The sequence below is a fragment of the Ambystoma mexicanum genome, chromosome 3q, assembly GCF_040938575.1.
Source record: "Ambystoma mexicanum isolate Mex_15411 chromosome 3q, UKY_AmexF1_1, whole genome shotgun sequence".
In the NCBI taxonomy this organism is placed as follows: Eukaryota; Metazoa; Chordata; class Amphibia; order Caudata; family Ambystomatidae; genus Ambystoma; species Ambystoma mexicanum.
This window is the reverse complement of record NC_090926.1, coordinates 1,203,336,081-1,203,480,259: the sequence shown is the minus strand read 5'-3', so window position 1 is coordinate 1,203,480,259 and position 144,179 is coordinate 1,203,336,081.

Sequence of the window (144,179 nt, the reverse complement as noted above, 5' to 3'; positions counted from 1 at the left end):
CTTTAACCGCCGTGGTGACCTATTTGTTCCTCTTCTTTCAGGACTCTGGATACAAGTTTCTTCTAGCCGCTATATTAAAGCGTAGGAATTAGGCAAATCATCTTTCTTCTCGGGTGTCCCCCCGGTATCTTCTCTCTTCTCTGGTGTCCTCCCCGGTATCCTCTTTTACTAATTTTATTCACCCTTTAAGTCACTTTTTTCTTCCCAATATATATATACATTCTACTCTGCTTCTAACTATGTTTTATTTTCCCGCCTCCCTCCGTTACCTTTCCCCTTACTTGTTCTAAGGTATATACTTTTTGCCAAAGCATTTAGTCTTTTTCACTCACCGTTCGCATGTTTCCTCTCTGGATGCTCGGAATCACCGCCTTCGTCACCGCCTTCCCCGGCCGTTCACCCGCTTAGCTGCCCGTAGGAGTGGGAAGGGGTTATGTGGGTAACACGGGTCCCTTCAGACCTCGTTTTGCAGTTTCTATTTTTACTCTACCTCTGTCTACGGCGAGCTTCACTGTCTACTCAGCCGGATGGCAAAGAACTTGTGATATTGCCGAGGACCTAGAGTTACTTTATGTCGACAGTCAATGGGTGTCTTATTCTAATCGATAATCAATAAGCATCAATCTCTGCTACCAAGTGTGCACCGGGACCCCAACCAGCCCATAGAGTAGGGGTTTGCCCAAAAGCACTTTAAGACAAGAAAGCAGCACCCGTGAGATGGATGGGAGTGCAGGTTCAATACTCCAACACCAAATCAATAATGACATATCAACGGTTTGGCAAAGGTAGTCTGTTAAATGACAAGTACAAAAAACAGGGAGTTATGAATATCAGCAGTGGTGCGATCTTCCTTCTTGCTTCAACTCCAACGAACTTCATAAAAATCATAACATGTATACTGAAAACTTGTCATCATTGATGTTTAACGCTTAAAAGTTGCCATACAATTCTATTGGTTTGGAAAAGGTAACTTTACTATAGGTACTATATCTGTATATGGTAACGGAGTAAGGAGATTGGGTAAAAACTGTCAGGTGGGGCATCTAAGCCCTACCTTCAAACTAGCTACTGTAGATGTCACTAAAAGTACAACGTCTCATTGGTTCTACTAACTATAGGACTCTAGATTACTTGGTCCATTTTGATTGGGTTGGCATCAACCCCATCCATACTTTTCCACTTCGCTTAGCAGCATGCAGAATAATGAGGTTAGGTGCAGGGAGTAAGTCTGTACCCCAGCTTTCCTCCAATTTATGTTACAGCCATTCATCACCTTAGTGGCCGTGTGTCAATTACTGCCTTATAGTTTGGCCTTGCGTTTGCCTCTTGGTCTAAGAAAGTTAAGGAGGATGGGTACGATAAGGCTCCATGCGTAGGTGTGAGGGGCTTACTGCTGCTCGCTCGGCTGGTCACGTGGTTCAGACACCGTGAATTTGCCTCTTCTTATTTTCGTTTGAGCCACCACCTGCCTTCGGATTCTTATCTTGACCCTTCAAAGCAGTATATTCTGTTCTTTGCTTCAATTAATTGTAGCCACTGTTCGTCCATCTTGACAGATACTACCTTGGTTCTCCAGGCACGATTTGCCTCTGCCGAGTTTCGTTTCTGCTGCTCTATTCTTGGTTTTGCTACATATGAAACTTTTCTCGTGTGGCCTTTAGTAGTCTTGGTTAATTCTGCTTCTTGTGCAAAGTGGAAGTATACTTATGTAACATACTTTTTTGAGGTGGATTATGTATGGTGGTGCTTGCCGCACTTTTCTTCTACTAAGCATAGCAAGCTGCAAGGTTTTCTTAGCTTTCTTGCGTTTTCAAGCATATGTGCACGTGTAAACTGGCTTTATGTCTTCATTTTGCTCATGGTTTAAGCTTCTTACATTTGACATTGTTCTTTCACTTTAGGTCCGTGATATCCTTGTCTCATGGCGTTTCATCTCTTTACGTCATTCTCTGGTCGTTATATCTTCTATATGCGAGTCAGTCCAGGTTCTTGTGACGTCACCATTCATCTTCGATTAAGACCCTCTTGGTTTCTTCAGGGACTGTATCTAGATGATCTTCATTTTGTTTTATTGGTTGATATGGCTTTCTCAATGGATACCTTAGTTTCTATGGTTTCCTTGGTACTGGTACTTCAATAGGTGCTGTTCTTCTGATAGGTACTGGACAGAGCCCCACTGCGGCTCTCTGCTGGTTTATTTGCTCATCATACGTCACATATTTCGATGTGAACGTTCCTGGTACTTCAAAATGGACGGTTGAAGTGCGGGCTGTACTTGGGGCCCTCCTCTACACCGAACATCAGGATCACCAATTTGAACAATTGTCGAACCTCGACTCGAAACATGGGTGCGCCACATGCCAACCCTACTCAGAAGTTACAACCCTAACTTGAACCAGCTCAACCTCAAACCGTTCCAGGTGAGCACTCCAACCTACAGTGCTCTAAAGCCACCTTCGAACCACTGTGAGTCACAGTATTCGCCCCAGCTCCACACCAACTTAGATCAACATGACTCGCTGGACCCGAATTTGGCTCGAACCGCTTGCACAACAGCTTGAAGCCTGGTTTGACACTGTTGAACCACCAAGAAATGCAAAAAAGTACTATTTACTGCTAACTGCCCCACACTGTGGATTATACTTGCCTTTCACCTTTTAGTCATTAGCCAGAGGGCTGCACCTTTCTCCCTTTGCTTGTTCTGTGTTCTTTCCTCAGGGGTGGGTTTTGTGTAGTGTTTTCTATTCATTATTATTGTATTTTCTGTGTTTACTTAAAGTATATATTTGGGTTTGTCTGATATACTAAAAGGGGTGCTCTTTTTTTTCCTGCCTTAATTCCAAGGGCCAGACATAGCCTGCAGGAGTAGGTGGTTGTGGGGGGGGGGGGCAAATGAAGGAGTAATATGAGGAGGGGGGAGTGCCAGTCATTTATGGTATTTTAGCAGGTGACTAGGCTCATTTTCTTCTCTGTGGGATGTTTTAGGGCACTCAAATGAGTCATCTGAACCCCACTGTTTCTTTTTCTTTAAATTATTGTTTTCTGGTAGGTCAATCTAGTTGAAGCAACACACTACAGCTCCCAGAATGCATTGATCTGTTACATGAAAGCCCAGGACTGGAAATGCATGCTCAGGTGATCCGCCATGGAACTATTTGCCAGAAGTTAACATTATATGCCCAGATACTCACACCATTAAGTAGCTGTTGCCATCACATGCCTACGCACTCATGCCATTTTCTAGCTATTGCCATCCTGTATTCCGGTACCCTCTGTATAATAGGTTTTCTCTTTAAATGCTCACATTGCAATATGACTGCTTCACCGCATAGCCCACCTACTTATCTGGCCTCTCCCTATTGTGCTTTGAAGTAGTTTCAAAGCATTTTTTGTAACAACCCACAGGTTACGCACAGTTCTCAGCAACCAACTCATTAACCCACTGAGCTATCTGAATCCTGTACTCGCAGGCGTCACCCCTTTCCCAGTACCTTGAAATCGGATGCAGATGAATCTAACATCTGGATGGCCTCTGGCTCTGGAGGCTGGAGTGGAGGGGTGGGCGGGGTTTGGGAGGTTCCTAGTTTCGCTGCTGCTCATACGCTCATGATGTGGCTTGAGAAGCAGAATGTTGCAGTTTTGCAAGTAATTGGTTCCAGGCCCACTCACACATCACCAGAGCAAGGGAAAGGCTTTGCACTTCGTAATGCGTGAGAGGCAGGGCTTTAAGGGGGCCAGGGCTAGCAGACTCAGAAATATGGTTCGGAGACAAGGCCCTGCTGCGACTCCCCCCTCTTGTGCCGTGGCAACCCCACCCGCTAGAGCCCAAGGCTTTGTTTCTAAAGCTTGAAGCTCTCGATTACGTGCGAGAGCTTCAGGATTTTGAAAAAAAAGTATTTTTTCCATATTATTGGCGTCACCATTATGAAGAAAGGTGACGCCGCCTGAAACCGATGGCCTTTGTTTCTAAATCCTCAGTTTCCAGCTAAAAGCTAAAGAATTGCCTGTCGAAGGGCAGTGCCATCATTAAGGTTGAAAAAGTGAGGCGCTGTCCCCCACAAGGCATCCCTTTTGTTAATAGATGCAGTGATCTGCTCCCACTCCGTAAGGGTGGGACGGGATAGAGAGGGTGCTGATCTCTGCAGAGGGCTGACTGGTGGGTGGGGGGAGGTCGGGTATGTCTGTAACCCATTGAGCCACGGATCGTTAAGGGGGCGTGGTCTAACGGGGCAGGTAACCCTGCTCGTTTTCTTTTGCCACTTAAGGCACTGATGAGAGGACATGGTCATGTATATGAAAGATCTTCCATTTTTAATAAGTGTGACCTTTTTTTCATGATTGGCTCATCTGCGTAATCGCTTCTCAGCGCCTGATTTTGAGGCTGTCGCTTTTCTGGGGATTATTGCTACGGAAGCCCATGTTCACCAGTGACTGCCTCGTTCTACCTCTAATTACACACGATCTTCTTGCAAATGTTTCTGTGTCACACGCTCTGTACAGAATATGGCCAGTAAGGGTTAATAATCGAATTTCCATGTTTTGCTCTTTCGCACCAAAGAGGTGGTAGCACAGTTGGTGCCCCACGGGTGCATTTGAATTGCATTAGAGTACAGCTAGTGAGAAATGGCATGTGAGGAGGGTCACACAGCTTGTAGGTGTTGTTCCGCTATTTGCCCACCCATTGACTGCCCATGGCCTTGCTAATCCCTGTGACCATTCCCACCCAGTTCCTGTCCCTCCCCGCCCAAAACACCTCCGCATGGGAACTCTTTGAGCTCCCTTTAATCAAGCCTGACCATCAAATGTTGTGCTTGAAGTGCCTGTCAGTGTTTTTTCAATGCAGTATTCTGAGAATTAAAGACATAATTGGAGCTATAAACCTGCTACTGGTGTAATAGAAATGTCTTAACCAGGTCTACCTTCACGCTCTCCATTTATAAGCCCTATGCTTGCCCTTCACTGAAGTCCTATTAGAAACAAGCAATGGCAAAGCCAGCAGTTTCGGCTTGTGTACAAGTATTAGGGAATTGTTAGGCACTGCTAATAGATTGTAATGGAGTCGCACCATTGTGCACCTAGTACCATCAATGCCCAGTTAATACCACTACGGCAGGGCCTGGCAAATGCCTTTTCCATGCTGTTGGCATTGCCAATGCTTGTTTGCTCTTTGCTGTTGTTTTCTGTAATGGGCACAACGTCAAAGGTGCACTTATGCACCAAAGATGAGGCAGCACAGTTTGGACCCGCGGGGCTGCATTTGAAGTATTGCAGCCATTGTTTAATTCCAGAGGCCTAAGGATTAAAATGCATGCCGCTGCCCTGTGTGCACATTTTCCGTTCTCCTTTATGGGAGTGCAAATTTGCAGAAAGGGCAGCATAGCCTCGTTTGTAAGACCAAGAGCCACATTACAACAACTTTGTACCAGTGAAAGTGCAATTTTGTACAGTATTAGAACTAGGGAAACGTTGACCTTTGCAAAAATGCATTGAATTAACATTGTTTGCATAAGCAAAATTTGCCTTGGTGTGAATACCATGCAGTATTGAGCTTGCACCGGTGCACGTTTCTGTAATACTTCCTCAAATGAGCATTCTCTACCACTGCATACGTTTGGACTGCCCTGTGGAGTGATCGGGCTATGCCTGAAGCTTCCTGGTTCCTGCCTTTGAGCAGTGTGGAGGAGCCATACGCCTGGAGTGACAAAGCGGCTGAAGCAGTGTGAAACAGCTAAGAAGGCTTTTAAAAAAAATGTTTTATGTGTATTTTGCAATTTTTAAGGTTCGAGTCAGATGTATGTATGTGGTATGGGTCAGTGACTGGTGAATGAATGAGTAGGAATGTAATAGTGTGTGTTTGTATGCTCTGGGGGGGGTGGGTAGGTGCCTGTGTGGAGAGTGCAGTGTCAGTGGATGTGAGAGAAGGTTTATGGATGAGTGAATGGTGGGTGAATGAGTAAGAATGGGACGGTGTGTGTTAACGTTCTGGGTGGGTCGGAACCTGTGTGGGGAATGCAGTGTGAGTGAATGTGAGAAATGCTGCATGGGTGAGTGAATGGTAGGTGCATGGATATTAATATGATTATGTGGGTGGTTAAATGTTCTGGGTAGGTGGATGCCTGTGTGGAGAATGCTGTGTGAGCGAATGATATTATATGATATAATATGACATGACTTTTATAACGTGCCTATACACAAGTGTTTCAAAGCGCGACGAGGCAAGGGAGGGGGAACAGAGGGAAGAAAGAGACAACGATCTTATTAGGCCAGGTGACATTGAGATCGCGCAAGTGCGGGGAGGCCCAAGCCGAAGAAAAAGATCTACCACCAACTCGTTGCTTGGAGAAGCGACTGACCCTGAGGGAGTTGGAGGCGGATGAGCAAAGAGCTCGAGAAGGAAGATAATGGGCCTCATTACGAGCTTGCCAGTCCGGATACAACGGTACTGGTAAGGTTGCCGGTACTGTTGTATCCAGACCTGCAAACTCTGAGTTGTGCTCGTGGGAGCCTTTCTTTCCGCAAGGTATGACCTGGCAGAAAGAAAGGCACCCGCGAGCACAGCATGTCGGATGCACCGGCACTGTTATAAACTGTGGCGGTGCATCCGACCTCCCCATTCCCATTGAGCCCAAGAGGCTCAAATGGGAATGGGGAAGAATTTTTTCTGGCGCCCGGGAATGGGCAAATACTGGGTCTATCAGGCCGTAAGGACCCAGTAATTGCCCATTTATGGGCACCAGAAAAAAATGAATACCGGCCGCAGCTGCGTCTGCATAACAGGCACAGTTACTGCCAGCCTTGTATTGAGGCCCAATGTGAAAGAAGGTATATTGGTGAGTGACTGGTGAGTGAATGATTATGAATGTGAATGTGTTCATGAATATTCTGGGTGGGTGTGTGCCACTGTGAGTGAATGTGAAAGAGGGTGTATGGGTGAGTCACTGTTGGGTGAATGGGTACACATGTGATTGTGTGTGTTTGTGTGTGTGTGAATGTTATGGGTGGGTGGGTACCTGTGTGGAGAATGCAGTATGAGTGAATGTGAGAGAAGATATATGGGTGAGTTACTGATGGGTGAAAGGGGATGAATGTGATTGTGTGTGTGTCTGTGTGTGTGTGTGGGGGGGGTGTGTGTCTGTGTGTGCAAGGCCCTGGGAGACCAGGGAACACTACAGCATGTTGGTGATAGACTTAAGTGACATGGCATGTTTTACTGGTATTTTCGGGCAACGCTAACTTCATGTATGTTATTACATGGCTAGAATGGTATTTTGGTGCAACCAGTCTAGCCATTGCTTACTGTGATATGACATGTATTATTGGGCATCATAGATAAAGCAAGCATGGTAAGTGGCATTACATTGCTAGACTGCCATTTTGGTGTAGCAGCCTCGCTATTTCTTACAGTAGTATGACTTTTTAATAACTGAGCATATATGATGAAGCAAGCGTGATAAGTGTTCTTACAAGTCCAGCCTGGCCTTCATTGTAACCATTTATGACCATTTCTTTTATTGTGGCATGGCACCCTTAATTGGCTGATGAAAAAGGGTATTTTTTTGCATAGGGGTACTGGCATATATTGGCAGAGTCATGTGACATGTTTTTTATAGTATAATTACTGGCAAACGTGAGCATGAATATGTTCTTATATGGAGATACTGGCACATATTGGCAGAGCCAGCTTTGTGCATAATGCCAGTAATGACACTATAAAAAAACATGCCAAAGCAAACATGATCATGTTCTTATATGGGAATAGTGGAATATGTTGGTGGAGCCAGCATAGAAATGTATGGGCATAACCAGCATGAAAATATGTTTTATATTGGCATATACTTCAGGGAAAAGAGGTGGGAAATGCTCCTGTGCACTTTTGGTGACCTGCATCTATTGTATTTTTCAATACGTTACCCAACAAAACCAATTGCAAACTGTCTGCCCTTTTACCCAATTTTTCCACAGAAAGTGTGCTGTATAATGCGCCATTTTAACCCATTAGTCAAAACATTTTCTGAAGGGAGGAGGGTAATCCCCCTTGTCCCAGACCTGTTCTCGTTGGTTCAGGGTCCCTTGCTACGCTCAGTCACTTTTGTATACTTGTGGCAAATATTTTTACCCTCCGATAAAACAACTTGGGGGCCATACACTGCCCCTTTTTTACGGTAGGAGAAACATTTAAGCTTTGATTAAAAAACACACTTTCACCTGGGGCAGTTCATACCCCTGCAGGTGGTCTGGGCTGACCCGGAGTATAGCATGCCCGGAGTGCGGGGGGGGGCCCTCAGAATGGCTCACAGCAGGGCCCCCAAATTACACTATTGCCTTCAGGTGTGTATTACTGGCAGCATAGGAGGGTGCCATGGTGGCAGCATTAGTGGTATATGTGCTTCTCATTTTTTGTACAGCTTCAATTTTAAGTAGAAAAAGCGTAAAGAAATGAGAATTAAAGCACTGTCAAGGCCGAGATAAAAGCATTTAAAATGTTAGAAAGCTGATACACTGTTCCAAATGGCTGAGTGACTACAGCCTAAGGCCAAGTTTCACGAAAGATAGTTGGGGGTGCTTGTGGATCAAATCATGTGCAATGAAGCCTTCTTGTTTGTGGCAAGGAGACAATGAAGTGGCTTACAGGTTAGAATGCAAGCAAGAATACCTCTGTGTTGCTAATACTAAGACTGCATTGCTGGAGCAAAGCATGGCAACCAGCTGGTAGTGGATGAATTTCTTCTTGGTGGATTCAGGCTCCCTGCCGGGGATGGTCCGATGGGGGATACACAGGGTTTTGAATTCTGTCCTGCGTTTGTCTGTGAGCCAGAGAGGACGTGCTGTGTAGAGGGATGGGGAAATCCACCCCATTATCCCCCTCCTATAAGGTACATAATGCGGAAGAAGGCCAGGAGATACCGTGAACACCCATACTATTTCGGATCAATTCCTAGTGCTCCAATGATCGATAAGTATATCGAGAGATACCCACTCAGCCAGCCCTACAGATCAGGAGCAATACAAATCTTCCCCAGAGTGGACAAGGATCCTCAGGCCGCAACTAAAGAGACCGCAATTGACAGTATTGACTAAGGCGCTGAGAAGCCAAAGCCACTGACGTTGTTAGAGACACCGCAACCTAGCAGCATTAGACATGAAGCACACGTGCCATCTGCAAATCGGGACACGAACACACACTTGAATACACGAAGAACACAAGCGCACAGTTCTATAGTTAGAGGACAGATACATATACATATTATCATTGCTTTTATTATTTTGTCATTAGCTTAGCGCAGCAATGCCGAAACTGCAAGAAGAGATCTTGAACAAAGCTTGCAGATGCGTATATGCAAAAAACCTTATGGAGCAGCAGGAGCACCTATGGGACCTGACAGAACCACATGTGACTAACATGGAGAATATAGAATAGCATGGGCACTGTAAGAACAGCATAATGGGTTAGGAAAATTACAGCAGGCCACAAGCCCTTCAGCAAGAGCTAAGCTGAGTAGAATTCAGGCTGGGCAAGAACAAACGTGTGAGACAGGACCCGCTGCCAAGGCCACCAGATACACACGAGATTCCATTCCCTGAACAACAGTAACACCAGCTGCAATGAAAGCAAATAATTCCTCATAATTCAGAGCTGTAGAAGCTCCAAATCATGGTCTCCAAAGTTGTCACCCATCTGACTCAGACAATGGACAGCAACTAGCGATGGGAAAGAGAGTCGATCTCATGCCGCCAGACAGAAGCTTGCAACAAAAATGTTAGAATGTGAGACAAGTGTCGCATGAGATGAACAAGCCCTCTCATAGTCTATGATGGCGCACGCAAGTTACAATGCAGACACATAGTCATTCTTTTTACCTTGAGAAGGTACACCAAGAGCTGATAACCTTTGCGGGTCCCAGGCCTGGGGATGTGAGCTTTAGCCAATCACAGTTCAGACTCCTGGGGGTGGTTAGCAACGGGCTTGAACCAATGGTAAGACCCCCACACTGCAATATTGTTAGAGATAGCAATTTTGGGGATGGACCAGGCCAACCACCTTACATACAAGAACCAGTAGGCTAACATGTATAATGTCCACTACAGGTGGACTATTACTCAGTACCCAATCCAGTAGTGCAATAGGTTTTCTGGAGAGGGGCCCAGGTTGTGATGTCACTATGACATAACTTTAGGACAACACTGGCCTGCGAGCCAGGAGACATTAAGTGGTCCTTGGATTTCTACTATCCTTGCACTGATCCCCATTGGTTTTGCTGTAATAAACCGCAGTTGTAACATGCCATCTGGCTGGGTCTATATTGCTTTTTGGGAAGGTGTTCAGCCTTCCAAGAGTCTGCAAACTCCTAGTAGCCCTCAAACCTACCTGGAAGTGTGTCCCCAACAGCTGACTGCTGGGTGACCTGTTTGTGTCTTTGCAGGCTTGGGGTGTGCTCACTGCAGCACTTTGGCTTCTGTGTAGGCACTGCAGCAAGTATTCGAGCGGCCAAGGTAGAGGATGTGGGAGCACTGGAGTCTGGAGAGTGCTAGGGCGATTCTGTGTCCCATACCTTAACGTAGAACATCACAGCACCAACATACCATAAGTGAGCATAGCATAACATACAATAACACGCTAGAAGACAAAACAACACATGACGTGACATACCTCGAAATAATCGAGCAGCACATATCATACCATATGTCAAGAATACTAATATACCACGTTATATAACTTAACATACCATATCACAGTAGAAAATGATACAGCACATGACATGCCCTATAGTGACATACTATACATACCTTCCCAGAACGGAGCTTGCCATACATAATAAACAACACAGAACACTATAGCATAACATGGAGAATTACAAAACCTAGCACTGCGTGATCGGTGGGCGGTTTCCTGTAGTGCTCATAAAAATGGTTACCATTTAAGCACAAGGCACAGCTATTGCTAAGTGGTTGCAAACCACAGGGTTTCTGATAACCGTCTTTATTGGAGAGGTTAATGCGGTCGCTGCAGGCTGTACAGAGTGATACCTGCTGGGGTTGGAGATTTAGAGGAGGTGGGGGGGGGGGTGTTTATTAATAATCCCACCAGGAAATCCCCTGAGGGGGGAAAGACGAAGTCATCATGAAGGAAATCCCCCCACATCCCAGAGAGCCTCGGGGAGCAAACGGCCGCAGTGAACGGTTGAGGTGGCGCGTTCTGCTAACTTGGAATGGACCCAACCGTCCTCACATGAAAGAGAAGCAGGAAAAAACAGAGCGAAGGTTGTAAAAAGAAAGAGACAGGAGACAGGGAAGGATAAGGGTGTGGGGGGAGGGAGAGAGATGGAGAGAGAGAGAGATGGTGGGGGGAGGGAGAGAGATAGAGAGAGATGGAGAGAGAGAGAGATGGAGAGAGAGAGAGAGAGAGAGGGAGAGAGAGAGAGAAACAGAGAGGGAGGGAGAGAAAGAGAGAGAGACAGACAGAGACAGAGCGAGGGAGAAAGACAGAAAGAGAGGGAGAGAGAGAGAAACAGAGACAGAAAGAGGGAGAGAGAGAGACAGAGAGGGAGGAAGAGAGAGGGACAGAGAGAGAGAGTCAGGGAGAGACAGAGAGGGGGGAGAGATCGAGAGAGAGAGCGCGAGGGGGGAAGAGAGCGAGAGAGACAGAGACAGAATGAGGAAGAGGGACAGAGGGAGAGGGAGGGAGAGAGAGAGATGGAGAGAGAGACAGAGCGAGAGAGAGAGGGAGGGAGAGAGAGGGACAGAGAGAGAGACTCAGGGAGAGAGACAGAGAGAGACAGGGACAGAGCGAGGGAGACAGAGAAAGAGACAGAGAGAGTGGGAGGGAGAAAGAGAGACAGAGAGACAGAGGGAGAAAGAGGAGAGAGAGAGAGAGAGAGAGAGAGAGAGAGAGAGAGAGAGAGAGAGAGAGAGAGAGAGAATTGATTTATGGCACTCAGACTATGAAGGTACTTTCTTGCTGTCCCCTTGCCTCTTTACCCTAACACACACACACATAGACGCTGTTTTTATGGTAGACTTTGCTATAGAGGTTTAAATGACATAGCATAACAGGGCACAGCAAAGACTATCATTCGGTCTCGTGTGGGGAAGTACTCTGGATGGCCCATGTCACTTTGGTGACTGACTGCAAAATGGGAACAAAGTTCATGCTGGCTCTCCAGAGGCGAGTCCTCTATACCACAAGGGATTACATTATTTGCCCAGAATCACACACTGTGATTAAACAGTGAAGCTGGGATTTTAACACGCTCTACAGTTCAGGCACTTGAACACATGCCTTCTAAACTCCACTTGTTCCAAATATTTACATTTTGGATTTCAAGACCTACAATAATACTGTTTTATAGAGCAGCGCGTTGAGGTTTCGCATGGCTATGCGTGAGAAAGCCACCCAGCACTGTTTATGCCCGGAATTCTCTGGCTTGTATGTTTTTACCTAAATGTCAAATGGGCAAAAAACAACGGCAAGTCCTAGAATCCAAAGGGAACCAACAGTACTGGATGACCTCACCCGTGAGCACAGAAAACCTGAGAAATCTGATAAAAGACAAATCTCAAATGAAGGAACTTTACAGTATGTCCATTCCTACAGAAACATATTCAGCCAAAAGAATATTGTTTTATCTTCATAATCCACATGCTGACCCGAAAACTACTAATCCCAGAATGCAAAATAATTCAAGACTGAAAAATCGTTTCTTAACAACACTACTTTAAGAATTACAGAATACATTTTAGAAACGTCACTTGGATAAATATGACCCCTGTCACAAACTTCCAGAGTGCAGCTGTGTATGTTGTTAAGAACATTTGTTAACTTATATAAAGTGGTGCCTTTTTTTCTATGTCAGTCTGAGGCATCCAGACTAACATTTAAAATGGAGCTTTCTCTCCTTTTGCAAGTCGGAACCCTATTGGCTAGGTAACAATCTGTGAGAGGTCTTTCAGCTGGAAAAGTCCCACCCATTATTGCCAAATGCCTAAACATATTCAAAGGAAAAGAGCACTCCGAACGTGACCAAGAGCAAATGAGTCAAGCGTGATAGTGGTAGGTCTTTAGCAACCTGCAATAATTGCAGGTCGTTAAAGGGCTGCCTGCACCCTTTTCCAGGACGCTCTGTGGATAGAGACAATAGGGCTGTGTCAACAAGGCCAATTACGTTTCTTCTAACTAGCGGATAAATACTGCAACAAACTACCTCTAGACATTATAAGCGACTTTGGGCAAAAACAAGTACAACGTCGGTTATAATAAGTGGACATAGCAACCCTGGCACTGTACAGCATGTGATGTTACCATGTGCTGCACTACGCTGGAGACCTCTACACGGTGTGGTCAAAACTGTTACAATTTTGCTACAGTCGGCCCGTGTCGTTGTGTCACCCCTCTTGCCACAGCCAGGCAACTGCAATCAGAACCTGACTACAGACAGCACAGAGCTAGCGCTACAAGGCTCTCTGTGACGGGAGACACCAGCGCCGGCGATTCTCAGAGCCAGCCTTTGCACAGTGCCGAGGGGCTTTGCACGGAGCAAAAGGCCAAGTGCAGCTGCACATTCTGCACTTGCCTAGCGCTTGCCCTGTGCCCGCGCGAATGTGTGAATGTATTTATTTATTTATTTCGATTCTTGTAGGGCGCTACACACCCGTAGGCCTCAGAGCGCAGCAAGTAAGAAGAAAATAAGAAAACCGAAGGTGGGAAAATCCAATGGGTGTGTGAGTGTGTTAGTCTGTGAGAGACAAATTGACCCATAATATGACCTGCCCTAACAAAGTGAGCAAACATGTTGCTATCCCTCCACTAATATATGGCTATAGGTTGATTGATTGATTGATTGATATTTTATTTCTATCGCGCTCGTACACAAGTGTTTCAGAGTGCGACAATGCAAGGGAGGGGAACAGGGGAGAACAAAACAACGATCTTACTAGGCCCAGTGACAATGAGAACGCGCAAGTGCATGGGAGAGGGGGGTGGGGAAAAGTGCATGGAAGGGGGGAGAGGTGGAAAGTGCGAAGCAGAGGAGAAGCAGATAAATAACAATAAATAAATAATAAAGGCAACAAACAGTGGTAATGCAGCCAGCAATTTGCAAGTGCTAGGTTTAAGGCAGCAGACAGGGTAGGTCCGATAAGTGCAGGATCAAAAAGGGGGGGCTGTATGGGTACAGATACAGACCTCAGTGCAAGGGGTGGCCCGGAGGCAGTGCGGGAGGGTGACAGGATGAGAAGGTACCTGGGCCCAAAAGACAGAGGGTGGCCAGGTGCACGGTGCCAAGAGAGAACAGATCGGCAGGGGAGAGGGGGGGCGAAGGCAGAAGAAAAAAGGTGAAATATATATGTGAACAGCCTTCCCCAGAATCGCACAGCAAAGAGTAGAACATCTGACAGCCAGGCGGTGTGTGCTTCCCTTTTTCAGTTAGGCTTACTTTGGGTACACACGCTAGTGAGTTGTGTGTCAACTAGGGCCTTGTAAGTCTAGTAACTTGAAGTGGGAGAATGGAAAACCAGACTCCCGTCCTTCACCTCTCGCGCTTGGCCTAGAGGGTCGCGGCCCAGACACCCGCCACGAGAAGAGTTTGCCCATTTACCAGATGACCAAATACCCTGGTACAGAAACATACGGATGTGTCCATCTGCCTGCCCAACAGCCCGCACTGGCCATGCCGACACCTGCGGCACGGACCAACTAGACTGAAATCTACACATCGTTAGAGATGCCATGACGACCTAGATAACGGGAAGCACCGCTGAACTATTATACACGCTGAACATTTCCACACCAATCTACACGAAGAACATACTCAGTGCTCTGACGTAGGCGACAGGCTTGCAGAAACGCAAGACGCACCATGAGCTCATTTATAACGCTTGCTCACGCTTCTCTTGAAACCCGTTACCATCATGAGAGATATAATGGAAACACGATACTGGCCATGAAACTGTATGCCACTATAACCTAAAGCATCCATGCACTAAATGGATTACTCGTGCACCAGGCCCAAGTAGGCCCCAAGCAAGAGTTCCCGTGGACATTAACAAAGCAAAAGTCAGGTTGCTGAGCCTGCAGAAAGAACCCAGTGGAGCAACCAGCCAAGGTCGTACTGTTGCAAACCCACAGTCAAGAAACAAATCTTCAAAGGCACGATGTTGCAACCTCGCACTCCACGTACCAATGTTAAAATCATATCTGCAAATTAAACCAGACATACAGTGGAAAAACAATATTAATTGTGCAGAATTATGCCTCAAACACGGTCCCTCCCCACGTGACCAAGCCGAACCTGACGAGATGCCAAAACCCAGGAGAGAAAAGGCGTCTGGGTACCTCGCTACGAGACGCAGGCCGACACACTTGAAAGGCTCAATGGACACCTGCTACAGTGGGAACGGTCAGTCTCCCACCTATGAATAAATCCTCACATTGCCTGCACGTACCCATACTGAAACACTGTTGCAACCACAGGTGCACCGTGTGCTGGGAACAACGGTGGTCCCAGGCTGGGGAGCTCACGGATGCACCAATCAGAACATGAGGTTCTTATCTCAGACGTCAGTAACGTTAGCCAATCCTCAGGGGTCTTCATGTAACAATTCTTATGTATCTAATTGTAGGGACAACCCAGATATACCACCTGACTACACCTTAACCACTAATATCATTCTCTATAGGCGTACTATACTAACCCCACCACTCGAGCAACCAATCAAGAGTGGCGATAGGTTCTTTTGGTAACTTTTTGGAATGACGCAAGTAGCGCGTCATAATGTAGTAAAAAGGGCCTGCGAGCCCCACTATTGTGTGTGTGTCAGGACGAACGCGTGCGCTCCTTGACCCATCCCTGCCGTTTGCATAATAAACGACAGAAGTTGCCTTGCTCCTTGTGTGTGCCTCATACTCTGTCTCGATCCGAGATATACACGGGAGGAGTTGGGGCCTCCCTGCCCGGAGGTCTGCGGACGGCCCGGCCGACCCCGGCAGAATCCCCCCCGACAAGTTGGAGGCACTGCTGAGATCTGTTTAAGATCGACTTTTATTTTTTATTTTTCCAGGCACTCCCGTTGCGGGGAGGCCCGGCGGCGCGGCCCCCTCTGCCGTTGCCCCCTTCTGAGGACTACAGGACCATCGCGGAGCTGCGAGAGGACCGGACAGCGCAATCCGGATATTGGCCCTCGGGAGCCGGTTGAGAAGTATCCCGCCCGCGGTCGGCGAGTGTCCAGACGTGGTCCAGACGAGGGGAGGTGGCGAGCCGCTTGGAGGGGTGCACGCAGTCGAGCGGCCCTGCATCGAGGGAACTTGGTGAGCATGACACGCACAACAAGCAATGCGAAATTGTGAGGGAGGGGGCGGAAGTAAATAAGGGAGGAGGGAGGTATTGTAAAAAGGTGGGGTGAAGGTTTAATTGAGTGATGATAATGGAATGAATGGTAGTGAATTGAGTGCGAGAGAAGGCGGCTAACGTTACGCGAAAGAGGGGGGCAGGGCACGAGAACAACACGTGCAGACGCTCGCAACAAAAAGCTAACGTTACGCGAAAGAGGGGGGCGGGGCACGAAAACATCACGTGCAGCCGCTCGAAAGACACTGATTGGCCTAAATCGCGACTACGTGTGAGGGTGGGTGTGTGTGGTTTCCTACGATTTGACATTTATCATTCAATGAGTAGATGAGGTTCCCTATTGTTCGAGCAAGAAACTCGATAGGTAGATGAGGTTCCCTATTGTTCGAGCAAGAAACTCGATAGGTAGATGAGGTTCCCTATTGTTCGAGCAAGAAACTCGATAGGTAGATGACGTTTCCCTGTGGGCGGTGGCTAGTTACGTAGTTGCCCAAAACGGAAGATAATTGGCTGGTTAAGCCCTCCTGTTGAGGGGCGTATCACACGCGAGGCGACGCAGCGTGCGCAGTCCGGTTATAGTATTGATGAGATTACCTTGTTCCAGGAGAGACAGGAAGACAGCTGTAGGGTTAGCGGGGTAGATTGCAAGTGTATTTTGAATTTAAAGAACATAACACGAATATACCAGTAGTTCGAAGAAATAGGTGACGTCACCAGTAGGGATTTAGTAAGATATCGTGAACACAAGAAGCTTTGGGTTTGACACTGGTGGGGAAGAGAAACATGATAAAGGAGCGGACACGGAGATAAACGATAAACGAGTGGATCAAAGAGGAGAAGGGGAAGGGGGCGTGGCTGCGCACGGAGAACGCCGGCCACGGCAAGTGTAAAGGTGGGAGGAGAACGGGGAAAAAGGACGACTGTGTAAGATCGTCGTAAGGGGTACGCAGCTGCAGGGGGCTGCGTGCGCTTCGGCCGCAGGGGGCCGTAGGGGAAGGAATATAATATAACATCATAAATATATTTGTTTTATAATTTTTTTTTTGTGATTATTATCATTGCATAATTTGTCAAAGGATTGTCGTAAGTCCCCACACTTGCGGGGCAAGGTAAGCAATAAAAGGTTGTATGTTGCAAACTGGTAGCAAGGGGAAGGGTAAGAAAGGGTGCGCTAGTATGTCAGACGGGAGAGGGTTGGGAGGGTGGGGGAATACCCTCACTACCCCACTACAACATATATGCACCACACTGCCACCACATAGGGAGAAGTTAATTAAGTACAGCATAGAGTGGACCCAGGGGACGGACAACAAAATGTTGACACCATGGCCGCCTAATGGTAGCTTTGACCCATATGCCCAACATTCACTATTAAACCATCTGCACAATACATACAAGGGGAAGAAGTTGGCAAACCATGTGGAGGTGTTTAACTTATGGAGGATGTTCCAGGGGTCTAGACCAGGACCAAATGGAATGTTCACTATGGGGGAAACACCGGAAGAAAAGGAGATTAAGAAAGAAGGAACGGATGGGGAAAAGGAGAGTGAAGGAACAAAGAATATGGGGAATGAAAAATTGGGTGGAGGAAAGGTTGATAAATTAGCTGACATAAAACAGGAACCGAGCAATGAGATACCCTTAACACCGGGAGTGAAAACAGAGGGGGGAGGGTTGTACCCTTTAAGAGAATTAGGAGAAATAAAAGGACAGTTAAGGGCGGCTGAAGGATACTCAAACCCGGCATACAGCCCTCCACCATATGTGGCTCATGGAAAGATACCAATGGGGGACGGGAGGAGAGAAGAGCAGACTGTAGAGATAGGAAACGATGAGTGGGTAGCTGCACAGATATTGTTGAAATTACGAGGATCACTAACTGGAGAGGAAAGGGAGGCGGTAAAGAGAACAAACGAGGATAGTGAAAGAGAGAGTGAAATGAGGGGAGAGGAGCTGCTACGGCAGAAGGAAGAGATTTTGGAGGAAAGATTAGCTAAACTAAGGGATGAGCAGAATGAACTGATAAAACAACTTGAGGGGGAGGAAAGAGAGAGAGTGAGGAAAAGGAAAGAAGATAAGGACGAATTGGAAAAATTAAGGGAGCAAAGTGAGGAGAGAAAGAGGGAAGCTGTAAGGGTAAAAGCAGCAGCAGAAAGGGTATCAAGAGTAGTGATGAGGGAGAAGAAGAAGGAAAAAGAAGAAAATGAAAAGGAAATGGAAATATGGAGGAGGAGGATAATATCAGAGACAGCTAAAAAATATGAAGAGGGGAAGGTAATAGAGAGTATAGTAGAAAGAGAAAGGGTGAAATGGGAAAGGAGGAGAGAGGATGAAAGGATATTGGAACAGATGAGCAACGAAGTAATGGAGGAATTAAAAAGGAAAAGAGAGGAAAATAGTAGGGAGATGGAGGAGAGGAGTGAAGGGGAGAGAGAAGAGAGTAAGAGGGAGAGTGAAAGATGGGGAGAAGTATATAAAAATAGAGAGGTAGCAACAACGTCAGCACTAAGGGGAACAGGTGGTAACAACGGAAAGGAAGAGGGAGACCTAATAGACTTAAAAACTGTAACAATAAAAGGAAAAAAGGCAGAGTGGGGGGCGCAATTTATGAATGATTTTTGTAGTGAGGATGGAAGGAAGAGTGAAAGGGAAAGCTTAGATAAGCTATACCTCACTAGAACAAACATAGATTCGCCATGGGTGAGTAGAAGATGGGAGGAGCTGGAGAGAAGTAAGGAGGAAGTGAAAAGAATGGGAGAAACACAAACTAACGAACACACGCCACCGACGCTCACCAACCAACACACGCCACCCACATCACCATCACGCTCTCTAACGCCACACCCCACATGTTCAACAACTGCACGCTCTCTGCACAGAATAAAGCTCGCACCCTTCATGGACGAAGTTACACCTTATGCATGTCGGCTTAGGGACCTCCCTAGTCGCAGGCAAGACAGGCAAACAGACGTGCCAATATTGAACACAGGAAAGGATGAAAAAAGGGGAAAGGAAGAAGAGGGAGGTAGGAGAAGAGGTAGTAAGGAAGGATTTGAAGTAGTAAAAGGAATGGGGGAAGAGGAGGGGTGTGAAGAGTTAACATCATGGAGCATAAAGGATGACACAAGACAGAATGTAATGCCACTGCTGGAGAGAGGAGGGGTTAGACCACAATATGTACCTTGGAAACATACGGATAAGGAAAACATAAAATGTAGGCTCCCATCATTAAGTGGAGGTGCGGGTAAATGGATATATGAAATGGAAAAACACACCGCAGGACAGAAACTAGCAGTGGGAGATGTTAAGGGCCTGTTAATATCAATATTAGGGGATAGAGCGGATGACATTTGGAAAAGAGCGGGATTCCATGGGGTAACAATAACAAACACATCGCATGATGGGGCACCATTTGCAAACTGCAGACATGCGCTATGGCAGGCACTAAGAGTGCAGTACCCAGACACATCAGACATAGGAGCCATTACTTCCCGTAAGATGGGTGAGAACGAGGATCCTGTTGATTATATCCAGGATATTCAAGAGAAGTGGCGCATGGAAACTAGAGAACAATGGGACAAAACACCAGCCATATTTTATCATATACTAGTACAAGGGCTCCCAGAAGGAGTTCAGAGACAATTAAAGAAAGTAGTGGGGATGGAAGCAAAACCATGGCCGGAAATACAACTGACTATAGTACATCACTGTAGAACATGGCAAGGAAAAATGAAACAAAAGGAAGAGGACAGGAAAACAGAAGAGGCCAAATTAGTACAGAAAAAACTTACTAAATATACCATGGAAGGGGCACTAATAACTGCGCCAACACCAATGGCCCAAAGCCCAACGCAAGTAGTGGCTGCACAAAATCCAGCTCAAATAGCGCCTCCACAAGAGGTAATAGAGCAAGTGCTGCCTCTGCAATCACACGCACAGAACATGGGAGGAGGGTACCCAATGCAAGGAGCTGGGTATTATAATTATAATAGAGGGAGAGGAGGGTTTATGAGGGGAAGAGGATACGGATATAATACCCAACAACAGGCTGGGGGACTCAGAAATAATTACCAGACAGGGCAACCAGTATACCAGGACAACACAGGGAACTTCCCATGGCAAAACAGGGAACCACCCGTGTGTTGGAGCTGCGGACTATTAGGACACATGTCACGTACATGCAGGGTCAGGCCAGGAACACCAGCATGGAACGAACAAGCACAACATAGGACATCACAAGAACAGCAGGGCATACAACCACAGCAGATGTCACCACAAGGGAGTGACCAACACTATTCCCTACCACAACAACAAATAAAACAATACCTGCCACAAGTAACTGGTGCAGCGTTAATACAACCACCACCACAACCTGAACGAACGCAATTGGGTGGGGTGACGGTGTTGGGGCACAACCCTTACACAGGGAATGGCCAGTCATTGTACCCCCAATAGGACAGCCCACAGACGGCCTTGGTGTGTCCCATCCTGTCAGTAACACCTAATAGTGCGGAGGAGCCACGCATAGAGGTAACGATAGGTGACAAAAAATTATCATTCCTTGTTGACACCGGGGCGACCCGGTCTTGCATAAGGGAAGGTAAGTTTAAGATGTCAGGCGAAGCCATGAACACACAAGGGTTTTCTGGGGCTAAAGGGTTGGTTCCATTTACTGATAACGTTCCGCTATCTATTGGAGATTACGATCTGTCAGTACCACTTTTGTATTATAGTGCCTCACCAGTAAACATACTGGGGAGGGACATAATGAACAGATTAAATATGACGATCTCCTTTACAGAGAATGGCATAATTTGCTCTACTCCAGGGATTAACATGCTTGCAGCACGACAGATTTTGCAAGCATACTGTGGACAGATAGCGATCAGGGCGGAGCCGGTAGACGGCGAGCTATTCCAGTACGGAACAGACATGGCATTTGCATGGATGCCAGGGATAGGAGGGAAAATATGGAGGAGACCAGCAGCCTATCTATTCCGACCAGAAACACCAGCTAATGAACTGGAAGGGAAGGTCATTGCAGTGGACATTGAGAGCATTATTGCAACAGCTGATTATGTTGCTGTGCACGCCCAAGATAAAGAAGGGAGAGCATGGAGGGCGGTGATAGCACTAGCAGAAGGATGTAGGCTGACCCAGGTGTCAGATGAAGAGTTGTTTTCAGAAGAAAAGGAGGAAAATGAAATGGTGTTCATGATGAGTGTAGAAATGTGGCTAACAGTGGCTCACAAACAAGTGGCACAGAAAATTGCAATGGCACTTGAGGCACCCGCTGGCACACCAGTCCCATTTTTTAAAGAAGATATGTCAAAGGTGCCAAAATCATTATGGACTATTAGCCCTTATGATGTAGGATGCATTAAAAGCATAGGGGGTGTAAAGATAAAATTAAAAAAGGGTGCCATACTACCAAGAGTGAAACAATACCCATTGTCAAGAGAGGCAGATGAGGGCATATACGAAACCATAACAGCCCTTATAAACAATGGCATATTGGTCCCCTCAGAATCCCCATGCAACACAGCTGTGTACCCGGTGCGCAAGGCTAAAGGAGGGTCTTGGCGGTTCATACAGGACCTCAGACCGTTGAACAACATAGTAGAAGCAGAGTATCCAGTAACAGCAAACCCGGCCACAATTTTGTGTGGCATTCCAGCAGAAGCATCACGGTTTACAGTGATTGACCTTAAAAATGCTTTTTTCTCAATACCATTACACCCAGACTCACAAGACTTGACAAGCTTCACTTACCGAAATAGGAAGTGGAAACATACCAGATTACCACAGGGATATTGTGAATCACCTTCAATTTTCAATAGGGTAATACAGATGGATTTGGGTAACGTTGAGTTGGAAAGCACAGTGTTACAGTATGTGGATGACATAATAATTTGCAGTACAAATGAAGATAAATGTAGAGAGGACTCATTAAAAATGTTGACGATATTGGCTGAAAAGGGGTACAAGGTAGACATGGAAAAGATACAATACTGTCAGGAACAGGTACTTTACATTGGCCAACTGATATCACAATATGGAAGAAGGATTGCACCACAAAGAGCACAGGCAATATCAGGCACTCCCGTGCCACAGACTGTAAGAGAACTGCAGCAATTTCTGGGACTGTGCAACTACTGTAGAGCATGGGTATTTGATTACAGCTCTTACATAGGACCCCTGCTTGAGGGTTTGAAGGAAGCAAATAAAGGGGAGAAAAAGTTGGGATGGACTATGGAAATGAAGGAGGCATTTGATGAATTAAAAGAAGCAATATCAACTGCTCCAGTACTAGCATCCCCAGACTATGAGCGACGATTTTTTATATTTTCACATTGCGACTCAGCAGTAATGAAAGCAGTATTGGCCCAAAAGACTAGCATGGGCTATAAACCAGTAGCATTTTACAGCGGTCACTTAGATCCAATAATGTTAGGACAATTCTCTTGCGAACAAGGTCTTGCTGCAGCTGCATTTGCAGTAGAAAAAGCATCATCAATAACTATGGGGTGTCCAACTACACTATTTGTAGAACATGCACTATTTGCGATATTGAATAAACCTAAGTCCACACTGACGACACAGAGGGCAACAGGTTATGAGATTATTTTGTCCAAAGCTGAACTGGCAATTGTTAGATGTAGCACGGTTAACCCTGCAAGGTTCCTAGCAGAAGTAATTGAAGAGGGAGATTACGCCCACGACTGCACCCAAGTAACTGAGATGTACTCATGTACTAGGAAAGTTGAAGAAAACGCACTAGAGGGAGGTGAGCTTTTGTTTATTGATGGGTCATCAACTATTGATCAAGGAGACGGGATAAGGAGGACTGGGGCAGCAGTAGTACAAATGATGGAAGCGCCAGTGTGTGTGGCTATTAAGTGTGTACAATTACCACAGCATTACTCTGCTCAAGCGGCGGAACTGGTTGCACTCATATTGGCACTAAAGGAAAGTTTTAATAAAAAAGTTACTATATATTCCGACAGTGCATATGTTACATCCACTGTCCACTCAGGGCTATCAAAGTGGAGAAGAAGAGGGTTTAGGAGAGCTGACGGCACTCCAGTACAACATGCCCTCTTGTTGGCTGAACTAATTGAAGTAATAAACGATCCCCAAGAACTAGCCCTAGTAAAATGCACAGCACACACCAATGGAGAAGACTATATATCAAAAGGAAATGCAGCAGCAGACGCACATGCAAAATATGCTGCATATTTTGGTGAGATATGGAACCCCACAGACTCACAGAGAGGGAGAGGGAGGGGAATAGCGAGGGAGATGTTAATAAAAGAAGGGTACACCCATCTCCCAGCCACCCAGATTATGGAGTTACAAGCGGCTGCACCAATGGCCGAAAAAGAAGTATGGGTGAAAAGAGGATGCACAATGTCACCAACCGACGCACTATGGCGCCAGGGTGGCACTGGGAAAGTTGTAATACCATTGGCATTGTTAAATACCGCCTTGAACCAATTACATCACCCTGCCCATACAGGCAAAGAAATAATAGCAGCACGAATTAGAGAAGATTGGTTCTGTCCCGAGTTAACATCCCATGTGTCAAATTTTATCAGCAATTGCCTTACATGTCAACAGTTCACGGCCGGTCATACTTTAAAAGTGATAAGAGGTACCATACCCCGACCAGAAGGACCTTTTCGGCACCTCCACATTGACTATGTTGATATGATCAACATTTGTCAAGGCAATAGATACATGATAGTAGTAGTATGCCCATTTTCTAGGTGGATCGAAGCAGGGCCCTGTTCACACCCTGATGCGTTTAGAGCAGCCAAATTTATAGTAAGGGAGGTATTCCCCAGGTGGGGAGTGTGCGAGGTGTTAAGATCAGACAACGGACCCCATTTCGCAAATGAAATGTTCCAGCATATCACATCCCTACTGAACATTAAACACAAATTTGCATGTGCGTACCACCCACAGGCCAATGGTGTATGTGAACGCCTGAATGGCCTATTGAAGGAGGCAATTGCTAAAATACAGCAAACAACAAAGAAAAGTTGGTTGTATTGCCTTCCGTTAGCACTGTTCGAACTTAGAAACAGGCCAGGGTCCGACCACCACCTCACCCCACACGAGGTGGTTACTGGACGCCAAATGCGCCTTCCCCTAACACCAACGTCAAGGGCATTCACCGACCAAGAAAGTTCTGCGAATGTGTTAGGTGATGAAATGTATCAATATGTGTCTTCTTTGATTACTAGCGTTGTGTTTGTGTCTCAACAGCTCGAGCGCACACGGGGCGGGTCCACCAGCAACCAAGAAATAGAAGAAAATACAGAATTGGGAAAGGAGAACTTGTGCCAACTTGCCAAAGGTGACCACGTACTACTTCGAAATTTTAATAGAAGGTGGAACCAGCAGAGGTTCACTGGCCCCCATTTAGTAGAGGACGTATCAACAAGAGCAGTAAAACTAAAGGATAAGCGTGCGTGGAACCACCTGCATGATGTAAAAATCTACAAACTGCAGACCCGCCCCAGCGCCAACGACAGGTCCATTGGAAAAACGCCAACAACATCCCCGGCAGCGGAAGAAAACACAACCACAGACAACGACCCAATTGTTCCCTCGGAGAGAATAACGGACGAAGAAGGGGGCGATCCCCACACTGCCCACCCCATGGTCACACGTTCAAAGAGTAAAACTGCTCCCGCCATCTGAGCAAACCCCCCCCCCATTGACTACTAAATACAATTGTAATAAAAACTAAGGACTTCGCTTGCACCAATACACATGTAAACACGTGAATGTTCTCTTTTTCTCTCGCACATACAGGAGCTGCGTAATATTGTATTGTTAAGAAAAGTTATCTAACAAATTCAGTGTGCAGGCGTAGATGGTGCTGCCAGACGATAGTTACCCAGAAGAATTGTCACACCAATTTGTATACGAAATAAAAAGGCCAACATACTTAAAAAAGAAAAGGGTACGTGTATACTACACGGCCTTCCTCCTGGCCATAGAAAATTACATGCCCCACCTCCGCCCATACTTGCCGGTCTTGAGAGACCGATCACTTAGAGTAGCGTGGGAGCAACTCTTCACCTGGGCACTGAATGACTATTTGATAGGGAGAGCTTAATGAAACAAAACTAACATTTAATAACAAGCACTTTTTGAGAATTTTTAGGCGGGCAACTTTAACGTCGCAAGAATACGCTGCCAGGACTGCAGCAAGGTAAGAGCAAAAATGTCGGTGAGGTTAGCATATGTAATAAAAATAATAGGGATTTTTATGATCACCGGAGTTTTGGCTGCCTCTGTATGGCAGTACAGCTATGCTATGAGTTTTTTTTTGCTGCACCCAAACCTAATGTACCCCACCTCCCTGCTGCAACAGGTGTTACGTCAGGTGGTAACAGTAACAATGAACAAAAGCGAAATAAAGTTAAACGCAGCACATACTCAGACAATAAAGGTATTGATAATTATGTACAAGATTCAGCACACGTCACAAACAACATATGGTACCAGCACATGACCCGCATTGGTAAGCAGACAACTGAGGATAGCTGTTACGTTTGCTCATTAATACCATACGCCATGAGCGCTTCACGAACATTTGTTGCCACAGAAATAGATGAAAAAACAGCACAGTGCATAATATATTTGGCCCTGTTCCAAACGAAAGGAAGATTCCAAGGAACAGTAGTGCACATGACATGGAAAACACGAGACTCATACCCATATGAAAACAACTTCCTCAAGACCTATCTGAGTTATCACAAGACCAGTTTACATGCTGAAGCATTCAGATACATAACAAGTGGCCCTGAAAAAGGAGAAACAAAGAAGGTAACACTGCAGTATCTACCATGTGATTGGTACGCCACGGAAGTTCCGGGTAAACAAGGATGCTGGGAGAGGCCATTACTGACGATAACAGGAAAGGTGTTCCTGGGTACCAGCTGGGAGATAGGAGTGGTTGGCAGCAACATGGTAACAAAAGAAACTATCTCAACCATCGAGACACACAATCATCGATGTTGGACGACATGGATCAAGTACGTACCAATGCTCACGTGGGTAGAAGAAGATGAAGACCCGATAACTATATTACCATTGACTGCGCCCAAAGTATGTTACCAGCATAAAGGAGAGGTGGACGTGGGATATAACACCAATTGTGCAAGTGTGATGGAGTTACCTGAGGGGGGAGCGGGAACAGCAGTAATAATGGACCATTATTGGGCCTGCGGAGAAAAGGCATATCATACACTGCCTCCCCTGTGGAGTGGTGTGTGCACAATGGTACACGTCAATGTACCATCACTAGTGGTACCTAAGAAGCATGTCGATGTGGCGAAATTTCCGAAAATGGATGAAGGAGACAGGAGAAGAAAGAGATCTGCACCACTCCAGAAGGAGCAAGAAAACAGGACCAACAGCAATGATACTGTCCTAAACAGGAGAAAAAGACAAGGAGAGCCATTAACAGGAAATTATCTGTGGGGAAGGTCGGAAACGGAACTAACCTCAATACCGCCAGAACACAGACTATTCAGCAGAGCAGCAATGTTCTTCTCCTCAATAATACATCCGGGACTGCAGGCATACGCAAACGCAAAATGGCTGCAAATAACCAGATGGGAACTAATGATGACCATAAATTCGACAGTAAATGGGTTTAACGCAATTAAAGAGGAGCTGCGAGCTGTAAGGATGGTAGCACTACAGAACAGATATGTATTGGACCTTCTCACAGCAATGGAAGGAGGAGTTTGTGCAAAGATAGGACAATCATGCTGCACGTTCATACCTGCCAACGATGCCGACAATGGTACACTAACAGAAGCAGTTTCACAATTGGCCCAGATGCACTCCAAAATGATGGACGAAAGTAACGGCGTAAACAAGGATAAAAGCTGGTTTTCACTATTATGGTCATGGATGCCATCTTGGCTGTCAGATGGACTGAAAATAATAGTGGGATGTGCTATTTTGGCTGGAGCTGCACTGATAATAATTAGATTTTGGAAAGCCCGGAAGGCGCGCTCAACTGATGAGTTGCTGGAAATGGTGGGAATGCACCCCTTGATGCCAGCGGATGACGGCCAGCACACAGGTGTGATAATACACGAAAGGGAGAAGTTGCGCACCCAAATCATCGCCAATCATCTAGACCCACCATCAGTGAAGATCGAGAACCCAAGGAACCCTAGGAGCTACATAGGAAGATGGGTGTACTGTACTCCTGGAGGAACATGCGAATACATGTATTGGTCATTTGAAGATCACGTAAACCATTATGGACATCTCGGAGGGATAACCAAGATATGGAGAGTAAGAGGAGATAACGAGAAGGATATGTTTGTGGTCGACAAGTCGACCAGAGGGGGGACTGAAGTGGGAGAATGGAAAACCAGACTCCCGTCCTTCACCTCTCGCGCTTGGCCTAGAGGGTCGCGGCCCAGACACCCGCCACGAGAAGAGTTTGCCCATTTACCAGATGACCAAATACCCTGGTACAGAAACATACGGATGTGTCCATCTGCCTGCCCAACAGCCCGCACTGGCCATGCCGACACCTGCGGCACGGACCAACTAGACTGAAATCTACACATCGTTAGAGATGCCATGACGACCTAGATAACGGGAAGCACCGCTGAACTATTATACACGCTGAACATTTCCACACCAATCTACACGAAGAACATACTCAGTGCTCTGACGTAGGCGACAGGCTTGCAGAAACGCAAGACGCACCATGAGCTCATTTATAACGCTTGCTCACGCTTCTCTTGAAACCCGTTACCATCATGAGAGATATAATGGAAACACGATACTGGCCATGAAACTGTATGCCACTATAACCTAAAGCATCCATGCACTAAATGGATTACTCGTGCACCAGGCCCAAGTAGGCCCCAAGCAAGAGTTCCCGTGGACATTAACAAAGCAAAAGTCAGGTTGCTGAGCCTGCAGAAAGAACCCAGTGGAGCAACCAGCCAAGGTCGTACTGTTGCAAACCCACAGTCAAGAAACAAATCTTCAAAGGCACGATGTTGCAACCTCGCACTCCACGTACCAATGTTAAAATCATATCTGCAAATTAAACCAGACATACAGTGGAAAAACAATATTAATTGTGCAGAATTATGCCTCAAACACGGTCCCTCCCCACGTGACCAAGCCGAACCTGACGAGATGCCAAAACCCAGGAGAGAAAAGGCGTCTGGGTACCTCGCTACGAGACGCAGGCCGACACACTTGAAAGGCTCAATGGACACCTGCTACAGTGGGAACGGTCAGTCTCCCACCTATGAATAAATCCTCACATTGCCTGCACGTACCCATACTGAAACACTGTTGCAACCACAGGTGCACCGTGTGCTGGGAACAACGGTGGTCCCAGGCTGGGGAGCTCACGGATGCACCAATCAGAACATGAGGTTCTTATCTCAGACGTCAGTAACGTTAGCCAATCCTCAGGGGTCTTCATGTAACAATTCTTATGTATCTAATTGTAGGGACAACCCAGATATACCACCTGACTACACCTTAACCACTAATATCATTCTCTATAGGCGTACTATACTAACCCCACCACTCGAGCAACCAATCAAGAGTGGCGATAGGTTCTTTTGGTAACTTTTTGGAATGACGCAAGTAGCGCGTCATAATGTAGTAAAAAGGGCCTGCGAGCCCCACTATTGTGTGTGTGTCAGGACGAACGCGTGCGCTCCTTGACCCATCCCTGCCGTTTGCATAATAAACGACAGAAGTTGCCTTGCTCCTTGTGTGTGCCTCATACTCTGTCTCGATCCGAGATATACACGGGAGGAGTTGGGGCCTCCCTGCCCGGAGGTCTGCGGACGGCCCGGCCGACCCCGGCAGAATCCCCCCCGACAAACTCACAAGTCCTTCCTTGCTTTGCGCTTGCAGAGCTGCCTGTGTGCGCGCTTTTGTCTAAGTGTGAACAAAAAGGCAAGACTGTGCAAAGCGAGATACTAGAAGGTGAGGAAAGGAGCGGGGGAGAAGAAAGACAGTGAGAGAGGTAGAACTACATAGCAAAGAATATGATATAATATGATGTGGCATTTATAACGCACCTGTACACAAGTGTTTCTAGCCATTGCAATAATGGAGAGAGATAAAAAAGCAACATTAAATGAGAAACAATATAACAAAGAAAGAATACATGCAGAATACGAAGGAAGGAGAGAGTAAAGATAGAATAAGAATGAAAGAGAGAGAAAAGAAAGACAAAGGAATACTGAAACAAAGAAGAAAAAGGTAAGATGAATGAAAAAGGAAAGAATGAAAGGAAGACAGATGAGTAAGTTAAACAGCAAAAAAAAATAAGCAGCAAGACAGTGAGAGACAGTAAGTAAGAAACAAAGGGAAAATAATAACAGAAATTGACAAAGCCCATAGCTTTGGCTCTTTATACATTGAGTTGGTTTCCAGTATCCATAGGCACACAGGCACCAGTAGGCAGGGAAGTGATAATGGAAGAGAGGGGTCCCGGGGTGGACTGGGAACCAAAAGAGGCCTTGGAAATAATGTTCAAAGTGGCCCTTATTACACATTTTCAGCAAGCCTAACCCTTTTCCTATGAGAACATTTGGAAATAAAATGGGTAACCAAACAAAAGGGTCCAGGGTGTAGAGGCCTATCATGAAATATCCAGAGTTCTCTATAGGCCAGTCCACTCCTGGAGGAGTGCCAACTGTAATGGGGAATAGTACTGTAGATCAGGACTGATTTTTATAATGGGTAGTGGATAGGGTGAGGAATTTGACTGACCATTAGTAAGCAGATATTCTTTTGGATGATATAGAAATGACAGACTTTCATAACAGGCCAATGGTATTGACAGTCTAGGCTGAGTAAAGGTTGCATATCAGATGGAACTGACCCAGCTGGATTCTTGCTAAAGGTTGTAAAATAAGAATAATTGTGGTGGGTAATACTGTATGGGGATATGTAGTACTACAAGTTTTTCTTCCTACTCAACATTTCATCCAACTAAGAGCAGTCACATGTATACCATTCAGATGAATAATAATTTGGGTGGAGATTTCATGAAATGCAGCTATCATTGAAAGGCCAGTAGATTTGGGGAGGAGTCATTCATGCCAAGTCTATCAGACTCATCCTTTCATCTATCCAACCGAATGAAAATAGGGAGATTTGAGGAAACCGCTGAAATTATGAACTGTCATTACCCTTGTGAACATTTTTCCAAGCCTGTTACTAAAAGCTGGGACTTCAAAGGAAAGCCTAGCATTCCCCATTGCTGTCCACGCTCATACATCTCAGGTAAGGCTGGTTCTTTATTTGGGGTGGATAATCCAGGAAGCACAGCTTTCCCTAACTCTGATAGATAAAGATAAGGATGGCTCTTAATTTGCGGTGGATAACACAGGAAGACCAGCTTTGCCTAACTCTGATAGATAAAGATAAGGATGGCTCTTAATTTGCGGTGGATAACACAGGAAGACCAGCTTTCCATAACTCTGATAGATAAAGATAAGGATGGCTCTTTATTTGCGGTGGATAACACAGGAAGACCAGCTTTGCCTAACTCTGATAGATAAAGATAAGGATGGCTCTTTATTTGCGGTGGATAACACAGGAAGACCAGCTTTGCCTAACTCTGATAGATAAAGATAAGGATGGCTCTTTATTTGCGGTGGATAACACAGGAAGACCAGCTTTGCCTAACTCTGATAGATAAAGATAAGGATGGCTCTTTATTTGCGGTGGATAACACAGGAAGACCAGCTTTGCCTAACTCTGATAGATAAAGATAAGGATGGCTCTTTATTTGCGGTGGATAACACAGGAAGACCAGCTTTGCCTAATTCTGATAGATAAAGATAAGGATGGTTCTTAATTTGGGGTGGATAACCCAGGAATCCCAGCTTTTCCTAACTCTGATAGACACAGATAAGGTTAGGGCCCAAGCGTTAAATCCAGCAGTGGTGGCTTGACACGTCGTGATGCAAATTAGTCTTTCTGACAATATACCCCTCAAGAGTACAAAAGGACAGATTGAGGTGAGTATTGCCCGAAAATATTTGTACAGCCTGGTATTCAGACAGCTGGCTGCAAGAGAAATAACCAAGTATTAACATATGACTTAAGACAATGAAATATCTAATCAAGGTGATGAGCAGATACTCACAAACAAGAAAAGTAGACTGGGACTGACTAGTTCCAAGCTAAGCTGGTGATTATCCTGAAACAAGAGAGGTAACTATTACCATGAGCAAAGGATAGCAAAACAAATGAAGAACCAGACAGTAGTGTGCTTACCAAATAGTGTTTTGGATGGATTCTGTAGATGAAATTGTAGGAAAGAAGTGGAAGTCCTGGGAACACAGTCTTGTTGCCTATTCCCGCTGGCACGAGGATGCCTAATGAGTCTCTGATCCTGGCGCAGTTGCGCTAAGTCCTTTGATCTTTACGCCGATGCGCTAGTGTCCTTTAAGTTCCTTAGAGTCTTTGAGCGGTATGCGATGGTTGGAGTTAAAGCAGTCCAAGAGCCGGCCTGTTTTGGCAACCAGCAGGTAAGACGTGAAAAATGAGACAAAATGCAGTCTGTGAAAGTTCCGGGTTGGCAGCAAGCAGGTAAGACGTGAGGAATGAGACGAATGCAGTCCGTGGACGTTCCGGGTTAGCAGCAAGCAGGTAAGACGTGAGGGATGAGACGAATGCAGTCCGTGGACGTTCCGGGTTGGCAGCAAGCAGGTAAGACGTGAGGGATGAGACAAATGCAGTCCGTGGACTTTCCGGGTTGGCAGCAAGCAGGTAAGACGTGCAGGGATGAGGCGAATGCAGTCCGTGGATGTTCCGGGTTCAGCAATGAACAGGTAAGTAACAAGAACAAGGCAAGGAAGATGACAGAGCAGACCAGAGGTTCGAAGGACTTGAAAACAAGATAGCAAGATGCGTAGCTTTGAAAATACAAATTCAGAAGCACCACGTGCGCGGGGGCAGAGCTTAAATACAGATCAGCTGACCACACGCACAACACGCCACCGTAGGCCTGAACACCTATGCGAATGCAAAGGGCGCTAGCGTCGCCAAGGCAACATATAGCATTCTCTGAAGGGACGCGTACCCAATGATGAACCAGGGTTCCGAGGTGAACGTAAACAAGCATATCCACGGGGAATTCAGAAACCTTTCTTCCTGTTTGAGACCGCTGCATGACTAGACAAAGAGGAACCTAATGGAACCCTGACAGATAAGAATGGTTCTTTATTTGGGGTGGATAACCCAGGAAGCCCAGCTTTTCCTAACTCTGAAAGGAAAAGACCAATATTCCCATCTATTCTCTGTCCCGGCATTCAACAGAGCAGAAGCCGGTGGCACTAGCTTTGAAGTGTTAGCCCATAAAGCATGGAAAGCGCTCCACTCAGTCTAAGAAAGGAAGGCTCTCTGACAGCGGTCAGAAAGGCACTCAAGACCAAGTTATTCAATTAGTCTGCTCACTGATGTGAGGGATTTTAGGAATCTCTTCTTGCTTGAGTGAGTTCACTAACGTTGTTCCCCTGTAACCATGGAACAAATGCAACCATACTGTTCTGACAATTCTGTTCTCCAAAGATTCTGTTTAAGATGTAACTAAGTGAATTTTCTGTAACAGCGCCACGATGCCCCAGGGCCGTTTTGTGTGCTTTATAAATTCAAATAAATAAATAGATAAATATAAGGATGGTTCTTAATTTGGGTGGAAAACCCAGGAATTACATCTTTTTCTTGCAATCAAAGACCTCAGGGATGTTAAGAAAGTCTGTAGAGACATCAAGAAAAGGATTCCTTTAGAAGAAACATTGCATGCTGGGATTTGAAGTCAATGTTCCCAGACACATTAAGAAACTGATCATACCGAAAAGCCATTATGTAAACCCAGACACAATGTTTAGACTTTCAAACCAGCTGAAAACGTTTGCATTAAATAAAATGGAATTTCATGTCCCCATTTTTAAGAGCTTGTTATAATCTGTCACTTATCACCATGCTTACAGCCATTGAAATAGAAATAGATAAGTAGAAATGCACTGGAAGTGCACGACTACGCCATAATGGCCATGGGTCTGCTGCCCAAGCCTTGGTCCTCTCCCACCTGGATGGTGGTAATGCCCTTGGGCAAGGCCTTCCGGCGACCACCCCTGCACACCTGTGATGTGTCCTTCATGCTGCAGAATGACTCATCAGCACTCTGATTCCTATGGAACTGAACTGGATACAGCTGCAAGCACGTATCACCTTCAAATCCTGCTGCTTTGTATTCAAGGCCATCAACCTCAAGTCCCAATGCTACCTCGCTGACAAGCTCAGCATCTCCAGAGGTCTACGAACCACCAAAGATACGGATATGTGCAGACTTGAACTCCGTCGGTGCAGGAGCGAAAGAACCAAAAGACATGCCTCCTCTACCTCTGCCCCCAGACTCTGGAACCTCGTCCCCGTCAACACGAGACTCACCCTTTCACGTCTACATTGCAGGAAGGAATTCAAGCCCCCCCTTTTCAAAGAATGGCTCCTCCCCAATAGCTCGGTTCCCACACCCACCTCATGTAATCTGATACTGGGCGATCTGCTCTCCCTGTTGCCTTTTCTGGTTGTTTGTTGGTCTCTTGCTAAATTGCACCCTTGTGGCTCTCCGATTGTTAGCTCCCCGCTCCCTTTTATCTCTGCTTTCCTCGCTGTGTAGTTCCCACTATGTCTTGTAAAGCGCTCTATTGCTTCCAGAAGCTAGGTCTTCTCCCAATAAATACCCGATAATAATAATAATAATAATAGTAATAATAATGAGTCAGAATGGTAGCCCGGGAAGCCCTTGGGCACAGAAATACAAGTAGAGGCAAGAATGACTCTGGCCCATCAGTCCTAGAAACAGCAACACCACTGGCGTCCTCAGCGATATAAATCTAACAAGTACAGTGAAAGCAGCTCCCCAAAAGCCTGAAGACATAAAAATAAAAGAAGAACTTCATGTACAACCATAGAGTTTCTTATTAGAATTCCGTGATTGCACCACTCGAAGCCATAACAATCCACTAAGCCATAAAAAATCCACCAAGGGCCAGAATGACTGCTCGTGCTCATAGAAATAGAAGACGGACTGACTAAATGCTGTTCTTTCAATCATAGAAACAGAAAAGAGCCTAGCATAGGAGCCCACTTGACTATAGGCATGAGAAAGGAACAGGAATGGTAACATCCCGTATGCACACAATTTGTCACTGATGTGAAAACGTAGCACAGGAACACAAAAAGCGGCAGTCCGATGCAGGCCAAGGCGGGTTGGCTTCACGCGCGCGTATTTGCTCCAAAGACTCTTGGCCCACCGCTCATCCAGGAGATTCCAAGAAATGTGAGAACAGCTTATCATCTCTTCTGCTGTTTCACTTTGAGGCCAGAGAGTTGGGAGCCAAAAATGGTGAGGTGTGCTGCGGAAGCCGTGCTACCGGGATGGGCCAGAACCCTAAACCTATGAGGATAGAGGCACCCGAAATGTACAGGGGGCTCCATCCGCAGGCTCGGATTAGTTTATGAACTAGCAGGCCGAAACCCTTTGGGGGGCTCTCCATCACGACGTCTTCAAGTCATTCGAAAGGCGGGAAATTGCAAAGAGCTGAAGTCACCCAAGACAAACGGCTGTTGGCAGCCATGACAAACTTGGAATTGTAAACACATGCGCTGTTCTTCAATCTGCTCTCAGTGGGACTGCCAGCAGAGAGCCCTGGGGTGCAGATGTCACCGGGCGCACAGTGCCTCGCCAGCACTGCCAGAGCTGGAAGCTCACCCCCTGATACCTCTGTGAGCTGTGGCGTGCAGCATTGCCCAGTGGGCGAAACGGCACTGACTATAGATAGCAGTTAAAGTGGAAAAGATCGCATTAACGTGACAGATCTAGCTGACAAACAACGCTACAAACATCTGGCTTGTCGCCTTTAACAGACTAAAACGACTTTAGGAATTTAGCAACCCAAAAATGGCTCCTAAACCTTCTCTGCCCTTCCTCATACCAGCAGTCCTGCCTCGCTACCCTACCAGCACCCGCCAGACCATGTGCACAGTGCCGCAAGCGCTGCCACTCGAGACCCTGTAGCTTTCTGACGATCACCAGGCCGCAGACTCCTCTGGAGACCAGGGGTAAAGTCCTAAAAATTAAAGTGGGGGGACTCCACAAAGAGGATATTTTCTTCTAATAGTGATTTTGAAAACGTTAAAAGGTGTGCATGCTTTAAACTCCAAAAACCAAAACAAATGTTTTCCCTGGGACTTGCAGTCCCGAAATGGGACATTTCACCTTGAGTTGTTTGTTATTCTTTATCAGGTTACATAGTGCAGTGGTGAAGTGTCCGGACTACTCCGGTTTGATCCCCGAGTTTGGCTTAAATTCAAAGAGCACATTCAATGTTTCTCATTTTAGCTGGGGGGACTGGGTCCACCCTCTGAATAAAGTGGGGGGACTCTGTCCCCCCACATGTACCCTCGACTTGAGCCCTGCTGGCGACACTCCCCTGAGCATACCCACCTGACACCCCCCTCAGACTAGAAGTGTAGGCTTGCTCCCAAACTCTCCTAAACTAACGTCCGGACAAATCTCTGGCATGCCACCCCGCACAGCCAACATGGCCAGCCACACGCAAACCTGGCCGGGCCCTAAAAACTCCCGCACAACAAGGGGACCATTTTCCAGAACTTTCTCAACCCGAGACCGTTCTCAGATCCAACCAACCAATCCCTGGAAAGCTGCATCGACCGGCCCATTGTGTGGGAGCCCTGGCGGGAACTCAGCTACCTCTGCTCAACAAACATGTTTTCCCGTGATCCATTAATCCGATCACCATTTCAGGAGGCAAACATGTGTCCATACGGTCATCTTTTGGTGGATGGAAATAGAACGGCCCCATTACGAGGGTGGCGGGTGGTTACCCACATGGTGGGCCCAGCCACCGAGGGGCATATCGCCATTAGCACCCATGTAGCATGCTACACGTGTGCTAAAGTGTTTTAAAAAAAAAAATGAAAGTATTTTCTTTCCGTGAACACGGTGTCCCGGTTCACAGAGAGAAAATACTGTACCATCATGGCCACCATGGAATAGGAAGGCAGAGCTCTGTATGGGGATTTTGGTGGATGGAAATAGAATGATGAAAGGCTGGCATTTGTCACTGTGTGTTTTCCCGCTGATGTCCTCATTATGACACTGGTCGACTTCTGAATAGATATACCGCTTGGTTTAATATCGATACCCCATGTGGTATGCCTGGAAATCCTCATTAAAAATATGCCAGGTTGGCAGTGACATATGCATATTTCCAAAAATACTGCATGCAGTATTTCTGAAAACCTGGAAATGGACCACATACAGTAGCATTTTCTGATCCACTCCCTAGACAAGAAAGACCCCAATGGAGAAATGCTGACGCTTTTGCGCATTTAGTGCGTGGGAAGGCGGGCAGCCACACTTTTTACTCTTTCCCCATAAAACACATTGCTGCAGTACAGGAAAAAAGTTGTTAAAAGTTCTGAAGCATTGTTAAAATTCTACCACCCCCTTTTGGGTGGAGGTAAAAAGTGGAGGGAATAAATATTTGACCTCATAATACAGCTGTAAGTACTGCATGAAGCATTCATGGGGAATACCCCATGTAGCCAGTCCTTGAGGCTCATAATCAGGTGAGAGGTATTTACTGTTGCTGCCATACTCATAATGAGGTCTTGAATGATGAAAACATGGCCTTTTTTCCATGCAAGTTTCTTAGCTGAAAGACTGGCAACTGGTAATTTTAATATCTCAGGATGATTAAGGGCTTTCAACTGGTCCCTTGTTTTATTTTCTTAAATAGATTTCCTTTTGGGACAGGGCCTGCTCATCAGATGCATAGAGGGGACTTACCGGAGTGTGCAATTGGGTGATGAGTTGCTTACCTATGTAACATGCAAAGGGAGCAAACATCATATGGGGACTCAAACACCTTGTGCATTGAGCTGGCATGTTTCTAGAAGTATGGCTGTCTCCCACAGAGAGGCCAAGCATGAGAATGGTATGGTCATTGCACCCGCATCTAAGCAGCGAGTCCTGGGCTCTCATGCTTAATATCAGAGGGGCGCCTTAGTTGGTGGTTAAGGGAGGATTATTTTACAGCATTTATATAAATGTAATACATGTTTTTGTAAAGCAAGTGCTATTAGCTTGTTTGGATGTGCCCCCAAACTCTGGCAGATAAGGCAACTTGGATCTAGGAAGATAAGATGGTTTGCTCAGGATCCCACAGTGTGGGTCATTTACAATCACCTTATACTTCAATATCATACGAGAAAAGCATGTATACAAGTTTGTAAAAGGGGGGTGAGGGGCAACGTGGGTCTAGGATGGAACCACCAACCTCGCTGACCTCTAGAATTAGGGTTCCTTTTTTGCGGGGCTAATGTTGCAGCAAGATCACAGGTTAAGGTTGAGGTGCAGCCCCCACCTCGTTTGTTTGGTAGAGAAAAGGAAGGAAACCTGGATACCTTGTCTTTGTTGAATATACGAAATGATATATGTTCCACACCATTTTTGCATTTTTAGTGCTGTGTTGTAACAGGGTTTGTTTATTTTCTTGGGTAACAAAAGCCCTTTATAGGTACAGACGGGGTTCTTATGACCACATGGGCACATGGGGACGTAAGAACCCCGTCTGTTACAACCCAGCGCTAAAAACGCAAAACTGTGTGGAATATATATCATTTCGTATATTCAACAAAGACAAGGTATCCAGGTTTCCTTCCTTTTCTCTACAAGTTTGTATGCACAGTTTTGCAATGATCAATTACTCCTCTCCCCATCCTCTCCACCGTGCCAAAGTGACAGCCCCTCCCCCAGTATTTGATTTTCACACTCAAAATGGATTCCACCAGCATTTTGCACCTGCTCAAAGCAGGCCGATTCCAAAGGAATCCATGCAAATGCCTCATTCCACATACACGCACATGATGGTATACTATACCGGTTACCAGTCATTTGGTCGAAAACCAAATGGTCAAATGACCATTTGATCGAAGTAAAATGGTGGGAAAAAAAAGGTCGATTTTTTTATTTTTTTTTATTTTAGGGGGGGTTCCCCCAAACCCTCTTTTTCTTTATTAAAAATATTTTTTAAGCAACCAAAACTTAAAAAAGTATATACAAATAAATAAAAAAATTCGACCTTTTTTTTTCGACCATTTTGATTCGATCAAATGATCATTCGACCATTTATTTCCGATCATTTGACCGGACACCGGTGGTATAAATGAACGGGTGTCTACATTTCATGGAGCAAAAATGCAGGGGAACCCAGGACCAAGCATAATTCTATGCATTGTTTGCACCACGCGGTGAAAAAAGTCGAAATTGCTCAGAGGGGGGCTGTGAGCAAAGCGGTGCAGGCGGACGCGGTCCCCTCTGTGCAACTTACACACACTTCGAAATAGGCTCCAGTGTGGTAACATGGAGAATTGCTAGGCCTTTTTCCTGCTTTGGATCTAATGGAGAGAAGCTTGTAGCATGCTTGTGTGTAGGCTTAGGCCAACCAGGAGGTGATTGAGATACAGAAAACCTCACCGGTGCACATACACACACAAACACGCACACGCACACACATATGCATACGTACGCACGCCACTGTCTCCGTTAAGCCTCAGTGGCAGTTGTCACACATGTTAGTTGAAACAGAGTGATGAGTGGCGGAAGAGGTCGACGACACAACATTACGCAATTACACAACTTTGCTCACCATGAGGATGCTTTACCTGCACCCCGACTAAATCCTCTTTGTTGGAGTTTCTACCCACGGGCACAGTGTGTATTTTGGCAGCAGGCTGTTAATGCATTGTGGATACCCTTATCCGCCTTGAGGCTTCTGCAAGCATCGGGCTCAGAGACAACCTGAAGTGACTTATCCAATATGGCGGAAACAAGCTCTCCTTGGTCAAAGCTCCCCGGCTGCCTTAGCGTCCCCCGTGGTCTGCCACCTGGGGAACACAGATTCTCTGTCAGCAGTTGCCTTCCCTTGGCAGGTCCATGCTCTCTCAGAAGACCCAATGAAATGGTTCTGATTCACGTGGGTGAGGCGCTACTTCCTCACGCGAGACTCACACATAGGTTTCCCGGGTGGGTTTGGAACCCAACATGGGCGAAAAGCTTGGAGTCGATGTATCTCTCATCTGATCAGCCCACGAGGGAACGACAAGGTTTGGTAACTAGAAATCTGTAAATATAGGAATTAGTCGTAACTTAATCTCTCTGTACCCCACCATGTTGGTAGAAGATGGTTTTATATTCCCATTAGCCTAACCTCAAATTTATCAGATGAAAGGACGCTGCCACCTGATGTAAGAGAACTGGAAATGCCAGTGGAAGTTAAGTTTGGGACTTTAGAAATTGCAATAAAACCCTAATGCTGCCAGGACAATGTATGCCTTATCAGACTTTGTTAATTAATGCCATGCTTTCTTCAACTCTATCATATCCTAGACCCTGAGTTGGAGGAGGTGCCATTACATAACCACATACTATGAAGCCACTTTTCCCTAGTCCAGTAGGCCTTCAAAGGAAAGCCGAGGAATGTTGCTTTCAGAACACCATGTGCACTCTGCTGTATGCATCTTTCCTGAGAGGAAGCCATCTTTCCTTACAGTTGCTTGTATGTCAAATAGATAGTGCACAGTAAACAGCTTGCAGGTCGGGGGTAAACATCAGTAGGCACAGAGCTCTTTATTAAAGTGAGGCTGATTATCACACCCGACTTTCATGCAGGATATGATATGATATGTTATTTATAAAGCGCTTAATACCCAGAGGTTTCTAAGTGCGGACCCTGGGATCGAACCTGTGTTGGTCCATTCCCTTTTCCAGCATTGCATCTTTCATGGATTCACATGATCAGATTTCAACCGAGGGTTCTCAGTCTGAGGGTTCCCAGTCTGAGGACGGGGACTATTCTAAGCATGTGAATCCATGAAAGATCCAATGCTGGAGAATGTGATTTATAACGCGCTTAATACCCAGAGGTTTCTAAGTGCGACCCGGGATCGAACCTGTGTTGGTCCATGTCTTCAAATTTCCAAGGCGAGCACGTTGCCCCTGCGCTATCCTCCCGTGACTATTCACCTCCACTCTGGAAGTGGTGTACAAAGATGGAAGCCTATGGAAATCATTGAAAGGTTTTTTACTGCAGCCTTTTGATAAAATGAGTATAAACATGCAGCATTTTCAATGGCTTACTCCATAGTGTCCTCCCTTCAGACCATAGAGATATATGTGGACAGGCAAGATGGAGGACCATAAACCATTCTTGTGTCCAGTCTGTAAAGGGATGCATTTAGAAGCCCAGGCGATGCCTTCTCCAAGAGCAAAACTAGTGGACACTGGGCCTCATTACGACCCAGGCGGTAAGTTACCGCCTGGGCTGTGACTTTACCACCATGGCGTAAACTACGTTTACGCCATGGTGGTTGGCGGACTTACCGCCCCATTCCGACCTTGGCGGGGCGGTAAGTCCCCAATCCCCATTTACCCTTCCCCATTCCCATTTTTGCCCCATAGGGCATAATGGGAGTGGGGAAGGCGTTAATTACGCCACCGTAAATTACGGTGGCGTAATTAACAACATGGTCCCTTAGCGCCATGGATTTTAACACCTGCTAAAAGCAGGTGTTAAATCCGCCATGGCGCTAAGGGACCTCGTACTCAGGCGGTAAGGGTCGGCGCTGTTTACGCCGTCGTAAAACCCTTACCGCCTGAGTCGTAATGAGGCCCACTGGGTATAATTAATTAAAAACCTACCATCCATATTTATTTATTTATTTTAATGTATAGAGCACGTAAACAGCCTTAGGCATCAATGCGCTGTTCCATGTGATAATCTTAGTTACAAGAGCCATGACAACTTAAGCCACGATGCCCTAGGGCTAATGTGTGCTTTAAAAATACGAATAAATAAATAAAATACAGATGTTACATATATTACATGCAGGCATAGTGGTAGTGTTGTATACAGATTACAGGGTATACAGATTGCATAAGGTCAGGTTTAGGTGAAGAGCAGTGTCTTGACAGCTTCACTTTCTAGTTTCTCTGGCAAAGAGTGACTTTAAAAATATGGCTCAGCCAGTACCCCGCCCACAGCCTGGTGCCTGTGGAGTCGCTTCATGTGTTGTTACTCCCATGATGCCACTTCCCATGCCATCAACAGGATAAAGGCTGTGTCTTGAACTCCCCCCCGCGCCCCCTGCAGCAAATCTGACTACAAGCCCCTCTATTTCTCATCGTAAGGCTGCAGAGACTAGAAAAGGTGGCAGCCTGGCCTGCTAACTGGATTCCCTGGACCACATCTTCCTTATACGAAGTCAGCTTCACTGGCTCCTAGTGCTCCATTCTATCAGTCATGTAGACCTTATGGGTGCGTTAATGCCATCAGCTTATGCAGGTAAAGGAACATTGTTCTGTTCATTTCACTTCAGGAAGCCATTATACAGTGAGACATGTTTATTCATCAAGATTAAGAAAACATTCCCTGGTGTTCTAAATCTAATTATGCACGATGCCTCCTGTGAGCTTTTACATTCCAAGGTCCATCTTGGTTGGTTGACCCATTTACTCCTCTGTAGCTGGACATTTATGCAAGTGAGGCTAGATTTCTAGATACTTTTTAAACCTCGAGAAAGTCTTAGTAGCAAGAAAGCCAGCATGTGATTCGCCCGGAAGGGGCTTTTTCAAGGCCTAATATGTGTGGTTATTAGTATGTGCTCCTGGTGATGTCTTCAATGTAGCTTTTCTTGTGATCGCTTCCCTGCCACCCCCCTAGCAACCCCCTCCCCGTTCTTGTGTTATGTCACGCTATGTTACTGAGGCGATATGCGACGAAATGGCGGGCCCACCATGTGGGTAATGGCCCTGCCGCCCACGTTTAGGGCCAGAGTGAAGCAAGGGTCCCTTAACGAGGGTGGCGGGCCGATACCCACAGGGTGGGCCCAATGTAGTACTAATGCAGTTGGGCCCTCCGCGGTGACATTAACATCTGTAATGTCACAGCGCTGCTGAGTGGGCCTTTACAGATTTCGGGTTGGCCTTGCCCGCTCAGGCCCTACGCTGTCTACGCCTCTGAGGAGGAAATAGAGGAGCGTAGAAGAGCAAACTTTATAGAACAATTCGGAAGCCGGGTCCGTGGCAGGAAGAGACGTAATTAAGAGCAGGGTCAGAGGATGGAGGGGAAAGAATGCGGGACAGGATCAGAAAAAGTCGTTGAGGATGGGATGAATGTGTGTAAAGCTGCGTCGAATGTGGAATAGGGATAAGACAAAAGACTGAAATCAGAGGGGGAGTAGGACATCCGTCAGCAAGGCTGAGCGCAGCAAAGAGTACATCGCACTGAGCGGAGCAGCAGGGTCATCCAAGGTTGAGAAGACTTACGAGTGGAAGGAGAAGAGGAAGCAGGGTAGAGAAGGTCCGGAGTCCTAGCGATAGATGAAGAAACAAGGGAAGCTGTGGAGGCTCCCTTTGCGAGTTCTCGGCATAGAGATCAAGCGAGAGTTCGCGCGTGAAGCACGAGGGAAGCAGGATTCGCGTGAGAGCCGGAGCGGAGGCACCAGAGCACACACAGGCCTCGGCGCTCCTCCTGCTGGGGGAATTAGCCCTCCCAAAGCCTGGCATACATAGGCCCTTGAGCAGACCGTAATTCCAAGGCTGAGGACAGCCTCTTGGGAGCAGCTGCTTGCAAGGGACATCAGCACCCCTTGACCGACACTATGCAGTGAAGATAACTGCACAGGGCAGAAGCACAGAACTGTGAGTAATGACTCTTTCCCTGCCCTGTACTCAAATACCAGTGTTACTCCACTTGTTTCAGGTGTCATAATAAGCACCTCTTTCAACTGCATAAGTGTCCTGTGATCACTCAAGGCCACCACAGAGGCGAACTCTGACAAAGACAGGTGATAAGAGGTTCAGGTTGAAATGAAAGAGGAAGTATGAAAGGTGCGACGATCACGGCGAAGAAAGGTGGGAGAGGAAGGAGGAGAAGATAGAAGGGCACGATCAGAGGAGGACATAGGACAAGCAGTAACCGAGGACAAAGATAACGGAGAAGAAAAAAGAAGTGCCAGAAATGTGTCGGGTGTTGTTAGTTTCTCCTGTGTATTTTACTTTCACATTTTGGTACTTTCAGTTTTGATGAAAATCAAAAACTGCAAGTGGGTGGGGAGGATAGCTCAGGGGCAAAGACAACGCTGTGCAGCACGGCACAGGTTCGATACCCGGTCCTGGGCCGCAGCAAAAAGAGCAACATAAGAACCCAATTTTCTTATTACCAAAATATTTATTTATTTATTTGTTCATTTGAACCAGAGTATGATGTCTAAATCAGGACTCCAGGAGCTACTTTACTTGTCATGGGACAACACAAAATCTCTGGCGTTACAAAGAACATTCGAAGTAATTAGAAGAAAATAATTATGAATTATTATAATGCCCAGAGATCAGTCTTGTGTCAGCGCGGAAGGAATTTGAGATGTAACTGCGGGGTCGAGGTGGCAGGCAGAAGAACTGAGAAGTGCTTTGCCTCATCCATGGAGGAAGATTTGATGAACTTAAGAGGACTGGTAATTGAAGGCATACGCTCTCCGATCTGCCTTGAAATGGCTCTTCCATGATCTAAGCGCTTACACCGCATAAGAGGATGCTAAAAGCAGACTCAGAGAAACAGCTGCTTTCTATATTCCATTGGCAGCCCTGAACCCCCAGGAGGAGCAGCCAATGCAGTGAGCTAAGTGCTTTCCCAGCGCAAGAAGGAACAGGGTCTGTGCACTTGCGCAAGAGTCAGCCATTTCCTCATCATCCTTGAAGGCTGCCAAAGGATGGCCTGCCAGCACAAGGCCAAACATTTAAAGAATTAGAATAGCATGAGGTTGTGTGAATGGTGTCACCTTACACCGATCTACAGCATGGTGCGGCAACAATTCATCCGTGTCGGCAAGAGAGGTTGAAGGCAGACAACCATAAACTGCATTGGTGTTCCATTAGAGCCGCCACACACACCTGCTATGCCGCTGCCCAAGCTCTGGTTCCTTACCAGTGCAACCATCTTTTTCTCTGGCCTGTCCCTCTCCCATGTTCGTTTTGACTGATATGCTACAGATGCATTACGATTTTGGCAGTCATTGCTTCTGCCCCACCTGCGGGATGCTCTTGCTCTGCCTGTGCTGGTTGTTGCCCCGGTCTGCCTGCTCTATCTGAGTGAGCCTTAATACTATGCTCACTTGTTGATTGGATATAATCTGGTCACACGGACAATGCCCGGTACGTTAAAGGGTACGTTCGCTCAAAAACTGTATTGGCCCAATCCATCAGGCATGCTTTTTTTAGCAGATATCGATTTATCGTCAAAAAAAAATTCAATGGATCTTACCTTCATTTTCCTTGCATTACCACAAATGCGAAACTAAGGGGTTGGGTACCGCCATCTTGTGCTGACCCATCGCCCTAAATTCAACGGCCCTCGCATCAGTAATTCAGATCACCCACTCCTAAAGCTGACATCACTAGACGCTTACGCCCCTTTTCACAACGCAAAAGTACGCCTCATGTTAAAGTCCTCTGTGCACAATCTATTGACGTGTCTCCATGGAAATGTCAAGACTCCTCTTTTCTCGAAAAGTATAAAGAAACCCTTTTTAATCAGGCAAGATTGGAGTTTATTTTTCCTTCATGTCAGTGTATAACCTCTTCCTCTACACGCCCGTACTAGCTATGTGGACTGTTTTCAACCAAAGCTACTATGTGTGTGACAGACTCTTGAATATGTGACCAGGTTAAACAAAACAGTCTTATTTTCTAGCTTTGGTGGAATGCCTGGGTCAAGCCTCTGTTTATTCCGGGTCAAGTTGTCATGGGCCTTCACTTTCTCAGCAGACTCTACAAGTGTAGACCCCTGAGCTCACCTTGCACTGTGCTCATTTAACGACTGCCTCTCAAGATACCTCAAGAGATCCGCCTTCTAATTCCAGCACACCTTGTTTTTGTTCAATGGCTGCTTCTCTTTATGTTTCAATGTCTCGTCCTTGAGATGCTCCAAGAGTCCTGACGCCCGATCCAACGTGTATTTGTGTTTCTTCAAGGATTCGTATTCCAGATGCTTCAATGCTTCATTTTCAGGATGCTTGAGGCTTTATGACTTCAAATCCAACATGTATTTGTGTGTTTTTAACATCTTGTTCTCAAGATGCTACCCAATCCAGCACGTACGGGAGTTTCTTCAATTTCTCATTCTCATGATGCTTTCTGGCAAACATGTATTTGTGTGTTTGCATCGTCTCATTCTCATGATGCTTGAGGCGCATCGTCTCATTTTCATGATGTTTGAGGTGCATCGTCTCATTCTCATGATGTTTGAGGCGCATCGTCTCATCCTCAAGATGCTTTAGGCGTATTGTCTCATTCTCATGGTGCTTGAGGCTTTCTGGCCTTGGAGCAAACATGTATTTGTGTGTTTGCATCGTCTCATTCTCATGATGCTTGAGGCTTCCTGGCCTTGGACCCACCATGTATTTGTTTGTTTGCATGGTCTAATTCTCATGATGCTTGAGGCACATAGTCTCATTCTCATGATGCTTGAGGCGCATTGTCTCATTCTCATGATGCTTGAGGCTTTCTGGCCTTGGATCAAACATGTATTTGTATGTTTGCATCGTCTCATTCTCATGATGCTTGAGGCTTTCTGGCCTCGGATCAAACATGTATTTGTGTGTTTGCATCATCTCATGCTCATGATGTTCAAGGCTTTCTGGCCTCGGATCCAACATGTATCTGTGTGTTTGCATCGTCTCATGCTCGTGATGCTTGAGGCGCACCCGGAAGTGACTCTGAAGTGACTGTTTACTGTTGGGATCGGCTGAGCAAGGTCTGTGACGGTGAAGACTTCGCTCTCCGCTCGCCAGTCTTCTTACTGACATTGAAACTCGGCGGCAGGAGGAAGTCTCAAAAGGCAACACCATTTGTGCCTGACGCTCAAGTAATTTGGACTTGAATTGTTAAAGGGGTGTCTAATTGTAGTGCTGCCAACTGTAGCCATCACCTGCAGCTGTTGCTTTCAGCCCTTGTGTGATCTGCTAAATTTGACCCTCCCCCTATTTTTTTGTTATGTGTCCCCCCACTGCAGCTACTCTGTGATTGAAGACCAAGTTATTGTGACGCCTTCAGCCCCGCCCACCCTTTCCTTCAAAAGCCGAGTGCGTAGCGCACTACGCACGCGCACCCGGAAGTGACTCTGAAGTGACTGTTTACTGTTCACTGTGAACAGTGAGTGGTGAGAGCCTGACTCGCCTGAGCTATCTTAATTCCTGGTCTCCCAAAAAAATTTGTCTAATTTGCTGTTTGTGTCTACTGTTTACTTGTTACTTGCCTAGTTCACTATGTTTGCTCATCTACATTCACTGAAACAAGGTATGCCGGATGATACTGTTATTGTTAACAACCTGGACAACGCCGTTGTAAACAATTTCAGTGCGATGCGCAGGGCTGACTCCTTGCGTTACTTACCTTTAAAATCGCGACGCAGAACTATGGCTATCCTGCCTTCGTTAAATCTTGACTGCACCAGTTTTAGCAGTTTTGAGCAAACTTCGCTTCCAGAACCCAACATGTCTGCCCCTCGCTCTTGCATGTCACATGCTCCAGGTTATGTTGCTAGACATTGTCAATGGTCGGTAGGCCCTCTGGTAGCCCCGACGCAGCAATCAATTTCTGACTCTACCTTACTTGCAGCGGATGGCTATCGTTTTAAAAAACATGCTTCTTCGTCAGTCTCTCTACCAGAGACAATGTATGAATGTCACACTCCACTAAATAACGATGCTATTTCCCTGCATACCGATTTGGCCAACTCTCTAATATCGGTATCTAGCACTCATGATGATGTTGTACCACATGAACTCTCTTCTATCAGCAACGCTCCGAGTGACTCTTCCTTGTATGCCCATCCCACCCCGCGTGCTCTTCCTCAACAACCTTCTCCGATCTCGGAGACCATTAATTTACCTACCATGCTGGAAATCACTCTTGCGGCTTTAAACACTACAGTTCTAAGCCTGTATAAATTATTTGAATGCTTGGATGAAAAAATTTCAAATCAGACGCACCAGATTGACACGATGTATGATTGGATTTTGTCTTCAAACAAGGCATCTACCGTTCAAGTTCCAACTTTCCAATCACTCTCTCATCCAGCCTTCTCCCAGGTAACTGTTTTTCCTACAGTTCCTTCTATTTCTGAAATCATTCGCCCCATTGAGGCAGAGCCCGCAATTGTTGCTCCACCGGTAGCTGATTCTTCATGGGAGAATATCTCTAGTGCTCAAGAAGTGCCCCAAGTGAGCCGTGTACTGGTGACAACTCTCCCCTTTGCCTCTAGTTCTGAAACGGTGACAACTCATGCTCCAGTTCCTATGCCTTCCTCTCATGACCTGATTCCACCTTGTCCTGTCCCTGCACTATTGCCTGCACAAGGTAAATGTAAAAAAAAAGAAGAAACTACCAGCTCGACAAACAGTTAAGAAATCCCAAAATATGCTTGCACCAAAGCTTCCAAAAAACTCTATTGCTTCCTTTTTTAAAATTGTTTCTACAGTCCCTTTACAGTCATCAAATAATGCTTTACCTAAGTTACCAATTCCTGATGTTAATACTGACCTGTTTGGTTGCTCAACGGCACCCAATAGTTCTCATTATTCTCCTTTACACAACTTGGTCAAGGCTTTGGAAACATCTGTGACTCCTCTAAGTTCGAAGGTTGTTGGCTCTTCAACACATAGTGCTCCTCCTGCGACTATCCCTGTTCCTATAAGCTCTCATGAGTCTTCTTCTCTCTCAACTGCAAACATAACCCTTATCAAATCTGCTATTGACCAATTTCTTAGTTTGCAAAGTCAGCCCACTCCATCCCCAGCTGACTCTATCATTTCCAATGTTCCCACTCCTTCGACCTCACCAAACAATCCGTTTAGAAAAGATCTAATATGCACCACGATGCATCCTGCTCAAGTTTATGTTCAAAATAATACTGTACCTTCCAATTCTGCAAATCATTCTGATCTGATGACCTCACAGCTTAAATCCCTAGTGGACGCTTTTTTTGAAACTCAACTAACATCGTACTTGCCTATCCCTGACAATAGTGGTATAGCCAGTACAAGCATTCAAAGTGCTGTCAATTCATCAGCTCGTTCTCATTCACTTCAAGCTCCTCAGCGGATTATTCCTACATGTCTGAGTTGGTCCATTGCCACCTCTGCATTGCCTAGGCCGAATAACCATTCCTCCTCGCGGCCCTTGATACCCACGTCTGCTCAAAACATGAAATCGAGTAAAACTTCTATGAAAACATCCCCTCAGCCTGCTAATATCCGTCCTCCAATGGGACACTCGCTTATCATGAAATGCAGAGGCGGTAATCATCCACTCTATGACCTCAATAGACAGTGTATGTTAAATATACTGAACGATGTTGTTACCCTCGAACATGTTTCGTCAGCTGATATCGACCTGGTAGAGTTCATTTCTGATGCTGATTTCACCATCGTGCGTCTGTGGATACCATCAGCCACAGTTGCAAAGATGCTATGGAATGCCACACTCATATTGTTTGACATGGGTTTTCTTATTACTCAGGACCCCGACCGAACAAAATCTCTATTTACTCCGACAAATGTAACCTCTGGTACCTCTGGCCAATCCTTCCCCACCACATGAGTTTACCAATCTAACAAAACTACATGCCACAACCTATAACCATCAGACTGTCAAGATTGTCAATTGTTTTTGCTAGGCTGCTGGAACACTTGAGGACATGCCCACTTACAACACTCCATTGATGTATTTACCCATTCATATGATATCTTGGCTTTTTCAGGAAACATGGCTCCTAGCCCCACCTGTTTGGGACAATTATTCAACTGCCTTGATTCCTGCTGTAAGAGGCGAAAAAGGTCACCCAATGTCCAGACTCTTCGTAGCAGCCCGGCAGTCCGCGCATCTACAAATTCACCCGTGGTGCGCTTTTGACATCTTTATACAACTAGTTAAGGTAATCGGTTGTGGCGGCAATATGGCCATCTTCAATATATATCAGAATCCGGTAAAACTCACTATGAACATGTTTCTTAGAGAATTGTCTGACATGTTTGAACTAGTATTACAATCTCCCGATATCACTGCCATGCTTCTAGTTGGTGACATTAACCTTGACTGTCTCAATCCTAGATCTGAGGCTGCTGCACAGGAAGCTACCATGTGGTCCATCTTTATGTCTAATAACAACTTCAACATGGTTTAACGGGGCTGTGCCTGGTGATCTGCCCGCCATTACCACCTGGCGACATGACTCAAGTGTCAGCACATTGATTACATTTATGCGGATCTACTTTTATTTCAAAATATCACCGCCTTGGTAATCACCCCCCAGACACACAGTGATCATAAGTTTCTATCTCTACATTTTTCAAGACCATGTGTCAATGCACCTTCTTATACTAAAAGGTTGCATTCTCAACTGATTATCAATCAATCAATCAATCCTGTAATCGTATTTCGTGGTCTCTTAGCAAGCTGTGGTCACTAGAACAGTCACGTATTCCATCTTCGTTGAACAACTCCAACATTGAATATACAGATATACTACAACAGTTCTCTAATAACATCATAATCTCTAAACAGAAGCCTCGGACTCACCTACATTCCTTTGCCAAAGAATTACACCATAGAAGGATGTGTTACAGGAAAGAGTGAAAAACCTTGCTTGTTTCATCTTCCCCTTCACGGTTTGATGCTGCCAAGCTGGCAAAAACTCGTTATACTTACTGGATACGTGCCCACCGAGCACACCTATTTCAGAAAGGTAGCGAGCTCATGCTTAATACCTTGGCTACCAAAAATTCAGCAAGCATCTGGAAATTGATAAAACATAAAAACTGCAATCATCAACTGGATGCACAAGCTAACGGTGCACAAGAAGCGCAATGGGTACTTCACTTCTCTAATCTATATAATGATTCAGCATTTGTCCAGTTTGAATATCAAATGCAATCAGTTTCTAAGTGGTCCCTCAATTATGACCTAGATTCTAGCATTAACTATGTCAAATTGGCTAAAAACTCCAGAGCTGCGGGTTCCGATGGTATTAGCAACATAATGCTAAAGAATAATCTACACCATTGGCCCACATTTTATTTCTTTTGTTTCAAAATATTTTACATACGAAAAAGTTACCATTGTCTTGGCACTCTTCCATCTTGGACCCCATTTATAAAAAAGGGGATCGTGCTTTACCTGAGAACTACCGTCCCATAGCGCTTCTTGATTCACCGAGTAAAATATTTGCGAAATTTCTACTGCTTGAATTTTCTGCATGGACGCTCACTCACTTCCATCGCAATCCTTTTCAAACAGGGTTTGTAGCCGGTATGGGCACTGTAGTCAATTTGTTTCTGCTAAATGCCATCAAATCACAGTGTCATGTGCAAAAACAGCAGGTTTACTTTGCATTTGTGGACCTGCATTCTGCCTTTGACTCAATTTCAAGAGTCAAACTCATGACTAAACTCACAAATGACCATTGCCCACCCACAATCAGTGACCTTTATTTATCATTTTCACTCTTCAACTTCTGTTCAAGTCAGATTAACTCTGAATGGTTTACTTTCGCAGCCTATTCCAACTACACGTGGCCTCAAACAAGGCTGTTTACTGGCTTCAGCCATCTTTAACTATTACATACACAACATCAAATATGCTTTTGAATCTACTCAATCTGACTCACCGAAAATCAATGGTTCCCCCATTAAAGTGCTGATTTACGCTGATGACATTGTTCTAATTTCAAAAACTCCTAGTGGCCTACAGAAATTACTGGCTGCCCTTGATTGTTATGTGGCAGAGAATGAACTAAGAATCAACACTACAAAGACTCAAGTGTTGATGTTTAATCCCCATCAAAGTGTTCATACTCTAAAACATTGGTCTATTGTACATAATGTTAAATTGTCTATGGTATCCTCGTATACTTATCTGGAAGTTATCTTTGAAGCTTCCTTAAAGTCAATGAAACAAATGGCTCTGATTGACGTTAAACTTCTCACTGCCATTTCTCATGCGCGCATCCTTCCTACCAGTTTTAACGAAGATAGTAAATGCATCTCTCAGTGAAGGGGTGGTGCCTAAGGACATCAAGGAGGTAACTATTACCCCACTAGTTAAAAAAGCAGGGTTGGACCCCAAAGATCCTGGGAATTTACGGCCCATCACTAACTCGAACTTTATTTTGAAGGTGCTAGATAAAGTTGCCACAAACCAACTGCAAAAACATGTGGAAGACCTGAAGCTGTTGCACAATCAACAATCGGGTTTTAGGGCCTCCCATAGCACTGAATCTGCTATGCTGGACCTCCAGTCGCATATGTTGGGCCTGAGAGATAAAGGCAAAACAGGGATTCACATGCTTCTCGATCTAAGCGCGGCCTTTGATTTGGTGGATCACCAGCTCCTTCAGGAGGCACTGGCCAACATTGTAGGTTGTTCCCCTAAGGCTTTGGCTTGGTTATCATCCTTTCTCAAAGATCGGAGTGCTAGAATACATTGGGGTGACAATTTCTCCAAGGCCGCTCCCATCCATTACGGAGTTCCGCAGGGAGCTGGTCTGTCACTTCTCTTGTTTAATCTATATCTGAGAAGCCTCTGCGAACTCCTGGAACACATCAGCGTTTTCTTTACAAATTACGCTGATGATACGCAGCTCATCTTTGAACTCACTGGTGATTTCACCACTGATAGTGCTAAAATCTCAGAGGTTTATAACATCATAGACCACTGGATGCAACATCATTGGATGTGTTTAAATGATACCAAAACAGAGCTGCTGATTTTCGGCACGCGACAGGCCAGATGCAAACTAGGGAATGAATATAAGTCCTTTACCATCAAGGACGCTAACATCCCGGTGATGCCGCATGTTCAAACTCTCGGGATGATAGTAGAGGCCTCAGTGGGCGCAGAGGTACAGGTAAGATACCTGCAGAAAAACAACACCTACTATCTACGTCTTCTGAGAGCAATAAGACCCTTCATTAATGAAGTCAATGCTGCGACAATCGCTAGGGCCATCATCCTGTCTCGACTTGACTATGGCAACGCTCTCTTGCTAGTAGCCACAAAAAGCGAAATTCAAAAGTGCCAAGTCATACAAAACGACGCAGTTTGCATAGTCAAGAACATAAATAATAGAGAACATGTGTCAACAGGGAGAAGAGCACTACACTGGCTAAGAGTGGAGGAGAGAGTCAGGTTCAAGGCCATGACTATAATTCACAGATGCCTATATGGAGAGGCCCCTAGCTGTTTCAAAAAACATTTCTCTTTCTATGCTCCTGGAAGATGTCTAAAATAAGCCGACAGGGGCACTCTGAACAGACCTGGGGCTAAGTCCGCACTTAGGCAAGGCAAATCTTCCCCGGTGAAAGCAGTAGACCTCTGGAACAAGTTGCCGATGGCATTACAGCTTGAAGCTAATTACCAGAGTTTTAGGAAATCGCTAAAAACCTAATTGTTTCAATGAGCATTAGAGTCTCGATCTCTAGGTTTTCTACCTGTCTTAATGAGGTGATTCGTGTTCAGATCTTCTTAGTTTCCTGCGCCCTGATGCCTGCGGGCTACCGGCGCGTAATAAGCATGCACATAACATAACATAACATAACATCCTCCTCACTAAATTTGGAAAATTTTCCATAGTCCCGGCCATAACGTTTTGGCAGATGAAAGTCATTCCTACCATCCTATATGGGTTGGAAGCAGGCCCTCCTCTGTCATCAATCATTCTTGATAAATGGGAAGCCAAATTCTGGAGGATTGAGCTGCATTTACCTCAGTGTATCCCCATTTCGTGGCTATGCTATGAATTGGGTCTTACATCATTGTCATCGTTCCTTGATTGGAAGCAATGCTCATTTCTTAGAAAATGCCTGATCTCTTCGCGGTCAATCTACTCAAGGTACTCTCGACTTACATATTCACTACAGAGCATTTATTCGTCCAAAGATGGCTATTGTCAGTTTACAAGATCTTGGCACAGGCTGAAATTACAATTGAAGTTTTAATGCACAATCCTGACAAGGCCACATTAAAGCTTCTTCAGTCTTCATGGATTTTGAACCATCAGAAATGTTTCACATATAAACATGCTACTAGTCATCGCTTTCCTCCTCATAAAAGAGGTTCCCCACAAAGGTATCTTTCGAAAGCGCCTTCATCTAAGTACAGAAACTCGATTTTGCGTTTTAGCTTGCATATTTGGGAAACCAGAGATCTCCTATGCACGCATAAACTAATTCTTCCCACTCAAAACATTTGTCGGTTTTGTCAATCAATTGAGTTTCCTGAAACTTTGGCTCACTTAGTCACTCAATGTACTAAACTAAATTGGCTAAGACAATTACATTTCCATAAGTATTGTTCGGGTTTTGCTATGATTGAACCGAATGTCTGCTGGAATCACATTTTTGGCTCGACCACCCTGGGAGTCCAAGTAGCTACCATACATTTTTTAACCTCACTAAAATTGGATCAAGCAGAAACTATTTGAATCACAGTTCATAAGCACATAGGTTTTTGAAGCATGTTAGTGCACCAAGAACGTACTGGCTGCATAATTAATGTTCGTTGTGAAACTGCTTGTTTTAATTTGACAGCTTTTTGGATATGTTTTCAAGAATGTTAACTTTTGGCTGTATTTATGTTTTAACTCTTTTTTCTTATGTCATGTTTTAGATGAGTTGGTTGATATGTATATTGAAAAGTTGTAAAAATCAACTAAATCAATAAAAAAAAAAGATGCTTTAGGCTTTCTGGCGTTGTCTCATTCTCATGAAGCTTGAGGCTTTCTGTCCTCGGATCCAACATGTATTTGTGTGTTTGCATCATCTCATCCTCCTGATACTCAAGGCTTTCTGGCCTTGTCCCATTCTCACGAAGCTTGAGGCTTTCTGGCCTCGGATCCAACATGTATTTGTTTATTTGCATCGTCTCATGCTCGTGATGCTTGAGGCTTTCTGGCCTTGTCTCATTCTCATGAAGCTCGAGGCTTTCTGGCCTCGGATCAAACATGTATTTGTGTGTTTGCATCGTCTCATTCTCATGATGCTTGAGGCTTCCTGGCCTAGGACCCAACATGTATTTGTTTGTTTGCATCGTCTAATTCTCATGATGCTTGAGGCGCATCGTCTCATTCTCATGATGCTTGAGGCTTTCTGGCCTTAGATCAAACATGTATTTGTGTGTTTGCATCGTCTCATGCTCATGATGCTTGAGGCTTTCTGGCCTCGGATCCAACATGCATTTGTGTGTTTGCATCATCTCATGCTCATGATGTTCAAGGCTTTCTGGCCTTGTCTCATTCTCATGATGCTTGATGCTTTCTGGCCTCAGATCCAACATGTGTCTGTGTGTTTGCATCGTCTCATGCTCGTGATGCTTGAGGCTTTCTGGCCTTGTCTCATTCTCATGAAGCTTGAGTCTTTCTGGCCTTGGATCCAACATGTATTTGTGTGTTTGCATCGTCTCATACTCATGATGCTTGAGGCTTTCTGGCCTCGGATCAAACATGTATTTGTGTGTTTGCATCATCTCATGCTCATGATGCTTGAGGCTTTCTGGCCTCGGATCCAACATGCATTTGTGTGTTTGCATCATCTCATGCTCATGATGTTCAAGGCTTTCTGGCCTTGTCTCATTCTCATGAAGCTTGAGGCTTTCTAGCCTCGGATCCAACATGCATCTGTGTGTTTGCATCGTCTCATGCTTGTGATGCTTGAGGCTTTCTGGCCTTGTCTCATTCTCATGAAGCTTGAGTCTTTCTGGCCCTGGATCCAACATGTATTTGTGTGTTTGCATCGTCTCATACTCATGATGCTTGAGGCTTTCTGGCCTCGGATCAAACATGTATTTGTGTGTTTGCATCATCTCATGCTCATGATGCTTGAGGCTTTCTGGCCTCGGATCCAACATGCATTTGTGTGTTTGCATCATCTCATGCTCATGATGTTCAAGGCTTTCTGGCCTTGTCTCATTCTCTTGAAGCTCGAGGCTTTCTGGCCTCGGATCAAACATGTATTGGTGTGTTTGCATCGTCTCATTCTCATGATGCTTGAGGCTTCCTGGCCTTGGACCCAACATGTATTTGTTTTTTGCATCATCTAATTCTCATGATGCTTGAGGCGCATTGTCTCATTCTCATGATGCTTGAGGCTTTCTGGCCTCGGATCAAACATGTATTTGTATGTTTGCATCGTCTCATTCTCATGATGCTTGAGGCTTTCTGGCCTCGGATCAAACATGTATTTGTGTGTTTGCATCGTCTCATGCTCATGATGCTTGAGGCTTTCTGGCCTCGGATCCAACATGTATTTGTGTGTTTGCATCATCTCATGCTCATGATGTTCAAGGCTTTCTAGCCTTGTCTCATTCTCATGAAGCTTGAGGCTTTCTGGCCTCGGATCCACATGTATCTGTGTGGTTGCATCGTCTCATGCTTGTGATGCTTGAGGCTTTCTGGCCTTGTCTCATTCTCATGAAGCTCGAGGCTTTCTGGCCTCGGATCAAACATGTATTTGTGTGTTTGCATCGTCTCATTCTCATGATGCTTGAGGCTTCCTGGCCTTGGACCCAACATGTATTTGTTTGTTTTCATCGTCTAATTCTCATGATGCTTGAGGCACATCGTCTCATTCTCATGATGCTTGAGGCGCATTGTCTCATTCTCATGATGCTTGAGGCTTTCTGGCCTTGGATCAAACATGTATTTGTATGTTTGCATTGTCTCATTCTCATGATGCTTGAGGCTTTCTGGCCTCGGATCAAACATGTATTTGTGTGTTTGCATCGTCTCATGCTCATGATGCTTGAGGCTTTCTGGCCTCGGATCCAACATGTATTTGTGTGATTGCATCGTCTCATGCTCATGATGCTTGAGGCTTTCTGGCCTCGGATCCAACATGTATCTGTGTGTTTGCATCATCTCATGCTCGTGATGCTTGAGGCTTTCTGGCCTTGTCTCATTCTCATGAAGCTCGAGGCTTTCTGGCCTCGGATCAAACATGTATTTGTGTGTTTGCATCGTCTCATTCTCATGATGCTTGAGGCTTCCTGGCCTCGGACCCAACATGTATTTGTTTGTTTGCATCGTCTAATTCTCATGATGGTTGAGGTGCATCGTCTCATTCTCATGATGCTTGAGGCTTTCTGACCTTTGATCAAACATGTATTTGTGTGTTTGCATCGTCTCATGCTCATGATGCTTGACGCTTTCTGGCCTCGGATCCAACATGTATTTGTGTGTTTGCATCATCTCATGCTCATGATGCTTGAGGCGCATCGTCTCATTCTCATGATGCTTGAGGCACATTGTCTCATTCTCATGAGGCTTGAGGCTTTCTGGCCTCGGATCAAACATGAATTTGTATGTTTGCATCGTCTCATTCTCATGATGCTTGAGGCTTTCTGGCCTCGGATCATACATGCATTTGGTTGTTTGCATCGTATCATGCTCATGATGCTTGAGGCTTTCTGGCCTTGGATTCAACATGTATTTGTGTGTTTGCATCATCTCATGCTCATGATGTTCAAGGCTTTCTGGCCTTGTCTCATTCTCATGATGCTTGAGGCTTTCTGGCCTCGGATCAAACATGCATTTGGTTGTTTGCATCGTCTCATGCTCATGATGCTTGAGGCTTTCTGGCCTTGTATTCAACATGTATTTGTGTGTTTGCATCATCTCATGCTCATGATGTTCAAGGCTTTCTGGCCTTGTCTCATTCTCATGAAGCATGAGGCTTTCTGGCCTCGGATCCAACATGTATCTGTGTGTTTGCATCGTCTCATGCTCGTGATGCTTGAGGCTTTCTGGCCTTGTCTCATTCTCATGATGCTTGAGGCTTCCTGGCCTCGGACCCAACATGTATTTGTTTGTTTGCATCGTCTAATTCTCATGATGCTTGAGGCGCATTGTCTCATTCTCATGATGCTTGAGGCTTTCTGGCCTCGGATCAAACATGCATTTGTATGTTTGCATCGTCTCATTCTCATGATGCTTGAGGCTTTCTGGCCTCGGATCAAACATGTTTTTATGTGTTTGCATCGTCCCATTCTCATGATGCTTTCTGGCCTCGAATCAAACATGTATTTTTTGTGTTTGCATCGTCTCATTCTCATGATGCTTGAGGCTGTCTAGCCTCAGATCAAACATGTATTTGTGTGTTTGCAACGTCTCATTCTCATGATGCTTGAGGCTTTCTGGCCTTGGATCCAACATGTATTTGTGTCTCTCCAACATCTCGTTCTCATGATGCCTGAGGTTGATGAAATGGCTGTTTCCAAGACCTTGAGTATTTCACCTTCCTTTGAAGGTGACCCTGTGCCTTGAAGGGAAGGCGCCAGGCTGGGCCGGTGCAGGGGGCATTGTCCCATTGCCCTGTGTGCCAGACCTATGCTGCAACTGGCCCTTCCATTTTTTAAAGTTTCAGAGGGCCAATGTGCAGTTTCATTTCACAACCAGCTTTCCCTTGGCGTTCCTTCTCAAACACTCATCATAGCCCTCACTGTTATGCCTAAATGACCATTTACTGCCTCCCTCCTGCAACTAACGTCAGCAACCTCTGGATCCCCAGTCTGGGAACATCTGGCAACTGTGGCTACCCCCAACAGAGCCGCAAACACCCACGAGCTCCTTGGAGCCTAACCGGATCCACGTGGGCAAACAAACACATTCTTTCCTCATGCCTTTCCACTCAGCAGTGACTTAATTTCCCCTGTTCTCTAGTTAGAGTTAAATGTGAAACAGGCTTCCTCGCACAGGGCTCCCCAGTGGAAGAAGTCAAAATCCCCTTCACCCTCATCCAATCGAGCCCTACCACATTTCCAATTTACTGAAGGCTCAACGAGATTGTAACGACTTCGAAAAGAGGAAGACTCTTAGAAACCCAAGCAGCGACACTGGTAATCCTATCAGCTTTTGCAGCTGGAGAGCATGGGATCTCCCCTCCAGTCCTTGCACCCACCTCAGCATGGTGGTGCCGGAAACTGGAGCGGGGAATATCCGCGTTCCACTCCAGTTTTTGTCGCAGCTCAGAATCGGACCCTTGGACACTGGCCTGACCCAACCCCTCCCCCGCTCATGAGTGATTTTGTCGTTTGCAATGTAGCGCATTACAAAACGCCCCCAACAAATATCTAATTGTATACATTTCACGCTTTGACCATATGGGAGACTTAGCACTGCTCTTTGTACATAGATGGACCTCCGGGTGAAGACATTGTTGTACAGCGAACCCATTTTTTCCTCTCGCACACTGCAACTTTGCCAACTTAGCGGAGGGCAAAGGTTTATTCCCACACCCCCTACACGGACATATAACACAAACATTATTGCACAATACCCCTGCCGTAAGAATGAAGCTACCTTTCACGACACAAATCCAAACTGTGGCTTCTGATATAATGTCCTATTCACTTAAACACATTTCATCCCTGTTTAGTTCATAGTATACCAAGGGCCATCTTAAGCACTTTTGGGCCCCTGGGCATGGATATCTTTGGGGCCTCCCTCCACCAAACCAAAGGAATCAAGAATACTAGTTGTGAACCCCACCCGCCACCCATCGCGCTCACAACCTATAGGCTGATGTGCTGTCTCACAGCATAATAAGCACGTTTACTCCCTTTAAGTCCCCTTACCCTCTTCATTTTGTCTCTAATCGGAATGATAAACAAGTAGCATTTGAGGACCAACATTAGCAGTCTACGAAGAGGTTACTGTTCTAGTACATACAGGGTACTTTTTATCAATAAAATCAACGAAGGTATGCAGCCTGTAGTATTAATGCAGAACCGTATGTAAAAGGCACATGTAACCCACAATAGACAGAGAGCCAGAGGCGTAGCTAGCGGGCTATAGCCCCGGGTCTTTTGGTTGTAGCTCCGGATAGAAGCTCATGGGTTACAACCAAAAGGCTAGCTAGCCTCCAATCCCGATAGTCCCAAAATTAGCTTATCCCCAGATCTTTTCCAGACCTAGCAACACCCCTGCAGAGAACTCAAATTAGCTGCCTAACAAAATGCAAAAGTGCTCATGCATGGATAGAAGAGACCAATTGGAAGGAAGGCGAAAGCTACACATAACGTAGCATGGATAGTGGATGCAGAATAGAAGCTACCAGAAAGGTGTCTTTATCCAGACACACTGAGATTAGAAGTAGGGTATGGTCTTCAAATGGTGTTGCACAATATTAATATGCTCACTGTTAAAGTGGAAGCAACCCTTTAGCCAGTGAAACCATGTCATATTGAGAGGTTAGGCAATACAAGATTAAATGAGACGCCCAGGATCACACATTTGTTAAGGGGTAAAGGGGTGAAGCTGGGATTTGTGCCAACTCTGCAATTTCTGAATTTGAACAATTTTCTTTTCCAGTACTTACCATGTGCTAAAACAATCTCATTTTTATAAAAACAGACTTGGAAAGTACACAAATCACATTACCAAACATGACAATTTTTAAACAAAATATTATAGTATGGTGTTATGCAAAATGGGAATGATTCCAGCTTCATTCTCTCCATCATCAAGGGTATTATATAAGTACCAGCATACCAACTGATGCGATTTAACAACTTTAATCTGGGTTTGTCTTTTGTATTTTAAAACTTTAAATAATTCCAAAAAATGGCTTGTGACATTTTCATTTATAAACGTGCATGAAAACCTTTGACTTTTACCAAAAAGCAAACCATTTATTGTGTCAAACAAGCAGACCTTAAAATATGCTTGTCTGAGGCCTGCAACATCTGGTCCGCTCAATTCTGTCTACCAACCCTTCCATCCAAATGGCCTGCATAAGAAGAAAGATCAAGTAATGGGCTAAACGATGCCAGCAGCATGCAAGAAGGCAAACCTCACAGAAGACAACACAGTAATGTAAGATATATTAGTTAGATGATTTGACCAGGCTCACTGTATCGTCTGCTGGCAAATCCAGGATACAACCATGAACACTTTTGTTCCATAGTCTTGAATTTGGATACTTATTCACTTCTAGGACTAACAGTTTATGCCATCGTCAGAGGCAATTGCCTAGGTTTTACAACACCCCATCTGAACAAACCAATTTCTAGACCTTCACCATACGGATGATATAGCAACCGCTATCTGGTACAGGCAAATTGCTGATACCAGCAGATGTTGTTCTGCAAAACGAAGTACATATGCAAGCAGTTTTATAAACCTCAGACTTAGGAAAGGCTTAGCCAGCCTTACTTGAAGGTGATATTCTCATCCTGCATATGAACACATATCTCTGCAATGGGTGCTTCCATACTGAGCTAACTTCTGAGCCATTGTGGCACTCAATTTATCAATATGCATTTAATTTTTGCATATTGCACATGATCAACATAATTCCCACAGGAAGGAAAGAATGCTACAGAGTTGTGCCATAAGGAATACACCAACTATGTATACCACAGTGAACACAGAAAGCAATACATGATGAATTGATCAAGACTGATGTGTGCTCTTTCAGACAGGTGAACAATCAAATCTTACTTTTTCAGATCAAGCAGCCCTTATGGGCTCCCATCCAAGGTGGGGGCCCTGGGCAAATGTCCCTTTTGCCCTCCCATAAGAACGTCTCTGAGTTTAACTCTGCTGCGCCCATCCACATGCCATTCAGACATGGTTGATTAGCAGGGTCTTAGCCACCCTCTCATAACTATAATGGCCGAAATGTACACAGGCATAATAGCACCTCCCATTTCTCCCATATTCGGGACCCGGTCCCTCCAAGGGCTTTCAACCAACAGCGCTTTGGAACCATCATTATGGTGAAAGGCGCTATACAAATGACAAAATGAAATGATGAGTGCCGAGGCAGCACTGAGGCTCATTATTCCGGATTTTAGAAAAGGCGCGACCCTGGGTCCCTCTGTAGAGCCACTATGTCTCTACTCTCTGCCGCCCACCTGCATTCCAGGCCCCTCAGATCCGGCTGACGGGGGACTGCTCACTTACCTGCAAGGCTGCCCTTCCTGCTCAAGCCTGGCTCCACGAATCCTGGACACTTAACGGTGTCCTTCACCGTCTCCACGCTGACCGGCAACCCTTCCCCACTTTACAGGATTCATTCTGCAGGACGGCTGACCCTGAGCAGAAACATGCCCCATTCAGTATCCTGTGAGGCTGACCTGAACACCAGAAAAAGAGCTGGTGTTGGCAAAGCCAATAGATTGACACCTAGATACAGCAAATACTCGCACGCACAGCTATTGTCAATGTAAGCCAGACAGCTCCATGTCATTTTGCAGCCCTCCTTTTTACAGACCAGTGTTTTGGGGAAAAACTTACATTTTTTTAAAATTGTTTTTGGGGGAAATCTCCCTAAGCCCCCAATAATTAATTTTATTTTAATTTCCACTCCCCCCCAACCGTACTTTATTTAGTCTTTTCCACCACCCCCCCCCAAAAATGTCAATGGAAATTTTCAGTAAAATTCCTGCGGCAAAACACCTGTCGGAAAAGCGGGTGTCGGCAAAAGGCTGCAAAACCAGCCAAACACAGCCATAGACGGCCTTTAACAGCCAGGATATGCCCAGGCATAGCCATCCTATGGCCATGTACAGTTCATTTAATAGATGTCTCTGCATTTAATACAGGCACCCAAGTACTCCCACCATTTGCACTCACGCGCTCACCTTTTCCTCATTAAGGAAACAAGTGTCAGAAAACAGTGCCCCACAGAGCTCACAAAGGGACACGTGCCACACAGTGATGTTCCTCTACTGCAAACCAGAGTCGTGGAGTCATATGGACCACATTGGCGTTACAGGGGCCCATATGAGTCGTGGAGTCATATGGACATGTGCTGAGGGGCCCCCCTGCGGTGCGGGGGGCCCCTCAGCACATGTCCTGGGAGGGGCCCCCACTTGTAGAAAAATAACTTCTTTATGAAGGCAGAGTGACTACAAAAAGAAACTTTCTTTTTGACTTCCGAGGGCTGTGCCCTTCCCATGGCATGGAAGACCCTAGGCTGGAGGTCTCCATGTCATGGAGTCGGGGGAGCCCTATGACTTCAAAAATAAATAGTTTATTTTTGAAATCACTCTGCCTTCCCAAAGAAATTATTTCCGTTATGGTTCGGTCCTTAATGGAAAAAATGTCTTTATGAAGTTAGAGTAACTTCAAAAAGAAACGATGGGCCTCATTACGGGTTTGGCGGTAACCGTGCCGGTGCTACCAGCAGGTTGCTGCCGGATCCGTAATGATTTACCGGCGCCTGACTTCCCGGTAACACCGGAGGATTACAACCCCAGTGGTCTGGGAAGTCAGGCTCCAGCAAATGCTAAGTCCCCATTTCCATAAAGTACTATCGGACTCAATGGGAATGGGGACCACAGAAGCACTGGAACTGTTAATAACGGTGCCAGTGCTTCCTTGAAAACTATGCGGGTGGGTGCCGTTTTGCCCGGCAGGTCTGACCTGTCGGGCAGGACGGCAACCGCCCGCTGAGCTGTAATATGCCAGCCCGGAAACAATGGTGCTGGTAAGCTTACCGGCACCGCTGTTTCCACACAGGCATAGTTGTAATAAGGCCCAATTTGTTTTTGAAGTGTTAGGGCTCACCTCAACCCCATGACGTGTGCGTGTGTGAGTGTATGGTGAAAGGGTACACACTTTAATGTACGGGTGGCTGCCTGGGTGTGCCTGTATGGTGAAAGGGTGCACACTTAAATGTATGGATGGATGGGTATGCATGTATGTATATGGTGAATGGTGTATGTGCTTACATTCAGGGGTGCAACAAAACCTACATTTCGGGGGGGCTAACCCTTCAAATGTTGGGAGAGGCCCTAACTTCACGGGAGGTGGGGAGGGGCAAACTTATTTGTGTGGGGGCATCTCATTTCTTTACGCATTTTAATGAGACTATTCTAGTGCAGCTTCAATGTTACAAGCAGTTAATTCTCTCATTTAATGTTGAAAGCTCCCACGTATAGACTGCTGTGAGAATGAGTGGTCCCCTGTTCCCTCTCTACCCTTCCAATCACTCCCCTGGCATGCAAGTATTAAACCCACATCACGATTTAAATTGCCTAAATAAATTGGCATTTGAATGCAGGTACTAACAGTGAAATGCTTTTTGTTAGTAATTGCTGGGTTCTTGTTAACACCAAAACCCAGGTGCTGTTTAACATCTGTGTCCTGTTCTTTCTGGCAACTGCCCGGAAGGTCAGCCAGGTCGAGTCAACATAGCCCAACATTTCAGGCAGGGTGGGGTGGGGGAGTGCTGAATCCCAGTCAACTCAATGGTGTTGCACCAATACTTGCGTTTAATGCCTGGAATACTTATTGGTAATCTTCATTACTCCTAGCCCTATTCTTCCTCGTCCCAGTGTGTATGAGACAGTACTTGTGTATAAGGCACTCTGCCTCATACACAAGTACTGGGATGAGGTACAGGTACATGGAGGTAATGCCTGATTTAGCTACCTGTAATCTTCATTACACCTAGTCCCACTCTTCCTCATCAAAGTACTTACCTATGAGGCAAGGAGCCTCAACCGTAAGCTCTGGGGAAAGGGAGGGGGACGTGGAGGTAATTCTGGGCCTTGGAGCTGATTTTGAAGGTTGGGGTGGGAGGGAGAGGGGATGTGTGGGGGAGCAGGATTTTACAAAAAATCATAATGGCTGTCGATGTCCAGGCTAAGCCGGCAGGATATGTGGTATTAGTGGCTAGAGAGGCATTTTGGTGCAGCCAGTCTAGTCATTCCTCAGTTTGGTATGACTTTTTTAACTGGGCATTTCTGATAAAGCAGTCCTGCTAAGTGAATTACCTGGCTAGACTGCCATTTAGGTGCTGCCAGTCTAGCCGTTTCTTACTGCGGCATTGTATATTTTTCTGGGCATCTGTGATCAAATGATATGATATAAGTTATTTATAACGTGCCTGCACACAAGTGTTTCTAGGCGCGACAAGACAAGGGAGGGAAGATAGAGGGAGGACAAGACAAACAATCTTTCTAGGCCTTGTGTCATTCAGATCGTACAAGTGGGAGAACGAGAAGTGCAAGGGTAAAGTGGGGAGTGCAAGGGAGAGGGGAGGGAAAACAGGACAGCAATGCTCTGAGTAGGTGCAGCCAGGGCAGCGCGGCTCTGTAGGGACTGTAGGGTTACAGTAACAGACCCTAAGTGCATTGTATGTGCAGAGGCAGTGCAAGGGTGACTGATCAAGAAAGAGTCTGGACTCAGTGAGACTCTTAAGGTAGCCAAGCAACCAGTTGGCACAGCAGACTGGTAGGTCATGTAGGCTAGCAGGGGAGGGAGGAAAGTTTTGAGCTGCTTCCGGAACTTTATGTGGCCCGGCTCAAGTTTGAGAGGGACAGGGAGGCTATTCCAGAGGGACGCACCTGCACCTGCAGAGGAGAGATATCTGGAGAAGCGTCTAACCCTTAGAGAGTTGTAGGTAGCTGAGCGAAGAGCTCGAGAAGGAAGATATTTTGGAAGAGAGCGTTGGATGTAGTGTGGGCCCCGAGCCCAGACAGCCCTGTGGACAATGCAAAGGGTCTTGAACTTGATACCTGCAGCAACTGGTAGCCACTGGAGAGATTTCAGGGCTAGAGAGATACAATCCCTGGGCTTGAGGCCAAGGATAAGTCTTGCAGTCCTGTTCTGGATTAGTTGCAGAGGCTGGAGAGTAGAGGAAGGCAGATTGAGAAAGAGGCTGTTGCAGTAGTCCAGCCTAGAGAGAACCAGGGCTCTGGAGACAGTGGGCTTCTGGGGGAAAGTGAGAAAGGGAAGAGTCCCTTTGAGGAGGAGCAGCTGGTAGTGAGACTTCTTGCCGACGTCCGAGATGTGAGGAGAGAAAGAGAGAGTGGAGTCAAAGATGACACCAGGTTTGTTTGCCTCACAGGAAGGCAAAGGAAGAGGGCCCCAGGCGGGGAGCCAGAGTGAGGGAGGGAAAGCAGGGGCAGGAGTACAAATGAGAAGGATCTCCATCTTACTGATATTAAGGTAAAGAACGTTGGAGGCACACCAATCATGAATCGTGGATAGACAGTCGGGAATGGGTGAGAGAGGAGAGGAGTCTAAGGAGTACGTGAAGGAAAGCAGAGTGTCATCCGCATAACACTGAAAGTTAGAGGAGAATGTAGAGATCAGGTGGGCCAAAGGGGCCACATAGAGGTTGAAAAACCAGAGTGAGAGGATGGTGCGGAGAGAAAGTGACCAAGTTGGACCTGAGAGAGACAGTCCAAGAGGAAGGAGGTCAGCCACTCAAGGGCCTGATCCATGATGCCCAGGTTCTCATGGAGTGGATTTTTCAGGATTGATCAGGATGGCATGGTTGACCGTGTCGAAAGCAGAGGAAAGATCAAGGAGGATGAGGACAGAAGGAATGCTGGAATCAAGGTTAGAGAGCAGATCTTCACAGGTGTTCAGGACAGCAGTTTCCGTGCCTCTGGCAGCTCTGAGGCCAGACGGATGGTCATGGAGATAACCAACAGAGTAAGCTGGGAGATGGCCAGTTTTTCCAACAGTTTGCCCAGGAAAGGGGTTATGGAGATTGGGCGATAGTTTGCCGGGCAGGCAGGATCGGCAGACGGCTTCTTTAGGAGTGGGTGCATAAGGAAGTGCTTAATGGGGAGGAGAACGTTCCAGTGGCGAAAGAGTGATTACAGAAATCGGTCAAGGCTAAAGCAAGGGTGTCAATATGGTTCTTGATGGTTCTGTTGGAGCAGGAGAGCACCTGTTTGGATGACACTTTCATAGATCAGACTTGTCTAGAAACCTCATCAGGTGTTGTCAGAGAGAAAGAGGAGAAAGGAGGAAGAGAGGTCGAGATGGCCAAAAGGGGGGCAGCGAGAGGAAGAGGGGGAGGAAGAGGAGATTGAGGACGGGGATGTCCTGAGTTTTAGTGGAGAAGTGAGATAACAAAGCCATACAGAGGCCCTGGGAGGGACCAGGAGGGGTAAGGAGCGCAACAGGATTTACCAGTTATTTTCAGATTTTAAAGAGTTTGGCCGTGTTCTTAGAGGCCACAGAGACACAGGCTTGAATGTGTGTTCCCTTCTTGATCAGTGTTATTGCTTCGACTGGCATTTTGGTGCAACCAGTCTAGGTATGTCTAAATGTGGCCTGGCAAGCTTTACTTTATTGTTATTGCGTGTCTACACTGGTCTACATTGTGTGGCCAGTTGGACATGTTTTCATTGTGGCATGGCATTTTTAATAGCAAAGCATTAATGTTCGCGTGCACTGCTGGTGACTTGCATCTATTGGATTGGTGTTACCCTACAAAACAATTGCAAACACTCTGGCTTTTTAACCAATTTTTCACAGAAAGTGTGCTGTATATTATATTAAAACACATATGTATATCTTTCTCCTAGTGCAGTGTGCGGCATATCCCTTCGGCAGCACGTTTGTGCGTATTGTGCAAGTGTGATGATCTAGGCTGGCCAGAGTGTAGCGCAACCCTTAATTTGTTGCTGAATTGGGGGGGCCCCCTCAGCATGGCTCGCAGGGGGGCCCCCACATTTTGTGTTCTGCCACTGATGGAGCATCCTGTCAACTTCTTGCTGTTCTGCCGGGGTCAACACCATAGTAGTGTAGCACATTCCTAAGGGCCATTATGACCAATTGCTACTGCACTGCAGTGATCAGCACTGTACTACTGTAGAGCAGCCGTGCAGACCGGCATGACCTACTCTTGCAGCAGTGATAGGTTCACCACTGCACTAGCCTCTCCTGCACTAGCCCTGCACTGCTCTATCTTTCCACCTCACACTGCACCCACCAGCAGCCAGAAAACGCGTGCCGCAGTGCACCAGTCTCTGCCACCCTGACAGCCCTCCCGTCTCTGAAGCAACATCCAGCAAAGTTAGAACTGCGCGAGGTCCTCAGAGTACCAGCAAAGCTAGGACAGCGCAGGGTCCTCAGAGTACCAGCAAAGCTAGGAGAGCACGAGGCCCTCAGAGGACCAGCAAAGCTAGGACAGCGCAAGGTCCTCAGAGTACCAGCAAAGCTAGGACAGCGCGTGGTCATCAGAGTACCAGCAAAGCTAGGACAGCGCGAGGTCCTCAGAGTACCAGCAAAGCTAGGAGAGCGCGAGGTCCTCAGAGTACCAGCAAAGCTAGGCGAGTGCGAGGTCCTCAGAGTACCAGCACAGCTAGAACAGCGCAAGGTCCTCAGAGTACCACCAAAGCTAGGACAGCGCGAGGTCCTCAGAGTACCAGCAAAGCTAGGAGAGCGCGAGGTCCTCAGAGTACCAGCAAAGCTAGGGGAGCTTGAGGTCCTCAGTGTACCACTAAAGCTAGGACAGCACGAGGTCCTCAGAGCACCAGCAAAGCTAGGAGAGCGCGAGGTCCTCAGAGTACCACCAAAGCTAGGAGAGCGCAAGGTCCTCAGAGTACCAGCAAAGCTAGGAGAGCACGAGGTCCTCAGAGTACCAGCAAAGTCTTCACCTCGCTACAAGCCATGCTGCAGCCCTCTCCTCCCACCCTCGGCCCCTCTATGCAGGCTTACAGGGAGGTACTCGCTAGCAAGCACCCATGCTGAATGATAGCTCCCTTTGCCCGAAAAATTTCGGTAATAAACGCTGCCAAAAAAAGCCTGGCGATGTAATAACGTTTTACCGCTCCCTGTGACTCCCTTCAGGCAACACGAAAACACCGAGACCTCTCCACTCACCTGGCATGAAATCCGTTCACTCACCCGCCAAGCCCCTAACCCGCGAGTACAATATAAGTAGCTCTCGCCCGCCAAACAGGCAATCTTTTGCTGCCACCTGCCCCTTTGGGACAGAGACGGTCGAGAGCATGCGGACCTTGCCTTTCCCTCCCCTCCTCACTAACTCAACCCCTTCCCTCTCTCTTACAAGATCTAGCGACAAGAGAACTCCCAAATGGCAGAAGCATAGTGGCCAACATGACCCATTCAAATCTGTAGTTGCTTAACCAGTCCTGTTTTTTTTCTTTGCATTCTGGGCCTTGTAGTACCACTTTCCTCATTATAAAACTCGGACTGGAAGTCCCAGAATGCAAAGAAAAAACAGGACTGTATAAGCACCTACAGATTGGAAAGGGTCATGTTGGCAATTTTGAAGTTTGGCTTGAACCCCCAACCTTTCAGGTATGAGTCACAACACTTACTGACTGTGCCACAGAGACTGACGTGGAAATTGTTGTACAGCAAGCCATGTAATATCAATTAGAGCTAACGCTTCTTTTGAATTAACATGCCAAGATTCACAGACAAAACTGCACAAATGAGATCATATACAGTTTATAGAAAGGAGAAGTGCTGGAAATATGGTTGGGTGGTGGTTGTGCGGGCGTGTTGGGGTAGGGGCGGTAATTGGTGGCCTGCAATGGCGTAGTGCCTCTTTTATGTTGTTGGTCATCCCGGTTTTTCGTTTTGGAAATCTGGTCACCCTATGTCAATGTCATGCTCCTCCAAGATCCTCGCCCTTTACCCTGTCTGTCCATGAGCCTCAAACCCCTCACCCTCACAGTGCATCAAGCTTCTCACGGTGCCTGACAATATGCTCCAAGATTCTGACATTTTACACGTGCCCCAAGCACTCATCACTCTGTCTGACCAACATGTGCTCCTCACACTGTCTTTACATCTTCCCAGATCCTGGCACTGTCTGTCTTGCCACATATGCCCAGCTCCTCCAATAGCTGTTTCATGTTCTCTGTGTTGCTTGCACCGTACACGCGTACTACACTATCTTTTCATGTACTCAAAGTTCCTCACACTGCCTTTAAATGTTTTTCATGTTCCCCCACACTATCTTTCTATGTACTCCAAGCTACTCACAGTTTCTTGCCATTGACTCCAAGATTCTCAAACTGTCTTTTCATGTACTCCAACTCCTCATGTTGCCTTTCCTTGTGTTCCATGCTCCTCACACTGTCTTCCATGTTCTCCAAGCTTCTGATACTGTCTTTCCATGTACTCCAACTCCTCACATTGCCTTTCCATGTGGTCCATGCCCCTCACACTGTCTTCCATGTACTCCAACTCCTCACATTGCCTTTCCATGTGTTCCATGCTCCTCACACTGTCTTCCATGTGCTCCAAGCTTCCCACACTGCCTTCTATGTACTCCAACTCTTCACACTACATTTCCATGTATTCCATGCTCCTCACACTGTCTTCCATGTTCTCCAAGCTTCTGATACTGTCTTTCCATGTACTCCACCTCCTCACATTGCCTTTCCATGTGGTCCATGCCCCTCACACTGTCTTCCATGTACTCCAACTCCTCACATTGCCTTTCAATGTGTTCCATGCTCCTCACACTGTTTTCCATGTACTCCAACTCCTCACATTGCCTGTCCGTGTATTATAAGCTCCTCACATTTTCTTCTATGTGCTCCAAACCTCTGACACTGTAGTCCATCTCTTCACATTACATGTCCATGTGTTCCATGCTCCTCACAACGTGTTCCATGTACTCCAACTCCTCACCTTGCCTTTCCATGTGTTCCATGCTCCTCACACTGTCTTCCATGTGCTCCAAGCTTCCCACACTGCCTTCTATGTACTCCAACTCTTCACACTACATTTCCATGTATTCCATGCTCCTCACATTGTGTTCCATGTACTCCAACTCCTCACATTGCCTTTCAATGTGTTCCATGCTCCTCACACTGTTTTCCATGTACTCCAACTCCTCACATTGCCTGTCCGTGTATTATAAGCTCCTCACATTTTCTTCTATGTGCTCCAAACCTCTGACACTGTAGTCCATCTCTTCACATTACATGTCCATGTGTTCCATGCTCCTCACAACGTGTTCCATGTACTCCAACTCCTCACCTTGCCTTTCCATGTGTTTCATGCTCCTCAAACTGTCTTCCATGTGCCCCAAGCTTCCCACACTGCCTTCTATGTACTCCAACTCTTCACACTACATTTCCATGTATTCCATGCTCCTCACATTGTGTTCCATGTACTCCAACTCCTCACATTGCCTTTCCATGTGTTCCATGCTCCTCACACTGTCTTCCATGTGCTCCAAGCTTCCCACACTGCCTTCTATGTACTCCAACTCTTCACACTACATTTCCATGTATTCCATGCTCCTCACATTGTGTTCCATGTACTCCAACTCCTCGCATTGCCTTTCCATGTGTTCCATGCTCCTCACACTGTCTTCCATGTGCTCCAAGCTTCCCACACTGCCTTCTATGTACTCCAACTCTTCACACTACATTTCCATGTATTCCATGCTCCTCACATTGTGTTCCATGTACTCCAACTCCTCACATTGCCTTTCCATGTGGTCCATGCCCCTCACACTGTCTTCCATGTACTCCAACTCCTCAAATTGCCTTTCCATGTGTTCCATGCCCCTGACACTGTCCTCCATGTGCTTCAAGCTTCCCACACTGCCTTCTATGTACTCCAACTCTTCACATTACATGTCCATGTATTCCATGCTCCTCACATTGTGTTCCATGTACTCCAACTCCTCACATTGCCTTTCAATGTGTTCCATGCTCCTCACACTGTTTTCCATGTACTCCAACTCCTCACATTGCCTGTCCGTGTATTATAAGCTCCTCACATTTTCTTCTATGTGCTCCAAACCTCTGACACTGTAGTCCATCTCTTCACATTACATGTCCATGTGTTCCATGCTCCTCACAACGTGTTCCATGTACTCCAACTCCTCACCTTGCCTTTCCATGTGTTCCATGCTCCTCACACTGTCTTCCATGTGCTCCAAGCTTCCCACGCTGCCTTCTATGTACTCCAACTCTTCACACTACATTTCCATGTATTCCATGCTCCTCACATTGTGTTCCATGTACTCCAACTCCTCACATTGCCTTTCCATGTGTTCCATGCTCCTCACACTGTCTTCCATGTGCTCCAAGCTTCCCACACTGCCTTCTGTGTACTCCAACTCTTCAAACTACATTTCCATGTATTCCATGCTCCTCACATTGTGTTCCATGTACTCCAACTCCTCACATTGCATTTCCATGTGTTCCATGCTCCTCACACTGTTTTCCATGTACTCCAACTCCCCACATTGCCTTTCCGTGTATTATAAGCTCCTCACATTTTCTTCTATGTGCTCCAAACCTCCGACACTGTCTTCTATGTAGTCCATCTCTTCACATTACATGTCCATGTGTTCCATGCTCCTCACAACGTGTTCCATGTACTGCAAACCTCTGACACTGTCTTCCATGTACTCCAACTCCTCGCATTGTTTTTCCATGTCTTCCATGCTCCTCACATTGCCTTTCCACGTGTTCCATGCTCCTCACATTGCCTTTTCAAGTTCTCCAACTCCTCACATTGCCTTTCCATGTGTTACATGCTCCGCACACTGTCTTCTGTGTACTCCAACTCCTCACATTGCCTTTCCATGTCTTCCATGCTCCTCACACTGTCTTCTGTGTACTCCAACTCATCACATTGCCTTTCCATGTCTTCCATGCTCCACACACTGTCTTCCATGTACTCCAACTCATCACATTGCCTATCCTTGTATGATATTTTTGCGGGGATATTAACACATGGAAACGAATTGGCTAGGTCCAGTCTATTTTATACTCAATTTAAATAGAGAAAGCAAGACCCTCTCTTCAAAGCTCTTCAGAATCTTACAGAGCCTCTTTGCCAGGGCCACTCCTGCTTGCCGCTCTTTTCCACCACTTAGCAAGCCCCGCCCACCTAGTGCCTTCCTGCTTGCCGCCCTGTTTCCCTACTTAAGGAGCCCTCCAGCTTCTTTTCCTTTGCAGATGGGGAGCAGGTGCAAGTGGATCTAGGTCACCTGGCCTAAGCCCCGCCCACCTGGTGCCTTCCTGCCTGCCGCTCTTTTTCACCACTTAGCAAGCCCTGCCCAACTGGTGCCTTCCTGCTTGCTGCTCTTTTTCACCACTTAGCAAGCCCTGACCACCTGGTGCCTTCCTGCTTTCCACTCTTTTTCACCACTTAGCAAGCCACGCCCACCTGGTGCCTTCCTGCTTGCCGCTCTGTTTCCCTATTTAGGGATCCTTCCAGCTTCTTTTCCATTGCAGATGGGGAGCAGGTGCAGGTGGATCTAGGTCACTTGGCCTAAGCCCCGCCGACCTGGTGCCTTCCTGCCTGCCACTCTTTTTCACCACTTAGCAAGCCCCGCCCAACTGGTGTCTTCCTGCTTGCCGCTCTTTTTCACCACTTAGCAAGCCACGCCCACCTGGTGCCTTCCTGCTTGCCGCTCTTTTTCACCACTTAGCAAGCCACACCCACCTGGTGCCTTCCTGCTTGCCGCTGTTCCCCTGCATAACTCGGCCGAACTCTTTAAAATCTGCAAGGAGCTGGCCAACCCTGCTGCAGTCTCTACCTCTCCTGTCCCCTCCCAGGCCCTCTGCACCGCACTGGCCTCGCACTTCATCTCAAAAACTCAGGACATCCTGTCCTCGCTCTCCTCCTCTCTCCTCCCTCCCTCTCTTCCCGGCTCTTCCTCTTGCTCTCTTGCAGCCTCCCCTCCGCCCTCCTTCTCTGCTTTTCCACCTTTCTCTGCTGATGAGGTTTCCAGACAAGTCCGATCTATGAAAGCCTCGTCTAAACAGGTTCACCCCTGTTCCTCCAAAACCATCAAGGACCACATCGACTCCCTGGCTCCTGCCTTGGCTGCCTTTTGCAACCACTCATTCGCCTCTGGAGTCTTCCCATCCCCCCTCAAGCACTCCCTTGTGCACCCCCTCCTCAAGAAACCCTCCTCCGACCCCTCCTGCCCGGCCAACTATCGCCCAATCTCCATCACTCCCTTCCTGGGCAAGCTCCTGGAGAAACTGGCCATCTCCCAGCTTAACCTCCATGCTGAATCTGTTGGTAATCTTCATGACCATCAATCCGGCTTCAGAGCGGCCCGAAGCACGGAAACTGCTCTCCTGAACATCCGTGAGGACCTGCTCCTGAACCTCGATTCCAACACTCCCTGTGTTCTCATTCTGCTCGATCTCTCCTCTGCCTTTGACACTGTCAACCATGCCATCCTGCTCAACCGTCTCCGTGATAACCTGGGTATCACTGGTCAGGCTCTGGCATGGCTGACCTCTTTCCTTTCCGGTCGACCCTCCCAGGTCCAAATGGGCTCCTTCCTCTCTGACATCTTTTTCTCCACCTGTGGTGTCCCCCAGGGATCCAATCTCTCTCCCTGGCTTTTCAACCAGTATCTGGCACTCCTTGCCCACCGCATCGCCGCTCTCTGCCCCTACTTCCAGTGCTATGCGGACGATACCCAGCTCATTTTCAGGCTACCCTCGGCCTCCTCCTCTCCTTCCCTCATCTCCGACTGTCTGTCTGCTATCCAGGAATGGTGTGCCGCCAATGACCTCTGCCTTAACGCCAGTAAGACTGAGATTCTACTCATCGGCACACCCACTCCCTCCTTCCCTGCAGCTCTCTGGCCGGCCTCCCTTGGCCCCCTTCCTGCCCCTACCTGCAAGGCTAAAAACCTTGGGGTCATCTTCGACTCCACACTCTCCTTCTCTCCTCATATATCTGACGTCTCTAAGAAGTCACACTACCAGCTGCACCTCCTCAGAGGTATTCTTCCCTTCCTCTCCTTCCCCCAGAAGCTCACTGTCTCCCGAGCCCTGGTTCTCTCAAGGCTGGACTACTGTAACAGCCTCTATCTTAATCTGCCTGCCTCCACTCTCCGCCCTCTGCAACTTATCCAGAACAGAACTGCGAGACTTGTCCTTGGCCTCAAGCCCAGGGACTGTATCTCTCCAGGACTGAAATCTCTTCACTGGCTCCCAGTGGCTGCGAGGATTAAGTTCAAAACCCTCTGCATTGTCCACAAGGCCTTCTGGGGCCTGGGGCCTAAATACCTTCAACTCTCTCTTCCTAAATATCTTCCTTCACGAGCCCTTCGCTCATCCTTCTCCAACTCCCTCATGGTCAGCCGCTTCTCGAAGCAACGAGCTGGGGGTAGATCTCTCTCCGCAGCAGGGGCCTCCCTCTGGAACAGCCTTCCTGCCTCCCTGAAACTTGAGGAGAACCATCTCCGGTTCCGGAAGCACCTCAAAACCTTCCTCTTCGCTTCTGCCTTCTCTCTCCCTCTCCCCTGCTAAACCTGCTTAACTCCCCACTGAATTCTGCACTAAACCTGCATCTGAGCCACTCTCAGCGACCTCGGTCCAGGTCCCAGCCACTCTCCACTTGCACTGCCTCCCTGGCTCCCCCTGCACTGTGGGACTGTCACTGCATCCCTACAGCCCCCTTCCCAGCACTTGCTCTGCACTTACCTCGCACTTGCCACCAGCTGGCCCTTTTATTTATTACTTATTATTTATTTATTTTTTACGCTACTTACCTTGTACCGCACTTCCCCCCCACCTCCTCCCCCTGCACTTTCTCCTTTTCCCCTTACCTCTGCACTTGCGCGATCTGAATGACACCTGGCCTAGTAGGATCGTTTGTCTGTCTTCCCCTTGTTTCCCTCCCTCCCTGCCTCGTCGCGCCTTGAAACACTTGTGTATAGGCGCGTTACAAATATCATATCATATCATATCATATCATATCATATCATATCATATCATAAGGAGCCCTCCAGCTTCTTTTCCTTTGCAGATGGGGAGCAGGTGCAGGTGGATCTAGGTCACCTGGCCGAAGCCCCGCCTACCTGGTGCCTTCCTGCTGCTGCTCTTTTTCACCACTTAGCAAGCCCCGCCCACCTGGTGCCTTCCTTGACCATTACCATCTTGTGGCCAATGCTGGATTTGACTTTTATGGACTTCATTCATTCATGGTGTGTCACTCTTTCTCAACTCTCATGCTGGACTTCCTTTTCATCTTGTACTCATGGTGGCCCTGAATCATGCTGTTCCAATCTTCATCTTGTATCCTAGCTTGCAACATTATGTGTTACTACTGACTTCTGCAATTGCATTTGCTCTCCACTCTTGCTTCTCCACTCTTTTTGACTGCTTACTCTCTGTTCTCTCCTCCTTTCCATTCTCCCTTTTCCCATCTCCTCCCCTTACTTTCTTCTATGCACTTACTCTATCAGAATTGTCCCTGGACCTAATATGATAGCAACCTCGTCTGTTTTCTCCACCCTCCCTTTACTGTTTTTTCCCTCCTCACCACCCCTCCAGCACTATCTGAAATGTCGTCAGGCCTAATATGATAGTCGCTTGTTTTGTTCCTCCCCTCCCTTTCTGCACCCCTCTCCCTCACCTTTTGTTTTTCTCCGGCTCTACCAGAAATGTCGTCAGGCCTAGTACGGTAGTCGCCTGTCTGTTTCCATTTCCTTCCCACTCTCCCCCTCCCTTCCTTGCACTATCTGAAATGTCGTCAGGCCGAGTACGATAGTTAATTTCACATCCTTACTGTTCATGGCCTGTAAGAATGTGGTTGTATTTTCCCTTGTTTCCTCCCTTGCCTTGAAGCGCTTTGAAACACATTGTGTATAGGCGCTATATAAATAAACAATCATATCATATCATATCATATCTCTGGGGATGTATCATTGTATTCAAAATATTATCAACAGCGTTTTTAAATTTTTATCAGCAGGGTGAGTTTCCTAATTTCTGTCAAGGTTGCCAGTGATGGAAGTGCTAGTTCAGGTTTCCATATTCTCCCTTCTAACATAGAAAGCCAATCCTCTTGCAGGCTAAAATTACATTTCGGAAACCAGGTTTCTGTGGTCACACCTTATTACTGCGCCAGAAAAAAAATTATGCTGGAGACTAAGTCCAATTGCTGTTGTGTGATAAGGAAGTTTAATTGATCTGCCCTATAGATCACACGTGTTTCAGCAAGGTGCCTTTCTCAAATCAGGGCTTATCCAACTTTATTTCTCTTGATCATTACTGGAAGTGTAATAATGGGGATCAATCCCAACTGCAAATATCATTTCCGCGTCCCGCGTTCAAGCGAAGTGTTGCTGTGGTCCCTGCTTGTTGCCATGTAAGCGTATATCAACCCTAAAATTACATTTCACAACACACAGCAGCATGGGTGTCCCACATTCAATAAGGGGACAAGGACACAAATACTTGCTCAATATCAAAGTGTATCTCCACCAAGGTAGACAATATTCTAATCTTTATTTTGGGCACAAATTGTCTTATGAGTATTAGACATGTTTAACCCAAATTGCAAAACTCTCTTGCTGTACTAAATTGTTGGCTTTCTTGTTATGCTACACTATAACCTCTTACCCCATTATTTGAATAATCTAGAGCAACGATAATCTTTTGTGTATACAATTGAATTGCAACCAGGCTCCTCTGTAAAGGAATTTGTTCGACACCGAACAAAAAAGTAATCCGCATTTGAAAGCCCCATAATGTGGGTCGTTCCGAGTTTCAGAAAAACATGTTCCGCACTTTGAAAAGCCGTAGTCAGATCTGCCATATAAGCATTGAGGACAAAGGGTGCTAACACACTTTCTTGCTTAAGATCTGTGCTCTTTGCCATCTTCTGCGTGAAGCTTCCTTCAGGGCTGACTCTTATTTTCTTCGTGGTGCTGGTATGTATGTAGACCAAGTCACAATTTTAAAAAATGGGGTCTAGGCCCCAATGAACTTAACCTATAACACAGTCAGTCCCGCTTTACCCAATTGAAAGCCGCTGAAAAGTTTAACAAAGCAGGAAAGAGTTTAGCGTGGTTAATTTCTAGGGCTGCTTTATCAATACCTTGACCACCAACCCATTGTCCAAGGTACTCATCTCACTTTTAAAACCAGTCCGGAACTGTGAAAATCATTTTTTTTTCTACTGCCCATCATTCAAAAGGGGCTACTAGTAAATAATTTCATGTGTCTTCCCGTTGGGATTTTTTGAAAACAGCAATGGTCAAAGACGTCTCCCAATGTAGGGGCTTGATTATTTTGTTATAATTGTGTGCCTTTTTCACATAGTGAAATGAACAAGCATTGTGCAAATGAAGTCTTGTGAACTCTTAATTAACCATTTCTCTTTTTAAGCTAAAACAATATTGATTGGAATCTATTGATTGGTTTATAAACACTATGGTATTCATTCTGTATGTTCAATGTAAGATTATTTGCTTTGCGTAACTGGAACTCGAAACTGCATTATTTTCTGAAGGATGACATTCCAGTCATGTGATGTGAGGGACTGAGGACCTTGGGAAAAGATGCTGTGGAAGAATACGGTTAATAGTCATTTTTTCGAAATGAAAAATGTCGAAAGTCATTTTTTCAACAAAAGTCGGATTTTTTTTATGACGTTTTTTATTCGAAATGGGGGGGTTCCCCCCACCCCCCTTTTTTTATTTATTTTTTTATTTTACCCCTTTATTTTTTATTCCCAGACCCCAAAATAAATATATAATTTAAAAAAGGAGTTCAACTTTTTTTTTTCGGCATTTTATTTTTCGACATTAATGTCTTTCGACTGTTTTTTCTTCGAAAAAATGACTGCACACCGAAGAATACAGGAATGTGAAGTGGAAGGCTGTGTCACTGCAGTCTGTTCCGTGGGAGCTTCCAGAAGGATCCTGTCATGTGACTGATTCGTGGGCTTCTGTGTCGATGATGGATTGTATAAAAGGGGACTATGCAAGAGAAGGCGGTCATTCCTACTGTATGTTTCTAGGAGCTTCTTCTTCTAGCAAATTCCTCTTAATGTCGATTTGGGTCACATGGTGGTGACCTACAAGGTTGGAGGCCTGGTGGGCAGGTGAGGTTGTTGCACATTGTTTTGGCACAGAGTTTTCTCTTCCGACTTGTCTTCCAAGAAAATAGGCTGGTGATGTATTTTATATTAATCTAAAAGGATTGTGTGAGCCTGGTTTCTCTGACACCATGTTCCCAGTAATTTTGCTGATTTTATGATTTCTTTCAACAACCATTAATAAATGGTTCTCGTGAATTATCGTCCCATTGCCAGTATGGGAAGTGTCCACTGAGCAAGGATGTTGGAGGCGGCCAGTACTGTGTGCGTAGAAACACGTAGATCCCAGAGTGACTGGTGCAGCTTGACCTTTACCCTAGGTCCTTTCCTCTAGGCCATTTCCGCGAGCGCCCGGAAGCGAAGCACCAGAAGCAATGTCATCAGGTGTGGGGATTCCTGAGCTCAGAACTCGGCTAAACACTCCGTCCTGTGTAAGAGTCTTGCCTTCCTCTCTTGCTATACCCACCTTACAATTCCCCCATTTGATTCAGTCCCCGAATGGCCGCACTTATCTGTGCTGTTTATATAGTGCATGGGACAGCAACTCTACGATGTTGATAGCACTGCTTACAGTCTCTCGTGGATCTGTGACTGAAAGCGGGAGCAGCCAAGCCTAGAGTAATAACAGCGGGTATAGCCCGGCGGCATTAAGGGTTTGACACCAGCATTGGCTTAATTATTTTTTATCCTGCATTAAAAAGGTGAAATTCATCCAAACCTAATAGCAGCCGCTGTACCAGTAAACTAAGAGCTGTGTGACAAATAAGGCTAACAGGAGACTAGCAAGAAACTGAGCAAGAAAGTGAGTGTGCAATTGTCTTTTGACCCTGCATTAAAATCGATAATTGGTCTAATACAAAAGCAGTCACTGCCCTAGGCAGTACAAGAACTGGTGAAACGCTGACAATTTGGGCAGAAAATAGTACCAGCTTGATACTCCATCTATAGTGGGGACTGAAATACCACCGGGGAAAGGGTCCACGCAGACTAAATATAATCTACGGAAAACAAAGAAGCAACCCAGTATGGAGAAACCTGAGACTGGGCCTGTGGGAATGGAACCGAAATCGAAAAAGAGAGTAAAGAACACTATCCCTGCTGATCAAGGTGTGATCACTGGGTTTTTTCCTTTGAACACTCTCCCGGAAATTAACTCTAGAATGATTGAGGAAATCGTGGGCCCAGGCCCTAGTGGCAGTGGCTTAATGAGTTCTACCAATTTCGATGACATTGACAATAATTCACTGTTGGAGCTGTGCTTGAACATTCAAAGAGGGATGACACCACAAATACCGCTGACGGTGGGAAGCAGTGCTCTGTCCCAGAGCATAGGCCCCATGAGTATCCCCTGTGGACTGCCCAATCCCACTGGGAGCTATGGTCGATTGTCAGCCTCCCCAAACCTTGCTATGGCTTCAATGGAGGATGTTCCTGACAGAGAGGCAGAGGAGCTAGAGTGCCCGTATCCTAGGGCAAATGAAATCGCTGAGTTACAGTCTTCTATGGCATCCCTACAATTTGCACTTAAGATTCTATTGCAAATGTCTGGGTGTATCTTGGTGAATACTAGCACACTGGCCACGGCGCAGGAGCAGACGGGAAAAGAGTGCGAGGGGGTAGAAGCCAACCTCTCCGGAGCTATTCATATTGCTGAAGAAATTGAGGACCTCCAAGACAAAAAGAGAACAAAGTCTCGAAGCATTCTTTTCAAGGAAGCAGCGCAGAATAGCAAGGAAGGCACTAAAGAGTAAGAAACCAAGTACTCTGCCCTCCCCAGTGGGAGATTCAGTAAGATCGGGCTTACGCTCCAAGAAAGCGAAGAGAAGAGCAGCTAGAACGAAGAAAAAGAATTCCACTGGCAAGTGTCGCTTAACGAGCTGGTTAAAACCGGAGCATGAGAAAAGTAAAGAGCTGGTTGAGGATGCGGAATTACTGGAGATAGAGGACCAGGGTGAAGAAGAAAAGTCAATTTTGAGCCCAGAGAAACCATCAAGACTGCTGAGTGAAGGGAATAAGCCAGTTACTACACCAGCTAGGCTGGGTGAAGATCAGAAAGATCTGCCAGGCAACCATGTGTGCCTGATCAAGAGGTTATATCAAAGCGGTGAAAGTAAATGGCTAGCACGCTCTGAATTACTAATCAGATTCGACTCAGTGCCACAACTCCGAGTTTTCAAATCAGATGATTTTCAATTCGTGGAGCCGTTGAAAGGACCTAACCCTTATGTCTCCGCTCTGCATTGCAAATTCCTATCAACAGCACAGATGATCAGAAAATACAAAGATGAACTGATGGCAGTAGACGTCCACATGGATGTCGATCTGAACGAAATAGATCCTAGCTCTGTACAAGAAGAAATGGCACCACCGTCAAAAGAAACGGCATGCCCTAGTATAACCAAAGGAAAGAAAGTGGAAGTCGCTGATGTTCAGCAAGTCTTAAAATGGTTGGCAGAGTCATTGCCGGGGTGTTGGCAAACCACTGAGATTTTACTATCCTCTCTTGGAACTGCAGAGGCTTTGCCCATCTATTGAGATCTGAGGGCCCAGCCGATTTGCTAGTAAAACATAGTTGCATCTGTCTTCAAGAGACTTGGGCAATGGACCCTTTGATACTAGATGGTTTTGTTCTGTACCAGTCATATGCAAAAAGAGGAGAAAGAGGTGGTCCCTTTGGGGGCTTCCTATTGGGGGTGGCAAACACCTTGGTCTCTAGATGGGTTAAATGCAACCAAGAGAATAATCTGATGGCAGTTAAGGTAGAATACGGTCGGGAGAGCAGTCACAGAAGATTTCTCCTTGTAAATCTCTAGGAGCAGTGTCAAGGGAACAAATACAAGATGCTTTGCATGATCTAATGGCATCTTGGCTGATAAAGCTTGGAAACACATCCGTAATAGTTGCTGGGGACTTTAATTGCCACATGACAGGGAGGGGGGGAACTTCACAGAACCCTAAATTAAATGAGAAATGTGTAATAATCCATACCAAGAAGGATGTGGAGGGGCTGGGATGGGTACAACTGTTTGATTCCTGGTATCTAGAGATGATCAATGGCCGCACTACTAGTGACTGTCCTGGCAAGTACACCTGGTGTAATGGTGCAGTCTGTAGCACACTAGACTACATATCTGTGTGTCCAAAAATGCGGCTTCATGTTGAAGACATGGAAGTGATTCCCAACAAATGGAGTGACCACGCCATCCTCTGGTGTGTCCTCAATGTTCCCAGTGGTGGTCCTGTAGAAAGGAGCATAGGTGAAATAAATGTTAATAAAGCAGGGACAAAAATTAGCTGGTCTGATAAGAACATAAAACAGGCAATAGAAGCGCTAGTCGCCAAGGGATTTTCTGAGCTTCCAGACTTTAATGCCATGTCAATTCATTCAATCGAAGATCCATTTTCTGGTGAACATGCTACAGCCCCCATGGCGCTAATGGTAAGAATAGAAGGAAACATGCTGCCCTTCAACAAGGAGATAAGAGATGCAAAAAGGGGTCTTAGAGTTGATCTCCGTAGTATGAAGGTAAAGAAACTACCAGTGGCATTGTATAGTGAAAATGTGAGGAAAATCAAGAATAGATATAGAGCTACCATCAAGAGCATAAAAAAGGATGGGAGAAATCAAGCATATCAAAGAGTAGTGCAGACCATTTTCTCAGAAAATTCACGTAGTATCTGGTCACTTCTAGGTGAGGCAAGGGGGCAGTGAAAGGTCAAGTAGTGAACGCAATCAGTGGAGTAGAATGGGTAAAGTTTCTTGAAGAGCGTAACTCAGTGTCTGAGGTAGATACCACAATATCAGCGAGTAAAGCCCTGCTGCGTCCGCCCATCGATGTATCCTATGATGCAATATTGAGTAAAAGAGCTCCTGGTCCTAATGGGCTGGCTAACATAGTCATCAAGAGCCACCCAGAGTTCTGGGCCAATCTGCTAACTATTTTGTTCGAGAAGATTTTGGCCCAGGGAAAGATATCCTGTTCTTGGAAAACAGCAGTCTTAATCCCTATTTTTAAAAAGGGAAATCAGTTAGATCCTAATAACTATAGGCTATTATCTATTCTGGACAAAACTGGAAAACTGTTTGCATCATTATTGCTCAAGGAGTTGCAGAAATGCGGTTGGACAACACAAACATACTATGTAAATTCCAAAGCAGGTTTCGACGGGGCCATTCTACTACCAATGACCTTATGGTGATGGACATCCTACGTACTAGGACGCGCAGTAGGGGGCAGCCTCCACTTTATGCTTTGTACATAGATTTCAAGGCTGCATTTTATTCCATCCCGGAGGCCGACAGTGGTTAAAACTGGAAACCACAGGCTGCCCAGAGGGACTCCTGTATTACCTCAGACTTCTGCATCAGAATACCTGAGTCAGACTTAAATTAGATCAGGAAGGACATATGACTGAAATGGTGCGGCAGAATAGGGGGGTAAAGCAGGGATGCGTTACAGCGCCACTTGTATACAACCTTTATGTCTACTACATACCAGCAGCAATATCAGCAACTAAAAATTGTCCCCCTAAAATTGGCGAGGTCCCCGGTGCTGTGTTAGCATACGCAGATGGTCTGGTTATATTGGACAACACCATAAGTGGGCTTCGACGATCTGTGATAGCACTATGGGAATACGCTAGCTGCAACGGCCTAACTATCAATTTAGAGAAGACCAAAGTGCTGAGATACACTAGCAAAAGAGTAACACATGTCAGCCTTATGGTGGGTAAAATAAATATACTATATGCTCCCTCCCATCGATACCTGGGAGTTGAGTTTGAGCCCAATGGTGATTATGTTGCATGCAGACAAACATGCATCATCAGAGCAGCGCAAGTTACTGCGCTAATTTCTAGTTTTACGAGTAAACAGGGTGGTTTTACACTATGGGGCACACACCATTTATACATACAAGTGGTCATCCCAATGATAACATATGGCCTAGAGGCCCTTTTGACTTTTGATTTGTCATGGCTTCAGATCATTGAAGGGAAATGTTGGCATTGGATCCTTGGTCTACCTCCTGCTGTTCCCATGGCCCTGATAAGGCTAGAATTAGGATTGCCATCCCTAAAAGCGATAGTCCTAAAGAAGAGGGCAGGGTTCTTTCTGAAGATTATTTGTGGAACAACAAATCCACTCCTGATGGCAGTCCACCAAGAATTAGTCAAAAACCATACCACCTGCTCATTATATGAGTCCATGACAAAATTCCTGCGAAAATAGGTTGGACTTGCAGAGGAGCTAGATACTCGGATGAAGTGCAGAATGCACTTGGGAAGCGTTTTGAGTTAGTTATGGGATTGGTTAGAGAACTTTTCCCACCTCAGTACGTTAAAGAGCTATCAATTTGTTCAGCACAGACTATACACCTTTAAGAAACCACAGGCGTATCTGAACCTATGTCCATCCAAAAGGCTCTGGCGCTTCATCGTCTTATTTAGAATGAAACAACTACCAACAAGGAGGGTTATGCGGATCAGAGAAAAGTTTCCTACCAAAGAGCGAGTCTGCCGTCTATGCAAAGCATCAGAAGCACTGGAGACAGCCAAACACCTCCTGACCGAATGTCAAATTATGGCCATTACAATCCAGCTGTGCATTGGTAGATATGTACATAATCAGAAAACCATACAGGAATTGCCCTTTTGGTATCACTGCACTAATTCCGATAATATGTACCTACTAATTGCCCTTTACAGTATATGGCTAAATATTGAAGTCAGACTGGGCCCAATGATATGAGAAGTAGGAAAGGTGGTGTCTATATTCCCCAAGTTAAATGGATGGTGGGTCGGGTCGGGGAGAATAATCACTAGTACAATCTACACTCCAAACCATTCCATGAGTCCTTCTGAGAAAAGATAGACAACAAATTGTATCTCCACCTTTACTATCTGAATCACACTGAGATTAGTGGTCTCCATTCAAAAGACTTAATGGTGAGAGCAGGACCGAGAATGTTTCATTTAAATTTGAATATATTTCAATTATATTTTATGGGAAATGATGGTTAAATGTTTTTTATGTTTATTAATGTTTATTAATGTTATTTTAATGACATTATATTAATGCTAGGTTGCGAATGATATTATGATATTGTTTTTGTTTTACTTTTGTATAATATGTGTAAAGTTTATTCTGTAAACTAAATCACATTAAAATATTAAATTAAATTAATAAATCCCTAACTACTCGTTATGTCGATTCAAAAGTGATTGCGTGATCCTGGTTTCTATGACAATTTGTTTCTGCGTTCCGCATCTACTGTGCTCCAAAGAAGCACTGTTGACTTGTGGATCGCTTTGCCCAAACCCTTCTGGCTCTGTAGTGCACCCGCTCACTTCCTGAAGTTGCTATGTGAATGCTTCGTTCTCTGCCGTCGTTGGTGCGCGCGTCACGTCACCAAGGTGCCACGGAAGTCACCAATAGCGCTGCAGGAGAGCTCGCTGTTAAGAAGGATTTCTGAACTCTGATCTGGAGGGGCAGAGGTTCAGAAGGCCAACCTAGTTTCTTGGAACAGGGTAACCTTTGGATAAGCCAGACCAATCAGGGTAGACTGACTGTCAGTGGGCAAATTTCAGGTACATGGAGCGAACCGGCTCACGGTAGAAACCGAAAGACGCAGACTGCAGAGTTCAGTATGCCGCGAGAAGAAAGAACAGGTTCCTGGCATGCAGCTGTACTGAAGAGTAGTCTCCGTGCTGGAATTGCAAACTTTATATCCTCCTAGGAACATTTGAGTTGAAGTTACAGGATTTTCCTTTTGAACATCTGTGCACCTTCCAAGGCCAAAAGACATTGCCCTTTTCACTTGATAGTTAATTTTCAGAATATGAGGGTCAGAATAGTATTTTGGACACAGGGCAGTTTATTTCAGACATCTTGACAAAGGACCGACCCTTAGCTTTATTTCAGGTAGGGAAATGACTGCTTAGAGCAGGGGCAGAGGGGCGTTATGCACACCCATTTGTGTTTAATAAATGTCTTTGGCCAAAAGCACGAATCCCCTGCAGGGGTGTTGCTAGGTCTGGAAAGGATCCTGGGCTACATGTCCAGACCGTCGGGACTCAGGGCTAGTTAGCCTTTTGGCTGTAGCACCTGAGCTTCTATCCGGGGCTATAACCAAAAGACCCAGGGCTATAGCCCCATAAGCCCCCCTAGTAACGCTTCTGATCACCCGTGTCCGAGTTTCATTCCTGACCCTTCACTTCTCTGACCTACAGTTCTCACGCTCCTTCTTCACATCCCATACCTCTTCCACCAACCCCGCCTTATCCAGCTTCCAATCCCTACTGTATGCCTCATTCTCCTCACACTTCCCAAAGCTTAATTTGACCCCTAAGTCTCAGCATCCTCAACTATGGGTCACCCCATGTATACGTTCTCTCCGCACAGACATGCCTCGGCTGCTGTGCAAATGGAGGCGTACCGACCCGCATGAGTACCTGCAAATCTATCTCTCTGCTCTGAACTCTCTCAAGTCCACTCTTGATAGAGCAAAAAGGGAATTCTACCTAACGCTCATTGACTCTCACTCCAACCATTGTTACGGTGTGAAGGCACTCTAAACTCACTCATCACTCAACTAATGACCTAGCGGAATACTCCACTGCAAAAATATCCAGAATTAGAGACTCTCTCCTGGCCTTCCTCACACTCCCTCCTCCTACATTCTACACTCTGCCTACTCTATCATCTTCCTCTGCCTCTATCGCCCACTTTAGTCACACCAATACCGTTGAGATGCATTCTCTACTGATGAAGGCTAAGCCCGATTGTGCCCCATCAGACCCTCTTGCTCCACAGCTCATCAAGCCTATTACCCCTCTAGTGGCCTCTCAACTGGCTGAACTCTTCAAGCTGTCCTTCGACCCCACTTAATTTCCCTCTGTTTTCACAACTTGCACAGTCATCCCTTTCCTAAAAAAGCACGGGGCTGACCCGGACTAACCGGATAACTTTCTCCCTGTGTCTCTCCCTTCGCACTACTCTAAAGTGCTTCAAAGGGCTGTGTTCAACCATCTTATCAGTTTCTTAGACATCCATAACTTCGAGACCCCCTACAAGCAGGTTTCTACTTCTGTCACTCCACAGAAACTTGCCTCATGAATGTGTCCAGCGACATCACCTCTGCTAAGCACTCCAACCTAGCCTCTATCCTAATTCTCCTTGGCCTGTCGGCTGCCTTTGACACTATCAGTCACTCAGATATCCATAATACTCTTTTTCTTCTTAGGATTCGCCATCAAGCCCTTGCCTGGATTGAATCCTAACTTGCACCTCGCCAATTCTCTGTCTCCTGGAGCAACATCACCTCTCAACTCACTCCTCTAACTGTTGGTGTTCCACAAAGGTCTGTCTTGGGTCCGCTCCTCTTTACCCTCTACACCTCTGCTCTTGGGGCACTAATCTCCTCCTTTGGGTTTTCACACCAACAGTATGCGGAAGACACCCAAATCTTATTCTCTTTTCATGAACTCTCCTCTGATCTCTCTATTATTTAAAATTAAACACTGGAGCTGATTGTGTTTGGAAGCAGCTGAGGGTCAGTTCAGTGCGTTCAGGGCTTGCAAAGCATTCAGTGCGGCTTGACACACGCTAGTGATTGTCTCTAGGTCTATTCCTCTAGTCCTCTATTCTTGGTAAAGAAAGCGGGTGGTGAGCGGTCCATCCCACTGTTGGAAGTGCAAAGGTGTCTTGCAGCCCGGATTTCTAGCTGTTTTGGTGCTGCATGTTGGCCCTTTTGAAGAAGCTATGACTATTTTCCCGGATGAAGGTAAAAATAACTGTTACTCGCTCAGGAGTGAGGACAGAACTCTGTTAAGCGAAAAGGAAAACTCTGCGGACATTGTCGCATGGGGAACGGGGGAAAATTACAAGGTTTTTTCCCCAGTGCCAAAGCAAAACATACAGTGAAGCCTTAGAACAGGAGTATGCGGTTATAGTCCTATTAACAGCAACTGGAACAATAACAGAGGAGGTTATATGGGAGATTTCTTGACCTGTGTTAAGCGAAATTGAGCGAAGGTTGAGTTCAGTGCATCCAACTGATTGTGTGAGTTTGGTGAAGGAAATGATCGTGCATACTGGTGTCAACGAAAGACTGAGCAGGTCGCCTGTTCTTTTTAATACTCAGGTCACAAGCATTTCCCCCCACTCCACTGTGAACGATTTCGACCCTGGTTTGGACGCCTCAATGAGGACTGACCACTCTTCTCTTCCTTTTAATGGAGATGACCTAGCAAGTAAAGAAACCTCAGAAATCAGCTTCAGCCCTTTGACCGCCCTAAATATTGTTTTACAATCATTTATACGACTTTACAATACTTTGGCCTATGAAGTCAGGGCAAACTCAGAAACTCTTAGCAAACTATGGGCTCTGTTACTGGGCTTCCTTAGATAGTGTTCCTGTTAAGAAGAAGGTGCTAGCAATTGAGGATGAAGCAGTGTTAGTTGAACCGATAAGTTGAACCTATAACTGCACCTTTGCCTATGTTGCCCTGTATAGTTCAAGTTGCTTGGTATAACGCGCAGTCGGAAACGGTTCTGGTTCCATTGATAAAAGGGAAATGCATCCAAGAAAAAAATCAAAAAATCTTAAAGTCCTTACAAAACAAAACAAAACAAAACAACAAAGGCTCTAGAAAATTCTTGCGTAAGATATTACATGCCACCAAACAGAAACAACTAGAAGGTTCTGAGAGGAACAAACTGCTTGTGGCTAAACACACAAGAATGACCATTGCTCAGGCTGACACATCTGAGGCTAAAAGGTGCCTTTTTGAGGATGTAAGGTCTCAACCTCCTAAAGCAAAGGTGACAAAAGTAATCCAGACTGTTTCTAAAAACAAAGTTGAGCAGCGAAGAAATAAGACGAAACTGAAGAGTGGTGTCACCGGTGAGCCTGTGCAGAGTATTACAGGGAAGAGACGCCGCGTCAGGGTTTTTATTTTTTTGCTTCGTAACGAAACTCCGATATGCCTGGAATTCAGGTTCATCTAGAAATATTTCTCACACAACATTAGTGCTATGGAAGACACTCATCCTTCATCGGCTCGCGTGGAGGCATACGTCTCGAGCCCAGAGAGGATTGAGAGATCTTCCCACAGAATTGGGGTGTCCCACTTGCCGACTGTAATCTTTGAATCCGTTTTTGACGAGGAGCAGAGTCTTCCCTTAAACAGGTCCAGGATACTGAGTTTACTTTTTTCTATACCTGAACTTCGCTCTAGTTCATCTGCAGACTTGACATTTCTTCATCTATTGGACAGGTCGTCCATGGGCAAATGTGCTGTTCCCTTTTCTTCAAAATTGGTGGAAAACCTGGTGTTTTTTCACCAGGAAGATATCCAGTTAAAAGGTTTTGAAAGATATTATATGGAGCAAATGGCCAAGAACTGGGTGGGTGAGCCACAAAGGAATCTGAAAATGACCAATGCAGGCATTTCTACAAGGAACAATCCTCTTCTGGCTGGGAATGGTTGGCCAAAACCCTGCCAGGAATCCCAGGTTTTACAATCTGAAGGTTACCATTCCTTTTCAAATAATGGTCAGGTTGAATTACTAAGAAAATGCGATTTTGTGTTGTTGCAGGAGGCATGGCTGACCACCTGCCTGGTGTTGGGTGGGTTCTTGTTAAATGTTAAATCAGCTCAAAAAGGTGGCTGATGGCATCCTATGGGCGGCTTGGTGACTGCTATAGTGATCACAAAGGATCGCTACCTTAGAAATTGGAAATGTGGGTCGGAATCTGTCTTAGAAACTGAGATTATTGACAAAAGTGGGAATATTTTTGTACACACTTTAGTATTAAACATTTACTTCAGCCCAGCTTGCACAGAAATAGATATACTGGTTGAAGAAATTGAAAACACCCTTTTAAGATGGCAGCTTCTTTGCCCACAGAGTCCGATTATTGTAGGGGGTGACATTAACTGTGAAATAAATTGTATGGAGGCCGATATATCTTTATTTGATGAAGGAAAATCCTCTGTTTTGGTCCTATCTAGTGATGGTACAAAGGGGAGTTTGCATGGTAGAATTTGGTCCTCACTATTTGCCATATGGGGTTTTCTCCAGACTAATCTGCTATTTAATGGCAAATGGAGGGATGTGCCAATTTGGCAAAATTTGGTGGCGGCTTCTACGATTGATTATCTGCTTCTGAGAAATGTGGACCCAGTGAACGTGTGTACCTTCCAGATAGTTCCAACCAAACAGAGTGATCATTCAATGCTCCATTTGGTTATAGATCTAGGGTGCCCCAAGATAGCTTATAATGTGGGGAGGACGCAAAACCTTGTTGTGATAGGGAAGAATACCAGGTATGGGCAACTCGGGGAATATCAACGAAGCAAATAATAGATTGCGGAACTGGTGGGACACATTATCAAATGAGAGCAAGGATGTATGTCTGCATCCAAACACATTTTCTTGGTTCTATCTAAACTGGGTCAAGTTCTGACAGAACAGATTCACTTTTCTCTGGGTTTCGTCCCCGGTTATTGAAATAGGTATGATGGGCTCATAAATGAGAAAAAGAAAGAATTGCGGCAGTGCATCAAGGCTCTGACAAGATGTTATCCAACACTAGACAGGTCTGAAATATCACAGGGTAAAAAACTGCCAAAATAGGCCTATCATAGGTGGCTAAAATTATATAGACTTGATTTATATATCAAGAAGAATCAGGTACTTCTTAGAAACCTAGTTACCAAAGACACTTGTGCAATACGGTGGATGTTGAACGGGACAAATGGAACTCAGACGAATTTGCAAAGTTGCTGTGTGTTATAGAGGGCCTGGGTGGAGTATCCAACCATTACATTTGAAGCAAGTTCAGGATATTTGAGGGGCTCAGAAGGAAATTGTATTAAGACTGTTGGTTGGAATGTTCTATTTGACAAAACTGATATCGAAATTATCATTGGCAAACTAAGCAATTCAAGAGCATCCCGACGGATGGGGTCTCAAATCAAATATATAAGTAAAACCCTGGTCTCTGGTTGGATATTCTATTCAGACTTTTCTCCAATATTGCGGAAGGTGTATCATGTCCTAGTTCTTGGCAGGAGCCCTTGATTGTTCCAATCTTCAAAAGAGGTGCTAGAGCTTTGCCAACTAGCTATCACCCTGTGGCATTGATAGATTCCTCAGTCAAGATTTTTGGGAAATTAGTACCAAGGGACTTAACCAAGTGAGCGGAGTCTAGAAGAATCCTCTCCCCACTGCAGAGGGGGTTCTGTAAGAAAGTGGCGACCATCCTGAGTGCGCTAACTCTCTGTTCATGTATTTCTGATGTAAGTGGGAATTTTGTCAAGTCTCTTTATATTGCGGTAATCGATCTTGAGGCTGCCTTTGATAACATTGATGTTGAAAACCTGTGGCGGAAACTAATGAAGTGGAACATTGTCAGGGCCTTCTGCGAATGAATCCACTGATTTCCTCTTGCAGCTCGATCAGGGTGATATCCTTGTTTGTAAAGGGGGTTCGCCAGTGGTGTGTGTTGGCCCATATACTGTTCAATCTCAACCTGTCTGATTCGTGGGAGGAGTTTCAGGTATGGCAGTGTTTTCCACCGAAATGGGGAGATTTGAGGGTTAACATCATTGCATTTGCTGATGACCTTGTTTTGTACGACTATAAACAAGCAGGCCTACAAAGATCCTTCGAGGGGGTGGAAGGTTATCTGGCACAAAACAAGCTCACGATTAATCCTTTTGAAATAAATCTAACATCAATTCCTTCACCTGGAAACTAAATAAGTTACTGGTTACTAGAGTCACAACTATAAGTTATCTGGGTTTCACGATTTCATCAAAACGTTCAGCCATCAACCAAAAAGAGAAAATGGCCGAGAAGGTTACATCGTGCATTTCACTCATGAAGGTTCTGAGGAGAAAGCTGTGTGCATTTTCCTTAGCACCAGTAATAGAGCTGTATAAATTGAAAGCATCAGCCATATTACTATATGGGTGCGAGTTGATTGCTTTTAAAAACAGAAAATTCCTAGACTCTCTGGAAGGGAACAATTGGAGGGTGGTCCTCGGACTTCCTAGGTCAACTTCAAATAGAATCATGTGTTTGGAATTAGGCATAACATCATTGTGGGCCCAGTATATGAAGCAAAGTCTTGCTCTACTCTTTAAAATAACATTGGCAGTCTCTGGGCTTTTATTTGCATGACTGCTTGATAAATAGGCCTAAATCAGTACCCTGTTTGAGCACGTTTTGGATTTAGACAATGTAAGAGTAATAAAATCCTGCAGTGGGATCAAGTGTTTAAAGGCAAACAGATTCACTATGTGTCTGGGTCTAGATTGCAAAAGTACAGTCACTAGTACTTCAAATTCCATTAAAATGTTTTACCAACATTAGAAGTTATTGGCCCAGAATTAACACAGCTGAAAGACTTGTGTGGGTGTCGCTTATGGGGTACTCCGCAGTTGGAAACATTATTTCATTTAGTTTTAGACTGCCCTGCTCTCACGAAAGAGAGTATTAGCTTTCTAGGACCTTATTTGCATTCTAGTGCACAATTCTTATCATATCCGCTTTGGGACAGTTTATGATGACCTCAAATCAGGCACTGATACTAGCCTTGGCTACATTTCTAGAAAAGATCTTTGTTGAGGTGAAATTGATCTTACAACATGGGAATCATGATTGGCGAGTTATTTCGGACTAAGATTGACATGAATGGGGGCAACATTTGATTGGTTGTGACTTCTGAGTTTTTGTTTCTGTTTTTTCTTTTTTTTGTTAGTTCTTTTATGAGAAATAATGTGATCTTTGTTATAAATATGGCTAGATTTCATATGTACTAATATAGTGTGTAAAGTTTCATGGTAAACTGATACACACTTGTAAAAATATAAATAAATCTAAAAAAACAATTTTGGATGGCTTTGCACTCTCTGATGTTAAAATCTACCAAAACAGAGGTGCTTTTCTTCCCTGCCAAAAGCTCTCTCTCACCTCTTCCTCTGCCTACCCAGTTCCCACCTGACACTGTAACATACTCTTCTTCAGCTAGATACCTCAGCATCATCTATGCCCTTTCGAATAGAACTGTAACAGCAGCTCGTCTCAACCTCCTAAATATTAGGAAAATCAGGTACCTCCTTCCTTTCAAAACACTGCCAAGTATCTCTTAACAACTTTGTCTTCTCTAAACTGGGCTACTGTGCTAGCATCCTCTTTGGTCTCCCCAGCTATGCGTTTTGACCTTTCGACAAGATCATTAACTTCACTAACAGGACTCTCTTTGAACTCCCTCACTTCACGCCTACTTTCTCGTACCATCACCAGGTTGGTTGACTGACAATGTAAAACAGGGCCAGATTTAAATGTCTTCTCCTGGTTCACAAATCTATACATGGTAAGGCACCACTGTATCCATCCTCCTCTATCTAACTCCACAAGCCTTCTAGTAATCTTTGCTCTACCTCCTGGACAACCCTTGTTGCTCTTTGATCTGCACGTGCGTCCGCTCGCTTCCGCTCTTCTTGTTCCACTTGCATGTAATTCTCTTTCCCCGCAAATCCGAGAAACAGTCCCCACAGATTTGTTCAAAAACAAACTAAAAGTCTCCCTCCTCGCCTCTGAGTTACCATCTTAGCCTACCTCTCATCTGCATGCTAGCTAAAATGTTTCCCTCGCCTCGAACCTTCTTCTTTCCCTCACTTCCTCTGCCACCACTTGAATACTTCACCCATCATGGTCACATCCTAAGAGTCTACCTGCACTTAAAAATGTCAAATGTTGTTTGTCCTTAATCTGTGCATGTCCACTTATGTATTGTCCCTGGTGAATGTTCCATTTACTACCCTCCACAACCTGGTCGGAATGTCCCTAAAAACTCACCCCATTGTAAGAAGCTCATTGCTTCCCATCAAATATGATTTCTTTTCTATTGTATGTTATAATTTGTGATGAAAAGAGCATTGTCCCTCCTGTATAGAAATAAATAAGTGTAAAATACTAAAGCTGGCCTGTTTTAGGGGTCCAATCTCTGTTCTGGAAAGACGAAGATTCTGGCCTTATGATGTTACACCCAAAGTGCATTGTGCTACAGGAAGTGGAAAGGACAGGAAAGAGAGAGAAAGAGACAGAGAGAACCAAGATGGTAGAATCCCCCCAACTGTACAGAGCTCTCCCTGGCTACAATAAACCCACCATCTTCCCTTCTTAATATGATCAAAAGCGTCTTTGGTATGCAACACCCTGGTGTGAGGCTACTCCCTTTGAATGGGTGTGTTCCTTTGATGTCTGGGCCTAGGACATCTTCCTGTTGAGTAACTGTCTCTGGGAAGGGTGTTACCTACCCTCACAAAGAGATCAAAGAAGAGGCATGGCCATTCTGGTTCCCGTCATGTCACTTAGCAGTGTCACTGAACTCGGTTCGGTGGGAGCTTCCACAATGATCTTGTCATGTGACTGATTTGAGGCATCTGGCTCAATGACACACTGTGTCAAAAGATTTGAGGGGACTGGACAGGGTAGGGTGGTTTGATTTCTGGAATGTCCATCTTAGTTTCATTTTGGATCATAGGTGGTGACCTGTAAAGGTGGAGGTCAGGTCGGAAAATTAGATTGTTGGAGGATTTTCTGGCACAGTGAATATGCATGTCTGTTAATGTGTCTTCCAAGACAATAAAGCGGTCTCTATCTTTGCTACAAATCTAAAGTGATTACATGAGGCTGGTTTCTCCAACACCATGTTTCCAGTGGATCATGTAGTGATTTCATTAGAAAACCTAAAATACATCGCTGACGCCTCACTAGTTCGATTTTCTACTACCCCATTTGCTATGTCATCCAGTCATGGGGCTCTAGAAACATTAAATCGTTTCATGACACCTCTTATGTCTACTTGTGAAAAGGAACATATTCAGGGCAGCAGTGAGGTCTGGTGCCCAGCAAGAAAAAATACTATCTTAATAAATGTTGACCGGACATTTACTGAAATACGCGTTATCTGAGCTGCTATCATTTTTTAATTCTCATAGCTACTATATTTTTTTCATTGTTCTTATAAATCGAAGCTCACATTTTTGCATAATTGCTATTTATTATGTATAATATATGTTGCTGGTTACAGATTGTCCACAATCTTCTGTTTTGTTTAAACCAATTTTAACAGTTCTGTTTTATATACCTCCTTGCACTTGCAAATTTTATCTGAGTCTTAAACTTGTCATATTTAACATTTCTCAGCTGTTACTGCATATTAAACGAAACCCAACCAAAACAGAAATAATGCCCCCCCAGAGGAAAACGCAGCACACACACCTAAGCTGGCCACCAAGCATAGAAACGCAACCGGAGGCACCCGCCATGATTAAAAAAACCTAGGAATACTCCTGGACAACTAGAACCACAACTCAATGGAACAGCAAAGAAATGTTTCTACCTCCTGTGACTAATCAAAGGGATACACGCCTACCTCACCTTCTCGCAATCATCTCCCTGGTATTATCAAGAATAGACTACACAAACAGTCTCTACCGTGGAATGCCAGGACACCTCACAAAAAAACTCCAAAGCATCCAAAATACTGCAGCAGGGATACTCCTGAGACTAAACAGAAGAGACAACATCACACCAGCCTTGAGAACACTTGTGTATAGGCACGTTATAAATGCCATATCATATCATATCATAAACCTACACTGGCTTCCAGTAAAAAAATGCATTCATTTCTAAATGGCATCGCTCACAAATCAATACATGGACTAGGAACAAAGTCAAGGGGCTAAATTCCTCCAGGCCAAAATCAACCGCTTCCAACCTGGAAGAAACATAAGATCGAGTAACAAATCAAAACGAAACAGTACGAAAAAAGGAAATTCGGAGGAACCGCATTCTCCAGTCTGATGACCAAATTATGGAACTCGATACCGGAGGAAATAAGAATGGGAGAAGATCACCTAACCTTAAGAAAATGACTGAAAACATGGTTATTCAATTCACAGAGACAAGCAAACAAACAAGAACCTCCCACAACTCATAGCCCGGACCCAAGGCAATCATGGGACTGTTATGGATCCTGCAACCAACAATAAAACAGCCACATACTGCTAACCACTTCCTGCTCCTAGCTCCTTTCCTGCATACCTCGCACACCCAAATGGGCTAGCCTTACTATTCACAACACACAAGCCACACACCCATCACAAGAACAAACTGCTGCAAACCAGACACTGGACGTTGCCCTACCGGACACAATATCCCCAGTGAACACGATCATATCATACTCAGAAGCTGACACGCACAGACTCCAGTTTCTTGTGGTTCTGCAAGCATCAAGAGAAGGGCACAACCTCTATCCCATCCCCCTCTCCTCACTAAACTATGCGATTTACCATTCCAGCATACATGGTCCCAACCCACATCTTAACAACTCTATTGAAAATCCATGATCTTTCGGTGCTCCCTTCCCCACAAGAAACCTGCATCAGGTTTAATTTTCTGGCCATATAATCCAGCCCTACCAGGTGGCCGGAATCTTCCTGTGGTTCCATAACAGACTCCTTTATATGATATCATATGATAGGTTATTTATAATGTGCTTAATACCCAGAGGTTTCTAAGCGCAGACCCAGGGATCGAACCTGTGTTGCTCTGTGTCGTCTTGCTTCCAAGATGAGCACCTTGCCCTTAAACTATCCCCCCAGGACATATACTTAGAGAGATTGCATCTCCACTTCACAATGCACCTAAGCCATAAAAAAGGCTTGCCCGAAACTGACCATCTGATGTTCATCGTAGATGCTTTTGTCTTTCCCCAACCTTGAAAAACCAGTTTCTCAGTCATAGAGTTCAATTGCCCAACCCAGGTTTTCAGCCAGCACAATTCCTAACTTATCAGAGAACTCTGCGGCACAACAGATCTGTATATCCATGCTGCCCAAAACCTATTTCCCTAGAGACCCTCAGGTATGTGTATCTATACATGTATGTTCAGGACTACCGCATTTCTTCACACTCATTTTCCCATTGCAAATCTCCTACCTCGCATGCACATGTATAGCTCCTCGCTGCCTAGTTGTTAAGCGCTATGTGGCCTGATAGACCTATATTGTGTTCATATTGTATCAGCACTTTTGACATTTATCTTGCTGCGCACATGCAATTTGAAAATGTATCAACTAAAACACAAGTTGAAACACTTGTGTATAGGTGCGTTATAAATGCCATATCATATCACAAACGCTGTCCGGTCAAATGTTCGAATGCATTTGATCAAATGACAAAATGCTCGAGTCAATTTGACCGAAAACAAGGAGGTCCATTTTTTTTTTTACAAGTATTTTTTTTTTGCTCTAGTTTAGGTAAAAAAAAGGTGTTTTAACACCAAAAACGGGGGTTTGGTTTGGGGAAACCACCATAAAAAAAAAAATAATAAAGAATTTGACCCTTTTTTTCAGTCAATTTGACTCGAGCATATTGCCATTCGATCAAATGCATTCGAGCATTTGACATATAACCATCACAAACAACACTAAAAATAACACATATCTCATTCCCATTAGCTACGCTCGATTCATGCTAAATTGCCACATAATGCCAACATCAGTGTCACCTCAGCCACCAATATGATGCGTGCAATTCAAACTTCTCTTTACCAGTGGGACCCTTATCAACTACCCCAACATTGGCAACTATATTCTTATAGGACCCGACAAATAGATTTCCTGCCTTGCCTACCTCTGTAGCCCCCAAAAGATGCTGCAGTTCTCTTATATTTAGCATCATTGTTAAAGAAAGAGTGGCACGATCAATCAAATTATTTCAACTGATGAGAAGATTGTGTACCAAAGGGAAATGATCTATAGTTACATAAAAGTAGTCCAATGTGGAACAAGTACTGCCATTGAGTCTAAACAAAGTCTAACTGCCTGGTATGTTGCCCTGCACACAGCCGATGAACATAATCGTCCCCATGGCTCATAAAAAGTCATGCCACCAGAAACCATTCTGCTCATGCCTACGGGTTGCACCAACACCTTAACATTCTTCGTCATCGGTGACTCTTTCCTGAGGACTATGAATTTTCCATTCTTCAAGATAGCCTATTATATAACCCATCGCCACACTTGTTTCATTTGTGCCAGGAAGATCACATGCATTAATAAAGGGACTTAGGTTTAGTCACTCTAAGTTTCCTAGAGTCATCCAGATGTAGACCCCTTGCTCACTGTGCTCAGAGAGGCACAGCTCCATATCACTGATGAGGCCCAACAAGGCTGAAACACGTGTATGGGGTTGCTTTTGGTACTCTTGTTCAGATGGGAATTGCCTAGTATTTTGGTACTGGACTGCCCCTGGGCAAGACAAAGACTAATATGCAGGGAAATGTCTTCTCTCTGAAAGGGACAGTGAGCTAAAGACTTGGTAGAGTCTCTTCCAGGAGTTACTAACCCAAGAACAGGTCATTGGGCTGTGTTCGTGCTGGTAGAGAGATTCCCAGACCCCCCCTTGTTTTGCATAAATTAACTTTGGGTCTCACCCTAAGTTAAAAGGGCAATCCAGACGTGGACCCCTTGCTCACTGTGCTTAGAGCGGTGCAGCCTCACCTCAAGGCTGAAACACGTGTATGGGGTTGCTGTTGGTACTCTTGTTCACAAGGGAATTGCCATAGCATTTCGGTGCTGGACTGCCCATGTGGGCGGGACAAAGACTGATATGCAAATGGAATTTTTTCACATCTGTGAAATGTACAGTGAGCTAAAGTGTGACTGTGGACTCTCGAGTGGGTACCTTCCAAAAGAACAGGTCATTTAGCCGTGTTCGTTCTCGCGAGGGGCGCCTATGACTTTATTTTAATTTTTTTACATTAATAATCAGGAATTTTTCGATAGCGTTCCACAATGGCCCTACGCAGATGTTCCCAAAACATTTTGTCATTTTCTCTCTCGCTCCCAAATCTGAGTGCGCAAATTCGCCGAAATCATTAAAGTCGCTCTATGGCCGTCCTATTTGACCCTTCATACCCTGTTGTAACAGAGTTGTATATCCGTCAATCAGCGGAGGAGTCCATTAACCAAACCTTCTCTAGTAATATGACATTATATACATTTGGGTACTGAAAGTCTGGGCCCTTTGATAAGAAGCTCTTATACCCCCTGGCATTCCAAGACAGCAGTTGTAAACCTGTTTGATTTCCGTTAGGAATGTTCCAACCATCCAGGTTGGAGAAGGCTGCGGAGCCAGAACCAGTTATCCTGGGGTTCTTGAAAGGCTTCCACAAAGCAGTTTGTTATTGATTGGGAGCCTTGTTATTTTATTCTTTAAGCGTATGGGCCTCATTACAAGTTTGGCGGCATTCTGGCGGTAAATCTGCCACAATACCGCTAAATGGAATTACCATTACCACTACTTGTTCCCGCAGATTTACTGTGGGATTACAAGTGCTGGTATGTAGTGTAAGTCCCCAGTTCTTGGAGTACATAGGACGACGGCTTTCGGATTCCACTAGATTTACCGCCAGCAGTAATTCTGCCGGATTTGCTGATTTGGGGCAGGAAGGTGGCAGATTTTCCTCCAGTTTTTTGCTGGAGGAAAAATCCTCCAACTCACAGCCAATCTGTAGTACGGCGGTGCGGTAATGCGCTGATAATAGAAATTACCACCACATTACTGCTGTTTTTACCGCACTGCCCTACTCGCAATAAGGCCAAATTTGCACTTCCGCACAAAAGTGGAAAACACATCAATATATGAAGCAACTTGGAAACAAAAGAAACTCTTAAAAGTCATATTCAGCAATTGTCACTCGAATTTACAGAGCTGCACTAGCTTCTACAAAATGACTGACACTTTAACAGAGATCTTTCCATGAAGCACTCCTCGTGCAGCATGGAGCAGATGTCTGACACTGCATCCCTTCTACAGACTTCTGGCAAAGCTTTCTGGGCAGACCTAAAAAAAGGATTTGCAGCCAATTGGCCTGCTATAGGAGAAGGGGAAGTGTGTACTGTCTGCATGGAGCTCAAGAAGGCTGTTACTGAGGCAGTAACAGGAAAAGAAGTCGCAGACTGCTACACAAATGTTGGACCTGGGGGAGGCGAAAGCTGATCCCCCCCCCCCAAGTAAGTGCAGCACAGATTGTACATAAGTAGGAACGATGACTTTCTCATGGCTATCTTTGGGCTGGAAATCAGCACAGCAAGGCCCCCCATCTCAGAATGGCCACTCGTATGTTTACCGCATACACAAACACGCTCAGGAAAATGTGCAGCCATCACGCAAGGCCTGGCGACAGCCTAAGTGGTCTCGACTTGCTGGACATGCCCATGTATGTGCAAAGAAAAGTTCAGCGCCATCGCTGTTTCCTTGGACAGGCTATAAAATGTGGCCCGATATTCACAACTGACAAACTCGCCTTCGAACAGAGGCTGGACCGTGGTCATGGTCAAATACAGCCTGTAATCGGAGCGGGCAGTTACACTGTGGCAGTAGCGCACCAAAGAAAGTAGTGGAACAGTGGTCTCGGCAGTGAGGAGGGTAGGCGGAAGCAAAGTGCAACCCGTGACAAGGTGTTGCAGCCGGGGCATTGCAATAGTCTAAGTGACAAATAACTAAGGCTCCTGTTACAACTTTACACTTGCACAGGGGCATGAATGGACAACTCCTATGTATGGAATGGTGAATATGGTCGTAGAGGAATGGTAAAAAGAATCAAAGTAGTGGAACACTGTTCCCAACCGTTCCCGCTCACTTCGATCAGTGGGGCAGCAGGGCATTAGAGACATCTCAGAAATGCTTCCAAAAGTCCATCAGGTGTGGACAACAGCATACCTTCTAACCCTCCCAATTTAGGCAGGAGGCTCCCGATTTTTTAATTAAGAATTGTGCTATTTTTTACTGTCTCCTACCTAAAATAAATATAACCCCAATGCAATCCTATGGGAAAATCCCATTCTCCAGATTCCTGTGGTGAAATCGCCCTCTCAGGGGCTCCACAATTTTGGCATGTCTGCAATAGGCAGGGTCAGACCACAATGAAAAAGTAGACCTAGGCACCACATTCGTGAATCACGAGTTGTTGCTTTTTCACAATAGTCTTTTTTGTTTAGGAGCACGTGTTGGGGAAAATGTATAGCAGATGATGCCTTTTAAACACATTGGGGCAGCAGCATTGGTCAAAGTTGCGCAATGCACTAAGTCACCAAACTAGCCCACCGTAGGCCTCTGAGGCAGCAACCCAGCCCACCGCAATCGGCCTATTGACCTGTAGGCGAGTCCAAGCCTGACTAAAGCAACGAAGATCTTATGAATCCTGAATTATGTCCCAAACGGCTCCGCGTAATGTTGGTTCCAACTTTAAAGGCTCAGTAGAGATGCAACAGCCTGGTTAAACCTTGTGATGGTTGGTGCCTTTCAAGCCCAGTAGAGCTGGGGAAGAGGAAGATTTTAGGATAGTGACAAAGCAGAGGCGGGCACTGTTGCATGGCATCCCTGTAGGGGCATGTGACCAAGTTAATAAAAGGAACAAGTTGCTTCCGGCTCGTCAGTCAGACCACCACAAGGCTCCAGTGTCGTTCTTGAAGCACCATGCTGGTGCCACACTGCATGCGCTGGGTCCAAGGACGGGGCCCAGCTCGAGGACGGTGCCGCTGCTGGGCAACGCCGTCCCATAGTGATACCATGGCCATGTGATCATGGCTGCTCTCGCGACCCCGGCCTGGGTGCCTCCAGAGCCGGGGGCGTTGTGTGCTGGGTGTCCCCAGTCATTGGATGAGGTTTGCGTGACCGGGAGCGAGTGGGGTGGCCCCCACTCCTTAATCTGCGGCGTGATCGCCGCCCATACTAACGGTGTCAGGTGTTCGCGACATAAGCATGGGGGCTGCCAAGCGATCCAGAGTAGCCCCTCCAACAATGGCAATGAGGAAAACGGGCCTGTGTGCCCCTGTAGAAGAAATGGTGAGGGCGGCCCATCTCCACCTGGGCCCGCAAAGAAGAGAGGTTGGCGAGCTGCCCGCCCTGCCCCCGCGGGAGATGTCAGGCGGCCCCAGCCGCGCAGGAGGAAGCGGCATGTGTGCGCCCATGCTCTGCGAGGCACAAGCCTGCCGTGTTACTGACTCACTTCCGGTCCGTCTTTCATACCAGCCTGTTGACAGAGTGCACTGTGGGAAATGAGCGTGGAACAAGATTTCTCATCAGTGAGAGAAGAGGCTGTCGCCCGCCCACAGTACACAGAAAATCTAACTTCTAAACATGTCCGGCGTCAGCTATAAAACAAAGGCAGCCGGTATAGTAATGGGATTAAACGCCAGTAAATCACACCATTTATATTTACGCAGCATCGTCTGGTGACTGAGCCCCCGTAACTTCCCTTGGAAGATACCCGCCATGCTGTCTCCTCAATGCCTTGGAGGAGCCAGCTGTTGGAGGGATTATTGCCTCTCTGGCCCTATTCCAATCATTGCTTAATGCATCCCTGGCCTGGAGCCAGTCATCAACAAGGCTTCAAGAGAGTGTGGGACAAACATATGGTACTCTGGGGTTTATATCAATGGGCAGTGCACATGTTACTGCCCGGTCTAGCAGCTCAGCTGGTTAATTTTATTTATGCACGTCTGCCGCATGTGCGGTTCAGCAGTCATTATGCAGACTGAAATACCTGACGTACCTCAACACCTCTGCCACTAGCATACAGCGACCACTGCACGAAAGGAACCCAGTATAGCTGGCCTCACATAGTCTCTCTCCACAATAGCAATCTAGCACTAACCCTCAACAGCACTCACCCATGTGTCTGACCTTTCTTGGGCTGCTTAATCGAGCCTTGCCAGCCACCCAAGTCTTAGAACGGCAACATGCACACATGCATCTCCTGAGCTAAACTCCCTAGAATTTCCAACCACATTGTCTACAGTCAGCAAGGGCGTTCAACCGAGGGAAAAGCTCATTGAGGCCACACACGTGGGGAAAGAGCGCTATATAAATAACCAAATACAATACATGTCCCCCGGGCAGTGGACATTGGGCAGGAGCCATGGCCCAACTGGTCTGAAATGATCACACTGCTCTAATTTGACAACAAAACTAAAATGAATTCTCACTGAATGAAAACAATATATGTATACATCTTGGTTAAGGTATGCAACAGGCAATATCCTACACACTAGGTACTTACCTGGCAAGCAGAATAAAAGAAAGTGGCATTCAATTGTAACATGTCCGTCGTCAAGAGCCTTCCAACGCCATTTGATCTACTGCCACCCCTGCAGCGCATACATGCAGGGCAGTTTCAAGCCAACTTGGTGCCCAGGGCAAAACATTAGAATGCCCCCCCTCCCTGCCGACCGGCACACGTCAATCCCAAAAAAAAACTCCTCAATATGAATAAATAATTGCTGTATAAATGAAGCTGGTTTCATTACATTGTAATTCAAGTACTCTACAGAATTCTAATGTGAAAACACAGCTGTTCCTGTCCAAATAAATGGTTTTTCTGTCACCTGCTCTTAGGGAAGGCCTTGCCTGAATCCAGTTTCAAACGGCCCGTACTGGCACACTGCAGTGTGAACAGCCTATCGGGGTCTGAGGCCCCACTGACCTGGCCCTGTGCTGCAGGTGTTCTGTTCGTACCACCTCACTTGTATTTCGCAAGGGGCAATACTAGACTAACCATAAGAATTATTTTCAGATAGAAGGTTATTATTCCAAGATGGACACTCTAGTAGCACTCTTATTGTACTCTTTCAAAATACCTCTGAGAGTAGGAAAGGGAACAAATAGCACCAATGAGGATTCCTGTATCCTTTGAATTAAATCAGAGAGCATTTCAGGACTAGAACAGTGATTGGACATCTCTACATTTCATAAACAAGTCTGTGATAAAAAGGATTGTATGTGTGAATCTCTAGATTCATAACAGATGCATGGCCTGGTGCTCACATCACGGTTCACAATACTCGCCCTAACATTAAAATGTTTGTAACCATGAACCATAGATACTCCTTTGGACAGCTTACGTTTTTTGATGCAAGTATAAAATGGCTGCAACATCAGCCACTCAAATAAGGTAAAAGGGCTCTTTTGCTTCTTGTTTCTGAAGACTTTTAGAGGAGGAAGGACTGGGTCTCAGTGTGAGCATGCCCAACTGCAATACAGAAACATCTTTAAGAAATGATATCTACAGACAGGACAGGATACTGCACAAGAGAGACCCAATAAACAATGCACAGAAAGGCAACACAGAAAGGATTGTACCTCTTACAAACTCTAGCCTGACCAGTAATAAGCTGATCAAGCTTTTTAAACAAAAACGGCTTCTAATGCATGGTAAAGGGTCCAGTTACTCAGCCACTACCTCCTCACTATTACGCAGGTCTTAGGGGTTATTTCGGAAAAAATGAGCAGCACCATGCTTTATCTAACAGAGCTGGCATTAGCATCTCTTATTAGTGCTGGCCTGCAGCTAGTGAAAATCAAGATGTGGCAGTGTAGATAGGGCGTTAGGCCCAGTGGATGTACATTTTGAGGCAACCTCTTTGCTTTATGTGTTTAAGTGTGGGCACAGTGTGGCATGCTCGTCAGAGCCACACACACAAAACATTCCAGTGTGCTATTGTATGGACATTGGGCACATCAGACAACAACAGCTATATGTGCTGTCACATAGAGGAGCAGCACATAGATGCCTTAACAAACAGGGTGTTGGCGTGTGTAGCGTGCAAATCAATGATGGACACATATCACTGCGTGGATTTGCCGTGGACTACTGTTTGCATGGTGACACACAATGAACTCTGCTTTCCTAATCAAGGTGCAAAGTCACATTGAGGTGCCATCTAGTGTGCGTGGTAAGCAGTGGTTGGCTTCTTTACAACATTAAAAGACAGTTGATGCTAAACTGATACATTTAGTCCATGTCCCAAAGCAGCCACTAGAAAACTTACGCAAGAAAATGACAGTTAACTTTCCCAGGGATGCGCCATATGGAACTAAAAAGTAATGTACAAAAAAAACGTTTTGGTGTGTCCAATAAAGAGACATGAAAATAAAGAAAATAGTTTAAAACTTTTTCTGTGTGGCATTTTAATTCTCTTTGAAGAATGCATAGGTTTGGTCACCTAAATGATACTTGTGCTGGCCTGGTGAATACAAAATGCTCCATGTTCAGTTCAAAGCACATACTTTGTAAAAACAATGGCTTATTAAGTGAGCCATCACTTATACATTGCCCCACTTGAAAGACTGTCAGCACATAGAATGAGGGGCACAGGGTGTGTGACTTCACACTCTGTGTTTGGAATATGCATTCCTTTGTGTGCATATTCCGAACGCATCTCAGTCATCCACAAGTCGACAGAGAGCAGCCAGTCGCACATGGCAGAGGAGCACCCACCGACACAGCAGGCGGCTTAATATGTTGTCCTGCATGCTCGGAAGCAGCTTTCTGGGTGGGCCCTTAGTGCGCCCCCCTCTTGAGCTATTTAGCTCTGCACTCCGGGACGTTGCTCGCTCCGCCCAGGCCATGAAACGGGGCTGCATACATGGACACCACACACCGCAGCCTTATGCCTGCTAACACCACCACAGAGCCACTAATTCCCTGCATGTACCACAGTGTCTTTAGCCCTATGACACACTGCCCGCCTTCCACCAGATCAGCAGTTTTCCATTGGCCCAGCTCTGGCAGCTAATAGATCATTGTCACAAACCACATAGAACTTTACCAGCATAGAGGTTGGGTAAATCCGGCCAGCAACCATCAATTTTTCTGATTTGTCACCGACCCCCCTGCCCCCACAAAACCTTCCTACCCTCCCCCTTTATTCTGGCACCATGCTCCAAAAAGATGCCAAAATGTGTGCCATAAAACACCAGTCACCAGAGTAACGCCTGGATTCTCTGTGCTTCTGCCCCTGTGTTTGGCCCTTAGCTGGTGCCCTACCTTGGCGTTAGAGCAAAAGAGCTTAGAAACCTAAGAGTGGTAGCGCCGCTTATTTCTCATCTTCCTTCTCGACATAGCGATGTGTGTGCAAGTAAGCCACCATACCTACTGGATTGCCCAAGCACACTCTTGAGCCACTCATGCATCCAACATTACTATGTGACCTCAGTTACAGTTCTCAAAATCTACCTTGAAAACACAACCTTATTATCTCAGCACTTTAAGACATATCTGTCTCCTCCCTTTTGCAGAGCTATGATCCACCTAACCGTAGGGTTGTCCATCTCCAGGCCTTGAGCGCCGGAATCGTGACAGGTTTTCAGGATATCCCTCATTTATATGTATGTGGAAAATGTGCATACATTTATAATTGTATGCACATTTATCTCATGAATATTAATGAGGGGTATCCTGAAAACCCAAATTTTGCTCCCGCTCTCAGGATTCTCAGCCCCTCTCTCCGTATGAATGTGGACCATGAGAAACGTTTTGTCTCAATTGCGGTTCAAACGGAGGCACATCCAGCTGTGTTAACCAATCTGATTACCCTTCCTTCATTCAACTGAACTAAAAGAGAAGCAAGTGCAGGGGAAATAAATAGCGAAAGGCACTCTGTGGTTAGAAATGCGTAACGTGAATTTGCAGCTCCTGTGATTACCTGTTCCGCTCCTACACTGGACACCGATACCAGAAAGGGTACTGAGGAAGGTCACCTTAGGTCCTATTCAGCAGCATTGAGATGGGGGATACCGATGCACAAACCAGCTTTTGTGTGCTCACATGAGGTGGAGCAAATTAGGTCGGCCACACTTCCTATAGGTGTCGAAAGAGGAAAAGGAGCCAGTATGGTGATCAGTATCTTAAGAAGTACCATAGGAGCGGAGGAGAGTCCCATGTATCCTGTGTAACATGAGTCAACGGGCTCCCATCTGACCTTTGTTGGATTTCAACCCCACATAAGCACCCCTACCCTCCAAAGCATTCCACTTTGTCATCACATCAGATTTTGCTAGAGTGTCTTCTGTTAAAAGACTTTTTGATTCAGTCCTAAACTCACGTGTGTTATCGTCTAAGGATATTGATAGGGTTGATTTTAGTGATTTACATCAAACGATCAAGCACTTATATACATCGAGTCAAGACTGGTGTATGAACTTACTATGCAGGAATTGCAGTCTCTCTGTCAGGTGGGATTTGATCTTACCCCCTATCTTGCATATAGTTAGTAAGGGGAATGGAAAAGCAGGACTGTCCCACAAGATTTACACCCAAGGAGACTGTCATTTCTACAAATGTGCATATGGATACAGGACGTAAGGTTGTTCTATCAAACAATCTCCCACAAGGAGGTTTAGTGGATCAGGATTGGTACTGGATAGCTGGTCCTCTAAATGGTAGTAGGTTCGATCAAGTAGGCAATCAGAATCTTTAATGGGAAAAGAGTTGTATCATTACTGTCATGGAATACCATGGGACATAAAAGGTTGTTTAATGACCCCACTTTAGGGGCTACGCTAAAAGAATTTAGCATCCTAAGTCTACAAGAATCATGGCTTGTTGTTTGATGCATATGTGGACGTGTTTTGTCGCGGTTTATTATGTGGTCACACTCACTTCAGGGAGTTCATTTCCCCCCAATCAAGGTGGCACACAACAAAGCACTATCATTTTGTTAAGGTTCAATTTGGTAAGGCCTCCAACCCGTCCCGCACCCAATCCCAGTAAATGCCCAGTGCCACAATGGACTAGGAACCTGGCTGTTGTGTAGTAAGAATGTAGATTTATTACTTTATTTAAACCAAATTTGACAGACGAACATCAACCACCAATGCTTTGGCAACACAAGAACAAAAATGGCTTCCATAATGGCACCAACACAGAGATAATACTAAGACATTCAGTCACAATTTTCTGCAGCTTCTCTTTTCAAATCACTCACCAATACAGAAAAAGAACAATTAAAGGCACACAGTGATTGCTGATTTGGTTAGAATACATTTCCTCCCAGCAACCCCTACCCTCCAAACCTCAATTAGACTTGACACCTCTGAATTGAAGACCAGTGGCAGGGAGTGAGGACACAATGGGAAAATCGTTTTGGTTTCTGACAGAAAAATGCAGCCTTTGGAACAGAGATTCAAGGGGAAAAAAACATTTTTCACTTATCACTACAAATGCAACATGAGGGAAAGAAAAACTGTTGGAATAATAACCATTTTTGCAATACCTAAAAGGAACAGACAGGGCTTTGTGGTTTTGGTCAGAGCACCATGGGAACAAAGGGGCAATTTCGTTTTTCCCATCACACATGCAAAGTCAATACAAGGCTTCACACTTCTGATTTAAAATGAAAGGGATCCATGGGGAATTTCTTTTTGCACCCTGCTCACTCACTTCGAAAAAAGGGTTTGGGGATTCATTCTTTTGGATTCAGGACCCCTCTTGCTGTACCGAGGTCAGGAGTTTTCTAAGAAATAGTCAATCAAATCTTTTTGTCTATACCGGCTCAAAACACACTGGGAGGAGTTTGTTAGTTTTGAATGCTAACAAAACACGTCATGTGATTTTTATAGGGGAATTCATTGATTAACTTTAATTAAATATGCTAAGGATCTACACAAACAAACAGGATATTTTGCTATGGGGAAATAACTAGAACAATACTTGAAAAATGCAGGGCTTACACAATATATTGCTTTGTGATAGTTTTACTCACAGGAGAGGCCTTGCAATGAGCATCAGGGAACAGCAGGGCACCGCTGGCACTGTAAGGACCAGTCAAGGATAGTGTCCTCTGAATCCTGAGTCAGCTTCTCTGTCTCCTGGTCCCTATCTCCAATGCAAGATTTGGGTCCTCTCTGCTTGGATGTTTCTCTCAAGAGTTCAGCAGCAGGTTACCTGCCGGAACACAGTTAAAAAGAAAACGGTTCTAATGCAAACTGGTCTACTTATAGGGCAAATGACATCACAGACTTGTCATGATTCCCAAGGAAGGGATTGGTTGGTTCTCTCCACCCTCCTCCCACCTGTGTGCTAATAGGACAAGGAGTTGAGGGGTGTGAGTGAGGAAAGCTGAAGTAGGAGAAAGCATTGTCATCCCAAACTGACATGTTGGTTTTGCATGTTTAATCTCTGAAAATCTATCAACATGGCAAGTACCCCAATTTTTCAAATCTTTACATGTATGGATATATTTTTAAGAACTACATTTTAAGGCAAATCAGATGAAGATGGCACGTCCTTCCTGTGTAGAGATATGGTTTTTCACAATTCACTCAGGAGCTGCATCAGTGAAAAATCCGACGCTTCATAGTTCGCATGTTAATTTTGTCCTTCACCCTGACACCATCGATCTCTGCCTTAATGCCAGTAAGACAGAGATTCTCCTCATCGGCACACCTGCACCCTCCTTTCCTATCACTCTTTGGCTGGCCTTGCTTGGCCCTCTTCCTGCTCCTACCTCTGAGGCTAAGAACATCAGGGTAATCTTTGATTTCACACTCTCCTTTTCTCCTCACATGTCTGACGTCTCTAAGAAGTGAAACTACCAACGGAACCTTCTCCTTCCCCCAGAAGCTCACTGTCTCTAGAGTTCTGGTTCTCGCTATAGGCTGGACTACTGCAACACCCTATTTCTACATCTGCCTGCTTCTACTCTCCACCCTCTGCCACTTATCCAGAACAGTAGTGCAAGACTTGTCCTTGGCCTCAAGCCCTGGGATCGTATCTCTCCAGCTCTAAAATACCTCCACTGGCTCCCAGTGGCTGCAAGGATTAAATTCAAGAACCTTTGCATTGTCCTAAAGGCTTTCTGGGAACTGGGTCCAAAATACCTTCAGCCGTCTCTCTTTAAATACCTTCACCCTCAAGCTCTTCGCTCCTCCACCTCTAACTCTCTCAGGGTCAGTCGTTTTTCAAAGAAACGAGCTAGGGGTAGATCTCTGTCTCATCTGGGGCCTACCTCAGGAACAGCCTTCCTGCCATTCTGAAACTTGAGGAGAACGAACTCCGGTTCCGGAAGCACCTCAAGACCTTCTTCTTTGCTTCTGCCTTCACTCCTCCTCTCCCCTGCTGATCTGTTCTGTCTCGGTATCGTGCATCTAGTTACCCTCTGACTTTCGGGCCCAGGTACCTGCTCACCCTGCCACCCACCCGCAATGCCTCCTGGCAATCCCTTGCACTGGGGTCTGTATCTGTAACCCTACAGTGCCCCCTTTTTTTCTGCACTTATGAGACGCACCCGGTCAGTTGCCTTACACCTAGCACTTGCCAGTTACTGGCTGCACTACCTCTGTTTGGTGCTTTGTATTATGTATTTATTTATTATATATTTGTATTCCTTTCCTCCCATGCACTTTCTCCTTTCCCTCTCCCATGCACTTGCACATTCTCAATGTCACTGGGCTTAATAATATTGTTGTTTTGTTCTCCATTGTTCCCCTCCCTTGCCTTGTCGCACTCTGAAACACTTTTGTACGAGCGCGATACAAATAAAATATCAATATCAATATTGGGTTTCGCTCTTTAAAAGTGTCCTCCAAAACAAAATAACAAACTGGTCTCTCAAAGACTTTGAGAAAACTAAGAAATACGTATTTGCAAAATAAAATCTAGTTAAAAAAATAGTCCCTTAATCAGGGGAGCAGGAGAAGAGGAATTGCTCATTCTAACGTGTTCATATACCGCAAGATCCCTTACCTTAAGCAACATGTGTCATTGAGGGTCACACTAGACCTAAAAAGAACATCTGAAAAGAACTTCATACAAATGCAAAGTGTATATAAATCAGTTACCAATTACCTTTGAGATACATGAAAATACATGACATGATGAATAAACAAAGGTTCTGCATGGCCAAGGCATGCTATTTATACTTGAAAACAAATAAGCCACACTTGCACAAAACAATCAGAGTCTGGGTTGTTTTTGGTGTGTTCTTTTATTGACCTCGATGTAAATATTGAAATGCAATATCCATATTCTAGTTGTTATTTCTTCAGAAATCTAACATGACATAATTGGAGTTACTGTATACCTCGAGCTAAGGTTTGAAAGCGATGGGACAGAGGGAAGCAAAGACACTTAGGTAGTCACACAAATGTTGTAGTGTATCTATGCTGTCCATGTTACGTGTCCACCTAAACAATGGCTACACGTGGGCCTCATATTAGTTGTAGCAAATTATTGGAAACATTCACGTGCTGATGTAATGGTTGGTTTTGGCTGGTGCTGCTATGACTCGCAATGAAGTACTATGATTGCCCAACAGGCCAAAAGAACTGGGAATTTCCATTAAATTGGTGACAAGAATTGCACCCACAAAAAGTCATTTTGAGAAGCTGTGTCCTGTTGTCCAAAAGCAACCTGTACCATAACAGATCTGACCAGATCACCTTTGCTGCATTCTTGTTTACTGACTACTGTAGAAGGCTATTGCAGGGTTATATGTCTTTGTACCGAGATATTGTATACCGAATGCCCATATATCAAAACATATATCTTGAAAACCTTAATATTGAATGCATTCTTCTGGGGGGCGGTCCTCCTAAACCCCTGTTTCCGACCCCTAAAAACCCATCCTGACTGTTTCCCCCAAAATATTAACCTTATACCCCACCCTAAATATATTCGATATAAAGGTTTTCAAGATATAAGTTTAGATATATGTGGGATTCGATATACAATTTTCGATATAAACTCTGTATACCCTGTTGCACGACATTTGAAGTCCCAATCCCATAAATAGCCCTAAGAAGGATTTATAGACCCACGTCAGAAGCAAATAAAAGAAGTGCACAGAGTGTTCAAGTTAAATAGAGCGAGATAACCGCAAATATCAAGAAGAAAAAGCAGAATATGCATTTACTGTACATTTGGCACAGAAAAAAAACAATCCCATAATGTGGAACAAGGAGACTGGGGGTTGCGTGGGTGTCCCCCGCTCCCTTTGTTCAGCATTATAAGTTTGGGGGCTGCAGGGGTTTTCCCCGCTTCCATACATGGAAGAGGGGGGAAAAGAAAGTGTTAAAAAAAGGTAAAAAATTGACCCTGCAGGGAGCTTGCATAATAGGGAAACAGTCATGGTGAAGGAAAGCAGCTAAGTGCGCCACTGCTACCACAGCGTGCATAATTTAGGGGTAAAGGAGTGGCAGAAAAGGAGGAAAGCGGGCAAGGGTGATCACGTGATCACTGTGTGCCACGGTGTCATGCACAACAAATCAGTAACACAACCACACACAATATTGCTTGACACCCCGACACACACTGCAGACTCCCCGGGTCACAGTCTGCCTCCCAAGTCATCACTTCACCTATGGTGTGAGGGAGTCGTTATCACTGGCGAATTCGGGCCGTACGCAGAGGCCGGCCCGGTTTGTTGCATCATTTTCATTGGCAACTCCCGTGGAGACTGCGTTCGGGCTTGAGCACCCGATCATGGTTACTTCCTGGTTTTGTGACGGTTTCCCGATCACGTGTTCAAGTTTCCACTCACGTGACTGGGAGCCGACGCACGTAAAAGCCGGGAAGTTCGAGTTGCTCACCGCTTCACAGCTGTTTCACAACTCTGTTTGGCGCTTTCAGGATTTACATTGTTTGCTTCATCGGATTTTGGAACCAGGCTCATGAACCACGGATTGGCTTTCTTGCTCCACGCATACTGTCACTCAGAACTCTGTACGGATTTTGATACTCTGGACTCTTTTGCTACGCTCAACGGATTGCTATTGGATTTTCCCCTTCTGGCTTTTGATCTTCCGACCATAGACTTCGTGATCATCTTCAAGTTCCCTTCGGCTACGGAAGGGCTACAGGTATCAGCCGGTACCTACCATCTGGGAGACGGCTGTCCGCATCTTTGACGCTCCCTCGCATCTGACCCTAGGCACCCTAGCTCCATCCCGCTAGATTTAGGTAAGAAAGTTTTGCACACTCTTTTATATCAAAGTACTGTGTTTGCCTGTGCTAACCCTAACTTCCTTTTAACAGCCTCTGGGATCCTCGGCGTCATCAGATCCAGCGAATCATCAAACCACCTGTGGCCTCAAAGCTCGCACAGGGAGTTCCTTTACTCTCTCCCTGTGGGTGATTTGTGGACAGAGGCCCCTTTACTCTTCACTACGCGGCAAGTCCCGACACACGGTTTCCGAATTCGAAATTTTCAGATGCATTTTGGGGCCTCAGTAATCACGTAGATCCAAATAAAGAACTCTGGTCTATTAGGGGCCCATTGCCAAGTTGTGGAAGACCTAACAGAGAAGCAAACTAGTAACCGTGGAAGAGGACCCACGTAACCAATACTACCAGAAGTAACCACGAAAGTTGCTCTCAGAATCGCAGGAAGAAGAGGAAAGAGGTAAAGAGGCCCGCATGATGGAAGCATAAAGCAGAAGGCCCCCAGGATTCAGAGCAGAACTCCAGAAGGCACTTCGCTTCGAATTAAAGGTTGTGTGGCAAAGCAAATCCAGATCTGGAGACCAAGATCCTCAAGATGAAAACACAATAATAGACCCGCTAAAGCAGCCTTCTAGAAGGCAATCCATACGCTGTAGCTCTCAGAAGTAAGAACAAGACTAAATCCCAATCTATTCGTCCTCAACCAGAGGGTGGCTTGCATTAAATGTTAACCTTTAACACAGAGGTCTTTATCAAAACCTCAGCTACGCATAGTATGGACATTTCCATGATCACTGTTCTCTTTATTGAGATTGACATTTGTTCCCATGATCTCTCTCCATGAAGGTCCTGTGGTGTTGTCTGAAGATGCCAAGCTGCCTATCGAAAGATAACTAACTGTACACCATCCCAGCTGGACGGGTGCCACCAACTGGACTAGTTCATGAGACTCGGAAACTACCAGACTGTCACCCGCTAGTGACTGAATGAGTGTCAGGGAGTGGGCATCAAAGCATAGAGGATTCAAAACGCATAGAGAGGTGCACAGGGAGGCTGCAAAGGAATGGTGAGAGCGCAGGGATTGAACCGCTTGCTCTGGAAACGTTATAGCTGCGACCAACCAGCCAAAGTCTGAGGAGCAGTGAGGCCCAGAGCCTGATTCAGAGCCAAGGTCCATGGTCTGTTAGAAAAGAGAGTTTTCCAGCTGATTTGTAGCACCTCTGCCAGTGAGAGAGGAGAGGCGAGGCCAAGAGAACCGCATGCCAGAGCACAGAGATGGTAACAGAGTGATGACCAGGTGATTTCCCTGGTTGTTCCGAGCCGCACCATTGGTCCAAGTAATGTATGAGCCCAACACCCTAACACCTAGGTCCACACACCCTCCACTCCCCAACCTACCTGAGACTGCGTGATCTGCTCCTCACAGTTTCCTCCCTGGTTGCTTCTAGATCTTTTGTTGACAAATTGACTGTCCACCTCCTTTGTGTTAACCCTCACCCTGCTCTCGTTTCTCTGCTTCCCTTAACTTTATGCTCTTCTCCCATGATTGTAAAGCGCTCAGTTCTTTCAGGTAGCTAAGTATGAGCTCAATAAATACATTAATAATAATGATAATAATAATGTAATGTTGCTGCAGACGTCCGCTGTGACGCGCCCTGAGTACTGACATGTTCATTGGTTTGGTTACACACACTTCACAAGTCCCTGTGCCGAACATCTCCAGTGTTCTGAATCAGGCTATCACTCCACAGATGCAATGTTATTATATTTATTAAGCGCAAACTAAGGCCAAAAGGCATCAGATAACTGAGCCCTGCTATAAGGTCAGTGTGAGTCAGTACATCAGCAAGGTGTTGGGGGGTGAACACAGGAAGCGGGAGATGCATCGGTGAAGTTCATCCTTGCATTTACTTCCCACTGGTTCATATGTACTATTTTCTTGATTGGATTGAGCGTTGACCTTTGCCACTGTTTGCATTTCCTCAAGGAACTCTGCCCGTTCTGTGCTTAGGGCTTTTCCTAAGGCTGTAATATTGGAGTAGGTGGAGGCACGCCACATATCGCCACATGCCAAGTTTCCAATGAGTTCAGGTTGTGCACCTCTGGCCCTGCGGCTGCATCCACACAGACGAGAAAGACAGAAAATGGCAAGACAGTATCCAATCAACATGAAGAGGCTTAATGCCTCTTTCCAAATCCAAGGAGCAGAAAAACCTCATTATGAGTTTGGTGGAATTCCAAAGGTTGATTCTGTGTGCGTTCGTTTGACTATTCTATTTCCATGCACAATTTGCGGTACCGTAGTTAGCGCCTTCCCCATTCCCATTATGCCCTATGGGGACAAAAATGAGAATGGGGAAGTGCCTTGGTGAATGGGGGATTACAGCCCCCGCTCACCTTGGAGTAGGGCGGTAATTCCGCCATCCACCAAGGCGGACACGGTAAAATACCTGCGGCAACCATGGCGCTAATAGCGCCATGGTTACCGCCTACCGTGTAACGAGGCCCATAGTCTTTATGCCAGAAAAAAACATTTTTATAAGCCAGATCCTTCTCCCTCTTCATTTTCCCAGACTCATCTGCGTGATTCCCTTGTTTATGTAACACAAAGCTTCTTTTCGCAGTATTGTTCATATACATTTTCTTTCAAGATAGAGCATGGCATTAGCATTGAGTAATTTACTTGTCAGGCAATTTGACTCTTAATTGTTGATATGGTTTTCCCCTTCGAAGGCTCCCTGCCAGGTGCAATTTCTCTATGCAATCATTACTATATGATATATTAATGTTTAGCATTGACCTGGATATTCATGTCAGCGTTTTCACAGCCCATAGAATATATCATGGTTTACCTATTTTCAATTTTGTCTTGCTCCCATCATTAATGAACGCACAGTCTAAATTGTAGGATATGGGATAAGCCAACCACCAGTACAGCATTCGATAGGTGGCAGAATTAACATTGAATTTTCCACAATATGGCCGACAGCCGAGTGTGTGCAGTCTCCTTTACTAATTTATTTTTATTTTGAGCAGCTCATGTTCTATAATTATTACTTGGATCAGGGTGTATTTAATTTTTTCAAGTTTGATATATGGCAACCATTATTTCAATATGGCAGAACGGCTAGTGGACCGGTAGACGCCGGCTCGTTTCCGGCCGTCATTATTCTTTAAATTAGGGATTGGTAACATCTGATATTCAAGTCAATTTTCTTATGAATAATCTATTCAAATTAGTTTGAGGGTTGCTATCTGGCTTAGGTTTTTATCATAAACCTTCTGTGAGTGATTTGTATTACAGTAACCACTTCAGTATGGCGGGCCGTATACCGGACCGGTACATTTCCGTTTTTTACTGGCGTCCTCGTTCTCAAGCAGAGGCCAGATCAGGTACATTTGAGTTTGTTCATATGATATGATATGATATGGCGTTTGTAACGCGCATATACACAAGTGTTTCAAGGCGTGAAAGACTGTCCGCCCCTGTTGGATACAACACCGGGTAAGGCAATTCAAAGTAGGGACTTGTTTATACATATCAGTTCCTCTGCTCTCATGCATGTTAATATATTGCATTTTTATTTAGGCTGCTCCCCGCACAATCAGCTTTATTCACATTTTCACACTAGCTGGTAATTGTGTCACAAGACTTTTATATACTTTTTCTCAAACATAGTTATTTCCGCTGCTCACACCTTTACACTACTTTTTCCTTGGCCCTCAGGCCCCCAGCACACAGTTTGTCACATTTGACATTTTGGTTTCATTCGCTCATTTCCTCACTTGGCAATTGTCATATAATGAGGGATGTTTAATTATTTGCCTGCTATTTAGCCATAAACCCGGGCATTACTTCTATCAGAGTGATCCTAATATTGTGGTTGTCAACCCTTTACAATATCGGTCCGTTTGAGTTAAAGGGGTAGTTTGCTCAGAATTATTATTGGCCCAATCGATTGGGCATGTATTTTTAAGCATACATCGATCGACCTTGAAAAAAATTCCAATGCATCTGACCTTCATTGTTCTCACTTTTACAAATGCGAAAACAACGGGCCGGGTACCACCATCTTGTGCTAATCTTATCCGTTGATCCATCGCCCAAAGTTCAAGTGCCCGCGCAGTAGTATTTCAGATCACCCGCCTCTAAAGCTGACATCACTAGACTCTTGCGCCCCCTTTCACAACACAAATGCATATCTCATGTCAACGTCCTCTGTGCGCAATCTATTGATGTGTCTTCACAGAAATGCCAAGACACCTCTTTCCTCGACAAGTGTAAATAAACCCTTTCTGATCACACAACGTTGGAGTTTCTTTTTCCTTCGTGTCAGTGTTTTAATTTTAAGCCTCCCTGACTTCTTTCTGCTCTGTTCAGCTATCTTCCAAGTGCGATGCACTGAGAACCGGTACTTCCAGTGCCTAATATGAATCAGTAGTTGCTTTTTAGTTAATCATTTCTTATATTATGTACAAATGTCTTTACCAAAACATATTTAAATTCTACTTTAACATAGCATGTTCTTTACATGTTTGAGCCTATTAATCATGTCTTTGCACGATAGGTTTTTGTAACATGGCTGTTTCTTCGCTTGTCTTGCTTTAACATTGAATTTTAATATAAAACCTCATTTTGTTACTGTATACAAACAAACATTTTTATTTATCTCACTGCTGATTTTGTACATTTTAATATTGAGGAACTATGGCAACAAATCAGCTCTACCTGTACAAACCCGAATATTCAGAATAAGAAATCCTTGAAAGAGAAAGAAGCCGAGACGATGGGGAATCAAATGAAAGTCGCGACGATCAATCACCGGAGCCTGAACCCAGTCGAGTGGACATTGTTTCCACCTGTGTACCTGCCATTGTTATGGCGTAATGCCAGCTGTGTTGGATAACTGCTGTTGCAGAGAAAATTCTGGCTGCTTGGCCTACATTGCCGAAGAGGACACACCACTGCTATGCGGTGCTGAGCTGTATGACTTTAGAGCAGCCTGCCTCAAAAGATCTGGGTTACGAATGATGACGGTCCTTATGCATGAACTTTGAGCTACAGTTTGCCCTGATAATCCAAGTAATGAGTACGTTTACTCTATATATGTTGGGTGTTTGACAACCGAGAGGGCAGTTTGCACCTGTGCCTCTGAGCTCGCAAAGGGGATGGGTACATGGGAATGCTCAAGGTGGCGAATACCATGTACACCACAAAGGGTTTTTGGCATGGGTACCATTGGCCACCTCATACCCAGTCTCTTCAGACTCCCCTTTGAAGACCCCGTCCCTGCAAACTACATATCTCTGTGTCCTTTCACTATGTTTCTGGGCCTATTGCGCTCCCCTCATAGACTTCGATCCCCCCCTCCGCTATCAATGCAGTTCGCACCTGTGGCCGTAAACTCACAAGGGGGCTTCACTGGCGGGATTGAGGAGGTCCAACATTGTCATAACGGCCTGATGGGTGTGAACATACACGTCAGACATTCACATATACATCCAGTTCTGTAAGCCTTTATAAACACTGTGGAGGTCACCAAGAAAACATCTCTGAAATCGACAACGGATATCGCCATCTATCCCCTTTTTATCTTGCTTGCTGAATTGGCTCATCTGTTCTTCTAAGTAACAGATATTCAACTATCACTATTGGTTTCTGTAGTGTCACCTGTCTCTGCTCGGCTACTTTGTATTTCTTTATACTCAATGTACACCCTTGTCTCATTTTAATTTATTCAAAAAGTCTTCACCATTGTCATCCGTCCTATGTATTTCTATCTCTGGAATTAGCACATAACATTACAGAGTATTGTTTCCAAATTCAATCTTTCATAGTGAATGTTTTCAATTCATGTTTGTTTTAGGTGGCATTTTTTATAATGTAAAAATAATGTATAATCAAAGCAATGTGATGCTTGATTTACTCACTGTAATACTTTTTTAATAGTCATTTTTATTTATATTTTTAAGAGATCATAAGGAAAATCAAACAATGCCTTTATGTATCATTTTGGGTTGCCCTAATGTCAGCCATGCCAAAAGACACAGTCATCCACGTGTTTCGAATGGATTTAATTTTAATAAGAACATGGCTGTTGAACGGCTGTTCAACTGCGAATTTCCATTGTCCGAGATGTAAAGCAGAGCCAAGCATGTCTTGGATGACGTGAGGGGCAATCGATTCTGCGTCTGCAGCATGCCCTTCTCAGAAGAGATGAATGACCCATCAAAGTACACTTAAAAATGACCATTTCCAATACCTGTACATCCAGATCTCGAGAGATCTCAATGACTATACATCCAATAATCTACAACCCATCACAGAACGATTCACAAGGGATGTGCAGCACTGGATGTCTCTGCCCATGACCCTATTGGGACGGGCTGCACTGTTTAAAATGTTGGCACTCCCCCGCTACTTGGACATATTACAGAATGCCCCACTACACATACCTACAAAGATGTTACAAAAAATAGACTGTATACTTAGGAAACTCCTATGGGGCGGTGGACATCCGAGAATAGCTCTTCAAATATTACAGAGGTCAATATGGGAAGGAGGCATTGGTCTGCCAAGGCTACAGACATACTATTGGGCCAGCCAGAGGTCGGTGATAAATGATGCACTACATACTGAAACTACACTACCACACGTGAGACCATCACCTCCCATAGAGCTATATGCTGCGACACCCAGACCAATCCCTCGAGATATGATATCACAGTCACACGCTTTCATAGGCTGGGAGGACAAAGTCACGCCACTACAACTGCTATGGAACAATATGAACCTCCCTGTGGTGACCAAATTGCCTAGGTGGCCAATATGGGTGAGACATGGCATAGAAAAAGTAAAAGACATGATAGTAGAAGGAACTATTAGAACCTTCGATGATCTAACTTCGACCTTTGACCTCCCGGAAGCAGAACGGTACCATTACACACAGCTCCGGCATGCACTACAACAGCACCTCCACACCCTCTCTGACATGTCAGACTGTACGCCATTGGAACGAAACATAGTTACAGAGCACATTCAGGCTAAAGTCACCACAGTCATGTACAGTGTTATCACCTCCTTTGCCACCCCAGAACTGGTACGTTTGAAGACAAAATGGGAGAGTGAAGTGGGGGAGATCATGTCGGAAGATTGGGTCCAGATCCTAATGTACCCCTGTGAAGTCGCCATATCGGCTAGGCTACGCCTGGTACAGCTGAAGATACTGCATAGTGTCTACTACCCAAGGGTAGCCCTGTACCGCTGGGGTAAAATAGCAGAATCTAACTGTCTACGTTGTCAAGGAGAGGAGGGAACCTTTTTTCACATACTATGGGAATGCCCGGATATAAGTTACTATTGGCAACAATGCTGTGATGTCTTGTCAAGGGTCCTGAACCAGACGATTCCCAGAGACCCCAAATTGCTGCTATTGGGAGTAGATAGCGAGATAGACTTGGCAAGGTACGAAAAGCTCTACTTCACGACTGCAACAGCAGTAATTAAAAGGAACATAGCGCAGCTGTGGGGAGCAGTGGAGCCACCGCAAGTAGGCCAGTGGATCACAGATGTACAAATTCGTATTGCCATAGAAAAGAGGGTATACAGGGCCAGAGGATGCCCCGAAAAAGCAGGCAAGATTTGGCAATGATGGGAAGACATGGTGTGAACTACTGAAACCATAACACCATAGGATGTAGGATGTGGACAATGCAGTAGAAAACCTGTTATAAGATATATCATATGTGATCTATTTGAGTTCGACTTCCATCTAACGTTAATGTTGTTGTTATTAAGATCTGGCCCTGATAAGACCAGCAGTTGTATGTAATAAAACCAATAAATTGTGAAATATAAAAAAAAAGTACACTTCAAAAGCATTGCCCGAGACTCCTCTTGCAAATTCCTTCCCAATGCAGTTCCCACTGAATTTCAGCACACGCTGAGCCAGGTTAGTAGTGGACGCTGAATCTTTTAATATATTTTACCATTTTCTAAATGTGTCTGTATAATATGTCCTCTAAATGATCGCTCAATATATTGAAATAGTCTGTGAACAGGTAACGTAATGAACAGTTATAATTTTTTGAGGAATATTTCCATTAATGTTTTACTACACAAGTTTCCTTCGTGACATAATGTACTGTGGTTTATAACTATTTCTTTTAGATTATTTTGTGTATCCCTACTTTAGGTATACACTAATAGTTCAGTGCAATGGGTGCCTTTCCAAACACTTACATTTGTCATTTTAAAAATAAGGTCATTTTGTTAAATGTGTTAATTACCATGACTGTCTTTATGTAGACCACACAGATGGAAGTACCGACTATTACCATGGAAGAAACCACAGACACGTCCAAATCCAAATGGTGAGGCTGAGCAACTTGCACATAAACCTATTTTATAGCTTTTGATGTGGTCTAAATTATCATACTAATGTACCTTTTCTATAGAACACTGGTATAATATATCTATTGATTAAAGGACCGAGATTCTACATCGACCACTATTCCATGGTCAGCAACAACCGCACTTACCTTTCAAGTAATTTTTTATACTAACACTTTAGATGCAACTACACAAAATATTTATATGGTCAAGTTTAATTGAAAACATATTTGTTATGTATAATGTTAGATTTGATACAAAGTGGTATGTAGGCTTGCATGACAATATCGACCATCTTTGTAATTTATTTTTGTTTTTGTTTTTCCATCCTTATTATTACAATTACTTTGATATACGGAGAGGCTGGAACTTCAACAACATACTATTCTTCTACTGCAACCGGTCTGGCGGATGTGGTATGAGAAACGAGAATTGATTGAATTATATTAATAGTTGTTGATTAACAATATCATGTTAAATTAAAAATAAGTTATTTGATAATTTTTCAATACTGTCAGCCAATTGCAAAGCATTAGATCAACAACCTTGATGATGTATTTATTGTAGAAACACGTGTAGCGCTGAAAGTAATTCCTCACAAAAACGTACTTTGTTACTGAATAACACAGACCCTTTCACTCTATGAATGGTGTATGTTTTTGTTCATAAAACTTAGCTCCCTACCGAAAAATAGTATCGGTTAAAAAAACATTATAACGCATCATACATTAAGGGGCCACAATGTACTTACTATTTTTCGTCTCGGAAGGTTATCAGGTACATTTTCTTTTTTTCTAAATTCTTTTTATTTAGGTTTCACAATGAAAGTTAACAATAATCATTTACCAACACCCCTAAGGCACTGCTCCATACCACCCCAACCCCATAACCACTGGTGCTAATACATGTGCATATATTATTCAATTGTAGAGTGCTAAACATGATACACATGAGCAGAGTAATTCAAGCTGACAAGGTTACAGTTGACGTGACAGATCGAGCCACAAGGATAGATGTACCACCAGCATAAATAGGTCCCCCACTGTGGCTCACTCCTGTCTGTTCACATCAATTCAACCGTACCACATCATTACACTATAAGGTCCCGATTCCTGAGAATGTATGACCGGTAAGGGCCCCAATAGTCAATTGGCCTCGTTCCGGAAGGACGAGGAAGATGTTTCGCGGTTTTCACATATTTTCAACATGTGGATCCATTCTTTCACAACAGGTGGTTTTGTTCTCAGCCACGTTTTAGCCATTAATGCTCTGGCCACCACAGAGGCCATCGCTAGGAGTTTCCTTTCGGTCTTGATGGGGACATCAAAGAATGCTAGTAACCAGGCCACAGGAGCAGCCCAGGACCATTTTATCCATGGCAGCGAACACACCCACCCAGAAAGATTTAATATGACAGCAATTCCAAACCATATGAAAACAATCAGCCAAATCAAAGTTACACTGTGGGCAAGTGGCCGTTCTCCCAGGATAGTATTTGTGTAGTTGTGCAGGAGAGTAGTAGGACTGATGAAGGAACTTAAACTGTGTAAGGCGGAACCTGGAGTTCAAGGAGATCTTCTGGGTCATTCTACAGATCCTCTGCAATTGAGTCTCCGGCAGAGGCATGCCCAATGCTTTATCCCACCTGGCCTTAAACAACATATAGGTGGAAGGGTGCATTGATTTCAGACATTTGTATAGTGTGGTGACTGCACCTGTGAGGCCAGAAGGACTGGTCACAAACTGGGCCAATGGGGACGGGCCGGTACTGCAGGAATTTGACCCAGCGCCCCTGAAGGATTTCCTGTAGTCTGTAATAAAGCATTCCTGGAGTCCCTACCATTCAGGACGTCCCATTGAATGAACTTGCCATCCTGAACTACATCACCCAGGGAGTCGACACCTAATTCTTCAAACTGTGGGCCTCATTCCGAGTATGGAGGTAGTCATGGTGCTATTTGCGCCATGACTACCTCCCACACCGGTACCGTGTCCGGTTTGGCGAGATGGGGACTTACCAGTCCAGTCCCACCTTGGCGGGACCGGTAAGTCCCCATTCACCAAACCATTCCCCATTCCCATTTAGCCCCCATAGGGCTCAATGGGAAGGGGGAAGTAGCTAATAACGGTACCGCAATTTGTGGTACCGTTATTTGCTCAAATTTCCCTTAGCGGGTCCCATCCTTAATGCCTGGTAAAACCAGGTGTTAAGGATGGGACCTGCTAAGGGAACTCGTAGTAGGGCGCAAAGGGATTACCAGCACTGATGTCCTTAACGGTGCCCGGTATCCCTTTGCGCCCTTCTCGGAATGAGGCCCTGTGTTTTGAAAATGCCCTCAGATGTGAGAGGAGTCTCATAAACAGAGCCTCCCGTGCAGGCACCAGAGACTGCTTGATCCCACGCCCACCTGGTCACATCAATAGGCTGTATCTCTCTTCTATGTATACGTCTGGGTGTTCCCCATAGCATGCCTTCCAGATCGTATGGGTGAGCTATTGCCCTTTCAAGTTTACTGTGTGGCAGTTCTGCTGAGGGATGCCACCACCAGATGACATACTGGATTGGAGCAGCCAGAAAATATACATATAGGTCTGGGTAGCCCAGGCCTCCAGCGGCATACGGAATATCCGCCCCTGTTTTCCTGCACACAGCAATTGGACATTATTGAAGATGTAGAGCATTTTAGGGTCCATAACCATCTTGGCCAGGGCAAAGCGTGCAGCCTAGGACTGAAGGAGATGAACCCAGACACCCACCTTGCGTTCCAGTTGCTCAAGAGCAGCTAAGTAGTTTTCCTCAAAAAGCTTGGATGAGGAGGTAGAGACAATTATACTCAGATATCGCATTCCCCAGGGGCACCAACGGAACTCAGAACCAACATCTGTTGGGAGTACAGTCGCGGTTAATGGCAATATGCTTCGGATTTAGTCCAATTAAGGCGTAATCCAGAGAATCCACCAAATATTTAAATTTCCCATACCAGTGGTTGTAGATTTTGCTGGGGGTTCTTAATATACAATAGCATATTGTCTGTATGAAGTGAAATGATAGAGATAGGTGAATGCATCTTAACCCCTCCTGTGTGAATGGAATTCTCTTATAGCACAATTAAGGGGTTCAACCATTAGGGCAAAGAGGATAGGAGATAGGGGGCACCCCTGTCTCGTCTCCCTGGTAGGAAAAATATTATCTGAGGTCAACTGGTTCATAAGTAGTGTGCCTGTGAGGCGGTATACAACAAGCAGATCCACTGAATGTAATGGAGACCCAACCCAGATCTAATTAGGATTTCAAACAGGAAGGACCATTCGGATGAATCAAAGGCCTTCTCAGCATCGAGGGCTGCTTCCACAATGGGAGTATCGTCCTTAAAATTAAGCATCATAGAAAAAAGACATCTCAGAATATTCTGCATGGACCTGCCCGGTATAAAACCTCCTTGGTCTGGGAGAACAAAGGCGCCATATGGGGAAGGAGTCTGTCCACCAATATCTTGGGCAGGACTTTATTGTCAGTATTTATAAGCAATAAGGGCTTGTATGACACGCAGTTGCTAGGGTCTTTATCTGGTTTAAGCAAAAGTGTGACTACTGCCATCCTGGTAGCGTCAGGGAGGAGGCCAGTGGACATGGAGAACTCATACATGCTGCATAGGTGTGGAGCAAGTACGTCAGCGAATGCTTTATAGAATTCTATGGAGATACCGTCCAGTCCGGGGGCCTTGCCAATAGGGAGATTACGAATAACCCTACAGATCTCCTCTATGGAAGGTGGAAAATTGATCAGGTCTGCGTAAACGGGATCCAGCCACCCCAGGTCCACCCTGTCAAGATGGGCTCTAATTTCCTCAAGAGATACGGTCAGTTGAGATGCGTAGACTATAAAAGTCTCGAAATATCTTATTGATGTTGTTGGAGTCGTGTACCAGGATACTGTATGGGCCGGCGACCTCCAATACCCGTCCGTCCCCCTGTCCTTGCACATCACCCAGGCGATGGTGTTACTAGGTCTTCCCCCCTCTGCATATTTTGCAGCAATAACGGGGTTCCCCATATATTTGTCCTCCCTAAGCGCGGTCTTAGCATGCGCAAGACGTTTAACGGCCAACAATTTCTGTGTATGTTCAAATTCTTTAATCTAATTTTCTAGACGGCGCTGGGTCGGTCTGAATGATTTTAGGATGCCTCCCTCCCGAGAGATCCAGCATCCCTTATGAAAACCATAAAAGCCTTCCAGATTGTTCTGTAGTTGGGGGCCGAGTCAACGTTAAAGAGGAGGTATTAAAGAATGTCCCCCCAAATTCCTGCCTGGAAGACTGCATCCTCCAGGGCTTTGGGGAGGAAGCGCCAGCATGGGGGGTGCTGTACTGCTTTAGGGATGGAGATAAGAGCCAGAACTGAAGAGCGATTGGATACTGTTCTTGGTAACATGCTTGCAAGCTGTATCATGTCCTCTTTTGTGTTGGGATGCATATGCCTCCACATATCTCTCAGGTCAATAGATTCGACTATGTCGCCCCAAACGATGGTTGCCGTAGGCTGTGTTGTTTGAGTTGTTGTTGACCTATCCAAATCCAGTGGCAGATTAAAGTCACCCGCCCATACTACTTCATATGTAGGTAATGTATGAATCAAGGCAGTGCAGTTCTGAAAGAATTCAGGAGAGACAACATTAGGAGCATATATGTTAAAGAACAAAATCTTCATCCCCAAGCATTCACCTGCAAGGAAAATAAAATGCCCTTCCACATCACAAATTGTGTCATGCAAACAGAACTTTATTGCCTGATGTTTATATATTGCGACTCCTCTAGACTGTGATGAAAAGGAATACCCATACTGAAGCACCCTCCAGCCCCTGGCCATTGGCAGCATCCCATCCCCAAGGAGATGTGTCTCCTGTAAACACAGAACATTTACCCTGTGCATTTTGGCATGGTTGATCACTAATCAACGTTTTTCATTATTGATCACCCCCCTGATGTTCCAGGACATTATGTTTAAAGATTCACCTGCCATGGCCATATGTGTATCGGACAAACAATGAGGTACACCAGTTTGAGCAGTGCATCCCGCAGTTACTGCCTGTCAGAAGGTTTACACACCCATTTGCCATATAGTTTTGCAGCATAAAAATATGATCATGTAAGCACCATAAACAAGAAACAACCCATACCCTCCCCCACCCACCCCAGAAACAACAGCATAACGGCATATACCCCGCGCCAGAATGAACCAAACTTAAGAGACAAGACGCAGTGACTGCACCCATGGGGTACTGCGGCTGCACAGCTCGGGTGGCCAGCAACAAAACACAATACTGCTCTATTGTCGACCTGATGAGACCTTAAAAGGGTGTTGGATTGCGGCTAGGGAAAGGGACACAGTGGAAGGAATGTTGAAGTGGGAGCGCATCCATCCTCATCAGGAATATCAACAGTCACGTCCATGTTTCCTAGAAAAGAAGTGACAGTGTAACAGAAAAAGGAAGAGATGTGACAGTCAGCGGTTCGGGGCCGCCTGGTCATCAGCAGCTTAACGCAGCTCAGAGACAAAACGGTCACCAGCTGAAGGGTTAGTGAAAATCCAGGTTTTGCCACTACATGGAGCTTAGCAGGGAACAACATGGCATATCGAAGGTTCTTCTTCCTGAGTTTATTTTTAATAGCCTGAAACGACTTCCTCTGCTCCTGCGGGCTGAAATCAGGAAACAGCCTGATGACAGAGGAGCCATACCACAATTTTCCTTTGTCTCTTGCAGACCTGGGAAGGGTGTGTGTGTCTCTATAATTGAGTATCCTTGCAATGATGGGTCTGCCTGGGGTGCTGGGAGGTGGCTTAGGCATGATGGAGCGATGCGCCCTCTCGTCTAGGAACATGTTGGATATCAGACTGTGCTCAAGTATGTCCATCAGGAGGTTTTCCACAAACACTTCCATGTTGTCGATGTGAGTAGATTCAGGGATCCCCATTATGCGGATATTGTTCCTGCGTGACCTCCATTCTAAATTGTCATTTTCTGCCTCCTCCCACCTCAATGAGTGTTGGAGAGCTACCAACCCACTCAGCAGAGATGCCACGCTGTCGTCATTATCTCCAATGTGCTGCTCAGCCTCAGTCATGCATCCGCACAGTTTATCTATTTGAACGGCTGAAGTTTCCACCTTACATGTGAGAGTGTCAATTTTGGAGCCGAGATTGTCTGTACTGTTTTTAAGAGTAAGCAGAGTTGGGTTCAATGTGTTCACATCGATCATGGCAGAGGGCAAGGCAGTAGCAGGCGGAGGGGAGGGCTGGTTCTGATGTGCAAACTGGTCCACTTTGGCTTGCTTCTTTTATTCCCAATTTTGTTTATGCAGCAACCACATGATAGAAGGTGTGAGCTAACCGGGGCCAATGGGCCGGTGAGAGCAAGTCTAGCCGGGCGGGGGCAACACAGTGCCAGTCCCAGTGCCACCAAAAACAGTGTGAGTGCGGGCCACAGCAGAGGCAGTCCACAGGAGTTAGATGTTATGCAACCAAGATTTCTCAACAGGGGGTGAGGGAATGCCACGTGGACCCATCTGTCTGGGGCCAGCAAAGGAGGGTGCCGTTGATTGCAGCTAAGTGGGGTGCTCACCAGAGAGCATTCCCTTGTTCTCCACGTTAGCCAGGATTATATCCAGGGATTGCAGCGCTGCGTGGGCAGGTGTCTGGTTGTGTGCCTCTCCACGAGGAGCGGCACCCCGCACCGCAGACGAGTTGATTGCAGATAGGCGTGGAGCAGGCGCATGGCCCTGGGCCGCTACCAAATCCAAGGGGAGGGGGAGCCCTTTGCAGCTGAGGATGTCAGATTCCACGGCCCCCAGAGGCCCAGCCAAGTCGGCAGAGGGACCGGCAGCAGAGTAAGACACAGGACTAGGGCACGACTAAAAATAGGGCTGTCCAATGAAACCGCGCCGGGCTAGCATGGGTCACGTGATGCACAACCAAAGGTGGAGGGAACACACCCCCTATGCACACCAGGGCACTGCCAGTATGCTGCTGACACGTACTTATGTGTCCTTAAGGAGGGTCGCTGTGTTCGATTTAGCCGGAGCACACCACAGGCCCGATCCCTCTGGCTGATCACGTGGTGCCGCACTTGTTGCCTTCTCTCAGGTGGCTGCAGCCAATGCAGTCGGGTCAAGGGAGGCCACAGTGCCCAAAGTCCGTCAGTAGCCACCCCGGGAGGTTGTGAGGGGGCCCAGTCGAAGCCACTCTTCACTGCCAATCCAATATTAATGTTTGTGCCGCACACAGATCACGATAGACAAGGATGTTAGAGTATGTTTTACGTTGATGGATGCAAGCCTTTTCAGGCAGTGGCCATCTTGCAGCCGTGCAACAGCGCCCCCCGTTATCAGGCACATTTTCAAATATGTATTTTTGAAATGTTAAATGTACACAGTGTTTGACTTTATGTTAATAATAATAATGTAAAAATTGTAATCCGATGATTAACCCTATCTTTTTCGAAGTTTAATTGACTTTGTAAGGTCAACAATTATTAAATCGACTTTCTCAAGATGTACTTTGTGAGATCAAAGATTTTAACATTAAATTGTTTAGGAATTTTACCATTGTTGTTGAATTTGTTATGTACAAGGAATGTACTACTGAAGAGGTCGATAAGTGAAGAGGCACAGGGACTGATGCAGATGCCCAGTGGCTAGAATTTGAACGGAATGTCACCAGTGGCCCACGTAAAGTAACCATGGATCATTGTTACGGCACACATCACCCAGAAGAGACAGACAACAAAGAAGATATTTCAAATTGCTTGCAGACCCGCTCACACAATCCACACCCTGTAACAAATGTTAATCTAAGAAAGAGACATCCCTGTTTCCCCAAAACATGCACACAATCCAGAATGATCACACACAGAAATAACTGATGCATCTTCGTAACTGATAGACAATTTGGCCCGTGATCTTGAATTCACTCTTCCTAGTGTGAAGGACTTATCCACCACCATGGAATCGCAAACCACTGTACTGTGGGACGATTGGCTTTTAAGTGAGCCAAAATACATTGTATTCGACTGCTGGCTGATCGAGATTATGAAAATGATAACATGCGATCATAACGTACGTAGGAGGATTTGTGTGACACCATTGGTGAAGTTTACTCGTGTAGTCAAAGTCACCAACCTGAAGATCAAGGGTAGCTGTGTACACCACCATAACACATTTTCATGGTCTGCTAAACCTATATTTGGAAAAGTGCCTACTGGAAATGTATTTTGTTAATCTGCTTTGTTGTTTAGTGGAACAACGTTCAGTACAATTTCAAGTTTCTGTACATTTGTGGGACTTGAGTTCCTTGCTAAAACCCAATACGTAGTCTGAACATTCAAACAGATATCAATGGACAATTCTCTTGCTTGCAAAAAGGCTCAGGCTTGCTGGTGATGGACAGTGTGACGGTCCTGGTGTTTATGCTAAATACTACTTACCACTTCCAAAACATGGAGAGGAAAAACATAGTGAGTTCAGTCGTTGTTCAAGTGTCTAAAAGTACATCTTTGGTTGCCATGGAAACTATGATGTCATTAAATCCATTTGGTTATCTGCAATCGAGAGGAATACAAATAGACCTGATAGCCACTGACAGGCACGTAGGAATAGCAAAGGCCATGCGAGACCAGTTCCCACTCATAAAGCATCAATATAATATATGACGCATCACAAAATCAATTTCTAAAATATTTACAGCTTCTGGTAAAAAAAAAAAGGCTACAGAAAACATTTTAAATTCCTCCAGTCTATCATGACTATCTTTGGTGGAGCTCAAAAACTTGTGATGGATCTGTAGATCTGTAGATATTCTGCTTGTAAAATGGCATTCAATGCTGCACCATTGTTCAAACACACACTCTTAGGAAGAAAACGAACATTTCCATGAATTCACACATGGACCATTGAGCAAGGAGAAGGAGCGTAAGAGGGTTGGTGCCAGGCACCCCTCCTCACACAGTGCTTGAGAAGATTGTGTATGACAAAAGGCTTTCAAGAGACATGAGGGGACTCACCGAATTCTGCCACACTGGAGATTTGGAGGTGTTCCATAATATGCTTAAAGTGCAGGCCTAAAAGTTTGCATTTTGGCATCAATACTATGGTAGCCAGAACAAGATTGGCTGTACTTGCATATAACAAGAACGTTGGTAAGGAACAAGCAAAAATGTCATGAACTTTCAGGAAAACATTGGGTGGCAAAGCAAATATTCCAACAGATGGATTTTGAATTTGTTAAAGATCTGACATTGAATGTGCTGGACATGCAAATGTAGGTCCAGAAATGGTTGCCAGGACCCAGCCTATGCCACAGAACATTACAAAAGAGGTTTGCCTTCCCAGGTTTGAACTTGATGTGTGGCTGTATTCACAATTTTTAACAAAGCCACATTCGAGCTTATGCACAATGTTTGGAAACTATTTGATTGTACAGAAAATGGAATAGTATATGACCTGCAATGTAATTGTTCAATACTTTATTTTTAATTAAATATTTTTTGTTACATAATCTTATTAGATAGGCATTAATAGTTGTATTTTCCTTGACTATTTTTATTTATTTCCCTCAATATCATTGATTTATGTTACAACAATAAATGTCAATCTGATTATTTAAAGTATGTGACTTTCTTTCAAAATCATTAATAAGTCTTTTTTTGATACATTTCTAGATACATATTCTGTTTTATTCTCAAATGATTTTTAAAACTGTTTTCTATCACATGCTTGAATATTTTAAATAGAACAGATGGAAGATGTACTATTAAAATTGTTAGAATGTATCTTGCACACAGGATATGGATTGACGGAACAATAACTATTAATTTTGTTCCACAAGGTCTTTCATTGGCTTGCTAGTCAAGGATAAATATTTGTTCAACGGCCACTCAATCTAATGACCCAGCATTCATGATTTATACCTCTATATCATTTACCCTATTTTACATGCACCACACCATATGGTGTTGTTCAATTGCAACTAAATAAATACAATATCATACCTATTGCAAAGACTGGAGAGGGTATCTGTACTTCTGCCCTCTATATGGTTGGGGCAGAGGCACAGAGCACCCCAAGACAAGCATCTCAATTGGCAATTGGTAGCTATGGACGAGCAGCCCAGTCTGAGACTTCAGGATATGATGCAGGCTGGTTTTTAAGTACATTGTTCCCGAAGCCACCACAACGGAATGTCCACACACTATGTTAGGTGATAACACAGTTTCTTTATAATAAATAAGGTTGCTACCAATCATATACAGAGATAAATAACACACTTTGTACTTTGGCAACACTATTCAAAAATGGCAAAAATATATACACTCTATGTGGCACCACAGTAAACTTGAATTCAGTAATAATGAACCAACTGGGCACAGTTTTAAAAAGGCATGTGTATTCTTAAGTAAGGTGTACTTTCATAGATTAAGGAAGAAGGGCAGGTTAGTTTCAGAACATGGGCAGTAAACTTTAGTCAGACTCAAATAGTAATACTGTGTGAGGATCCTCCCACCTGGGCTACCTGTATGGGAAAAGGTAGGGTACCTTGGGGGTCCGGGTTCTCAGAATGGGGACTTACCGGGTCATTCCAACCTTGGAGGACCCGGAAAGTCCCCATTCAGAAAACCATTCCCCATTCCCATTCGAGCCCCTATAGGGTTCAATGGGAATGGGGAGGGAGCTAATAATGGGCCCGTTATTAGCTCCCTGGTCCCTTAGCGGCTCCTGCTAAGGACGGCTGGTTTTACCAGCCGGCCTTAGTGGGACCCGCCAAGGGACCTCGGAATGCGGCGGTAGGGGGTGAACGGCACCGGCATCCTTACCAGTGCCGTTAACACCCTACCGCCGTACTCGTAATGACCCCCCCTTATCTTATCTTTTACAGCCCAGTCCAAAAATGATCAATAGTGCTCTACTTTCTTTTACAGGTTCTGCCCCCCAATGTACCTAAAATGCCACAGGAGTATTGGATCCAAGATGAGTCTAGGACCCCTGGACGACTCCCAAGGCTGCAAGGCACTCTTCCTTGTCACAGCACCTCTGGTGCCTGTGCAGGCGGTGTGGCAGAGTTTCTTGACTTTACTTGACAGGATTCTTTGGAGGATGGACCCTCTCTGCAGGGAGGAACCACAGGGATGTTGAGGTCCAATGAAAAGAAGGACCCAAGCAGCCTCTGAAAGACAGTAGTTTCGGACGACATGGTAGTCTCCATTGGACGGTTGCTACACTGCCTGTGGAAGTCCTAGGAAGGTAAAACTTGCTGTGAACTCTGAAAAGGCCTGGTTGGTGAAGATAAGACCTTGGATGACTTTCAGTGGTGATGGCTGTAGTGCCTGAATTAGGTGTCGGGTTTCAGGATTTCGCAGTTCACTGTCTTTTGGATCTTCTGTGCTTCAGCCGCAGCAGGGACTCCTGTGTGTTTTCTAGTGACCTGGGCTCGACCACCGGATTGACAATGGACCCCCACCAAGTCTAGACCCTTGGGATGTCTTTGTTGGATTCTGCTGGTGGGAAACCCACCTGTGGGCACTCCTCTGCACCTAGCGACCCTGGACCTTCTCCATTGTGGACAACTGGTCAGTGATGATGGCAAGGATGTCCCTTGAAGTATTCTTTAGTGGTTTGAAACTTTCACAGCTCCGGTGTCAAGCAACACTATGCCAGGATAGCCCCTCTTCTGGGCAATACACTACAATCGAGCTTCCAGCGGTCACAAATTCTCCTCTGTGACACCACTGGACATCTTTGAAGCAAGAGTTTCAGGCACCCTTCTTCTGGACTCAAGAAAACCCCTTCTCCAGATGGTAGGCACACAGGACTGGCTTCCAGGGTACTCCTGATGAAGAGCACAATGATTCCTCATAGCTCGGGGAGGTCTCCTATGCAGGTCCTCTCTTGATTCTGTCCTCAGGTCAGCACAGCAGTCTTCGGATTTCGTGAAGCGATGCAGCCATATACTTTTTCCTCCAACTGGACCCAGGATACTGACTTCGGTTTCAACTCCAGCTTCAGTTTTCAGACAATAGCATTAGTGGGTGAGAGTACCCTTCATATACACATCCATACCCCATTCGCTCAGGCTGAGCCACCTTAGTCAGTCAATCACACACAATGGGATTCATGCAGGCAGTCAACCAATCAGGCTCACAGGCATTCAGGCCATTCACCCAAAACCAGACACTCATAACACAGAATATGGATTGGAGTAAGCACCCAGCCATTCAGAGCACTACATTGCATTCATACCAGTTTCAGTCAGGGCTGGGCTTAAGCATTGTGTCACACACATCAAAACCAGGCACATACCAAAACAGAATGTGAAAAAACTCCAAACTCCATTCAAGCAGGTCCCACCCCAAGGGTATACCCACAACACAAAGTCCCTGAGAACACATCAGTTAGTCTGAATGGAGGCACCCCCAGAGCCAAATATGGTCCTTCCACCCAACAGTCATTCAGGGGAAAGGGAATGGAGTCAGGGGCCCTCATTACGACCCAGGCGGTAAGTTACCGCCTGGGTCGTACCCTTACCACCATGGCGTAAACTACGTTTACGCCATGGTGGTTGGCGGATTTACCGCCCCATTCCAAGGTGAGTGGGGCGGTAAATCCCCATTTCCCATTTTACCCTTCCCCATTCCCATTTTCGCCCCATAGGGCATAATGGGAATGGGGAAAGGCGATAATTACGGCACCGTAAATTACGGTGCCGTAATTATCGCCAAGGTCCCTTTGTGGCATGGATTTTAACGGCTACAAAAAAGCAGCCGTTAAAAGCCATCCCGCAAAGGGAACCTTGTAATCAGGCGTTAAGGGTCGGCGCCGTTTATGATGCCTTAAACCCCTTAACGCCTTAGTCAGAATGAGGGCCAGGGTTTCGAAAAGGACATTAGGAAACAAGGGGTAAAGGCAATAGAAACCAAGAGGCTACAGTGGCCATCTTGTCTTTGTTGAGAAATCCATTGATTCCTATGACAGGGCCTAGGTGTCCCAAAAATGGATGGGTGGATGCCTGGGTGTGTGTGCCTGTATGGTGAAAGGGTGCACACTTAAATGTAGGCGTGGTTGCCTGGGTGTGCCTGTATGGTGAACGAGTGCACACTTAAATGTATGGATGGTAGGGTGTGCATGTGTGTATATGGTGAATGGTGTGTGTGCTTGTGTTCAGGGGTGCAACAAAACCTACATTTCGGGGGGCTAACCCTTCAAATTTTGGGAGAGGCGCTAACTTCACGGGCAGTGGGGGAGGGACAAACTTATTTGTGTGGGGGCATCCAATTTCTTTGCACATTTTAATGAGACCTTTCTAGTGCAGCTTCAATGTTACAAGCAGTTAACTCTCTCCTTTAAGGTTTAAAGCTCCCACTATGGACTGCTGCGAGAATTGAGTGCTCTCCTGTTCCCTTTTTACCCTTCCAATCCTTCCCCTGGCATGCAAGTACTAAACCCACATCACAATTTCAATTGGCTAAAAATATTGGCATTTGAATGCAGGTACTAACAGTGAAATACTTTATGTTATTAATTGCTGGGCTCTTGTTAACAGCAAAACCCAGGTGCCGTTTAACATCTTTGTCCTGTTCTGTCCAGAAACTGCTCTGAAGGTCAGCCAGGTCGAATCAACATAGCCCAACATTTCGGGGGGGGGGGAATGCTGAATACCAGTCAACTCAATGGTGTTGCACCACTACTTGTGTTTAATGCACTCTGCCTCATACACAAGTACTGGGATGAGGTAGAGGTACATAGAGGTAATGCCTGACTTAACTACCTGTAATCTTCATTACTCGTAGTCCCACTCTTCCTCATCCCAGTACTTACCTATGAGTGAAGGAGCCTCATATGTGAGCTCTGGGACAAGAAAGAGGGACATGGAGGTAATTCTGGGCCAAGGAGCTGATTTTGGAGGTTGGGGTAGAGGTGGGTCGGAGAGGGGATGTTTGTGGGCGGGGGGCAGGATTGTGTGACAAATCATGATGGTTGTCCATGTCCAGTCTATGTAGGCATGATATGTGGTATTAGTGGCTAGAGAGACATTTTGGTGCAGCCAGTCTAGTCATTCCTCAGTTTGGTATGACTTTTTTCATAACTGGACATTTCTGATAAAGCAGTCCTGCTAAGTGTAATTACCTGGCTAGACTGGCATTTCAGTGCTGCCAGACTAGTCGTTTCTTACTGGGGCATTGTATATTTTTCTTGGAATCGTTGATAAAATGATATGTATAAGTCATTTATAATGTGCCTGTACACAGGTGTTTCTAGGCACGACAAGACATGGGAGGGAAGATAGAGGGAGGACAAGACAAACAATCTTACTAGGCTTTGTGTCATTCAGATCGTGCAGGTGTGAGAACGAGAAGTGTGAGGGTAAACAGAGGGGGGAAGTGCAATGGAGAGTGAGGGAAAACGGCAGCTATTCTCTAAGTAAGTGCAGCCAGAGCAGTGCAGCTCTGGGTAGTGCAAGGAGAACAAGGGACTGTAGGGTTACAGTTACAGTCCCTAAGTGCATGGCTTTCATTGGCTTGCTAGTCAAGGATAAATATTTGTTCAACGGCCACTCAATCTAATGACCCAGCATTCATGATTTATACCTCTGTATCATTTACCCTATTTTACATGCACCACACCATATGGTGTTGTTCAATTGCAACTAAATAAATACAATATCATACCTATTGCAAAGACTGGAGAGGGTATCTGTACTTCTGCCCTCTATATGGTTGGGGCAGAGGCACAGAGCACCCCAAGACAAGCATCTCAATTGGCAATTGGTAGCTATGGACGAGCAGCCCAGTCTGAGACTTCAGGATATGATGCAGGCTGGTTTTTAAGTACATTGTTCCCGAAGCCACCACAACGGAATGTCCACACACTATGTTAGGTGATAACAATGTTTCTTTATAATAAATAAGGTTGCTACCAATCATATACAGAGATAAATAACACACTTTGTACTTTGGCAACACTATTAAAAAATGGCAACAATATATACACTCTATGTGGCACCACAGTAAACTTGAATTCAGTAATAATGAACCAACTGGGGACAGTTTTAAAAAGGCATGTGTATTCTTAAGTAAGGTGTACTTTCATAGATTAAGGAAGAATGGCAGGTTAGTTTCAGAACATGGGCAGTAAACTTTAGTCAGACTCAAATAGTAATACTGTGTGAGGCTCCTCCCACCTGGGCTACCTGTATGGGAAAAGGTAGGGTACCTTGGGGGTCCGGGTTCTCAGAATGGGGACTTACCGGGTCATTCCAACCTTGGAGGAGCCGGAAAGTCCCCATTCAGAAAACCATTCCCCATTCCCATTCGAGCCCCTATAGGGTTCAATGGGAATGGGGAGGGAGCTAATAATGGGCCCGTTATTAGCTCCCTGGTCCCTTAGCGGCTCCTGCTAAGGACGGCTGGTTTTACCAGCCGGCCTTAGTGGGACCTGCCAAGGGACCTCGGAATGCGGCGGTAGGGGGTGAACGTCACCAGCATCCTTACCGGTGCCGTTAACACCCTACCGCCGTACTCGTAATGACCCCCCTTTATCTTATCTTTTACAGCCCAGTCCAAAAATGATCAATAGTGCTCTACTTTCTTTTACAGGTTCTGCCCCCCAATCTACCTAAGATGCCACAGGAGTATTGGATCCAAGATGAGTCTAGGACCCCTGGACGACTCCCAAGGCTGCAAGGCACTCTTCCTTGTCACAGCACCTCTGGTGCCTGTGCAGGCGGTGTGGCAGAGTTTCTTGACTTTACTTGACAGGATTTTTTGGAGGATGGACCCTCTCTGCAGGGAGGAATCACAGGGATGTTGAGGTCCAATGAAAAGAAGGACCCAAGCAGCCTCTGAAAGACAGTAGTTTCGGTCGACATGGTAGTCTCCATTGGACGGTTGCTACACTGCCTGTGGAAGTCCTAGGAATGTAAAACTTGCTGTGAACTCTGAAAAGGCCTGGTTGGTGAAGATAAGACCTTGGATGACTTTCAGTGGTGATGGCTGTAGTGCCTGAATTAGGTGTCGGGTTTCAGGATTTCGCAGTTCACTGTCTTTTGGATCTTCTGTGCTTCAGCCGCAGCCTGGACTCCTGTGTGTTTTCTAGTGACCTGGGCTCGACCACCGGACTGGGCAATGGACCCCCACCAAGTCTAGACCCTTGGGATGTCTTTGTTGGATTCTGCTGGTGGGAAACCCACCGGTGGGCACTCCTCTGCACCCAGCGACCCTGGACCTTCTCCATTGTGGACAACTGGTCAGTGATGATGGCAAGGATGTCCCTTGAAGTATTCTTTAGTGGTTTGAAACTTTCACAGCTCCGGTGTCAAGCAACACTATGCCAGGATAGCCCCTCTTCTGGGCAATACACTACAATCGGGCTTCCAGCGGTCACAAATGCTCCTCTGTGACACCACTGGACATCTTTGAAGCAAGAGTTTCAGGCACCCTTCTTCTGGACTCAAGAAAACCCCTTCTCCAGATGGTAGGCACACAGGACTGGCTTCCAGGGTACTCCTGATGAAGAGCAGCAGGTTGCATGATGATTCCTCATAGCTCGGGGGAGGTCTCCTATGCAGGTCCTCTCTTGATTCTGTCCTCAGGTCAGCACAGCAGTCTTCGGATTTCGTGAAGCGATGCAGCCATATACTTTTTCCTCCAACTGGACCCAGGATACTGACTTCGGTTTCAACTCCAGCTTCAGTTTTCAAACTATAGCATTAGTGGGTGAGGGTACCCTTCATATACACATCCATACCCCATTCGCTCAGGCTGAGCCACCTTAGTCAGTCAATCACACACAATGGGATTCATGCAGGCAGTCAACCAATCAGGCTCACAGGCATCCAGGCCATTCACCCAAAACCAGACACTCATAACACAGAATATGGATTGGAGTAAGCACCCAGCCATTCAGAGCACTACATTGCATTCATACCAGTTTCAGTCAGGGCTGGGCTTAAGCATTGTGTCACACACATGAAAACCAGGCACATACCAAAACAGAATGTGAGAAAACTCCAAACTCCATTCAAGCAGGTCCCACCCCAAGGGTATACCCACAACACAAAGTCCCTGAGAACACATCAGTTAGTCTGAATGGAGGCAGCCCAAGAGCCAAATATGGTCCTTCCACCCAACAGCCATTCAGGGGAAAGGGAATGGAGTCAGGGTTTCCAAAAGGACTTTAGGAAACAAGGGGTAAAGGCAATAGAAACCAAGAGGCTACAGTGGCCATCTTGTCTTTGTTGAGAAATCCATTGATTCCTATGACAGGGCCTAGGTGTCCCAAAAATTGATGGGTGGGTGCCTGGGTGTGTGTGCCTGTATGGTGAAAGCTTGCACACTTGAATGTAGGGGTGGTTGCCTGGGTGTGCCTGTATGGTGAACGAGTGCACACTTAAATGTATGGATGGCAGGGTGTGCATGTGTGTATATGGTGAATGGTGTGTGTGCTTGTGTTCAGGGCTGCAACAAAACCTACATTTCGGGGGGCTAACCCTTCAAATTTTGGGAGAGGCGCTAACTTCACGGGCAGTGGGGGAGGGACAAACTTATTTGTGTGGGGGCATCCAATTTATTTGCACATTTTAATGAGACCTTTCTAGTGCAGCTTCAATGTTACAAGCAGTTAACTCTCTCCTTTAAGGTTTAAAGCTCCCACTATGGACTGCTGCGAGAATTGAGTGCTCTCCTGTTCCCTTTTTACCCTTCCAATCCTTCCCCTGGCATGCAAGTACTAAACCCACATCACAATTTCAATTGGCTAAAAAAATTGGCATTTGAATGCAGGTACTAACAGTGAAATACTTTATGTTATTAATTGCTGGGCTCTTGTTAACAGCAAAACCCAGGTGCCGTTTAACATCTTTGTCCTGTTCTGTCCAGCAACTGCTCTGAAGGTCAGCCAGGTCGAATCAACATAGCCCAACATTTCGGGGGGGGGGGATGCTGAATACCAGTCAACTCAATGGTGTTGCACCACTACTTGTGTTTAATGCACTCTGCCTCATACACAAGTACTGGGATGAGGTAGAGGTACATAGAGGTAATGCCTGACTTAACTACCTGTAATCTTCATTACTCGTAGTCCCACTCTTCCTCATCCCAGTACTTACCTATGAGTGAAGGAGCCTCATATGTGAGCTCTGGGACAAGAAAGAGGGACATGGAGGTAATTCTGGGCCAAGGAGCTGATTTTGGAGGTTGGGGTAGGGGTGGGTCGGAGAGGGGATGTTTGTGGGCGGGGGGCAGGATTGTGTGACAAATCATGATGGTTGTCCATGTCCAGTCTATGTAGGCATGATATGTGGTATTAGTGGCTAGAGAGACATTTTGGTGCCGCCAGTCTAGTCATTCCTCAGTTTGGTATGACTTTTTTCATAACTGGACATTTCTGATAAAGCAGTCCTGCTAAGTGTAATTACCTGGCTAGACTGGCATTTCAGTGCTGCCAGACTAGTCGTTTCTTACTGGGGCATTGTATATTTTTCTTGGAATGGTGATAAAATGATATGTATAAGTCATTTATAATGTGCCCGTACACAGGTGTTTCTAGGCACGACAAGACATGGGAGGGAAGATAGAGGGAGGACAAGACAAACAATCTTACTAGGCTTTGTGTCATTCAGATCGTGCAGGTGTGAGAACGAGAAGTGTGAGGGTAAACAGAGGGGGGAAGTGCAATGGAGAGTGAGGGAAAACGGCAGCTATTCTCTAAGTAAGTGCAGCCAGAGCAGTGCAGCTCTGGGTAGTGCAAGGAGAACAAGGGACAGTAGGGTTACAGTTACAGCCCCTAAGTGCATGGTATGCCCAGAGGCAGTGCAGGGGTGACTGATCAAGAAAGAGTCTGGATATAGTGAGACTCTAAGGGTAGCCCAGCAACCAGTCGGTACAACAGACAGGTAGGTCAGGTAGGCCAGGAGGGGAGGGAGAGAGAGAAAGCAGAGGAGAAGAGGAATGTTTTGAGCTGCTTCTGGATCTTCAGGTGGTCCGGCTCAAGTTTGAGAGGGGCAGGGAGGCCTTTCCAGAGGGAGGCACCTGCATAGGAGAGAGATCCACCCCCCCCCCCCCTACTCTCTGCCTGGGGAAGTGTCTAACCCTTAGAGAGTTGGAGGTAGCTGAGCGAAGGGCTTGAGAAGGAAGGTATTTTGGAAGAGAGCGATAGATGTAGGATGGGCCGGGGCCAGAAAGCTTTGTGGACAATGTAAAGGGTCTTGAACTTGATCCTTGCAGCAACCGGGAGCCAGTGGAGAGATATCAGGGCTGGAGAGATATGATCCCAGGGCTTGAGGCCAAGGATAAGTCTCACAGTCCTATTCTAGATTAGTTGTAGAGGGCAGAGAGTAGAGGAAGGCAGGTTGAGAAAGAGGCTGTTGCAGTAATCCAGCCTAGAGAGAACCAGGGTTCTGGAGACAGTGAGCTTCTGGGGGAAAGTGAGAAATTGAAGAGTACCTTTGAGGAGGAGCAGCTGGTAGACGGACTTCTTGGAGATGTCCGAGATGTGAGGAGAGAAAGAGAGAGCGGAGTCAAAGATGACAACCAATTATTTTGCCTCGCAGGAAGGTGAAAGAAGAGCGCCCAAGGTGGGCGGAGAGAGTGCGAGAGGGAAAGCAGGGGTAGGGGTCCCAATGAGAAGTATCTCCATCTTACTGGCATTAAGGGAGAGATCGGTGGATGGGCACCAATCCTGAATCGCGGATAGACAGCCAGAAATGAGAGAGAGAGGAGAGGAGAGGAGTCTGAGGGGAGCCTGAAGGAAAGCTGAGTGTCATCTGCATAAGAGGAGAAGGTAGAGATCAGGTGGGCCAAAGGGGCCAAGAAGAGGTTGAAAAACCAAGGCAAACGGCTTCATGAAGAGATGGTGCACAAGAGAGTGCTTAAGGGGAGAGGGGAACATTCCAGTGGTGAAAGAGTGATTACAGAAATCAGCCAAGGCTGGAGCGAGGGTGTCAATATGGTTCTTGATGGTTCTGTTGGAGCAGGGGAGCACCTGTCTGGACAACACTTTCAAAGATCGGACTTGTCTAGAAACCTCATTAGGTATTGTCAGAGTGAAAGAGGAGAAAGAAGGAAGAGAAGTAGAGCTGGCCAATGGGGAAGAGGTAGAGGAAGATGAGATGGGGGACTGGATGTCCTGAGTTTTAGCGGAGAAGTGAGTGAACAGAGCCATACAGAGGGCCTGAGAGGGAACAGGAGAGGTAAAGACCGCAACAGGATTGACCAGTTAGTTACAGATTTTAAAGAGTTTGTCCGTGTTGTTAGAGACCACAGAGACGCAGGCTTGAATGTATGTTCTCTTCTTGATGGGTGTTATTGCTTCAACTGGCATTTTGATGCAACCAGTCAAGGTATGTCTAAATGTGGCCTGGCATGCTTTACTGTAATGTTATTATGTGTCTACACTGGTCTACATTGTGCAGCCAGTTGGACAAGTTTTCTTTGTGGCATGGCATTTGTAATAGCAAAGCATTAATGTTCCTGTGCACTGTTGGTGACTTGCATGTATTGCATTGGTGTTACCCTACAAAACCATTACAAACACTCTGGCTTTTTAGCCAAGTTTTCCCAGAAAGTGTGCTGTATATTGCATTAAAACACATATTTATATATTTTTCCTAGTGCAGTGTGTGGCATACCCCTTCAACAGCACATTTGTGCGTATTGCGCAAGCATGATAATCTAGGCTGGCGCAGATTGTGGCACGACCCGTGATTTGTTGCTGAGTTGGGGGGGTGCCCTCAGCATGGCTCGCAGGGGGGCCCCCACATTTTGTGTTACGTCACTGATCCCAGGCCCTCTTTATGGCTTTGTCATCTCACTTCTCCACTAAAACTCAGGACATCCCCGTCCTCAATCTCCTCTTCCTCCCCCTCTTCCTCTCGCGGCCCCCCTTTGGCCATCTCTACCTCTCTTCCTCCTTTCTCCTCTTTCTCTCTGACAACACCTGACGAGGTTTCTAGACAAGTCTGATCTATGAAAGTGTCATCCAAACAGCTGCTCTCCTGCTCCAACAAAACCATCAAGAACCATATTGACACCCTTACTTTGACCTTGACCGATTTCTATAATCACTCTTTTGTCACTGAAACGTTCCCCTCTCCCATTAAGCACTTCCTTATGCACCCATTCCTCAAGAAGCCGTCTGCCGATCCTGCCTGCCCGGCAAACTATCACCAAATCTCCATCACTCCTTTCCTGGGCAAACTGTTGGAAAAACTGGCCATCTACCAGCTTACTCTGTTGGTTATCTCCATGACCATCCGTCTGGCCTCAGAGCTGCCAGAGGCACGGAAACTGCTGTCCTGAACACCTGTGAAGATCTGCTCTCTAACCTTGATTCCAGCATTCCTTCTGTCCTCATCTTCCTTGATCTTTCCTCTGCTTTCGACACGGTCAACCACGCCATCCTGATCGATTGACTCCATGAGAACCTGGGCATCACGGGTAAGCCCCTTGAGTGGCTGACCTCCTTCCTCTTGGACAGCCCGTACCAGGTCCAACTTGGTCTCTTTCTCGCCGCCACCTCTCTCTATACCTGTGGCATTCCCCAGGGCTCTATCCGCTCACCCTGGTTTTTCAACCTCTACTTGTCCCCTTTCGACCACCTGATCTCTACTTCTCAGTGTTATGCAGATGACACTAAGCTTTCCTTCAGGCTCCCCTCAGCCTCCTCTCCTCTCTCGCTCATTCCTGATTGAGTATCCATGATTCAGGATTGGTGCTTCTCTAACGATATTTGCCTTAATGCCAGTAAGATGGAGATCCTTCTCATTGGCCCCTGCTTTCCCTCTATCACTCTGGCCACCCGCCTTGGGCCCTCTTCCTTCGCCTTCCTGCGAGGCAAAAAACCTTGGTGTCATCTTCTACTCCACTCTCTCTTTCTCTCCTCACATCTCGGACATCGCCATTAAGTCCCACTACCAGCTGCACCTCCTTAAAGGGACTCTTCCCTTTCTCAGTGTCTCTAGATCCCTGGTCCTCTCAATGCTGGACTACTGCAACAGCCTCGTTCTAAATCTTCCTGCTTCTTCTCTCCATCCTCTACAACATATTCAGAACAGGACTGCAAGCCTTGTCCTTATGTGTTAATAATGGATATACAGCCTGGACAAAGACCCAGAGGGTTGAAACGTGTGTTGGCTGTGTGTTTCCCAACAATGTTTAAGGGGATTCTTACCTGAAACTATATTACTTGCTAATAAATTAATAGCATGACACTGTCAGTGTGACAGTGCTAGTTTGCATCCACTTTTGCAAAGGCCTCAGATGTGTTTTTTCAAACTAGCTGCATTCACACTCAGAAAAAAGAGTTATTCATTAGTTCAGATGGCTCCATTTGCCAGGCACAGGATCCCGTTATGATGGAGATGGCCACACTCATTTCAGTGGTCCTCCAGAACATCAGGAATCCTCAGCAACATTACATCCTATGAACGATCATGGAAAGCTTTGGTACATTGGCGACTCGAGGCACTTGTGTCCCTTTCTTACGGCTGTAATGCAGGGATATCATCTCTTTACTCTTATCGCACCACCAATGTATACCAATCTGCTATGTTGTCTATTGATCACTTGGTTGACGGATGGCCAGTGGGGGTTCCTCCTTTGAACTGTAGGTTACCTAAGGGTATGCAACTTGGTATTCCCCTTAAACCTCTCTACTCTGATCATTCTGCTATGCCAGTACAAGAACTTTCAGCCAAACCGGTTATGGTGATAGGGTTGGCTTCTTTTCCAAGGGTCTCCAATGTTAGAGCTTTGGATTCATCTGGTAGAATCTGTCTCATGGCAACAAACTGGTTCTGCGTATATTGAATTCCCTACATTTAAATAATTGCCAGATTCACGTGCCGTCAAATCTCTTAAAGAATATGAGGACCAGAGAACCATGCGGTGAAGGTCGCAGACCAAATCTCTATGTTCGTAAGCATTGTCGTCCTGGGTTGGACCATTGCTGTGGGTGCTAGACTCAAGGTCATGACCTGGGCTGTGTTGATCTTTATATGCTCAGTGCTCATTCCTCTAGAGGAGCTATGGCATCCAAGGCCATTTCTGTGGGTGTGAGACTCAAGGACAATCTCAGAACTGCAGATTTGCAAAAAAACAGATATTTCACCAGTTTTATTTTGAGGGGTCTCTCTGTATAACCGGGAGCTTATGTGCCATGTCATAGAATGTGCATTATTTACAGTACTGTTACAATGAAGTTGGGATTCTATTAATGGCACAGATGCGAGTATTATCCCTCCCTTTTCACCTCTGCTTTTGTTTATCTATCATGTGCAGCAACCAACAACTTTTCTGGCCAGAAATTCATCTGAAACCTTGCCAGGCTTCGCTGGGATTTCGGTTTGGACACATTGGATGTGTTTGGCCTTCCCAGTGGTTCTTCCGATGATGAGGACGGAATGACATACTGTGGCATTCAGAAAAGGGAAAACTGATTTGAGGGGGAGCCATTTAAAGGCACTGAAGTTAAGGGGAATGGTTAATGGAATATGACACCGGGCAGAGGAGTGCAGGGGCAGATAAAATGGCGCCGGGGGGCGATAGCTCAGGGGAAACGCATTTGACTTGGAGGCAAGACAACGCAGAGTGTCACGGTTCAAATCCAGGCCTGACCTTAGAGGCTGGTCTCCGGCACGATATAGAAGCTGAGTTGGATTTTCTTTGTTTTAATTAATGCATGAAAATGGTTTTGCGCACAATACCTCTGCGCCATTAACCAAATCCCGACTCTCCATCCATCGTAACATTAGTAAGAATAATCCAAATTCAAATTCTCCTTCATCAGCTCAAAGCAGGACTGGG